Source organism: Acartia tonsa, chromosome 11, assembly GCF_053477335.1.
Source record: "Acartia tonsa isolate MP-2025a chromosome 11, ASM5347733v1, whole genome shotgun sequence".
NCBI classification, from domain to species: domain Eukaryota; kingdom Metazoa; phylum Arthropoda; class Copepoda; order Calanoida; family Acartiidae; genus Acartia; species Acartia tonsa.
Genome location: NC_137270.1, coordinates 18,455,304 through 18,599,482, shown reverse-complemented (window position 1 = coordinate 18,599,482; position 144,179 = coordinate 18,455,304). Strand labels below are relative to the sequence as shown.

Below are 144,179 nucleotides of genomic sequence, written 5' to 3'. Positions count from 1 at the left end.
TACTTTTTATTAAAGCTTAATGGGTTGGTTCAACCAGCCTTTTGTGTATTTCTAAGTGCTAAGAGTTATTTTACTGATTATAAGTAAACCTCCATTTTAACCAATAAGAACGATGTGATAACATAATATGAACGTTCAGCCGTTTGACAACTAGCAGCTTGTCAACTGATATCGTTCTTTACATAAAAATAATTAAGTCTCATTTTCTTAGCAACCAAAAAATGTAATTATTTCGATCCAGTATGGCTTCAAAGCCGATTATATCTGCTTGAATCGAACCGGCTATCAACAATACTGAAAACTCATGTATAGCATTGTATTACAGACAATTTCCCAAGAAGATTAGAATTAAAAATCACAAACTTAATACCAGTTTTGTTAGCATGGGCCTTCGTTCCCTCGGGTCTAACAAAACTGGTTTAATCTTTAATAATTTTTCATTTTAATAACCGCGGAAAGCTGTCTATAATACGATGCGTTATATAACTATCAAAATCACAAATGCAAATATTTGAACGTATAGTAGAATGCACACAAAAATACTGAGCGAGAGAAAAAAAAGATATTTCTCTCGTCTCCGAAATAAATTTCTCTTGCGAAAACACATACTCGCTCTCTCACTCTCCCTTTCTCTCTTTATCTTTCTCTCTATCTGATCATTTTCTCTATCTCTTTAATTCTCTCTCTCTCTCACTCATTTGAGTATTTTTTGTTCTCTGTCTTACGCTAAATTAGTATTTATCATTGCAATTTTTTACAGTCTCCAATTATATAAAGTAACTAGGATTTTTTCTTTCTGAAGCTTAAGATTTCAATAACTCTGAACTTAAGTTCTCCGTTTTTAAGAAGCTTCACATAGGAATTAGGATGTTTTATTACCCCCTTTCTACACATTTTACTGTAGAGCCGACACATTACAATCTTTCCCGATTTTGTATTAATTTTGCGGAACATGATTCCAGTTACGTCATAATTTTCTTTCCCGAAAAAGGGAAGGGGAGAAGAAAATCTCTTCAAAAGAGATGGAGAAAACCTCCTTTTCTCCCATCTCTTTTTTCTTCCCCCATCCCTTTTTTTCTTTTCCCCTTCCCTTTTTCGGAAAGAAAAATATGACGTAACTGGAATCATGTTACGCAAAAGTAATACAAAATCGGGAAAGATTGTAATGTGTCTGTAGAGCCTTGTAGAGCTAGGGTCGTAACCGCATGTTATTGTGTATAAAACGTAGTAATGATTTTTTTGTCTTGTGCTGAATCTTTCAATATCTTCTGAACTGATTGGGTTCTCTTTTCAAGGGAAGCTTCATATAATAATGGACATGGGATGATTTTAGGTTATCTTCGGTCCCTCTTTGAATACAGATCCCCTAGATGCTAGATGTGCAGCAGCCAGTCCTATTATAAAAAGTAGTAAGGTTTTCTTTTTCTTAAACTGAAGATTTAATTAGCTACTAAATTGGTTGAGATCTACTTTTAGTTGAAGCTTCATGTATGTCCCAGAATGGTTTCATATTTTATGTTATTTTATCCCTAAATTTCAGCTTTGCGATGATTTTGACCATTTTTTCTGCCTCCCTTCTTTTTTCTTTGATAATAAGGGCCTCTAGAAGTTTAAGATCTCAATGTCTACTAAACCGATTGAATACTTCATCTTAAGAAGCCTTCACATAGGTTCCAAGGTGGTTTTAAGCTATTCCATTTTACTGCTAATATCTAGTACTAGGACAGTGCTAAATTAGAAAATATTTTGGTTATTTTAATTTGTTAATGTATTTGCTAATTTTAATTTTAAAACTACTCTTCTCGATGTGTGAGTACTAATCAGTAACAAATATTCTTAAAAAGTAAAATTAAAATAAATTCCCAAATAAGGGAGGATCTGCCTCACTCCCCCCCCCCCCCCCATCTTAAATTTTTTTTGTTTTGTTTTGAGGTAAAATATAGAATACCCTAATCAATTATTTAATAGTTATTTAGTTATTACAGAAAACTTTTCTCGGATAATAAAATTAAAATATTATAAGAAACGATTCTAATCAAGCGAGAAATGAGCTTTGCCTTCAAAGAAGAGGACACCAACAAATGTTTAGGACATCAAGGTACAAATCAAAGGTTCATTTTTTATGGCTTTTTTATATTTTGCAGAATACACATCTGTTAATAGCAGATCAAAGTTAAAGGTACAAAATACTTGTTAATTTATTTATTAAACATGAAAGTGAACATTTAGTAAAATATTAGAAGAGACTTTAAATACTTTTTTTCTCAGTTTGGTTCAAAATTGTTTTTTGCTATAAAAATAATGAGAATACATTTCATGACAAAAATTAAAAAAGGAAAATTGTCCATAATTATTTCAATCTATCTAGATATATCTTACAGCAAATTAAAACAGCAATTCAAACGTATAATTTCACTATTTTATATATCCTAAAACTGCGTTGCCCTAATCCTGTTGGGCTACCCATTATCCGATACATCATACCCTAACCTGTAATAAACAATCAAATGAAAACTCTCCCCCGTTATTTTCATTTTATTTCAAAATAAGGGAGGGGGAGGGCTTTGTGCTCAACAAGGCACTTGGTGGGAAACTGCCCATGAAAATATTGTAATTGAATATTGAATTTTTACAAATCAGAGGTTTGGTTGCCTCTTTAAATGACAATTATAAATATTGGCTACACGGACAAAAAGAGGTTCAAATTATACAATAGATACGCTCCGCAGAAAAGTTAAATGTACTTATAGAGGATAGTTTGTACTGTTTAAGTTTAATTTGTTATTACTTTGTGTAATGTATATATTATGCTAATAAGACAATGATCCTTTTGTGTTGTCTCATTTCTTAGAATAAAATTGAAATAGTTATATAGCGCATCATAATATAGACAGCTTTCAGTTTGCGCAAAGCTACTCTAGTGTTTGTGTCAGTATGTACTTATGTCTGTACCTCTGTTTATTTGCCTGTAATATTAAGCAGTCACTTTCCAACATGGCTTCATAACCCTTAACGGTCGGAGGGGAGGGCGTTGAACGCCCCCCCCCCCAGACCGATTAACCCTTAGAGATCGGGCCCCAATTCCCACCTAATTAGATTGGGGGGGGGGGGGGGGGGGGGGTAATTTGTCCCCACCTCTATCTCGGCACCTGTAACAGTTAGAGACAAATTGCAAAAAAAATCCCGGTTTGGATAAAGCAAGATTGCGCTGCGCGCTGTCAAAAATCGCTGGTCGGCTCATTTTGCCCCCTCAAACCCTCACCTTGTGCCATTTTTCTGTGTAAAGATTATTATTATAATCTTTTGCGTAAGTCTGATTTTTTTCCTAGACCTCACAAATAACCAGACTTAGGTTGGGCAAAAGGTCCCGTGAGATTATCTCAAACCGTTTGGGCGTGACGGGCCAAAAACCGCAAAAAATGGCCTAAAAATTGACCGGCCTGTCATTTCATCAAAGAAATCCATCAAAAAATCACAATTTGAAATTTTAATTAATTAATAACTTTTTTCTCATAAGAGATAATGACACAAGACTTTTACTTGGTGAAAATTCAGCATTGTGAGCCGCCTAGACTTTATATTTGTTGACCCTGGGGTGACGGGTTTAGTGTCCCCCACACCCACGAAGTGGGCATACTTTTGAAAATCACGTTTTTTCAGTTTTTCCCCTTAAAGTAAGGGAAGGAGTCGTTTTAAAGACTTCAAGCATCTCTTTGATGTTGAACAACTTTTTTAGGTGGACATTTCTTTACTTGTGTTTGATTCGCCTCCGGCTGACCGTTTAGCCGTAATTCGCCGCCGAAGGCGTGATTTTTGGCGATTTTTGCCGTTTCCGAGATTTTAATGGACATTTAGGAGGGGAAAGAGTTGTCCAATCATGTTGATGATGAAGTACATTTTTGTAGGCAATTACATTGGCTAAATTTCATGTGAAGTAAAAAAAACCGGTTTTTTATAAAAATCACGGCCGGTTTTGGCCGGATCAGGCTCAAATTTTGCATGGAGTCATCCTTTGGTATTCCCCACAGTTGATACTTGATCTGGCAAGATCCCAGAAAAGTGTGGTATATCTACGGGCCGACTGTTTAGGTTAAATAAAAATCATAGAATTGATACCAGTTTTCTTTGCCCGTGTCTTTTACATCTAAGAGTAAACAAAACTGGAATTAATCTTTAATTTTTTCTTTAACTATCCATGGAAAGTATGATCATTTTAAAAGTAAGGTGCTCAGAATTCAAACCATGAAAATAATATCTGAGCATTAAAAAACCAAGTCAAAGTCGCTAATAATATATCTTCAAGGCTTATCTGCTTATTATTTGGATGTTGCACCAGATTTCCATGTACTTTAATAATAAACTAAAGTTACCCCCCCCCCCCCCCCAATCTATTTAAACCCATCCCCTCCAATCCTGCGTTACTGGATTAACCCTTTACAGTCGGGCCCCTAGCCGCACCTTAATCGGTTGGGGGGGGGGGGGGGGGGGGCGTTCAACGCCCCCCTTATTATCTCAGTTCCTATTAGAGCTAGAAGGCTAATTTTTTTTGTGCAAGTCCCTTGTTTGATAATGAATTTCTGACCTTTTATAAGTCTAAGTCAATTTTCGCTTCCTTCACCCTTTTATTTAACAACCTTTGTTTTTAGGTCTTTTTTTACTTAAAAATTTCAAACGGCTGTAATTTTCTTATTTTTGAAGCTAGAAGAAAAATTTTTTTCCAGAAAATGTTTAACTTTATGTAAATTTTACATTTGAAATATCAAAATATTAATTTCAGCGGCCGCAGCTGTACTTGGCAGCTGCCAGCCGCCGCAGTCGGCGGTCGGCGGGAAAACGGCGGCGGATCTTCATGAAATTTTAATACGTTATGTAGACATGTCAGAAAAGCTTAAGTTTAAAATTTGAAGTCTCTAAGTCAAAAATTGTGGCCACAGGAGACTTTTAAAGATTTCTGGAGACCTGGAGGATCAGGACCTGCAGGATCATACCTGGAACCTGAAAGTGACTTGAACACCTGTATTTCATATAAGGATGTACTACTAGAGGATTTTTTAGTATTTTGGTATGATAAAATGCTTTGTTTTAGTCAAAAAAATATTTTTGCTCTTTACCTGGATGACCCTGCCAGGTTTGCTAGCATCCTGTGCCCGCCAGGTTGGAGATATTTAAAAAATTGTGTGTCATACCCATACTTAAAAAGTCAAGCAGTTTGGGCTCTTTATCTTTCACACACAGAAAATGAGATAGAAAAAACCGGATGGCGTTGAACGCCCCCCCCCCCCCCGACCGTTAAGGGTTAATGAATTTACAAATAAATAAGGTCCATACTCGCAACCCTAGTTGACGACAAATTTCCCCCTGTCAATATATCCACGTATTCTATATCCGTTACTGAAATAGAGATAGGCCAATAAGTTGGTCAACTCATATTAATATTTTACATTTTTAAACTTCAGATTTCTTTTTAAAAGCGAAGCTTTTCTATAATTAGGGTCGGTCCGTCCGTCCGTAACGGATAGCTTTTCCCGTTAATTTAGGTATGTTAGAATTGTCCTATCGATTTCAAACTTAGCATGGTGATTCCTTTAGTACTTAGGTACGATTTAGAAAGCGTAGCAACTCTATAATCATCACCAGAATGTCCGTACGTCTATTTTAAACGTGTCGTATTTTTTACTTTTTTAACAACAAATTTTTATGTGATCTAATCATCCGATTGATCTGTTTTTTTGGTATATTGATTACTAGGACAACAAAGTATAATGTTATAAGCAAAGTAACTCTATAATCAAGTCCTAAATACGTAAGTATGTCCATAAACATTATTCTGTATCAAGCAGTTTTTCAACAATTTTACTTACAATTTTGCTTCGACTCTTATACATTTACATTTTGATTATTCAGTTCTGACACTATACAAGTGTTATGTCCGTTTGTCCTACCGTTTCAGTGCTTTGCTTATTTTGATTCGATTCTTATACATTTGTTGTCATCCTTGTTTAATTCATGAATGAATATGTATTATACTTCTGGATTTGTTCTGACCAGGCAAATAGGACATTGGACAATCATTTGATATACAATGATTCCCAATGATGATATACAAAATTACCAATAAAAATTATTAGATGAAAAGTTTACGTTCTGTCGACACTAGCTTAAACCAGCCAATCAAAATTTAATTGGCTTTTCATTTGGTCATTTTTTTTAGTTATTTAAACCTATCGTTCATTTTCCTCTGTCTCTGTGATCCGATCAGGGATTTAAATGTATATGACAATGGCCGCCAAAAAATTGACGTTCATCCCAAATAAAGATACAAAAAAAAATCAAACCGTATAGACACTCAACACAAAAAATTAACCATTCAATATTCAATAAATGTTCCCTAAATTTGTTAGTCTAACAAAACAGAAAACATTTTAAAAAAAACTTTGGGGACTAGTGTACTAAACAGCCAAATGTCCACTTCCTCCCTGAGGTCTGATTGCTGAGGAACAAATTGTTGTCAGAAGGATGAAGTTTCTTGATTTATTACATTTTTTCTTCAAGTCATGGAAAACAATTTTCCAGTTTGGCTACAAAACAGATTAATATCCGCTGGATTAGAACCGGATCCCAGTCAAACTGAAAAACCATGTATAGCATCGTATTATAGAATTTTGTTATAGCTAACAAAACCGGTTTTAATCTTTAAACTATGAACTCTGGCCGCGGCACTCGGCACCCTTGCCTGACTAGCCGCAGCGCTCCCCCCCTAGCCTGCCTAGCCGCGGGCGATCGGCCCCTTAGCCTATAATGCTGGGATAATAAATCAGCCTAATTTGTATTTCGTATCTGAATAAGATACATATTTTATAATCTTTTTCTAGAATAGATATAATCTAGATACATACTCTCTAAATCAGCCAATTGGAAAAAATTAGATGAACAATCCGACCATATTATTGGTTAGAACGTGTACACCTTTTGGTGTGAAAGTGCAGTTATTTTTTTCTATTTGATTCGCATAGTGATCCAGCTATAAATAGTCCTATTTCTTGTGCTAAAGGGGTCTTATTGACCATCTAGATGTACTATATCTATTGTTTATAGTTATCTAAGAATACGCAATATTATTATAAAGATGCTATAGCGCATTATTATATCATCATGCTTGGTTAGATAATTTTACGATAGTGGACGAAATAAGGCCACGGTCGTAGCGGTTATGCGTCTTGCGTTATAATGGAAGGGTGACGCAAATTTCAAACCTTAGATTTGGCGATTTGAGATAAATATCTTTATATTATAGCGAATTAGATAATCTATCAAGCATCGCTTTTATCTTATAGAGAAAAAAAAGTAAATCAAATAGCAAAAAACTGAGATCTGAAATTTGCGTCACCATTTCAATATGACGCAATACGCATGACCGCTACGACCGTGGCATTATTTTGTCCACTACCAATTTACATCTTAGAAAATGAATGGGGATAAAGGTACTTAAAATAATAGTAATTCTTTTTAAACATGGATGACAACATCCATAAAAGTGAAGCTCTGAAATGGAAGGAAAAAAGAATATTAACACTTGTAGAGTGTTAGAACTAAATAAGTAAAATATTGATGCATAAGTCTAAATAAACAAATTGTACGTAAATTTGTTGCAAAACCTCTTAAATATATGTTACTGTTTAAGGATATACATACAGTTTTAGTGCCGACCCTAATTATATGAAAGTTTCCCATTGAAAAATAGTTATACTGTTACATAATTAATTATAATTTGTTTGTCTTTCAAGATCTTGCTAACCATTAACTACTCCATATTAACGAAGCTTTGTCCCGGGATGGTTTGGGATAATTTAAGTCATGAGATGGGTTTAAGCTATTTTACTACCCTACCTACCCTAGATGACAGTGGCGCAGCCATCAGTACAGTAAAAATAAATGTAACTTTCTTTGTAACGAGAGGTAAGAGACATTGGACTGTAAATTATACCGACCCACGAAGCTTTATTTACAACATCTATTATTTATTTATCATCTATCGGCTTTTCCTGTAGGGGGTCAAAGTGACTCAAAAACAGCCTCATAAAAATGAGGAATTATCCATCTCTTTTTTAGGGGTTTTCTTTCTCTTTTCTCAACACATCTCCCCAGTTTTTATGACGTCAAGTGGCAGATTTTTTAGTTTCTTTGTTTCCCTTTCTTATCCTTTCCGATCCTTTTAAATGCAGCTTTGGTAAATGTGCTAAATTCTCTTCTTTCTATCATTTTATTTTGGCTAAACCCCATATCTAATTAATAACAAAATAATTACTTTTTATTACTACTTTTTGAAAAATATTGTTGATAATTCAAATCCTAAATTTGTGTGCTAAACCTCAAAACTGTACTGCAGTTTACAAATTAAAACAAAACATATTCTTAAATATGGCTGCAGATTTTTAACAAGCAAAGCTTTTATACACTTAAGTTCGGTTAATTTGTTTGTCTGTCCGTCAATCTGATCTTTATATTACCATGCAATAATTGTTCCAACTATGCAATACTTTTAACAATTAACTATTTGTCAAAAGCAAAGATATCAATGTCATAGGTACATTTTGAAGATGTTGGTTTTTTGAAAAATTTCCAATAGATTTAATATCTCTAATAGAGAGGGAGGGTACATTGGGCTTTTTATTACACTAGTCTCTAAAGTTTTGTAATAACGTTTTCTTTTTCGTTGGCTCAACAACTTTGAGGACTATATTGAATCTTGAAGTTAAGTGTTTAAACGTTTCAACCACTGACTGTGATATATAGATGGGGTAATTTTTTGCTTCTTCATTGGGGATGTACATCATTTTATCATCCTTTGTCTTGTCCCTTTAGATCCATGGACGTTCAATTTCAATGAGAACGTCTGAAAAGGTGTATATAGTATACATTGTACAGTACAGTCATTATCTGCAAATATTGGTTTGTCTAGCTTTCTAATAATAGATTTAGTATATACGTGGATATTATAACAGGGGACATTTACCTTATATTCATATTGGTCAGTCAGGTCGTTCATCTAGTAGGGGGTATAGAGTAAAGAGGGTAGATATATCGTTATTCAAGCCAGTTTCAAGTATTACTTAACCAGATTACATGAAAATCTAGTGTAACATCCAAGTCCTAATATATATGTAGATTTGTTTAATATGTTGTTTAAGCAGCATTTAAGGATTTGGTTACCAGCCCAGCTACTCTATAACTATATGTTATATCCGAAAGTCACAACGAAAAGTACTAAGTGATTCTTTTTTTAAAATTCTAACATAGACGTCCAAGGGAGGGGGGGTAATGGGGCCAATGGGGTATTTACCCCCCAAACAATTTTGGGGGGGTAAATATCCCCCCAAAATAAAAAAAATCTCTAACATAAAAATATTATCCCCCCAAAAAATTTTACTCCGGGGGTAAATTTGGGGGGGGGGGTAAACAAAATTTATCCCTACCAACAGATTTTAAGGGGGGTAATTACCCTCCCAAGCAAATTTTACCCCCGGGGTAAAAATTTTTTTTTTGGGGGGGGGAAAGCTTGGACGTCTATGAATTCTAATATTTTTTTTAATTTACCACCTTGTTATTTTTTTATAGTAAGAGTTTACTGTTTTTTTTAAAAGCGAAGCTTTTCTATAATTAGGATCGGTCCGTCCGTCCGTAACGGATAGCTTGTTTCGTTAATTAAGGCATGTTAGAATTGTCCTATTGATTTCAAACTTTGTATGGTCATTTCTGTAGTAGTTTAGTACGATTTAGAAAGCGTAGCAACTCTATAATCATTACCAGAATGTCCGTACGTCCATTTTAAACATGTTTATTTTTCTACAAATTTTTATGTGATCTAATTATCCGTTTTATCTGATTTTTGGTATATAGATTCCTGGGACAACAAAGTAAAATAAATCAAGTCCTAAAATTATCTTGTAATAATTTGCTTCTTATGGATTCAATTTTACTTGCTGTATTGAAGTATTAATACACCGCGTATGTTTTCAGAAGCGAAGGCACTCTGTAATTAACTTTGTCTGTTCGTCCGGCCGCCAGTTATATAACGCTACTTAGAATATATAAATTTCTCAGCTATTATTCAAGATAGATGGATGAATGAATTATTGCTGTGTATATATAAAAAAAAATCTAAAAACAATTGTGAAAGGTTTCGTGCTTTTTATAGATTAAGTCTTAATCTATGATTTATGATATTTTCTCTTAAAATAAGGTTGTCTATTATTGATTTGTTGTACTACTACTATCTTTGTCATATTAGAAATTTGTCATCTTTGTTTTTGTGTATTACTGTATAAGCTGCATAATTTCATCCAGCTAAAAGTCTCGTCATCAAAAAGGCAAAACAATATGAATAGTTATTTAACGCATCGTATTATAAACAGCTTTTCACGGATATTAAATAAAAATTTAAAAGATTAAAACCAGTTTTGTTATATCCGAGAGGTATAATCTTATGATTTGTATTTTAACATTTGTGGAAAATTGTCTATAATACGATGCTATATATGATTTTACAGTATGGTTAAGAACTGGTTCTAATCCAACGGATATTAATCGGTTCCCAGCCAGGGGCGTCCAAGCTTTTTTTATGGGGGGGGGGGATTGAAAATTAAACATTTGGATTACTAAGACGATAAGGTAAACTGTAATAAGCGAATGTGCGTTTTTACTTTTGTTTAAGTTCTTTTTAAAGGTGCTTTCATTCTCAGACTACTGAGTAAATGGATATAAGATATTCGTAGATATATTGACAGGGGAAAATTTGTCGTCAATTTAGCTTGCTAATATGAGGCTTATTTATTAGTCAGTTAATTCCTTCAGTAGGATTGGAAGCTACTACGTAGGGAGTATACCTGGTAATAACATATTGATTATAATTTAATAATCCGCTCACCTGCTAATCTAATTTAATCTAGTTTACTTAAATAAAATGTTGAATTAAATCTCCAAATTCTTTGGTTAATTTTAGAAAATATGTAATAGAAATTAGAAATCTGTCCATTTTGAGTTTATCCAGGGAGGGGATATTTGACTTAAAATATACCACGTAAGTTGATAAAAACCGGTTATTCTCAAATCGTGGTTGGATTGTATAGACTATTAATTATTCTACCAAGAATTCAAATCTATAATTAAGGTGTAATTTTGTTTATCAAAATTGTTGGAAGCAGAAATGTATGTTGAATTCTATCAACCTGCTTTGTCTTATCCCCTTTACATCCCTGGGTATATATAGTTTAAATTAGTGTATCTTCGCATTCGCAGAAGTATAACAACTACAAAATATTACATATGTGCAAAAATGTATAAGAAGATAAGATAACCCCTAACCGTAATACTTCCTTTGTTTATCTTAATCCTCCAAAGGAGAAGGGTGTCTTCCCCACCCCCCCCGCCCTCACAAATTCATATTTTCTTAGCTCCTGATTTAAGCACATTTTCCTTTTCATGATTTGCTTAACTTAAATTAATGTTCTGCTTATAAATTTTGACATTTTACAAAAGTTTATTTGTCCTTCCTTCTTTTTATATAGATTTGCTTTTATGGTTGTCTTACTTACTTCACCCCTATGTTTAACAACCATATTAACTTGGAAGGTAAATTATTTATTTAATACATTTTGACACATTCACATTTTCTTACGGAAGCTATGGCCCACCATTTAATGTTATTAATGCGGCACTTTAATGTCTAATTGGCGGTGAAATGAAAACTGTTTCAAATTCAGACTCAGGAAATACAAAATTCATAATTTTAGAGATTATCTAACAGATTTCATTCTAATTCATGTACTTTATCCTAGTCAGGCTACTTTATAGTTAAAACGATCTAGAAGGGGTAAAAAATAACCTAAAACCATCACAGGAACTATGTATTTAAATCTTCCCTAAAAAGAAGAACTCAATCCGTTCATTAGTTATTGATACTCGAGAGATTAAGCTACAGAAAAAAAAAACTAATTATTTTATATAATTAGATGAGATAGACTTCTGAAAATTTTTGTGAAGATTTCTTTAGCAAATTATCATCTAGTCCTCAAAAATAGCAAGTAGTGGAATGAATGACTTTCTTCCAAAACAAATTGTAATTTGTTCACAGCTGCTTAGAAAGATAGATAAGAAATGGTTGAAGAATCCGTTTTATTAAATCTTCATTGGGTTGCATAAACTAGAAGTCTCCATGCTTTTCAACCATTTAATATTTAATTTATTTTTATTAATTAAGGGTGTACATAAATTTTTCATCATCCCCATCGTCCATTGTGTTATGGGAGCAACATAAATTCAAAAAATTTAGATTTGATTTTAACATGGATATAGCATATACGTGGATATTATGACACGGGAAGAATTGTCGTCAATTTAGGTTGCTAACATTGATATTATTTTTTGGTCAGTTGGATTAATTATCCAGTAAGAGGAGAGGGGATGGGATAAATGCGTGGATTGATGGATCCTTGTTTTATCCAGCTACAAGCTTCACTTTATTAAAGTACATGATAATCTAGTGTAAGATCCCAGTAATAAAAAATGGATTATTCTAACACTGCTATTAAAATAGACAGACAAAAGGCAGAAGTCAGGACATTGTTGAAGTCATTATGATTTTCTAAATTGGTAATTTATTGCCAATATTATTTCAATATAAAAATCATTATTTGGTGTGCTTATAAAGATGCAACTTTCTGACAGCGGAAAGTGTTATATGTGACGTCATAAAAAATAAGTCTATAAAGGAAGTATTAGAGGAGACGTGGGAAAGGAAACTCCCTAAAAAGACGTATTTTATGACGTCACACATGACACTCTCCGCTGTCATTGCAAGTTTCAGCAAATAGATAAAAAAATAACTGTATTTTTGTACCAAATGTATTAACTTTCAAACTTAAAATTGGATTGATCTTACACTTTGTTACAATTGGTCAAAATAGGTATTAATAATCTCTTATTTAATAAGAGGTAATTGAACAATTTGGGAGGAATGATGGAACACCAATGACATTCTTGACCGTTATGCAAAGAATAGAAACTTCAATCATTTTGATATCTCCACCCACCCTCCCCAACCCTTTTCTTTCTTCCTGTATCCATTTTCTATTGATAGAGCATAGTGTTCTATAAAAACTGCTAAACATAAAAGTAAGTTTATCCTTAAACATATCTTTTATTGGGGAGGAGGGGATATAGAATAATCTATATATATTGTCCTGCTATTAAGTGGCTACGCCCCTGGCATTTAAGGGCTCTGTATATGAAGAGGCAACGAGTTGTTACAAAATAGCTTAAAACCATGCCGAAACTTAAATCTGAGAATAAAATGGCCTAAAACTTGGCCCAATTGGTTCAGTGGGTAGATCTTATGCCACAGACAAAAAACTTTACCACATTACAAAATAGGATTTAGAATTCTTGTGGGCACGTTCTATTCCCTAGTTCATTGTAATCCACTTGAAATACCCCTCCCCTAATTTCTTTATTATTTTATCCTTTGACAATGTTGACATATAAAACTATTCAGAATCGTCCTTTACTATTTGCTCTATAATATGTGAATTCGTTATTGCTATAATTACACTACTTTTGAGATAAGAGCCATTCTCTTGTTTAGATTATCAAAAACTTAATTTATAAAAAAGAAAGATAACTTGGAAAAATCTACCAAGGGGTAAATTAAATATATGTATTCTAAATTTATCACAGTATTTTCATTCAATTTTTGAATGACTATTTGGGAAAAATTGAATTTATTTTTTTAACAAGGATGACAAAGTCTATAAAGCTTTGAATGGTAGGACATAAGAATAATGTTTAAGGCCATACTATGATTTTTATGACTTGATTATAGAGATGTTTCGCCTATAGTATTGTACCTTGTAGTAATAGGAATCAGAACTCCAAAAATAAGATCATTAGGATAATTATGTCCTATTAGCATGTTTTAAATGGACATATGGACTTTCTATATTATAGATTAAGTCAAACAGTTACAGGAATCATCATGCAAAGTTTACAATAGAAAGGACAATTCTAACATGTATAAATAACGGACGGATGGACCTACATTAATTATAGAAAAGCTTCGCTTTTAATAATCTTCACTGGGTTTTTAGTAAAATTTTCAACAATAATTGCTGCTGTTATAAATATTGAATAACTAATTAAGAATAACAAATAGACAGGAATATCCAATTATTTAATTCATTATAATGGGACCCTGCCGACTTTATATATCCTGTTTCAATTACAACCCCTTTTTGCCCCCAACCCCATAACTTACTCTTTAAACTCTAAGGATTTGAAGGGATGATATAATGGCCAATAAATTGATGTACTTCCCAATTCATAATACACAAAATTACACCTCCTGTAAATTAGAATTAGTGGTTGAAATTTTGGACACTTAAATTAATAAACCAACCAAACAAAATTCAATAAAAGTCCCCAAAGTTGTTAGGCCAACGAATAACAAAACGTTATTATATTATACTTTGAGGACTAGTGTAATAAATACCCAATATCCCCTCCCTCACTCACTAATTTTACTATAAAGTTTTATTATGACCAAGTTTTTATACCCAAGAACAATAACAATTTTGTCCAATAATAGCGCAGTAATAAAAGAATGACAAAATTACTACAACTCAGTGTTAGCTATCTTGTGCTTTTACTCAAAAATTTTTGTGGATCCCCGGCCCAAAACCCATCCCCCCTTTAATAAAAAAATGTCTTTTTAGCCCCTTTGGGATATTATCAGAGCGGGATAATATACCTATAGGTCTCTCTATATAGCCTTTTCTCGACTCAACCTAAAAAACATTCCTGAAGGGGAAAGAGAAATTTAAAATTTTGCCATGTGATGAAACAATTACAGAATATTTGAAATGCGCAGTCTGGCAGTATTACGATTGGATTCTACTTTTCATGGAAAATATCTACTGATCCTGTGGTGGTTTTAAGCTATTTTCTAGGGGGTGGGACATCCCCAACCCCCACAAAAAAAATCCCCACCATTTTTTGGGGCAGGTAAATAAAAATTTGGTGGTCGCACCACCACTGGTACTTAATTTTTTTTAATTACCTCTTTGGGCAAAGCCCCTAAAGGCTAGCAGCGAAATCGCTAGTTTTACATATAATAGTGAAACTGTTGAAGAATTTGTCTGCAAAATGTTAATTTAGGAACAAAACAAAGTTTTTCAATACTTTACATTATTGAACTCTGATAAACTTTTTTTACATCAAGCAACAAGAACAAACAACATTCATTTGTAGCGAAACATGAACTTTAAGCATGACCGACAGACAGACGGACAAAATGAAATAGATTATATATGTATGTGTCATAATAATCTTCACTAAGAAATCCAACAGTCTATCTTTAATAGAAACCGAGAAAATCATATTTTTCCATAACATTACGGTCTGACGGGCGGACAGTAATTTTTTTAACCGTATTGTTTTAACATCAAAAAGTATCTATTTCCAATTTCATAAAGATTTAATCCTCGTATAATCATGTCAAGTGTAGAATAACTCCGCCCAAATTTGTTATCTTTTCAATTTGAACACTGAATAATATAGCAAAGAGCATTCAGTTATAAATAAAGTACTATAAAAACTAGCTTAATTACTTGAACAATATTTTTTTCTCTCAATATTTTGTAGGTTTTTAAAATTAATTTAATTTTCTAAACAAAAAAAATTATTTCTTATCTTTAAGCATTATAATAACATAGACTGCCACTAAATTACTATATTTTTTCTTTTCTTTTTTTGTATGTTACTCACTTCTTAGGTAATTATCAAACTGATTAAATTAACTAATTTACAAAAGTTTTAGATAGATCCCAAGATGGGCTTATAGTGTTTAATTCATAATGCATGAATCTTTGGGTGGATTTATTATGTTTTTCTGCTCTTAGCTCATAGATGCTAGGGGTGCAGCCAGTACTATACATAAAAAGAATTTTAATACAATTTTTTAGATCTGCTTTCACTCAAATCAGGATATAAAAATACTTCCATTCACTCAGGTAAATTGTTTTTTTTTAATATATTACTTTATATGCATTTATACGCATTTATTCACATAATTTGTTATTTCATTTAATTAAACATTTACTTTAATACTGGGTACAAGCATGTTGAATTGAAAATACGCTCCACTGACTGCAAATTACTCTGTTTAAACGTATCAAGTGTTTCATGAATCATTGACGAATGCTAATTATTTATGCAACTGCAAACTTTAAAACTGCAAGTTGTTATAGAGTTATTACTAATTCTCTTTGTTTAATTTTTTATTTTAAATTTAAATAAAATCAAAACTTAATCTTCCAGCATTGTAAAAATAAATATTAGATAACAAGTTTTTTATTGAACCTAGTAATAGTGTCTAACTTTTTATCTTTGTGACGTAACAAAAATCCATCTCCTTTTTAAGGGTTTCCTTTCCCACCTCCCCTCTCATCCTTCGATTTTTGTTACGTCACAAAGATAAAAAGTTAGACACTATTACTAGGTTCTTTTTATTGGTTCCAAATGTACTATTCTAAAAATATACCGTTCTCACCTATGTTACTCTTTGACTACATATGCGAATGGATTTAGTAGTCATCGAGGAAAAGCAGATGTAATTCTAGATTTTATATGACAATTCTCAAATATTTAAACTATAGGGAAGAAGGGGGGGGGGGGTTGATTTTCCCTCATTTGTTTTAGGTAGATATATAATCCTTTGAAATTAGAGACTTTATTAGTATTGATTTTTTCTAACATTTGACCATTTGATACATTTATATTGATTGATACCAATATCTCAGTTTTCAAAGAATTATATTGAGCTAAAGTAAATTTTATTGACAAATACAATCTTTTCAAAATAAGACTAGTGGCTTGGCCCCTAGTCTCTAGGTGAGATGTCTCTTTAGATGAAGAGGTGATTCTCTCCATATTTTTAAAATTTGATTAGTCATAATTTTAAAAAATAGCTTAAAACCAAAACATTGGTTCAGCGGTTACTGACGTCTAATTCGTCCGATAAAAAAACAGAACGACAGACATCGTATTATTTTGTATCACAGATTATTGTATTAATTTAATTATTTTTTGAAATTGCGCATTTAAAATTTCATTAAAATTAGTAGTAAATATTTGTGAAATAATTGCTTCCGGAACAAATTTCTTTAATAAAAATGAATTGTAAAATAATAAGGGCGGCTCGGCTGACGATTATTGATATATGTATTATGTACAAGCGCGTAAAAAATAAATGAAATGAAAACGGCTTAACAATTTCGGAAAATTTCAGCAGTTTGTTGTATGAAAATAGTTGCGGTTTAGGTCAAATATTTAAAAGACAAACACAGTATTTAAATGGATATAGGATATACGTGGATATTATGAGAAAGGTAAACATTGTCGTCAATCTACATTGCAATCATTACAACACTTATTGGTCAACACTTATTTATCTTCTAGGAGGGGAGTGGATGTGATAAAGGGGGCCTGGGTAGTTATTTTAGCCCGCTTCAAGTTTCATTTTAGTCTTTATTAGTAGTAATAAATCCATTATTATCCAGGCAACTGCCGAGCCGTAATAAAATTCTGAAGAAATTTTAAATATAAAAAATTAAATATTTTAAATATTTAGACAAAAACAGAAACGTGATAGTTTGTTAAAATGAAATAAACAAAAACAAATATTTAATTTTGTTGATCAAAAAAATTTTTAAAATTTTTATTCTGAGTATTCTATGAACCATAGAATGTCAACGTGAAAATAATGGGTTAGTGTAGGGTCCAATTTTGATCTAAACTAATTTTTTACCTACGGATTTTTTCTAATTTTACATACATACATTTTATAAAATTTAGCTTTTTGAAATATACAAAACAAAGAGATTTTTAAAACCAAAATAACTCAACTTTTAAAATATTATTAAAGGTTATTTGTACTTCTGAAACTACGTAAATTTTTTAAAGAGGGGGGGGGGGGGTGTATGGGCACTTTATACGTAAAAATGGTCTCATATTGCCTTCCCTGAAAAATATATTATGATCGATTCAGCCGATTACGAGATCTAATTGAACATACATACACACACACAACTTAATACCTTATTGACTAGAACAAAAGAATCTGAAAACAAGGAGTTGGTATTTAACCCTTTACAGTCGGGCCCCTTGCCGCACCTTAATCAGTCGGGGGGGGGGGGGGGCGTTCAACGCCCCCCCTTATTATCTCAGTTCCTATTTGTGCAAGTCCCCTGTTTGATAATGAATTTCCGACCTTTTATAAGTCTAAGTCAATTTTCGCTTCATTCACCCTTTTATTTAACAATCTTTGTTTATAGGTCTTTTTTTACTTAAAAATCTCAAACGGCTGTAATTTTCTTATTTTTGAAGCTAGAAGAAAATTTTTTTTCCAGAAAATGTTTATCTTTATGTAAATTTTACATTAGAAATATCAAAATATAAATTTCAGCGGCCGCAGCTGTACTTGGCAGCTGCCAGCCGCCGCAGTCGGCGGTCGGCGGAAAAACGGCGGCGGATCTTCATGAAATTTTAATACGTTATGTAGACATGTAATAAAAGATCAAGTTTAAAATTTGAAGTCTCTAAGTCAAAAATTGCGGCCACAGGAGCCTTTTAAAGATTTCTGGAGACCTGGAGGATCAGGACCTGCAGGATCATACCTGGAACCTGAAAGTGACTTGAAAACCTGTATTTCATATAAGGATGTACCACTAGAGGATATTTTAGTATTTTGGTATGATAAAATGCTTTGTTTTAGTCAAAACAATATTTTTGCTCTTTACCTGGATGACCCTGCCAGGTTTGCTGGCATCCTGTGCCCGCCAGGATGAAGATATTCAAAAATTTCCAACTCTCAGTTATGTGTCATACCCATACTTAAAAAGTCAAGCAGTTTTGGCTCTTTATCTTTCACACACAGAAAATGAGATAGAAACCCCCCCCCCCCCCCCGACCGTTAAGGGTTAAAGGGGCAAGAAGGTGGCAGAAAATAGCAAACCTGCCCAATTTTTAATTTAAAATAAAATAGCCTAAATCATCATTCAAGGAATTGCTTCTTTTCTATTGCACATGATCGTCATGGTTTAAAATCAGAACTTTAACATAATTGATATATTATTAATTGGATGTTACACCAGATTTTCATGTTTTCTAATAAAGTGAAACTCAAAGCTGGATAAAATAACCATCCATTCACTCCCTTCTATTTGATAAACGAACTGACCAATAAATGAGGTATATATTAGCAACCTAAATTGACGAAAATTTTTCCCCATCAATATGTCCAGTCCACGTTTTTTAGATCCATTTTAACAGTGAGTCCTTGTTAAAGAAAAGTTAAGTTGCGAAACTTTGAGTTCAAAATTTAATTTTTTCATCATTTTCCTTGATTTTGTGGAGAACTTTGCAGCCATGCTCAGGTATCTACAGGGATAAGACAATGACCGTACATCCACAATGATGATACACAAAATAACCTCTTCTGTAGACAACAATTAGTGTTTGAAACGTGTGGACACTCAACTTGATGAACAAACCAAACAAATTCGATAAAAGTCATCAAAGTTGTTGATCAAACGAAAACGTTATTCTTAAACTTTGGGGACTTGAGTAATAAAGTTAAACATCCTAATACTCCATTTTTCCCTGAGATAAACTAAACATCTATTTCACATTAGCTTACAGTTGTAGGAAAAAGCAAATACACAAAAAAACAAGGATTGCAATGCAATATCTTTTAAAGTGAAGCCTAACAGATCAGACCATAAACGCGTGGATAGGGATGTATAGGATGTCAATCAGATTGAAATTGGAAAGGCTTGCTTTTCCCATTTTAACTCCCTCAAGAATACAACCTCCAGGTTAACCCTCTGCACGACACGTGATCAGAACTTCAGACAGTCAATAACAAATCAACTCATTTAATAGTTATCATTACTAGCGGCTACGTCCCTAGAGGACTCTAGGGGCACTTGAGTTAGGGGGGGGGGGGTAGGGGAAGTTTACAACCACCCCTTCTTTTCAATTCTAAAAGGAAAATATTTTCTTTCTTTTGAGGGTGGAGGTCACTTCACTAAAAAGAGACCTAAATCTGTTGATCGATTAGCAATATCATTCTCTACAGATTAAAAAGCTTTCTAATCTGTAAAAAATTTTGCTCAAAATATTGATTCTGCAAAACTGCAAACTAACTCTTTACTGTTTTGTTTAAATTCAGCATTAACATATGACTTTTTCACTGCAAATATTTACATTTGCCGCTAAAACTTTTGCAAGGCAAGAAAATGTTTCCTGTTAGTTTGAAAGTCGTTAAACTAATATACAAATATTTTAGTATACATCTGTTATATGTTCTTTTCAACCAGTTTGGGACATGAAACTTTGCTCTTATTGTTTAGATACTAGTATGGACCGCAATTGACAGTTGAAAATATATAGTATACTCAATTTTTGCCTTTTGGCAGTAAAATTTATAATTATAGGATGAAATATTTATAACAATAATTTGATCATTAATTTATATAGTTTTGATGATTTTATATTCTGTTATTTAAAAATACAATGCATTATTTACTTGTTGATTAATTTTAAAAATTTAAAAATGAAAATATAGGGAGAGGATATAATATTATGAAAATCAATTTCATTTTAATGATATCAAAGAATAAGACAATGGACTATAGATAAAAGTACACTTAAAGTCAAAATCATAGGTGATAAAGTTTACACACCAAGCGCAGATAAAAAAAAAAACAGTTTATCAAAGATAGCATGTTTACTGAACTACAAATTCGCCCTAGCATCTTGGGACTATGTCTTCAATGGGGGTAAAAAGGAGGCAGGAAAAAGTTTAAAGTCATCCCAGGACCCTTGTAAAGCCCTAATCATGTAGGAATATGGATTAAACAGTTATAGATAGGACAAAAGCAACCAAATACCTACATCTAAAAAATTAGCATAAAACCACCCCGTGAATTTGTAAATCTTACCTAAATGGAGGGGGAAACTTATCGAATCAGTAGTTATCGGATGCTGCAGACAAAAAACCCTTACTACGTTATCTCGTATTTTTCCGAATCAGGTGGATAGGAACCGGTTCTCATCCATACGAAAAAACTATGTCTAGCATCGCATTATATCCAGATTTCTACGAATATAAAAATGTACAATCATGAGATTAAAATCATTTTTTTAGCCCGTGCCTTCGGCATCTCGGCGCTAAAAAAAACTGGTTTTAATCTTATAATTGTACAGTTTATATCCGCGGAAAGCCGTTTATAATACGATGCGAGAAATAACTATTATCGTATCAGTAGTTATCGAAAGCTGCAGACAAAAAACCCTTACTACTTTTTATAATAGTATACTTATCCTATTCCGTGGACTATACAAAATTGAATGAACATCCTGCGCAACAATTAATCCTTTAGAATTCACAATTTGACAGGGCCTACGCCAGGGAGGGAGGGGCAATTGCACTGTAAATTATCATGGTACCCAAAGTTTTATAATCACGTTCTCTTATTTGATTAATTGAAACATTTACTAAAGATTGATTAGATGGTTCAAACCAGCAGTGTCCAAAATTTGTAACCGTTAATTTTAAACTGCAGAAAAAATGGGTAATTTTGGTCCAATGTCTTATCCCTTAAGATCCCTGGACTGCACCACCACAAAATAAAATAATTCCCACATTTTTTTAGGAAGGGATAGATAAACCAAAGAAAGAATAGTTATTTCTCGCATCGTATTATCAAGAGCTTCCTGTGGATATAGAATGTACAATTATATGATTAAAACCAGTTTTTTTTAGCCACGAGATGTAGAAGGCACCGGCTAGAATAACTAGTATTAATCTTATGATTGTACATTTTTATATTCGTAGAAAGCTGGATATAATACGATGCTAGACATAGTTTTTTTCGTATAAATGAGATCCGGTTCCTATCCAACGGATTCGAATGAATACGAGAAAAATATTTATTTGCGGCGTGCGAAGGGTTTTGTCAGGAGTAAAAAATATAAAATGACAACCCTTCTTAATTATGTTATGTTAACAAATTAATAAAAAAAATCTTTCCGTAACATCTAAGAAACTTCACTGTTAAGGAGAACCGTATCAGTTCAGATCTTTATCTACGAACAGGCAGATAGACAAAAGGATATCCTGTTACTTTAGTTTTATACTAGCGGCTTCGCCCCTAGCCTCTAGGGGCTTTGCCCCAAGAGGTTTATTCAAACCAATTTTTCGTATTTTAGATTTAAAAGAAAAATAAAAAAAATAAAAATTGGGGGGGGGGGGGGGGTAGTCGACTTCACTATTTTAATATCTAAGTTTTAAAGAAAAATTTTTTTTGGGGGGGAGGGGGTATTTTTCATTTTGTGGGGGGGTTGGGGGTGTCCCTAGCCCCAAGAAAAAAGTTATAAACCTTCCCGGGACCTATGAGAAGCTACCCTTTAAAGGAGAACCCGATCGGTACAGCGGTTAGCGAGATCTCTCGCTACAAACAAACAGACAAACAAACATCGTTCTACTTTGTATTATAGATAAAGATTATTATTTGGAATCCTTGTCTTATCTATAAAAGAATACCTATACAAATAAATATTTGTTTAATGGAATAATTTTCAAAAGAATTTTAGGGTTTGGTACATTTCAAACCGTTATGATTTTTTTAGTACATTTTTTTATAAAAGTTATTTATTATCCTATTATTGTCTATTTTATTATAAAATGGTGGTTTCCCTCAAACTTTCTAGTTGAGCTCAGGCATCCATATTATCCTCCCTTCCTCAAATCCAATTACTTCTTATAGTACAGAGTATGGTTTTATCAAGGACTCCCCAGGGTAGTATAAAATCTCAATAGGAGGGGAAATGGTTCAAAACTACGACAAACCCCACTTTGTACATCCTTGGTTTACATTTCTAATACAAAGTAGCTTGATTTCTGTCCGTTTGTCTCTTAAGATCTTAGTAACCACTGAACCGTTTGGATTCTACTTTTCAATAAATATACCCACTGGTCTTGTTGTCGTTTTAAGTTAATTTATAGGCGGGTGGGACATCCCCCAACCCTTTAAAAAAAACAGAAATCCTCCCCCCAAAAAAATGGAGAGAAAACCCCCACCACACGGTTGGGCTAAGCCCCAATGAAAAAAATCTCCCTCCCCCAAAGAACATTTTTTTTCACCATAATTAAATGTTTTTTGGGCGTTTGTAATTTTTATAATAAACATTTTCTCTATAGAATAAATATTGTATATAATGTCATTCCTTATACACTAATTTCTTGAAAGAGCACGGCGTAGTAAACAAATTTAATAATGCATACTTTCAACCAAAGGAAATGGAAAACAAGGATAAAATATGCAAATGTAGACCAGTATTGGTTTTTAGTAGCGGAGCTACACTTTAATTCTAGAAATATATCTGTAAATAAGTAACTTTGGGATAGATTTGCGTTAGTACAATGGATTTAGGACATACTTAGAAATTTGACAAGGGAATTTTTTTGTTATTTTAGCTTGCTAATATAGACCTCATTTATCAACCAGTTTGTTCTTCCACGGTGTTGGAGGATATCGGATATCGCTATTGTAGACAGCTGCGGGAATCACTTTATCAGAAAACATAAAAATCTAGTACAACGTCCAAGTAATAATATAACAATTGTATAGTCCTCATATTATATTTACAAATGTTCATTTGTCTGGCCATCTGATTTGTTGTGCTTTGCTTTCATGGAAGTTGTCATCCTTGTTGTGTTATCAATTTTAATTAAATGTTAACATGTGCGGGCATTTAAAAATTAAATTCTAATAATTAATGCTCTGATAGTAAAATCAACATCCTTTTTCAGGGGGGGGGAAAGGATAATGATACTTAAAAATATTTTACCACCCCTTAGTTCCCACTAGCGGATACGTCCCACAAAGTCTCTAGGGGCACCTGTGTGGGGGGTAGAGATTCGACCTCCGCTCATTATTAATTTAAATTTTTTAAAAGTATAAAAAATGGGGGTTGAAATTTTTTCTAGGGGCTTTTTCTCTTGAGATGGTGGGGGTGACCTAACAATAGTTATAGACCTTTTCCAAGACCTATGAGATGCTACACTGCACTGTAAAGAAGAACCATATAATTTCATGTAGTTAGCGAGATCCTTCGAGACAGACACAGATCCTGTTACTTTTAAATTAGGTTATCTGATTACCGGTTAACTGGAACATAATTTCAAAAAATAATCTCAACCGGCACTTTGAAGGAAAGCACCAATAATTGAGAGCACGAAATGGTGCACTGGTTATTTTACAAGTTATGTCAGGGAGGGAGGAGACATTGGACAGTTTATTACACTAGTTCCCAAAGTCTTAAAATGATATTTCCCTGTTCGTTGAATTAACAACTTTGGAGACTTTTTTGATTGGTTGGTTAATTGTTGAGTGTCCAAGCGTTTGAGCCACTAATTTAACCTACAGATGAGGTTTATAATTTTTTATCATCATTGGGGATGTAATTATCGGCCATTGTCTTATCCATTTAGATCTCTAAGTTATATATGGTTTGCAACTGTTTATTTATTAGCATATGACACACTATAATAAAATAATCAGAGCATTAACATCTGGCTGCGCGGCTACTCCTCATATCAAAATTAGGGAGGGGGGGGAGCAAGGGTTGAATCTACAATTCAAAATGGGGTATCATCATTAGGATGGTTATGTCTAGAAGTAGCGAAGCAATAACAAAATAAAAACTTTTTTTAATACAAGAGTTAATGTAAGTGTAATGCCAAAAGAATAGAAGATGTTTAAATTCGATATAATTGCGTAATATGGAAGGATGAGAAAAGTTAAAAAAAATGTACTAAGTAGTAATAGACAAATTGTTGTAATACAATCTTTTGATCTTAAAGTTTTTATTTAAAAACTTATAAGCTAATGAGCCAGTAAGAACTTTAAAATGACGAACGGACATTAAAAATATATTTATCGAGCAGGTATTATAAATGGGGGGTGGTTGAGTGAGGGGTGCGGGGGTGGAGTTATAAATAGTAGGCGGTACAAAAGTTACATTGAAATCAATTTCTAAAACAAAGATGACAACATTATTTAAGGTTTACATATTTAACATAAATTTTTTCTGGACTGCTAATTTATTTAAACAAATATGGGGGGGGGGGGTAGGTTAGGGAAAGAAAGGGCGAAGTCATAAAAAGTAGGCGGTACAAAAGTTACATTAAAATCAATTTTTAAAACAAAGATGACAACATTAATTAAGGTTTACATATTTAACATAACTTTTTCCTGGATTTATAATTTATTGAAACAAATAATGGGGTAGGTGATTTAAAGGACCCCATTAATAGAAGGCGGGACCAAAAAGGTATTATATTCAATTTATAAAACAAAGATGACAACATTAATTAAAGTTTACATATTGGACAAAATTAAAAACAGACATATGTTATTAGTTATTTCTCGCATCGTATTATAAACGGCTTTTCGCGGATATAGAATGTACAATTATGAGATTAAAACTAGTTTTTTTAGCCCCGAGGTGACGAAGTCACCGGCTAAAAAAACTAGTTTTAATCTTATGATTGTACATTTCTATATTCGTAGAAAGCTGGATATAATGCGATGCTAGACATAGTTTTTTTTCGTATGGATGAGAACCGGTTCCTATCCACCGGATTCGAATGAATACGAGAAAATATATTCTAGTTATTGAGTATAGCCGTGTTGCAACGGGTTTGGCTGGGGATATAGAGTTAAAAATGGAGTCATTTAAAAGCAAGCGAAATTTTGTAGGAAACGTAAGGGATAAGACAATGGATGATAAATTGATTTACAATCCCAGATATGACAAATAACTTCAACCCGTAATTGTATATCGTGATTATTGGTGGAAAAATTTGGACACTGCTGCTTTGTAAAATATTTAGGGGTGAAAAACTAAGAATAGTCCCTTTCGTAACATCGCCCCATAAGGGGCGATTCGTCGTATTTTTAAAATGACTTTTTATAGGTTATTTTAGGTTGGCTTAGGTTATATTGGGTTAGGTTATTACCCCACAGGGTTAGGTAATTTGCCCCGCAGGGGCTAGAAATAGGAGAAAAGCTACTGTGAAAAATACGAAGAATCGCCCCATAAGGTGCGATGTTACTAAAGGGACTATACCTTAAAAACTTTGTAGATTAATTTATAGACATTTATGATAAAGAAATAAAATATCTAATCAGTTCTACTTATCCCTGGCTATATAAATGAAAATCGTTATGCCAAGAAAGAATAAATTTTTAGTGTCTTATTAAACTTATAGGTTGAAAGTTTAGACAATAATAGTTTAAAACAATGGATTTAGAATATACTTTATATTTTGACAGGGGGTTAATATAGATTGATAAAATGAAACTCGCTTATTGGTCAGTTCTTTCATTAAGTATTAGAAAAGATAATGGTGTAAAGATGATGAAAGGGGGCTATCGTTATTTTAGTCCGCTACAAGTTCACTTTATCGGAGAACATGGAAATCTGATGTAAGATACAAGTAATAATATATCCATTTGTTGGGGGAATTAAAGGGTTGTAGATTTATGATGATATGATATATATCTAATCCTACCTCTCTGTCAGTGTAATCGATACAAAATTATTTGGATGTTGCCCCAGATTTTCATGTACTGGAAAGTGATGATTTCAGGTGGCTAATATGAAGACACACTCCATCCACCAGCTTTATTTTCATGTACTGAAAAGTGATGATTTCAGCTGGCTAATATGAAGACACCCTCCATCCACCTGCTTTACCCAATCTTTTCCCCACCTACTGTATGAACGAACTGAACAATAAATGAGGTCCATATTAAGAACCCAACTTGACGTCAAATTTTCCCCTGTCAATATATCCACTTATTCTATATCCATTATAAGCGTATATCTCCAACGAAATACAGTATATAATTTTAAGAATTTTAAGAATAATATTAGCAAGGTTATAAAAAGGTTGTAGATTAATTTATACACTTTTATGATGATATGATATATCTAATCCATCTATCTAAGCTGTATCAGTGTAAATCTTTATCCCAAGACAGTATAAATTTTACTGTAGAGAATAAATTAAAACTGAATTATCTTGTCAAGAATAGAAAAATACATTCTTAAAGTATATTTGTTTCTAGCATGGCTTCGAAACCAATAAATGTCCGCTGTATTATAACCGGTTCATAATGAAAATTAAGTGTTGCATCGTATTACAGACAAATTTCCAAGAAAATTATTATAACAATCATAAAATCAATAACAGTTTTGTTAACCCTGGCCTCTATCCCTTCTGGTCTTAATATTATAATTTAAATTTTATTATCCCAGGAAAGCTGTCTATAATACGATAAGATTGATATTTTTTTTTCCTCAAACCTATTTCTTGAGCACCGAACCCCCCCCCCCCTCTCTTATATTTGATAATTCTCTATGTATAAACAGAAAAAAAAGAATGATAACATGCATAAGTAGCAAAACACAAAATCTTGCATGGAACTGCGGACAAAGTGATCAATAGAGCAGTGGTCATAGTCAAGAATATACATATGTGTTTAGGGGGAAATCACGAAACTTTTCAATATATGTTTTAATATTTATTTTTGTATCATGACTGACAGACCGACGGATCAAGATAATTATAAACTGGGTGCTTATTGGTATAGAGAATATATTTTTAAAAATCTACTGTCTATCTTCAATATCATCCGAGAATCTCACATTTCTTCAGAAAGACAAAGTAAACCATAGATTAGCTTTGCGACATGATTCTTGTCTCTGTCTTTGGTAATTCTAGGTACTCGTATAAACTCAGGCAAGTAGGGAGGGGACAATAGACTGTAAATTACCCAAGCTTTCATACCTCAGATATCTTATTCGATGGATAAAACTTTAGGAACTTTTAATAATTTTTGTTTGTTCCAAAAGCTCATATATAATTACTTTTAATTACCATATTTTCGCCAACTTTAATGTAATGGTCCTTCCAGCTGGCTAATATAATGATACCCCTTTCCCTCCTACTGGAGGAAAGTACTAACCAATGAATAAGGTCTAAAGCAGCAACTTCAATTGAGTAAAAAAAATTGAACCTGTCATAATATCCACGAATATTGATCCATTGTTAAATTTTTTAAGCAATAATTATAATCTAAAGAGGGGGTAATTTAGTTTATCATCATTAACAATTTACCTTAATTGATATATCCCCAAAGATCCCTGTATAAACTGATACAGATAAGACAACCCTTAAATTCAGTAGTCTAATTCTCGGTTTTAAAAAGATTAAGTAATTAAACACGATTTTATAATATATCCTCCAATCAAAATGTAAAAAAATTCTGGCGGTGCAAGAGTTTAATTCATGGGATGGAGAGGTCGTTAGGCTGTTTATTACACTAGTCCCCAAAGTTTTAAAATATAGTTTTCTTATGCATTGGCTAACCAACTTTGGGGACTTTTTGATGGGTTGGTTCAATAAGTTTTAACCACTATTTGTAATCTACAGAAGGGGTAATTTTGTTTATTAGCGTAGGGTATATATTATACATCAATTTATTCGACATTTTCTTATCTCTTTAGATAACTGAATCTTAATACTTGTGAGAAAATATAATTAAAGGCAAATAAATTACCAAAAAATGTCCCCACTTTAAAACAAATCAGTAAATAATTATTGCAGCAATAACTAGCCAGAAATATTTCTACTAGGAAAGTATTACACAATTAGAACAGAGAAAATTCCATGAGAGTGTATAAAAAGTGAACAATGTTTCAGTAAATTATGGACAGTTCTTCATTAGATGAAACACATTTCATGCATTTAGGATTATCAACTGTTTTGTGAAACAACCATTTAATACCCCCTTTACAAATCTTAGTGATTGGTAGGTCTAAGAAATATAAAATCAATAAATATATACTTATTTATTTTAAGTACAGTTAGATTGTCTGTAAGACTTTGGATTAATCTGGGACACAGATAAATATTTTGCATAAAAATTAGATTTAAAAAAATTAGATATTCTACATGGAGATAAGAAAAAATCAGGTAACTTAATTTTCCACAGATACTGGCAATAAATATCTGAAATTTTATTGCTTTTTTTTTAATTTTGAAAGCGAATTTTGAAATAAAATGTATGTAAGTCTGTATGTAATGGTTAGCTTTTTAAGTTAATTTAGGTGTGTTATAATTGTCCTATAAAGTTCAAACTTTGATAACAAGTACTTACAAATTATTACTCTGCCTACTAAATTATGATACTTCATAAGTGCTAATGTTCGTTTGTCCTACTGTCTGATTTAGAGCTTTGCTTTTATTGATGTTGTCAAACTTGTTTAAGTTTCTTTGACTTGGTTTTTGACGTTCAAACACTTTATGTAAAGTTATAGAGTGGCAATTCAAATAAAAACGTATTGTTTTATTATTAGGATCATTTATATCTTTCCGTATTTGTTAAAATCACAGCTAATCTTTCAATAATCTTCATAGTTTTCCTATGTTTGGATACTTATTTTTTTAAAGCTCAGCAACAAGGGACCAGGATTATGATAAACAATTTATCCTTAATGTAGGCATTTCAGAAATTAACTCAAAATCTTTTATAATTATCTTATTTTTCTCGTTTTTAGGAATAATGATTTCTATGACAATTAGACACAGTAATAATCTAAACTATAAAATTAAGCAACCTGTATTGAAGTAATTTAGGAATAGATTTAAATTATCCGGTATTATTTATAGAGCATCGCTTTTATGGATGTTGTCATCCTTGTTTTAAAAATCAATTCCTATATAAAGTACTAGTGGCTTCGCCCCCAGTCTCTAGGGGCTTTGCCCCAAGAGGTTTGATCAAACTAATTTTTCGTGTTTTAGATTTTAAACAAAAAAAAAATTGTTTTTTTTTTTCATTTTTTGGGGGGGGGTTAGGGGTGAAAATAGTTATAAACCTTCCCGGGATCTATGAGAAGCTACCCTGTAAAGGAGAACCCGATCGGTTCAGCGGTTAGCGAGATCCTTCGCTACAAACAAACAGACAGACAGACAAACAAACATCGTTCTACTTTGTATTATAGATGTCTATCTGTGTGTCTGTATTTCGCTTACTACTGAACTGATTTCTCCTATACATTGAAGCTTCTTATAGGTCCAGAGAAGTTTATTTACTATTTTGGGGTAGAGTACCCTCCCAAGATAAATCTCCTATGAAGAATTCCACCTTAAAAAATTTAATTATAGGGTCACCTCTCCCCCCAAGTACTTCTATAGTGCATGGCCAGTAGTATGGTATATTGGAGTCGATTACATATATAGTTTATTTTTTTTCGCTTGACATTAAACATGCCGTCAAATAATTGTGAAAAGTAAACCAAAATAAAAGGAATTTACATACACATACTCCGCTTGTTTGTTGGTTCAATATTTAGTCATGCATACTATTACAATATTACACACATGCACCGAATTATAAATTTAACAATTGAAGTAATAATTGAAATATTTCAATATAAAATGTCCAACCCCTCCTCCTATATTTTAAACCACCTGATTTATTATAAAAACAAGGATGACAACATCCATAAGTAGCGAAACACAAAAAATCGTAGATGGGAATACATACAGGTAGATTTAAAAGGTTTTTACTAAAATCAAGAATAGATTTATTCTATAAAATAAATATGAAACCTTGTTTTATTTTGTATGATGACGATGGTCAAAGTAAATTATATTAAAGATGCTCATAACAATGGGAAAAATTATTTTGATACTGATATCCCATAAAAGTTTGAAAATTGGATCAAAATAAACTAAGATCTTGGAAAATATGTAATACATATAGAAATAGCCAAAAACCTGATAAAAGGCAGTCTGGCCGCCATGGTTGTTTTCTTAAAACGAAAAAAAAAATTAATTTTTAAATCCTTAAAAACTTTAAAAATTTGGAAAATCGGACCATATACACTGAAGATATGGAAAAAAGTGTTAAATATTTTTATAAATAGCCTAAAACATGCCAAAAAGGCAGTCTGGCCGTCATGGTTATTTCCTTTAAAGACGGGAAATTTAATTTTGATATCTACAACTGAAAAAATGTTGAAAATCGGACTATAAACACTGAAGAAATGGAGAAAAATGTTAAAAATATAAAAAAAACAACCTAAAACCTGCTGAAAAGGTAGTCTGGCCGTCATGGTTGTCTTCTTTCAAAGACGGTAAATTTAATTTTGATATTTATAACTGAAAAAAATTTGAAAATCAGACCATACACTGAAGATATGGAGAAAAATGTGAAAAATATAAAAATAGCCTAAAACCTGCTAAAAAGGCAGTCTGGCCTTCATGATTGTTTCTTTAAACGACAGGAAATTTAATTTTGATATCTGTAACTGAAAAAATTTTGAAAATCGGACCATAAACACTGAAGATACGGAGAAAAATGTGAAAAATATAAAAATAGCATAAAACCTGCTAAAAATCGGTCCGACCGCAAATGATGTTTTATAGTCAATTGTGCTCCTTAATAATGGGAATGTTGTCAAAAAATGTCAGCATTCTATCTTTTATAGGAGCTGAGTAAATCCCATTTCCCCCATAGCGTTACGGACTGACGGACTGACTGACTGACTGACTGACGGACGGACGGACGGACAAAGTGAATTATAGAGTAGCTTCGCTACTAAAAACGAAACACTTAAAGGAGTATTGAAAATGGGAGGGGTAGGGGATTTATAAGAAAGAGAACAATTTAAAGTGTTTTTACAAACTAGCTAATGTAGGTTTAAAAAAGTGAAATGAGCATTGAGCAAAGCTTCAGATACAAATTATAAAGAATGAAAAAAGCAAAATTAATTTTGTGTTTTAGCGTAGTTTTGATAATGGAAAAGCCCTATTCATGATTTTTTTTATATCAAAAAAGGATCAGCTCCAAATGGATTTCCTATTCGAGCCCTAGTTTCCTAAAGTGTACAGCAGATAACCCAATTATTGCAAACGCTATTTTCAGCTACTCCTGTCAAAGAGAAAAGCGATATAATGTAAAAACGATTTATATATTATACATGTAAAATTTTAATTTTCAAATTTTGATTTTTTTTGGAAGTTTGAAGCTTTTTTAGCTTGTAGCAAATTTTGAGATAGGACCCGGACGCTAGGTACACTTTCGGAAACTAAATTGGAGTTCATCCAAAAAGTAACTAGCAGCTGCGCCCCTTGACTAATGGGGTTTTGCTCAGGGTGGCAGTAAAATAAACAAAAACTTAAATTGAAGTAAATAGATTCAACTGAAAAGCATTACCCAAATGAGCAAGCCTTTTCTGATATTTTGATATATTAATATGGACTTAGTTACCACGCAAGTTATATTAGATAAAAAATTGTTGTCAAAAAAGGTTAAATAAACGTAAAGAAATTCTAGTAACGATTATAGAATTGCTATGCTTTCGTACCTATATACTACAGGAATCACAATGCTTAGTTTGAAATCAATAGGACAATTCTAACTTGCCTAAATTAACTATAGGATCTATTCGTTATGGACACACCGACCCAAATTATAGAAAAGCTTCGCTTTTTATAATGACATATAATCGTAATGTAAGATTAACATAAATAATAATAATATGCAGTATTGCAAAAACGGCTGGGATATACATACAATTATAAAAGGGGGGAGGGGTAATATAAAATAGTAGAGAGAGGAAACAAAAGGTGGGCGGAGAAGGTGACATTTCAAGAAAATGGTAAGAAAGAGGAAAATTAGGCTGACCGCTGAAATTAAAACATTTATTTCCTTGACCCATTACCCCTTTTGTAGATGAGAAGGGGGTAGGTAGGTGATTATTATAAAGGGGGGTAGAAAGAAAGGAAGGATGGATGGATGCATAGCAACGACGAGTGGAGAAGAGAGGGGGGGGGGGAGGTCGAATGTCAGATTATTGTAAAGAACAATATTTGAATGGTTCGAGTCCCAGTTGGTGCTCAACCATTGAATCGGAGGGGGGATATAAATCCACATGAAAGGGTTAACAATAAATTGTTTTGATATCCATAGTGAATTATTCTTTTATAGTGCTTCATTATTTGATATTTTTTATTCTTGTAAATATTTACTATGTGTTTTTGTCTATAATTCAGCTGTTGCATATTTAGAAAAAAATAGTTTAATTGTTTTGTTCGCATAATTTTTTTTATTTTCTTAGTTGAGAAAATATTCTATAACTAGGCTTTCTTTGTAAATGTATTTAGGACTATTTATGATTAAGTTAATCCTATTTTTAAAGTAGTAAAGATTTTTATGTCTGTTTGTCAAGATCTCTGAAAGACTCTCCATTTTTAAGAAGCTTACACAAATCCTCAAATTTTATTTATAAATTTAAGTTCTGGTATGGTTTTGAGCTATTTTTCTGTCCCCTCTATCCCCAATAAAAATACAGAGCCGCCAGATACCTGGGACAAAATCGTTAGTGTTATGTAAAGAGAACTAGATTTTATAAAACTTACTATCTACTTCGTGTCTTAAGGCCATTATTTTACTTGTTTTAAACTTTAAACTATAATTTTCATTACGAAAAAAAAGTTGAGTAACATTTAATCAACAAAATTACTTTTTAATTATTTAAACAGGTTATACTATTTTATAACATTGAATTGTATGTAAATTTTCAATTAAATTATCTTGTGTAATTTTTAAAAGCGAAGCTTTTCTATAATGAAGGCCCGTCATTTCGTAACGGATAGAGTTTTTATAATTTATTTAGTCATGTTAGAATTGACCCATTGATATCAAACTTAACTTTATATTCTGCTGTGATAATTATTGACCTAACCGTCATTTTTTTTACAGAAATCATTAATGAAATTGTTACTAATATGATGATAGCATCCTTTACAGTTTATCCATTTAAGCATAAAATAAAACATTTAGACACAATAATTTAAGTTTTAATGATAAGTCTTTAACCCTTACAGATCGGGGGGGGGGGGGGCCTCTAGTTTTTTTCAATCTATTTTTTTTGTAGGTAAGATGGAGAGCTGTAACTTCATGGCTTTTTAAGTTTAGTAATTATACGTCGGCAAGAGTTGATTTTATTAGGATATCTGGTCTGTGTCGGTCGTGGTGTCCGGTCAAAGTCAGTTGGGTAGCAAAATTAATTAGAAAAAATTCTAAATAAATCTTAATTTCTACATTATGACTTTTGTGTATAAGGTAGAAACCTAAAATTTTTTGGTGAATACTTAGATATCAATGACCATCTGAGAAAAGTGGTGTTATGACCGTTTGACCGCTCCCTGACCGACTTTATGACCGATTTTTGTCCGGCTTTTACTACAGACATATATCATGAATATCGTGGCCTCTATTACAGCTAGAGACCTATAATTTTTTTTGGTAAATCCTTGAGCAGTAATAATAAACAGATATAAATATTAATTTGCGCCGCCAACCGCCGTTTTACCGCCGTAACCGCCGAAGATGGCGGTTTCCGTTATTTGCCGTTTTTCGGCGATGATCAGGAAAAGTAATTTTTTTGTTATGAAAAATAAAAGTTCGTCCCGATCTATTAAGGTGGGAATTGGGGCCCGATCTGTAAGGGCTAAGTAAAGGGGGACTCTTAAAGACTAACAGGGATTTTAATGGATAAGATAATTTACTACTCATCCAATGATAATAAACTAATTTTTCATGTGGTAGATTAATGTAAGTTTTTGAAGAAAAAAAAACAATCAAGATTTTTAGAAAGTTACTTCAAATAATAGTATGTACATTTTGTAAAGTAAAGTTCAATTAAGTTCTTTGTATATATTCATATTAAAATTTTAATTTATTTTTACGTTCATTTTTATTCAACATTTTAACCAATTAGGGTTATGTGTTAAAAGAAGAAAGATATTTTACTAAACCCAAAAAATGACATTTTCTTAGCTGAATTTTAATTAATTATTAAAAATCAATATTTTTATTGTCTCATACGTATAAACCCTAGTTGCATAATAGCGGCACTGGGAGCATTTAATGATATTTGTGCAAATTACAAATAAAGTCATTATAAGCGTTGAAGGGTAATGATTTAAACAATTGTAATTAATGGCTACGAAAATATAAATAATTATCTATTCCTTTAAATTATGGTGTGTTATTTTGGTGAGAATTTTATTGACATTATATTAAAAACTTGAACTAAGAAACAAATTAAACCAAGCATCCAAAAAATTCCCAAATAAAAAGTAATAATCATAAAATTTATTTCTTAGTTTTTCGGTTACTGAGATCTCAGAACAAATATACCATAAAAAGTTTTTTTTTAATTCTCCAAAATTGATTTTAACCTAACCGCAATGTTTATTCAATATAAAAGTTATTTATAGCATCGGATTATAGACAGCTTTCCGCGGACAAAAAAATATCCAACCATAGTTTACAACTGTTTATACTGTTTACATAAGGCCCGGGCTAACAAAACTGACTTTAATTTTAGGATTTTAATATTCGTGGAAAATTGTTTGCAATACGATACATTACATGATATTTCAGTTAAGATGAGTACCGGTTCTTATCCGGCAGATATTTATCGCTTTCGAATCCATACTGAAAATATATCTTATCAACTTATTGTGTATAACAAAATCAATGTAAGAGATAATAATAGATTTAAAATACCAAGTTTTACCCAGGAATTTGATGGATTGGCCGCCTGTCTGTAAAACTTTTTTAAAATTTGGCATATCTTAGTCAATTTTCAAGTTCATGCAATTATGTGTGCCTTGGCAATTTTTCTTAAAATTTTAGTATCAAGAAATAATTTTTAGATGACCTATTTGGCTTGTATGTATGTAGACATAAAAAGTCTTTATTTCTATTTTTTAAAAGCACAAATTTTAGTAATGTTTTTGATTAATTTAACACACAACAACTGGACCTTAAATTGTAAATTCGTCTGTCCCAAAATTCAACAACAATAGTATAGGTGGATAATTAAGTTTTATCAAACTGGAAATCTTTCAGTTTCTTATAAAATAACTTATGTAAGCTTAAAATGTTACATGTCATTTCCTAGGATAGACACATATATTATTAAGAAATAATACAGGGACGTCTAAGCATGCAATTTTGATAGAATCAACGGCTGAATGCTGCAGCTTAAGATCAAAATACATTTTCTAGAGTAGCTTCTAAACCGATACATATCCACTGGATTTGAACAGATTCTCAGCCATACTGAAAAAATATTTAAAGCATCGTATTGCAGACAAGTTTCCACGAATATTAAAAAAAAAATCGATAAAATTTATTTTAATCTTTTAATTTTAATTTTGATATCCACAGAAAAGGGGAGATGACGTCAAAAAATATGTAGTGATGGGGATGTGAAGAAATGTTGATGTACAAACTGGTATAATGACATACATATACAGACAGACGGATACAAACAATTACAGAGTAGCTTCGCTACTAAATTATGGGACGGCTAAACAGAGTTATGGTATCGTTAACAGAGATATAAGCCAATTAGTTTGAAACTTTGTATAGTTCCAGTTATAAATTTAATTTTTTAGAAAATATGTTCTTGTCCCAATATGGTTTTACAAGAAATTGTAAATTCACAACAACAATATATCAGTACACTTTAAAACCTTGTTTTGATTCGTAGCAACTTAACATTTTATAAGCTTATTATTTAAACATTTTAAGGAGAAAATCTTTAATTTTTATAATATTTTTATTTTCAGAGCTTAAAAATGTCGGACGCCGAATTAAAAACAGCTAAACTAAAGGTTGGTTATTTTTAACAAAAATTATTTCAAGCTCCGCTTTCACGGTTGTTACGTTCCTTGTTAATTAGGGATCTTATGGGATAAGACAATGGTAGATGAATATATGCAGACCCCTCAATTGTAATGAAAAAGTTACCCCTTTTGTAGATTGAATATATTTGTGTAAAATATTGGAAACTACCGGTTTGTTCCTACCATTCAAAATATAACAAGGATGACAACATCCATAAGTAGCGAAGCATAAACAATTAAATAAGAATTTAGATATTAGTTGACAAAAGCATGCATATTAGGAAAAAATCACGAAACCTTTTCAACATTTGTTAATTTCTTAATATTTATTTATATTTCAGTACTATGACTAACAGACTGACGGTCAAAGTAAATTACATACTGGATGCTCAAAACAACGGCAAATTTAATTTTGATATTTATAACTACAAAAATTTAAAAAAAAGGACCATAAACACCAAAGATATGAAGAAAAATGTGAAAAATATAAAAATAGCCAAAAACCTGCAAAAAGGCAGTCTGACCGCCATTGATGTGTTCTTGAAACGAAAGGAAATTTAATCTTGATATCTATAACTGAAAAACTTTGGAAATTGGGCCATAAACACCAAAGGTATGGAGGAAAATGTGAAAAATAAAAAATAGCCTAAAACCTGCTTAAAGGCAATCTGACCGTCATAGTTGTTTTCTTGAAACGATAGGAAATTTAATTTTGATTAATTCTATAACTGAAAAAATTTTGGAAATCGGACCATAAACACCAAAGATATGGAGAAAAATGTGAAAAATACAAAAATAGCCTAAAACCTGCTAAAAAGCGGTCCTATCGACATTGATGTTTTATAGTTAATTGTGCTCCTTGATAATGGGAATGTTGTCAAAATATTTCAGCCTTTTATCTTTTATAGGAGCCGAGAAAATCACGTTTCCCCCAAACTAAGACGGACATACGGACAGACGGACATACGGACAGACGGACAGACGGACAGACGGACATTTCAAATTATAGAGTAGCTTCGCTACTAATAATATAATTATCTACAATGTTTAAGGAAACTTGTCAATATATTTTTGGAACCAGTCCAATGTCTCCGTCCCCTTCATTCCTGGTTTTAATCTACAACCAACAGCCTATGAATATATTGTACTCTAAAAATGTTCAAATAACTAACAATTAGGTGAACTATTATAATATTTTGCTTTTGCCATAAGACCCTAGAGGTTTAAAAAGTCCTATTTTTATAGATTCACGTATAATTATAGTTCTAGCTAAAAAATTTAATATTTTTCATAAAGAATAAATGATTATGTATTTTGATAAGATCCCTTATGTCTGCCCATTTTACTAGAAGTAATAAAAAAGAGAAAATTTGAAAGAAAAAAAACAATTATTGTGTACTAATTATGAACTATGTCTAAAGTATAAGGTAGCTTTATGTTTTTTCAAAACAACACAGATATTCATGATACTCTTTAAAAAGTTGTTAAGTTATGCATATAATATGGACGTTGCACCAGATTTTCATATACTAATAAAGTAATACATTGCTGGCTAAAATAACTATCCCTCAATCCATCCCCTTAACCCCATTCCCTCCCTTCCTACTAGATGAACGAATGAACATGAATGAGGTCCATATTAGCAGCCTAAATTGACGATTAATATTCAATATTTCTTTGTTTAAATAATGGCATGCAGTCGGCATAAATATTAAGCGTCTAATTTACAAGCTACTTTATAAATTCAAATGTCTGACTATCAATCATTCCATTCGTCTGTCTGTAAAAAATGGATTAGGGAAAACATTGATTTCTCAGTTGTTACATAAATTTTCCTGTATCAATGAGTTTACATAAAATAATTTCCGCTGGATTCCGCTGAATTAGAACTGTTTCTCAGCCGCAATGATAAATCCTGTATAGCATTTTATAACTGACTATTTTCTAGGGTTGGGCCGGATATCCGGTCTGTCCGGTTATCTGGCCGGATATCCGGTCATTTTCCATATCCGGCCGGATACCGGATATTAAACTATCCGGTTACTTTATATCCGGCTGATTTTTGACGCCGGATATCCGGTTATCCGGTAAATTGCCGGATATCGAACGTTGGCCTGATATCCGGCCCAACCCTACTATTTTCGACGCATAATAAAATACAAAACTGGTTTTAACCCTAAAAAGTTTTATTTTAACATCCAAGGAAAACTGTCTATAATACGATAACTAATATTGGTAGCATTATACGAGCATTACCATTATAAAGTTATACAACTATACAATATCTACCTATCTTCTGTTAATCTGTCCTGTTATATATCACATCAGTTACTAGCAGTTACTAAAGGTTATTAGCAATTTTAGTTATATTCTAAAACAAAATTATGTAAAGTGAATTTTAAGCAAAAATAAGGATGAAAATAATCCTAAAAGTGATATTAACATATAATTGTTAACTACAAAATATTCATATCCATTTAAAGATATCTAAAAGTATAAGACAATGGCCGATAAATTGCTGAAGATTCTCAATGGTGACAGACAAAATTATCTCTTCTCTGTAGATTGAAATTAGTGTTTGAAATGTTTGGAAACTCAACTTAATAAACCAACCAAATAAAATGCCATAAAATTGCCCAAAGTTGTCAAGCCAATAAAAAAGAAACGTTATTATAAAACTTTGAGGACTAGTATAAAAAACATCCCATTGTCTTCTCCTTTTCTGGTCATTTAGAAGTATTTTTAATTAGGAAGAATACCAGGTCAAAGAAATATAGACATACTATAATAAGTGATCGCTTTAGAATATCTTTGCTTAGCATATAGTATTTGTAATAGATACTTATCCCACTGTTTTATAGACAGCTTTCCGCGGATATTATATTGAAAAAAACTAGTATTAATCAATTGTACATATAATAATAAAAGAACCGGTTCTAATGCAGCGGATATTAATCACAAGATAGACGATTCGTGCATATTTTGAAATGCTATATCAATTAGTAGTGATTTTTTTGTGTGTCCTTTAAGAACGGAATAATCTTGCCTTTCAAATACAAAGCTCCAAAACTTAAATACTTTAAAGAAAAGCTTCGCTTGCAAATTAATAATTTATATTTTGTTTTAAGGAGGCGGTGAAGAAAGAATTATCCAACAAAAATGAAATTGTGGAAATAAAAAGAACAAACAACTACAGGTCAGTAAATACATTTCCAGTATGGCTTCGAAACCGATTAATATCTGCTTGACTAGAACTGGTTTAACAGCCATTCTAAAAAATTTATATGTACATCGTAGCATCGTATTATAGAAAATTTTCTATGAATATTAAAATAAAAATCATAAATTAATACCAGTTTTGTTAGCCAAGGCAGTTATAAAACTTCGGGCTTTAGTGCAATTTACAGTCTAATGTTTCCTACCTCCCTGATTTTAAAAGGCCTTAGTTTTTAACCAACGAATACATTAACGTAGTTATAAGTTATAAAACTTTGGGTATCAGTCAGGGGCGTCCAAGCTTTTTATTTTGGGGGGGGTAAAAAATTTTTAGGGGGGGGTAATTCGTGTTTGGGGGGGGGGGTTAAATGGCGCGCAAAGCGCGCCGCAAATTTTTTTTACCCCCCCCAAAATTTTTACCCCGGGGGTAAAATTTTGCTGGGGGGGGGGGGGTAATTACCCCCCCTGAAATCTGTTGGCAGGGGTAAATTTAGTTTATCCCCCCCCAAAATTTACCCCCGGGGTAAAATTTTTAGGGGGGGTAATTTAAATTTTATTAAATATGTAGTATTAAAAATGCGCGCGAAGCGCTCAAAAATTTTTTTTAATAGAGATTTTTTTATTTTGGGGGGGATATTTACCCCCCCAAAATTGTTTGGGGGGGGGGGGGTAAATACCCTCTCCTAAATGGTTGGGGGTGCCTACGGCACCCCCAGGGTAGGGGTAAATTTTGAATGGGAGGGGGGGGGGGTAATCGCCCCATTACCCCCCCCCCCCCTTGGACGCCTATGGTATCAGTGCAATTTACAGTCCAATGTCCCCTGCGTCCCTGAAGTTATAAAGCCTGTTTAAATTGAAAAAACTGTTCAAATCATTATTCTAAACACTGGGCATCGTTGTAAGAGTAAGACGAAATAAGATAAATAGAATTTGTGCAACGGAAATTGATATGAAACATAAAAAGAATTGTAGAGAAATGATAACCACGGCTGATTCCAAAGTTTTGTATTTCAATCTATTCACAACAGGGTTTTTTTCGGTGCGTTCACTAAAAGCTACTGTTGAGCACATACACTCTCTCCTCCTCCCCCCCTTTATTTTTACATGAATCGAAAATGTTGGAGGTGTAGTTTTTTGTTTGTTAGGTTAGGTTAGGGTAAAAATTGTAAATTTAATAATTTTCATATCCCCCCTCTCCCCCCCATTGGACGTCCCTGCTAGTACCCATAAATAATCATAGAGGCAAGGACGTCCAAACTTTTTAAATTGAAGGGTGGGGTAAAATTTCAAAATAAAAGGCGGGATGGTTTTGCCCTTTTACCCCCCCCCCCCCCACCCTCTCTATTGGACGTCCCTACTGGTACCCAAAGTTTTCTAAATAGACCTCTCATTCTCGTTGGATGATTATTAAAAAAAAAACAATGCCTAAACTTTCTGCCAATGATCAAAATGTATAGATAGGGTAATTATGTTTATCATCTTTAGATAAGCATTAAGCATATCAATCTATTATCCATTGTCTCATCCCTAAAGTTTTCTGTAAGAAATATAATGTAACTTAAAGCATAAAGATAACTTTAGAACCTATAAAGTCTGAGAGGATATGGTAATATTTCAATAAGCTCTAACATTCAAGTTTCGTAGTTGAAAATCAAACAAGAAAGAATATGTTCATAGTTTCGTTAAAGGGAAATGTAATAAAAAGGAAAAGGAGGAGAAAATAACAAGCAAATGGAAACAGAAATGAATAAATTAATTGCAAAATAGATTTTAATATTTTTTTTTAAAAAACAAGGGTAAATAAAAGCTTCCAGTTTAGTCGAAAAATATTTTTAAAAAAAGGGCATATTATATATGTACCTCGATTTTTCATACTTCGCTTCTCTTGGATTTTTTCATCCTTAAACTAAGAAAGCTATGTTGTTCAAAGTTTAGATCATATAACAATATTTATGGGGTGCTATTTCTATAGGCTATACTTTTAAAGACCTCTAGGGGCACTTGATTTGGAGGGTGCGATGAGGTATGTCAACCTTACCTCCCCCCCTGAAGTCAATTTTAATTTCAATAAAAGTTTTTACTAGTAGCTAATTATCTTGAAGGTGATGGTAACCCCCCCTCCCCCCCAAAAAAAAAAAAAAATTAAGCTTCCTAGGACCAGTGATAAGCTACATTGGAAAGGAGAATCAATAGTTACCGAGATCCTTTGGCACGGAGAGACATTTTGTTACTTTTAGATAATGATTGTCCTTGTTTTGAGATTGTTTGTTTAGACATGTTAAAGCAGATTACTGCTAAAAGCAACTTTGCATAATTTATATTTTCTCTATTATTCAAATGTTTGTTTCGCACCAAATACAATTACGCCAGGGAGAGGACAAAGGTTCTGGAATAATCATCAATCGCATCATATTTTAGACAGCTTTGAATATCATAAAGAAAAATTATAAGATTAATACCAGTTTTGTTAGAACCTAGCCCCCCGGGGCCAAAGGCCTAGGCTAACAAAATTGGTATTAATTTTATGATTTTTATTTTCATATTTGTAAAAACTTATCTGTAAAAGGATGATTTTTCAGTATGGCTGAGAACTTAATCTAATCCAGCGGATATTCATTAGTATCAAAGCAATACTAAAAAGTTTATCCCCTAATAATGCAATAATAGATTTTCATTTTTAGATGTATGCTGTGTTGCCTGTTCCCGTTCAGAAACTGTATGGATTCCAGCGTCCTACCAGGTATACAAAATAATCCTGCAGTGTTTTATTGAATTTTAGATATACTATCGGATACGGCCTTAGAGGCCTCTTTGGGGTGGGGGGGGGGGGGGGAGTTAAATTCAATAGTTATAAACCTTCCCAGGACCTATGAAAAGCTACCCTCTGTAAATGATAATCTCATTGGTTCAGCAGTTATCGAGATCCTTTGGAACAAAGCTACAGACATACAGATATTATGTTAATTTATTATTATAATTGACCAAAGTGATAGGGTTTGATTACCAAGTAAAATAAAAATATTTTAAGTGGGATTATTTGGTAATATGGTGTAAAAATAGCCTAAAACCAGGGTCTATAGATTAAGATTACTTTCTATGTCAATATTATAGAATTGAAATAATATTTACTTTTTAGAAAATAATTACAATCTTTCTTATTTTCTAAAGAACTTATCTATTGTTAATATTAATTGATAGTTTGCATTAAGATTTATTATAAAGGGGGAGGTAGATTCCTAAAATTCCGTAAAGGTGTGAGTTTGAATGCTCAAAAACATAAGTAGAAAGATAAAATTTATATTAACTTAAATTTTTTTTTTGTTAAAGTTCTTTTCAATAAGGAATGCACATATTTAGGGAATATTATAGTTCTACTACTGTTTTAAAGCCTTAAAACTCACACCTTTACCAAATTATAGCACAATCTACCTTCCCCTTATTATTAGATTCTCTATTAGTTGATTCTATCCCTTCATCTCTATATAGTGAAATTGGTCATGTATTCCACCCCCACCTCCCCCTTTACATCAATAAATTTATATGGGAGATTGTTACTTTTTCTCCGAGCAACCTTAATTTACTGTCTATACCCCAAATTTTGGAAATATCAGTATAGTCGTTTATGAGACATTACTGAACAGTCATACATTGAGTTTTATAATCTAATAATAATAGCATATCAAAGTGTTTTAATTTTATCTTGAATTTATTTTTTATGTTTTAGATGCACGTGGTGGGTTTATTGGTGCAGTAAATACAAAACCTATTAGAAGAAGGTCAATACCAGGTATAAAACAATTTTCAGTATGTCATTGAACCAATAAATATCCGCTGGATAGGAATCAGTTTTAAGACATAAAAAAAACCAAGTATCGTATCGTATTACTGAAAATTTCCCATGAATATAAGAATAAAAGTCATAAAACTTAAATTAATATATAAATAGTCTTTTATTTTACTACCTGAGGAAAATTGTCCATAATATGATCAGATGAAATAGATATCTATTATATTTTTTAGATTCACAATTGATATTTTTCCATATTGAGTGGTTTTAGGCTATTTTAATCCTAAGAAAATGATGAATATATCTTTTAATCATGATTTCTTACTTTAACTTACCAGGTATAGTCCCTTTCGTGACAACGCTCCTTAAGGGGCGATTCTTCATTTTTTTCACAGTAGCTTGTCTCTTATTTCTAGGGGGCTCCAACCCTGCGGGGCCAATTGCCTAACCCTGTGGGGCAATCACCTAACCCAATATAACATAACTTAATCTAAAATAACCTATCAAAAGCCATTTTAAAAATACGACGAATCGCCCCTTAAGGGGCGTTACCACGAAATGGACTATTCCCAACTTACCTAATGGTCTGAAAAGCTCACATTTTTTTTATTGAATGGATATAAAATATGTGGATAGTGTGATTGATTCTCGCATACTCTGATAATAAACTATTTCCAATTGGCTAATATAACAATACTTCCTTAACACCTCTATTACCCCATCCCCTTCCCTTCTAATGGAATAACTGACCAATAAATCATAGTAGCAACCTAAAATGATCATCAGTCAAAATATTCATGTATTCTATATCCATTTTTTATTTACTGTTTGTTTACTATGGAAGTTCCATAAATATATTTGTTATTTAAATATTACCTTTATGTAACCAAAATAGTACGACAGAAAAAATGCAAGAATTTTCATAATTAGCTTTATTACATTAATCCAAGAAAATCCTTTTTTTTCAGAGTTAGTTATATAAAAAGTTTTTAGTTAATTAATATTTTCTACAAATAATATCAACAAGAAATAAAATTGCAAATAAATTGCGCAGCTAGAGAAAACCCCTCCTAAAAAAAGTAATTGAAAAAATAAAGTTCATGATTTCATATGATTCTGAAGCTTCTAATTTATTTTTTTCTATTTTATTCTGTGAAACATTAAGTGTAAAAAAAGTGTTTCAAAAAAAATCGTAACAATATTACTTCTTAAAATTAATACTTAAAAGTCATTTCCTTCCTTTTACTTTAATTGATAACACTTTTTCTTCTCACTTTTAATTATATTAAAAAAATATTTTTGTGTATTACGTAAAAATAATTATATATATTAAGATATAAAAGTTGGAAAGAATTTTAATGTTAGAGTGAGATTTGAAATCTGCATCAAATTTTAAGAATTTTTTATAATTCTTTATCTAAAAGCGGAAATACAATTAAAGTTAATTAATTTTGACATCTGTGATTGGTGGATTGAAAATTATCTTCGCTCTGATAGGAGAAGCTTAAGTGTAAAAAAATCCTTAAAATTTGATGCAGATTTCAAATCTTCCTCTAACATTAAATTTCCTTCCAACTTATATATCCTAATATATATAGAACTAAACAGATTCAAAATAGCTGAGTCAAGCTTAAATTCGCTAAATTTATAGTAGCAAAGCTATTATATAACTCACTTTTGTTTTGCTCAGTAACACTATCGGCGAAATTGTTATTACTCTGCCGCTACTTAAGATATGCTGCTGATTTTTTTTATTTACCTCACCAATAAGAAATCAGTATTTAGGACATCAAGGTGTTAAATAACTTTTAAATAAAATTTCTGTATTCGTTGACTTGCTACTTATGGATGTTGTCACCCTTTTTATCTTATTTTTTTTTATGTCAACATTTAAAAAGAGAGAAGAATATTCAATATTTTTTTTATGAAATTTAAAATTTCTTATTTCAGCTGCAGAATCAGATCCCGCTACCGAGGAACTAATTAGAAGAGTTTGGCATGATCAGGTACAAATTTAACCTTTCTTGGAGGTATTTCTGGTATGATTGGGTATGATTTTAACACTACCTCGAGTTTTTTCTTGCCTACATTCCTTTTTTTTCATGTTTACTTATTATAAAAATGATCTTACTCAAACTTATTTTGTTGTAAAAGACCACCCATTTCCCAGTCTCCATTATTTGCAATCAAAATGTAATTCCAGCCACTGCAGGGTCTCTTCAGGGTACTTTAAATGCGGGGCTCTTCTAACCTTTAGTTAACCTAGCTCAATCTGAAAATTAATAATTATAAAATATATATTTTGTTACATTTTTGGTCTTCAAGGCATATTTGGGAAATTGCCTATTTAGCAAAACAGCCCACATTTTAAAGAAAACTTGTACCAAAAAAACATTTGGTGTATTTTTTACACAGCATTTATCGGTTTTTTAAAAAAAATACTAGGGATTGAAATTTTAACTTCTTGATTTATAAATAATATTGAAATGTTTAGGACGAAGATGAAATTCAAATGGACGATTCCATCAAAGACGAATCTGCTTCTGAGATCAGTAGTCATGACAATATCTCTGTAGTAAAAGATATTGACCAGTTGACTCACACCTTTAACAATCTTGAACATGATGAGGATTCAATTCAAGTTGAAAATATTCCAGAAGATCTAAATTTACAAGAGGATTCTGAAAATGATACTTATGAAGAAGAGTCAAATCAAGTCTTGACTGAAGGTAACTCAATTACTACAACAGTTGCAATAGTTACCGAGTACTCGGAACATGACATTGAAGAAGAAGACACATCCAACACAAGTGAAGTAAATTCATCAAATTTGACAGAAACTTTACAAGAAGATAGTAATACTGATGTAGCCTCAAGCTTTGATGGCTCATTTGATGGTAATAATACAACAGCAAGTCTTAATAATTCTCAAGATGAAGGAAGTACTACTACAGAAGATAATTCAACAACAAATTCTGCAGATATTGTAAGCAGAGCTTCTAGTGATGATGACGTTATTGAAAGCAGTGATGACGTCACAGATGCTGGATTACATAGAAATGTTGTCAGAAAAGAATCTTCCACAATTGACAAAGAAACAAAATCTCTCCCCAGAAAAAATAAACGTTCCCTAATTTCTAGATTGACAAAGCCAAGTAAATCATCCTCTAAATCTGGCGAAATCGATGAATTGGATAAATCCTCAAAAAAGGTTTTGAACAGAAAAGGATCATTTAGAGAAAAGCTGCAAAAGAAGCTATTTGAAGAAAAATCGAAGAAGTCATCCCCAAGCAGCAAAGAACGGACAGTAACCCCAACAAAACTATCCCCCTCCCGAGCAGTCGTATCACCCAAATCAGTCAACAAAAAATCCGTCTTCAAATCAACCAAAGGTATTAAAAAGTTGGGTCTGTTTGTTGGCAAACAATTATTAGCGGCTAGTGGGGCCGGCAAAAAGGAATACAAGCTTGTCAATGCCTTTTCGCCGCCGGCAGTGAATGCCAGCCATTTTTGTGTCGGCCTGCCGATGGTTAGAACGCCCAGCGTACGGCGGACTGTCCCTCATCACGCCATCGGCACCGTTTCCAATGTTCTTTATATGAAAAGAAATCAACACTAGTTGATTTTTTTTGTGTTTTTTTTCTCAGGGTGGAAAAGGACATTCAAAGATAATTTATTCCCCCCTTAAATATTCTTTCTATACTTTCACTTTAATGATATTAGAAATTTTTGGTAAAGTCCCTTTCGTGGCAACGCACCTTAAGGGACGATTCTACGTATTTTTCACAGTAGATTTTTCCTATTTCTAGCCCCTGTGGGGGGCTCTAACCCTGCGGGGCTATTTGCCTAACCATGTGAGGTAATCACCCAACCCAATATAACCTAACCTAACCTAAAATAACCTATTAAAAGCCATTATAGAAATACGACGTTTCGCCCCTTAAGTGGTGTTGCCATGAAATGGACTATTTCCGAAATTTTTATGAGGAAAGCTTAATTTATCTTTATTTGTCCTATTCCTTTATCCCTGTTTTAAGGCAAAGCTGTATTAGAAAAGTTTGGTACCATTTTCAATGTTCATATGTTTTCTTAAATTGTCAAATTTGATTACTAAAATTTTTCTGATTAAGCCTTGCCAGAACTTTTTATACTTCTTGCTCTGTCTTTCTTTGTATTTATATTTTTTTTTGTATTTTAAAGAAATTTTATTTTGTATTCACTTATGTTTTAATAGCAAACAAAATACCATTTTTAAATTTAACTTTTTCCAGATTTAAGTTTAATTTCTAATTATAAATGTTTAGTGAGGGAGATGGTAATAATGTTATAATTAACAAGGATGACAACATCCATAAGTAGCGAAGCACAAAAACATGGATGGGAATGTGTACAAGTAGATTTAAAGTGTATTTTCTAAAATCAAGAATATATTTATCGGAGAAAATAAACACGAAACCTTGTTTTATTTTGTATGATGACGACATAAAAGTTGCTCATAACAATTGGAAAAATTATTTTGATACTGATATCCCAAAAAAGTTTGAAAATTGAACAAAAAACACCAAAGATGTGGGAAAATTTGTAAAACATATAAAATAGCCCAAAACCTGCTAAATGGCAGTCTGACTGCCGTGTTTGTTTTCTTAAAACGACAGGAAATTTAATTTTGATATCTATAACTGAAAATTTTTTTAAAATCGGACCATAAACACCAAAGATATAGAGAAAAATGTGAAAAATATAAAAATAGCCTAAAACCTGCAAAAAACAGTCGTACCGTCATGCTTGTTTTCTTTAATCGACGGGAAATTTAATTTTGATATCTATGACTGAACAAAATTTGAAAATCGGACCATAAACATCAAAGATATGAAGAAAAATTAGAAAAATATAAAAATAGCCTAAAACCTGCTTAAAAGGGGTCTGACTGGAATCCATGTTTTATACTTAATTTTGCTCTATATTAATGGGAATGTTGACAAGAAATTTCAGCCTTCTATTTTAAACAGGAGCCGAGAAAATCACGTTTCCCCTATTCTGTATCACACGGACGACGGACAGACCGACGGACGGACATTTCGAATTATAGAGTAGCTTCGCTACTAAAAATCTCTTTTCTGTTTAAAATATTTAGACTTTTTTTTGGCTTATACCTATATCTCTGACATAATGAAAATGTTTTTACAGTTTTACTTTGAAACTGATTATTATCCGCAGGATTTCAAATGGTTTTCAGCCATAATGAAAAATCATGTACAGCATTATATTACAGACAATTTTCCACAACTGTTAAATAAAAAATCATAATTTAATACCGGTTTTGGTTAGCCCGGGCCTTCGGACCTTCGTCTCTAAGAAGACTGGATCTAATCTGATAATTTTTCAAGTTTATAGCTGCGGACATCTGTCTATAATACGAAGCGAAAAATAACTAATACGTTTTCCTTATTTTATTATTTTTTCTCTTGGTTTCACTCTCTTGTAATATTTACTAATTGGGTAAAAGAAGAAAAATTTAAGGGCATGGATTTGTATTCTGATGAGTAATGTATTTTTTTTTAAGCAACTTAGGGAGGGGATATTGGACTGTAAGTTTTTTTATTCGTTGGCTTAAAAGAATTAGATACTTTTATAAAATCTTGGCTAATATGTAATTTTACAAGCTTTCAGTGAACTAATTTTCCAACCAACAATTTTTATATAGAACTATATATTTTCTTTTCGTAAAATCGAGGTGTTCATCAATTTATCGTTCATTGTCTTATCCCATTAGATCCTTGATTGAAAGTGGTATTTTGTGTTTTTGTAATACTTTGAGTCTGATATTTTTTTTGTCTCTCCACCTGTAAAAGTTTTAGAAGTAGGAAGTAAACATGTTTGCTAAACTTTTATAACTTTTACCCATTTCATGGATTTTTTTAATAGCAAAATGACATACAAAAATTATAGCTTTATGTTGATTGTTTTAAAGTTTTTGGTGTTATAAAAATTCAAATTTTTGTTATTTTAATTATAGCTTCGAAACTTATCAATGTCCGCTGGATGAGAACCGGTTCTTAGCCATAATGAAAAAACATTGAGGCTAACAAAACCGGTTTTAACCTTCTAATTTTTCAATTTAATATCCGCGGATATTTTCAAATTACCTCAAAATTTTTGTTCATCTAATATATTAAATGTTTTAAAAGTATTACTTTTGCATTGATTTTTCTTTTGACCGTACTTTTTAAGTTAAATATTTCAGGTGAAACCTGGCACGGAGCTGAAACTTGTATTTTACTTTTCTTTCTCTTTTGTAAATATATTCTTTGGTTGTGGCCTTTCTATAATCTTTATAATCATATATCCATTAGTCTAGTCTGTATGATTAATATTGTATGTAATAAAGATATGTGTGGAGACGAGAATGTTGAGAATGTTGCACCCAATGAAAACAATTCTGCCGCCAATATTATTACTACTCCTCCAACAAAGAAGAAAGTTTTTCAAAGCAGAATTCCTAAATATCAATTTTCACCAAAATTGCAAGCTGAACACTAAAGGGATGTTTTTTTGTTTTTACCAAAATTTTTTCATCTTCTCTATAATTTTTAAATTAATTAATAAATGATTTAAAGATCTGTATATTGTATTACATTGAAACAACCTTATAAAAATATTTTCTGCTAAACTTTTTTAAAAATCATTGTTTAATAGGTACGTTTTGCTTTTTAATAAAACTTTACACAAAAATTAAAAATAAAATATCCCTTTAGTACTTTTAAATAAAAATAAACTTTAATAAAACCATACAACATTTATTATAACAATGTTCTAATTGTTATAACGATAAACATTTGTATAAATTTTAATTTGTCTTGTTAAATATTTCCTATACTTATTTTGAATTGTTGATCATGACATATTGTAAAAAATATTGAAAAATACAAAATATGCCATATAAATATATAACTACTTAAATTTAATCTGTAAATATATCTTATAAACTAACACCACTGTACAATTTTGTCATAGCATAAGCTAGAGAATAAAAAACCAAGGATGACAACATACATAAAAGCAAAGCTCTGAAACGATAGCACAAACGAATATTAACTGAATAAGCTAAATCAAAATGTGTATGTCTAAACAAAATTGTTAGTAAAATTGTTGCAAAACTGCTTAAATACAGTATAATGTTTAAGGACATACTTACATTTTTAGGACTTTATTATAGCAATGCTTCATTTATAAAAGTAAAAATTGTATTATAACGCGAACCAAAAAAATAGGCAAATCTGAATTTTCAGAATAGCAGCTTTATTATTCATTTGGGATGATTTTACTTTAATTATAAAATGTTGACGTATCTTTTGGTTACAAGTTTCTACTGTTAATTTTTATTAGTCAGCACTAATGGAGCACAAGATCTCATAAACAGCATTTGTGGGTGAACCAAAAAGATAAGCAAATATAAAAGAAAATCAAACGGGAAAATGGTTATGGTTCCAGCACTGAAGAATGGCAGGAATGTAGTTGACATTGGGCTGTTTTTTACACTAGTCCTCAAAGTTTTCTAATAACGTTTTCTTATTGGTTGGTTTAACTTCTTTGGGAAATTTACTTGAATTTTGATTAGTTGGTTCATTGAGTGGAGTGTTAAAGTGTTTCAACCACGAATTGTAATCTACAGAAGGGTTAAATTTGTGCATCATCAATGGGGATGCACACCAATTTATCGGTCATGGTCTTATTCTTTAGATCCTATGATAAATGAACTATATCTTAATATTTACTGAATATATCCACGAAAACAAATTTAATAGTTATTTCTTCAATTCTTTCATATTTTTCTTTATTTCGAAACGCACGAAAAAATGTCTAAACTTTAGATAATTTGGAGACCTCTTCTCTATATATTCTATTATGAATGTCGTCGTAAATATATTGGTTTTGAAATACTTTCACATCTTAAAAAAATTCTTTGATAAGTTTATTCTAATAAAATAATTTGATAATGTACTTTGAAATTTTCACAATAGAAAATATACTATAAAACTTCAATATTTTTTAGTATAGGTTTGATTATTTGTTCTCTGATATCAAGTTCTGTAGATCTTTTCTTTCTTCCTCCCAGAGCAAATGCTAAAATACAAGGGAATATAACATTATTGGTTGAAAAGTTTGAACATGGGTAGTTGAACCAATCAATCAAGATTATTAAAAGTACCCAAAGTTTTTAAGCAAATCAATGAGAGAGTCTTTATAAAACTTTGGGTTCCAGTGTAATATGACTCCTTCCTCCATGCAAATTAAGCAATTTATATTCAGCTCCTATAAACGAAATTAATTCGAAAAAAATCACGAAACATATACGTGATTTTCAGCTGTCGATGGGGGGGAGGGGGGCAACACCTATTAGAATTGACGAAATTTTTATCTACCCCCAAATATCATTGTAGCTGTATTTCGCTTGTTGGCTATACCCTATTCCTGATTTATCTATAACATCTTATTTTCAAATTATATAATTATAGATTCATCATTTTTACATGGAGTAACAAAATACAGTAATGTTTGACAATTTTCTATAAAAATAAAACTTACCTAGTGCATTTGAAGCTGCAACTTCATCTGAAATATTTATGAAACATTAATGATTACCCCGCAGGAGATAAAAATAGGAGAAAAACTACTTTGAAAACACGAGGAAACCCGTTAACTCGTTTTCTTTCCATGATTCAAATATTTTTATGTTAACAAAAGTTTGGAAGGTCTTGGATTTGAGTAAATTTACCGTTTGAAAAACTGACTGACGGGCATTTGCAATCATAGAAAAGCTTCAATACAATAAAAAAATATGTTACCTATTGCTATTGCCATATATGCTCCTGCCATTGCTGAAATAAACATAATTAGTTGTGTATTATTTGTAAAACTTTTTATCTTTAAATGAAAAAACGTGTACATACATTAAATATGTACATCATCCTTAGTATTTATCTAATCAAATTAGAAATAACGAATATAAATTGAAGGTTGCAATTGAATGTTCCTTTGATTACAGCAAAGCATTTGATTCACAATCTTAAATATATTTACAGAATCATGAGTGAGTTTTTATCAATTAGTGACTGTAAATTTTTTTGATCTACTAATGATATATACCTAACATTGTGCCCATAGCCATCATCATGGGGTCCATAATAGCATCCACTAACTCTGGAGGATTCATTGACATAACCTAAATGATAACATCTATTATCTGTTTCAATTCTACCAATAGTTTTATTTTGGTTTCAGAAAGAAAAAGTAAAATTCACTCCATCGAATTTATTTAGGGGGGGGGGGTATAAAATAGTTTTAAACCTTCCCAGAACCTATGAGAAGCTACATTGTAATGGAGAACCATATCGGTTCAGTGGTTAGCGAGATCCTTTGGTAAAGATAGTCAAAGATTCTATTACTTTTATAAAAGGATAATAATATTTTTTTGAAGATTGTTGAGTAATTTTTCCCTACCCAATAGTCTAAAACCTTCTCATAATCAATGTAAAAGTGAATTAATCCAGGACCTAAAACAATCTTAATAAATTTAAAACTGAATGAATTAAACGGTTGGGTACAGATCTACATCTACATTCTACAACTATTGAGATAGTATCTGAACTTATAAGTATACCTCTCTGACCATAGCCTCTCTATGTGTGAGTTGTCTGCTAGTAGTTGTAGTTAATATAGTTGTAGTAGTGGTAGTTGTAGCTATATATCTATTTATCTGTATTAGTATATACCTCTCTGACCATAGCCTCTCTATGTGTGAGTTGTCTGCTAGTAGTGGTAGTTAATATAGTTGTTGTTGTGGTAGTTGTAGCTATATATCTATCTATCTGTATAAGTATACCTCTCTGACCATAGCCTCTCTATGTGTGAGTTGTCTGCTAGTAGTTGTAGTTAATATAGTTGTTGTAGTGGTAGTTAAAACTATATATCTATCTATCTGTATAAGTATACCTCTCTGACCATAGCCTCTCTATGTGTGAGTTGTCTGCTAGTAGTTGTAGTTAATATAGTTGTAGTAGTGGTAGTTGTAGCTATATATCTATCTATCTGTATAAGGATACCTCTCTGACCATAGCCTCTCTGTGAGTGAGTTGTCTGCTAGTAGTTGTAGTTAATATAGTTGTAGTAGTGGTAGTTGTAGCTATATATCTATCTATCTGTATAAGTACTTAGTATACCTCTCTGACCATAGCCTCTCTATGTGTGAGTTGTCTGCTAGTAGTTGTAGTTAGAGTGGTTGTTGTTGTAGTAGTGGTAGTTGTAGTAGTAGTAGTTGTTGTCGTACTTGTGGTGCCTATTTCAGAAAACCTACAATAATAAAATCATTCCTTTTTTTACTATAAATGTCTTTGGCTATCATAAATGGTTTTATTTATCTGAGTGGATTAATATTTCCCCCACTTATTTACACACAATCTTTAATGCATCCTCTCGTCGTCGCCCTACTGATTCTACGCCATACTGAAAAATCATGTATATTATATAATAAAAAGAATAAGAAAACAGTTTTTTTAACCTCGAGGGGCTGAAGGTCCGGGCTAACAAAACTGGCATGTAATAATTCAATGATATTTATTTTAATATACATGATTTTCCAGTATGGCTGTGAACCGGTTCTAATCAAGTGGATAATAGCTGGTTTTGAAGCCACACTTGAAATGTTTTAAGATCATGTAGAGGATCCTTAAAAATAAGGCTCTCCATCAAAATTCTAAAGCTTCTATTCTATAAAAATAAAATAAGATCAATTTTAAGAAATTACCTAGTTTGATATTCTTTCATTGCAGCTAGTTTTTGTCGAATTTCTTCAAGTTTACTCAAAAACTTATCTTTTTGCACTTAACATTTTAAATCCTTTTTGATTTCCAAATTATTGAAAATATCTTAGTAGCATTTTTCAAATTAAATGTGCTCAAAATCTTTGGTTATTTTTCTTCTAGGGGCGATTTTTCTTTTGAGGATAGTGGTGCCCTCCCTATAAACCTATAGAATAGTTATAAACCACTCCAAGACCTATGTTAAACCAGATTGTAAAGGAGAACTATACCAGAGGTGGATTCTTAAAAAAAATTGCCCCACTAATCGCTTAGTGGGACAAAATTGTTTCGTGAAAAATCCTTCAAAATCACATAAAAAATCTACAAAAGTTAAATAAAATCTTATGGTAATAACCCTTCTATGATTTTGTTAATTTTTTTAGATTTTTAATGTGATTTTGGTGGATTTTTCGCGAAAACAATTTTGCCCCACTAAGCAATTTTTTTAAGAATCCAACTCTGTTCAGCGGTTAGCGAAACCCTTCAGTACATACAGACAAACATATAGACATCCAGTTACTTTTAAATAAGGATATAATAGTTATTTCTCGCAACGTATTATAAACGGCTTTCCGCGGATATAGAATGTACAATAATAAGATTAAAACCAGTTTTTTTAGCCCCGAGGTGCCGAAGGCACCTGCTAAAAAAACTGGTTTTAATCTTATGATTGTACATTTTTATATTCATAGAAAGCTAGATATAAAACGATGCTAGATTTAGTTTTTTCGTATGGATGAGAACCGGTTCCTATCCACCGGATTCGAATGAATACAAGAAAAGGATTTCCCTGGTCTTTTTCTCTTGAAAGGTGATGGCTGACGTCTCCTAGATGGACTCCCAACATCTGATGGACGTGATGTACTTGGTTCTCTTAGTGCAGGAGATCTAAATAATGTTTATTCACTTTACACAAAGTAGCAGACGGACAAACGAACATTAACAAAAAATCAGGGCTTTTTAGTACAATAGTCTCAAAATTTTTATAATAACGCTTTTTTATTCCTAACAACTTTGTTGACTTTTATTGAATTTTAATGGTTGGTTCATTAAGTTGAGTGTCAAAACTACTAATTGTAATGTACAGAAGGGGTTTATCATCATTGAAGATGTGCATCAATTTATCGGTCATTGTCTTATCCCTTTCGACCTCTCCCTATACAAAATTATTGACTACATGAGGACTGAATGTTCTAGGAATCATCATTTAAAAAAAATTCTGATCTCACCATAGTGTTAGGGGTTCTTGAACGTGTAAACATTAACCTGGTTGTAGGACGTATGGTAGTTGGCTGTCGCCGTCTTTTTGGCGGTTTCGCGGCGACATTTGGTCGGAACTTGGTCTGATAGCTAGCAGGATTGCTAAAAATAAGATAAAATGAAATACACTTTTGAATGATATAAGCTTTTATTATTTTGAGTCAGAACCCAAAACTTCTTGATATATTTTCTGTATTAACATTTTTTTCTACGAAATCTTAGTCAGTGATCTTGTATGGATAAGAAAATGGACGATAAATTGAATAGATTATGATTACCAATAAATTATTGGTGTAATTTTTCTTAGATTAAGGTTTGTACACCCCCCCCCCCTCTCAATTTTTTTTATATCAACAAATGTCAGATTTGTGTATAAAACTTTGGGTACCAAAGAAATATCCACATGGGGTATAAGATGAACTTAACATATTAGAATTTGTTAGAAGGTGATTTTTTTCATCCATTGTCCTATAACAGCATAACTACTTATTTTCTATTTTTTGACTTTTCGTATTTTTGCAAATATGTAACCTTATGCGGAAGTGATAATAGTCCCACTATAAGATTTTAAAAAGGGCTCGGCAGTTGAGCGTCAGCCACATCTAAGCTTCGAATATAAACATTTGGATGCTCTATTTTTTTAAAAGAGATTGTCATATTTGGGTCAGGCTTAGACTTCCAGCTGATTTTTAAAATTGTAAAATGCTGATTTCCCTGAGGCATATAGGCTACTGACGACGCGCAAATGCCGAGCTCTGATTTAAAAGTTTAAAAGTGTTGAGAAAGGGAAAACCTTTGAAGATTTATTTGATTTAAGCTCTGTTGGTTAACATTGACTTCGTGGTTAGGTTCATTAGTCTTCTTGACAGAGTCACTATCCTATATTCATCACAGTAGTTGGGGATTTGAATCTATTTTCCAATATAGCTTCGAAACCGATTAAGGCGTTATCCTCTTAGAAAATTTTTTAAAAACTTTTTTCAATTTTGTACCCCCACAGTAGTTGGGGATTTGAATCTATTTTCCAATATAGCTTCGAAACCGATTAAGGCGTTATCCTCTTAGAAAATTTTTTAAAAACTTTTTTCACTTAGATCCCCAACTTTCCTTTGAAGACTGAAAGCTTCCCGCATTAGTATCTGGAAAATTTTGTGGATATCCAACTGGCTTGGTATAACTAGCAACTGTAGACCCACTTGACAGGGATAGGTCACTCTCCACAGTTAGGCTGGGTACATTTGGATTTGTTGCGTTCCTGTTGTCGAGACCATTTGCATGGTTTGTGTGACCGCCAGTATTTGGATTGTTTGGGTTTCTATAGCCGTCCTCCATACTTGATGGTAAAGAAGGCTTTCGTGTTATTCCAGTAAAGGGTGATATATTTCCTAAATTAAACAGTGATAAAAACATTAATGTAAAAGAATAAAAGGGGGTATAAACTTTATTTAACTGCCCACAAGGTGAGGACTCTGTCTAAGTTTTGTATTGTGTCTTTAAAATCAGCTAATAGCGTCAGAAATATAAACACAGCTAAGTTCCTAAAAAAGCAAAGAAATCATATTGCTAGCAGACGAAAAGGCCAGGAAGTGGCCTTTGATAAATGAAGGCATTGTAAACAGTGAAGAACATCAATTTCCCCCATAACATTACAAAGTAAATTATACTTTAGCTTCACTACTAAAAAGGTATTTAAATATAAAAAAATTATTACCCATATGACTGTTAACGTTCATTTGGCTGTTTGTATAACCAGCAGCAGGATCCAAATGACCTCCAGGACGATCAAGGTGACCTTCAATTTGATCCAGGTTACCTCCAGAATTTGCCATATTTGCGGTAGGTACATTACCTCTATGACCTCCTAATTATTTTTAAAAAAAATACACTTAAGAATTATATTATTAGTTTTAATCTCAATATTTTTTTTATCAATCTTAATTGATAAAAAAATCAAGGATGATAACACCTCCTAAAGCGAAGAATAAAAATCATTTACAATATTGAACACATATAATATGCTTACTACGGCTTACTACAGTTTCATTACAACAGTCTTATACTCAGAAATAGTCTACCAATAGGATAGGGTATGTAATGGGGAAGTGGATTTACGGCAAAGATGATTGAAAATAAAAAAGGATGGGAAAGAAGAGAAGAAAAGGGGAAGTTAAATGAAGTATAATATCTGCACTCATCAAATATAAATTAAGCTTACATAAAGCATTACTGACAGACAGAATTGTAGACAGATATAAGGATGACAGATAGACAGACAGATGGAAAAAATTGCAGAGTAGCATAACTACTAATGCTAACCTGCTTGTTGACCACCTTGGTTATTGACAGGTACTAATCCTGGTGTACCATCTCCCCTGTGACCTCCAGGAGAGGGCAGGTAGTTCAACGGTCGAAGTTGCCTGAAATTGATTAAGGCCGTCTCAGTTTTATAGAATTTAATCACGTCCTTTTAGTAAAGTAAAAAGAATCTTTTTCTGTCTATGTGTACAGCAGGATCTCGCTAACTGCTAAAATAATACGAGTTCTCATTTACAGTGTAGATTCTCATAGGTGCCGCAAATGTTTAAATTTATTTTTGGGTAGGGTACTGCCAAATCATAGAAATTAAAAAAAATATATAGCGCAGCCTAGCGGACTTTTATGTATTATTTTTATAAACCGCTGATCTTAACATAGATTAAACCAAATATTCAAAATTAAATTAAAGAATCCAGAGATTTTGAGCCAATTAATAAGATAACGGCATAAAAAAAAATTTAGTTCATTGTCCCCCCCCCCTCTCTGAGATTTATCCAAGTCTAATGCAAAACAACTTACTGAGGAGAAACCATATTCATATTGGATTGCTGGACTGAAAATGGGATAAAACCACCTTCAGAGCTTCCCTGAAAATTAATGGAAAGCTATGAGTTGAAAAATAATTTCATTAAATTAAAATAAAGAATAAGAAAATGAGGGTATTTAAAACTAGAAAATTATACATTTTGTCATTAGCAGTCGTCCATATTTAGTGCTAGATCTTGAGATATTAGAATTCCACAAATGTATATAGATTTTACAGTAATTTTGATTATTTCCCCAAAAATCCTGGCATGCACAACTCCCCCCTCCACTTTTCATTTTTTTCTTGAGGCTTGTAAACATTTAAATCCAATTTTTAAAAGCGAAGCTTTTCTATAATTAGGGTCGGTCCGTACGTCCGTCCGTACGTCCGTCCGTCCGAGATAGATAGCTTTTATTCGTTAATTTAGGTATGTTAGAATTGTCCTATCGATTTCAAACTTTGCATGATGATTCCTGTAGTTGTTAGGTACGATTTAGAAAGCGTAGCAACTCTATAATCATTACCAGAATGTCCGTACGTCCATTTTAAACATGTTGATTATTCTACTTTTTAAACAACAAATTTTTATGTGAACTATTTATCCGTTTGATCTGCTTTTTGGTATATTAATTTCTGAGACAACAAAGAACAATATTATAAGCGAAGCAACTCTATAATCAAGTCCTAAAAATGTAAGTATGTCCTTAAACATTATTCTATTTCAAGCAGTTTTTCAACAAATTTACTTACAATTTTGCTTTGACTCTTATACTTTTATATTCTGATTATTCAGTTCAGACACTATACAAGCGTTAATGTCCGTTTGTCGTAACGTTTCAGTGCTTCGCTTTTATGGATGTTGTCATCCTTGTTTATTTATCTTTCCCTAAGTGAATTTGATAGGTTTTGTTGCAGTTTCCTATCCTTGCATCAATGCAAAAAAACAGACTCACCTTACCACCTCCCATTTGAAACTCCGAATCTGGCAAATCAGAGGTGTCCAGTCTAAAAATATATATATTATTACTTGGATGATGCACCAGGTTCTCTTGTACTCTCTGATAAAGTGATGCTTGCAGCTGGCTAAAATAACGCCCCCCCCCCCCCCCCCCAAGTGGATGAATAATGTGAGGTCCATATTTGTAAGCAAAATTGACGACAAAGTGGGAAAAGTGGAGAAGTTCAAAATAATTATTTATCGTATTATAGACAGCTTTCCGCGGATTGTAAAATTAAAACTTTTAAGATTGAAACCAGTTTTGTTAGGGTTAATAAAACTGGTATTAATTATATGACTATTATTTTATCATTTGTAGAAAATTTTCTATATTACGATACAATACAATTGTGAATTAGAATAATATTCGAAAATAACATTTATGCTCTGCAGAAATGCTGCTACTCCCCTTCCCTTTTTTTTTAATCGACAACAGCAACATTCAATAACCAATAAAATGAATGTTTGAAACCAATCAAATCTACCTCTCTTGTCCGTTACAGTTGCCACCAATTTTAAATCCTCCATTACAATTTGTAGCTAAAACAGATTTAAATATAATAAATGAATTAAATACAATTCTTATATAAAAGTAGAAGTATGCCTGTCTATCTGTGTGCGCAATTGTATATATGTCTGTACCGATATGTAGATATGGTTCTTCATTACAATTTAGCTACTCCTAGGTCCTGGAAAGGTTTTGGGGGATGGTACTACTAGGAAAATAACACTCTACGTTTTTTTTTATGTTTTTCCTATTTAAACTAAAATTGAAACTGTCGACATACACCACCCAACTCCCACCTTTACCTCATGTGCCTCTAGAGGCATCTAGGGGCGTAGCCTATATATGTTACAATAAAAACAATGTCCTTCAAATTAATACTTATTGTCTGAAATTTCACCCAGAAAAATCAGCTGTTTTGTTTGAATTGAAGGGCAGTCAAATCCAAATCCAATGTCCCATATGGCATTACCGACCTATACCGAAAAACAAAATTATCTGTAGACTGAATAATAACAGTTATTATCATAGGAATTTATCAATATATCTTTAACAGCTGTTGAGAAAATCTAGATGAATAGAAAAGTTATAGAGTAGCTTCACAACTAAAAAATTATTACTATATACCTTTCAGAGTAGTGCACACGCGTTTCCCATTCGTGGACGAATCTTTCTTACATTGCATTACCCCATTTACAGGCATGTTGGGGTTGACTCGGCCAGGTATCACAATATTCACATTGTTACTATAGAATAGATTTATTATTTGATTGTGCTTTTTAGGGAATATACAGATAATGGATTTATCATTACTTGGATATTACCACAGATTATCATGTAATAAAGTGAAACTTGTGACTGGCTAATTATGATTAACCCATCCAACCCCTTCACCCCATTCACCCCCTGGACGAACTAACTGACCAATAAATAATGACCATTTTAGCAACCTAAATTGAAGACAAGTTTTACACAGCCAAAATATCCATGTATAATGTGTATTCTATATCCATTGGAAATACCCTCTAAAAAATAAAACTCAATGGGGTAAGAAAGGAGCTGTAATAATTCCAAGTAATCCTTATACTAAAGTAACAGGATGTCTGTGTGTTTGTGTGTCTGTCTATGTGTCTGTACCGAAGAATCTCGCTAACCGCTGAACCGATCGGGTTCTCCTGAACAGGGTAGATTCTCATAGGTCCCGGGAAGGTTTATAACTATTTGGGGGAGGGTAACACCACCCTCCCAAGAGAAGTGACAAAAAAATAGAAAAAATTTAATATCTGGGAGACTTCAACATAACATAATGAGGTATCGTAATATAAAGAATTATCCAAGATACTTTAACAAACAAAAACATTTAAAGTGCCACTAGAGGCCTCTAGGGGCGTAGCCGCTAGTATATCATGAATTAAATGGCACCTTCGGGAATACACCATAATAAAGAGAACTCAATCAGTTCAGTATCTATTAAAATCTTAAGATTCTGACAAAAATGTTCAACGTTATAGAATAGGATAAAATTTATAAATTGCATCAAGCTATTTAAATTTAAATTTAAAAATAACTGAAAGGCTAATTTTAAAGCTACTTACTGAGATTCTGAATCTTTATCAATGACTTCAGCTCTATAATTATCATCAGCCTCGTTATTATTATTACTAGTAGGTATTCTTTCTTCTTTCACAGCCATAGCACCAATATTTAGATCTGTATTCAAGAATTTTTCATACACTAAATGATTTAAAGAATCGTCTAAAATATCAAAAAAAAGAAATATCTTTCAAGCTGCTTAATTCCATTTTTTAACCGAATTCGCAAAGCAGTATACTATTAAAATGGATATGTTAGTGAAACTTGCAGCGGTCTAAAATAATTATTTTCCCTTTCCACTCCCTTTATCCCATCCCCTCCTTTTGTATTGGATGAATGAACTGACCAATAATGAGTTCCATGTTAGAAAACTAACTGACTAAAAACTTACCCTTGTCATAATATCCACATATATTCTAAATCCATTAAAAAAGCCATTTAAAACAATAATTCGACGCCTTTTTATGTGCTTATTCATTTTCATATGAAAACCTTGAGTGACATCGACTTTGGGTCCACTAAAGCTTGCACTAGCAATCTGATCGTTGTAGTCATATCCTGGTGGGTCATACCGGTAGGCATTTGTCCTATTTCTGAAATTTTTTGCTCTTAGCAAAAATGTAATGTAATCAAATGTGTTTGTGGTTCCCTCAAAGTGCCTAAAAGAGCACAAAAAAAACCTCCTCCCTTCTTTTTTCAAAATAATATTTTTTCGTTTGTTAGTTTTTTACATTTGGTTAGGTTAGGTTTTATTAGGTATAGGATAGAACCAGTGGTGTGAAGAGGTTTTTTTTAAAAAGAGGGGAGGGGTAGAGGATTTTGTGCTTTCTAGGTACTCTGAGGAAAAATACCAAATTATCAATATAAATATTAATCTAAATATAGTGTGATACTAAAAAGTAAATAAATTGATCCTACTGCTACTATATCAAATGCAAATTAGTAGTAAGTGTAGGGTTAATTTCTTGGCCAATAAACAAGCGAATTTTTTAGTAATTTTTAATAAATCCAGAAAATGGTGCTGCCAGCTGTTCTATGATAGCCTGGCTCTGGTGCTATTGGACTTTAAATTTAAATTTAATAATTTACCTTTTAATGATCATATTTTCGTCATCATACTCCAAATAATCAATTTCGTTGTAATCATTGTTATAGTCTGATGTAGCAGTTTCAAAATTAGTCAGATAATCCTGATAAAAGGTTAATATGAAATACAGAAAGTTATTATTATCCAAGACCATGTAATCTACAAATCCTAATTGGATTAGTTGATTCACTTAGTTGAGTGTTCAAATATTTATATCACATTTGCCATGTTTGATCTACATAAGGGGTCATTTTTAATTTGGAATGTACATCAATTTATCAGCTATTGTCTTATCCCTTTAGGTCCCTGACAGTATGTACCGTTTGTAATTGTAAGAGCTAATATTCCAGTATTGCTTTGAATCAGATTTCTCTTAATGATTCTGAACTATATAGAATTATCATGTATTGTATTATAGGGAATTTTCCACGAATTAAAAACTTATAAAATTGATCATTTTTTTTTGCTGGACCTTCGTCATATTTGGGGCAACAAAACTGTATTACACTTTCATTTCTCTATATGAATAAAACGTAACGTGTTTTTTGTATGGATAGACAGACAAACATAGTTCCTACTACTTTTACAATGGTTTTTAAATACTTTTCTAGAAATTTAAAGTTAGGGGATCCCTAACTTATGGACTAGCCGTAGAAATTTTATAGGAATTTACACTCTGTGATTAAACTCTGTATTTTATAAATTCCTGATCACTAGCAATATAATCTGTATATGTAGCCTCGAGGTCATCTATAGCATAGATAATGTCTAGAACATCATTCTCCTCTGTTTCAGTGTATATTTAATTAGAGTATGAAGATTAAGCTATCATTAAACTATTTTTCTTTTAGATTTGCAAAAACAATTAATATTTTTTTCTAGAAATATGAAATTATTTTGAACCCTACCTTTAGATAATTTCTTGAAGCTCTTTATAGTTCCTATAAAAAAAAACGATCTCATACAATACAAATAACCAATGATAGGCCTATGCACAAACTAAATAACTAATGGCAGGCAAGTATAGGTTTTAATTGACAAATGGTTGACCAGTATGATGTAATTTTTTTATAGGCACTTTAAAAAGCTTTTATTTTCTTTTTTATTTTTGTATACGTGTGTTAGACAGAAAAGTGCATAGATAAATAGTCTTATTCTAAATAACTATACCCTGTTCTGCGACTAAAGGATCATTTGCAGGATCAGGAAGCTTTGTTGTGTTGGCCTCTTCTTCTTTCTAAATAATAATGGATATATGATATTCATGGATATTATGACAGAGGAAAAATTGTCGTCAATTTAGGTTGCTAACATGGATATCAATTATTGGTTTGTTCGTTCATCTAGTAGGAGGGGATGGGGTAAAGAAGGTCGATGGGAGGGGGGGGGGGGAGTAGTTATTCCAGACAGCTACAATTTTATCTTTATTAGCTTACCTGATGAAATGGTGTAAGACCCAAGTAATATTAAATCCATAAATAATATTCTTTGATAACTTTTGCTAAATTTCGAATTTTTTTCAAGAAATATGATTTCTGATGCATATATCAATCTACTCTATACCTAAATTAACAGGGATCTAGAGGGAGATAGGAAAAAAAAAACAATGTTTGATAAATTGAGGTACATCCCAAATGATGATACACAAAACTATCCCTTTTGTAGATTACAATTAGTTGTTGAAACGTTTGGACACCTAACCAATCAAATAACAATAAAGGCACGATTATAGATTATAGATGTATAAATAACCCTGACAACTTTCTGTTTCCAGTAGTGGGGACCTTTTTCTGCTAGCAAATTGCTGCCTGTTCTTTTAAAGCTACTTAGCTGTGTTGATATTTCCGAATCTATTGGCAGATATTCAAACCAAAAACCTAATTTAACCCCTTGTGCTTTTATGACGATTCACTTTTGTTAAAAAAAAATGTTTAAAACCTGGAGTGTATTTGTGAAAGGAAATACTGGCATCTCCCAATTGTTTTCTTCATCTAAAACAAATATTCAATTTACATCCAAATTAGTTATAATTTTTCATTTCAAAATCATATTCTTAAAGGAAGCATCTATAAAATACATCGCTTTGCTGGAAGATGCCGCTAGTAGACCCAATACCTCAAATTTGAAGCCATCAAATTCAATAACAAAAAATATAGGCATCCTAAAATGACATTTTAGAGATTTGATGCCTAAGACTTTTTTATGAACTTGTGAAAATAACTGGAAAACACAATAAAAATCCTTAAAACTATTAAATTCAAGCTTCAAGAATTTAAAACAACTTGGTTCATTTGTTTACAAGATTTTAATAGTCATAAAACCACTTGATTATTAATAGTCAGCTTCTTTAACATAAAGAAATTAAAAGTTACCTTGTGCTTCCTGAGTTTTATTTCCATTATCCATAGTTTCTGTTACATTTACATTTTCTGATGGTATTTTGGGAGTTATGCGCTCAATAAATGGGTCATCTGGAGATGGTACTAAAATTTTTTAAAAAATTATTTAGATGCAAAATAGTTAATTATCAGGTAAATCATCACTAGAAATTTTAGAAGAGTATCCATCATCAAGGGCGTCCATCTTTTTTTATCTGGGGGGGAGGATAAAAATTAAATATTTTGGGGGTGCCTACAGCAAGCAAATTAGTAGTACTGATACGACAACAAATATATTACATTTATTGTTAACTTCATGTATTTGCTATAGATTTCGGTTTAGGGAGCAGATGCCGCGTTGAGCATGGATTGACACCACTTATACAAAATAAATCAATCAATCAAAGATTTACCATATGGAAAAGTTGGAACTGTTCCGTCTTGCCACTGCTTTGGATATACAAAATCTTGTCCAGTATTTCTCAGAAAATTGTTCATTGCTTCGTCCTCAGTGATTTCTGTCGAATTGTTGATATTCATAATCATAATAGTAAAACAAAATAAATTCTTTTATTCAAACATACATAATAAAAATCCTTTTTAAAATGAATTGTAAAGGTTGCTCCATTTTTTTTTATTAAAAGTGTCTCCTGAAAAAGTGGAAAATGTCACAACGTTTGGCCATTAACGTCATATTACACGAAAATATGACGTAAATCTGTATACTTTAGTCAAACGTTTTATAATCTGTCCTTCTATTAGGAGATACTTTTACCAGCTTCAAGAACAAATAATGTGAAGAATTATAACCCAGGTTCTGATTAATACCATAAAAACACCTAGTTTTTACCACTTTTATGGTAAAATTTTACCAGCCTATACGATTTAAAAGGTGGTAAAATTTTACCGTAACCGTGGTAAAAACACTTTTTGTGGTATTTTCTCACGCTTTTTACCAGCGATTTTTACCACAATTATCGGTAAAATTTTACCAGATTTCCGGTAAAATATTACCATTTTAGGACGCAAATTTATACCAGATTTTGACCAATTTTTACCACTTTTTTGGTAAAATCTTACCGCAAATTTCTGTAAGATTTTACCGAAAAAGTGGTAAAACTGTTCAACACCTGGTAATATTTTTGCCCTAAATTGGTAAAATTTTACCGGAAATAGGGTAAATATGGTAAAAATTGACCAAAAATTGTGGTAAAAACGGGTGGTAAAAATCACGAGAAAGTGGTAAAAAACGACTGACCTTAATTATAGAAAAACATCGCTTGTACATAAATCGCAAAAATAAAAAAAAAATTGTTTTCATTTTTATCTTTATTGATTGAAACAACACTTAAACATATTTTTCTTGATTCTACTGCTCTCTGGCCGAAAACTGTTGCGCAACCTCCTGGATTTGCTGGGCACCGGCCCCATTCGACCTCGTATCACTGATATTCAACCTGGAATAAAATTGCTCATTAGTTAATTAGATAATTACAGGGATATGAAGGGATAAGACAATGGCTGATAAATTGATGTTCATCTCTAATGATGATACACATCGTTACCCCTTCTGTAGATTACAATAAGTGATTGAAATGTTAGGACACTCAACTTAATGAACCAACCAATAAAAAATCAATAAAAGTACCCAAGGTTGTTAGGCCAAAGAATAAGAAAATGTTATTTGAAAACTTTGGGGGCTAGTGTAATTTACAGCCCAATGTCCCATCCCTCCCTACTAAATATCTAATCTATAATACAAAGTAGAACGATGTCTGTCCGTCTGTCCGTCCCAAAGATAAAGCCTATACTCGCTGTTTACGCAAATGTGTCAGAACTTCCCCCCCCCCCTTACTCTCACACCTAAATTTTTTCTTTTGAAAGCAAAAATAAAAGTGTGTAGGTTCGACTCCCCCTCTCCCCCCTCATTCATTTCCTACAGGCATCTTGACACGTGGCAAAAAAATCAGCAAACTTATCTAACTAAACATCTTTGAAAACGCAGAACGAGAAAAAATAAAGGGAAAGCTTACCTGGAAAACATAAGCAGTAACAACATCCGTGGCTAACAATTGAACAGGCTGGGGCCATAGTACTCGGCATTACTGATTATATGCTTCACGTGGCGTATGGAGTCGTGGAACGCGGGGTCCTAAGTTATGGAGGATTAAATGAAGGAAGGAAGTGGACTGTTTATTACACTAGTCCCCAAAGCTTTATTTTCTTCTTCGTTGCTTTAACAACTCTAGGGACTTTTATTGAATTTTGAATGGTTGATTAATCAAGTTAAGTGTCTAAAGCTTTCAACAACTAATTATACTCCACAGAAGGGGTAATTTTGTGTATCATCATTGCTGATGTACATCAATTTATCCGCCATTGTCTTGTCCCTTTAGATCCCTGTCCCAAACAAGTACTAATATTAGATAAATTTAGACCTAAACCCCAGGCAGGGAGGGTAAAATATGGTGTAAATATCATAATGGTATCCAAAGTTTCAGAAACAAGTTTACTTATTCGTCAACTCAAAAACTTTGAGTACCTAATTTTTATTAGGTAAATCTTGATTTAATTTCAATACTTTGTCTTTTGTCCTATCCCATAAGAACCATGTTTCCCGTTGTGTCTACAGAAACGTAAATTATTTTAGTACAATCTTTTTTTAAACTTAAACAATATTTTACTTCGTCTTAAATCATTTAATAACCCATTCCTGAATAGCCTTGGTCCCTGGTCCACGTCTACCCGGGGAGGGTGGAGGTCCCCTGCGTCCTGGAGAATAGTCACCTGGTGGCCCTTTGGATGGGGGTGGTGACATGTACCTTGAATATTCAGATTAGTTTATAATAAGTAAATGTTATGTCGTTATCTATTAAAAATAACATATATCATCAAAATTCTAAAAAATACCTATTAAAAATCAAATTAGGTAAAAAAACTAGGTACTTTATGTCATTATTGAGAGGAGACAATGAACTGTTAATTTCATCAGTCCCAAAAGTTTTATTATAACGTTTTCTTATTCATTGGCTTAGGTAACTACTTTGGGGAGTTAATTAAATTTTGATTTATTGTTTCAATAAGTTGAGTGTTCAAACGTTTTTTAACCACTAATTTCATGTATCATCGATGTTGATGTTCATCAGTTTATCGGCCATTGACTTATCCCTTTACATCCCTGATATAAATTTGATTTTACCTTGGGGGTGGCCGACCTCTTGGTTCAGGTGAGTAATCCCTGGGTGGTGGGCCCCTACCGGGAGGTCCCCTCCTGGGTGATGGGGAATATTCTCTGTGGTGGGGGGGAGGAGGTCCGCGGGGGGGTCCTCGTGGCGACATATCCCTCATTGGCGGTGGGGGGCCTCTGTAACGTTGTTGTGGAGGGGAGTAGTCGCCCCTGGGGTGTGCCTCCCTTGTGAAGTAATGTGAGGGGGGTCCGTAGCCATCTCTCCTTTCATACCTGAAAAAATAAAAATAATTTACTTAAAAAGTTAAAATTCATTAAAAAAAAGGTTTTTAAAATTTTTTGATTGGTAGAAAAGGGAAGAACTAATAAAAAAGAGCATATCTAGGTAGGAAAGTTATTGTAATTTTAGAAAATCTTTAATAAAGCAATAAAAGAGATGGTAGGCATTTAAAGTTAGCAAATTTGGAAATTACACTAATATATTTTGTTTATATACTAAATTGTTTAAAGTAAAAAGGTTCTTTGTCTTTAGCTTAAGATTTCGATAACTACTAAACCGATTGAGTTCTCCTTTATAGGTAGGAAAGCTTCTCATATGACACGGAATGGTTTTAGACTATATTTCTGTCCCCTATCTATCCTTTTTAATACAGAGCCCCTAAATGCTAGGGCCGCAGCCGCTAGCAATATCTAAACTAATCTTAAAATTTAAAATTTTACCTTGGTGGAGGGGATCTACCACCCCCTCTGCCACCACGTCCTCTGAAACCACCCCTGTCCCCTCCACGGCCTCTGCCTCTAAAGCCACCCTTATCACCTCCCCTTCCTCTAGAGCCACCTCTGTTATTTTTAAATGTTTTCATTTTGAAAAAAAAAATTCGATGATCTTTAGTAAGTATTTTGGAAGATTAAAGGGCGAATATAGGTTCGATATGATATGAGCTTATTTCAATCATGCAATTATATAGATTACAAATAACTTAAAGATATTGACATATTTAACTGTATAAGTCCGTATATAGCCAAAAACCGGGCCGATTCGTGGATATAATCACTTCATTTCGCGTAACCATTGTGGTTCCCTAAGAAATCCAAACACCATTGCATCACACCAGGATGCTGCGAATGTTGTATCTAAATACTATTGTTTGATTCTCGTCCCAATAAAGACAAAAGGATTTGGCGATGGGTTGTGTTCAATTTCTTTCTAGACAATATTCCCCAACAAGAATATTCAAAAATAATACTGATTTTTAAAAAAAAGTCTTGACAGGAGAAAATTTAAGATTTAATGTCTTCAAATACGCATTTTAAAGAATTACGTCATTGGTAATTTTCAGCAGACAAAAACAATTAACATATGTTTTTTATTTACATTTTTAAATCAATGAATTCCTTTCCTTCCAAGTTCAACGCAAAATGTATGATGTGTGTGTTTGTGTTTATATGTGTCTGACTCTGAAAGCCGAATTAGAATTTTATTGTTTACGTAAGTGCTAGCAAAATATTTAGTGCGACAACTGTAAGGAAAAATTAAGAAAAAACTACAAAGGTACATGCGATTTTTAGCGGTTTTTATTTATAAGCAAAAATATAAAAAAATAGGTGGGGGGGGGGGGCATTACCAACCATTTTTAATTTTAAATTCGGGGGATGAGAGTTAAACTTCTGTAGTAATTTTATAATTTTGTGCTTCGCTAATTTATATAATTTCCAGTATGGCTTCGAAACGATATCATCCAAAAAACTTTCCACGAATATTAAAATAAAGATCATTGGCCCCTCTGGGCTAACGTAACTTGTTTTAACCAAATGATTTTTCATTTGTATATCCGCAGAAAGCTGTTTATAATAAGATGGGATAATAGTTGTTTATAGCATCGTATTATAAACAGATTGGTACGAATTTTAAAAGGTACAATTATTAAAGATTAAAAACTATTTTATGTAGCCTCCTACCCTATAACCTAACCTATTTTTTTTTAAATTATTGTTCTCGGGGTGGAGTGGGTGGGGGAATACCAAAATTTTTAAAATGTCTTTATTTTCTATGACTACTGTACATCTGCTATAAAATTTCATCCTTATTATTGCTGCGCTTCTTATGGACCTAATCACCCTTATTATCAGGAAGATTGTAATGATGTAAGAGTTGGAGGTTCATTGGAAAGACAAGTCTGTGCTGAAGCTCGCCATGAAGGTGCTGGAAATTGAGAAGAATGGTTACCATGGATCCATGTCATCCTTGTCAAGGTATGTACAGTGGATGAGACAATGAAAAAACGCAGCTTTAGATTCTACCCAGTACCCGGTATAATTTAATCCCTTAATTTATTTTTTTTAAGTCTTTTCTCGTATTCATTCGAATCCGGTGGATAGGAACCGGTTCTCATCCATACGAAAAAACTATGTCTAGCATCGTATTATATCCAGCTTTCTACGAATATAAAAATGTACAATTATAAGATTAAAACAAGTTTTTTTAGCCCCGAGGTGCATTCTATATCAGCGGAAAGCCGTTTATAATACGCTGAAAGAAATAACTATTAAAATATTGCTAGAATCTGGAATCTGGAAACCGTCAAAAAATAAGAATCCGGAATCCGCGGGGAATCTGTTCTATTTTTGGACAGATTCTTACAAGAATCCGAATCCGGTCCAAAATTCTTAACCAAACAGGGGTAAGAGGTCCGACTTTTGTAGGGTTAAAAGACAGCTTTCCGTGGATAGTAATATAAAGAAAAAAACATAAAATCTTTTGCATTTTCAATGCATTGTTCCAAAGGCCCGCCCATAGTTATTAGTTATTTAAGGCCTCTAAGAATCAGCGAGTAGCTTTGAAAATAATATATAAATATTTTTCTGTTGATATAATCGATCCCAGGACTATTTTACCGTGAACTGCACCAATTCCATTACATTTATTTTGTTTAGATTGAGATGTTGCGAAGACAAGCTGTGACGTTACGTTAGCCAATCCTTGCCATCTCTAGTCTCTTCATACATCATCATATTCAATCTGCATTAAACAATTATAAATATGTATTTGCAATAAAATAATAATATAATACTAAGCTTGCTCTATTTATATGTGTCTACTCTATTACTAATGGTATGAAAGTCCACCTTTTCTTTTAGTTTCACTGATATTAGACAGAAACCAGTATCTCTGAACCAAATCTTGCTACTGAAGTGCATGATTAGGCCAAACAACCCTTTGATTGCACGACCTTTGAGAAGTATTTAGTGCATGGTAATGAGTTGCGCCTGTTTTGGGCAAGACATTCCCCATTCTCTAACTATTTATGTTGCACACCTGACATAGCAGCAGTAGGAACCATTTTTACGTCTTTAGTTATGACATGGTGTCCGGCTGAGATTCAAACCTATCACCTTCCTGACAACAAGCGAATGCAACACATGTTACGCAACAGTTGCGTGTTTTGATTATACAGAAACTTTGTTTACAGCATTATACCTTGATCATTATTCTAAAAACCAGTCCAGAATAGATCGGGATGAGAAACAACCACACTATGATAAAAAGTGTTCCTTTCCCTTAAATTATGTCTTGACCACCTTCTCTAATTAGTAAAAAAGAGGGTCTGTTTGTAATAACCAAAAGGTCTGATTTAAATTTACAGAGATTCTTGGGTGAAACCAATTTTAACACATGACCAAGTAAAGTTGGTCTCACAATTAATAATAAAATGTAGTTTTTAGGTATATAACGTATTTATCATTTTCAAGCAACATAACATTAATGTTTTTTTCCTAATTGAGGCTCATCTATTTTAAGCCGGTTGGTCAATCTGTAACAAATTCCTTTGATAGAAAAGGGGACTGTACACAAATGAGATTCACATTCTAAAAGAGAAAAGCTTTATTATTGAAAATCTTGGACAGACATATGGACAAAGATAACCCCTTAGCTATTTAATATTTGGTGTTGTATTAAATAGCTATTAATGCACAGTAATTTTATGTTTATGTAGAATGTTCAAGATTTTTATTTTAATATGTATGATATTTTTTCCAAAAGTTGAAATATATCATTTTAAAACGAAACATATGGACAAAGAAAATGAAAATCAGTAAAAGTAATATGGAGTAGCTTTGCATTTAATTAGTGTGATTGATGTTCTTAAGTAATCTTTTATTAAATACTCTAAGCATTGATTTTCACAATGTTTCACACTTCATTGCACTTCATGGAACTACCCCTTTAATATAAGCTTTATTCTTTATTTCTTTTTATAGTTTCAGATATTTAAATTGAGAGGCTTTATTATTGTGTAGACCTGTAGGTGCATGTATAGGAATGAGAAACAAACATGTAAAGAAAAAGTGGTGCTTTATCTAAAACTAGCGGCACTTTAAATGTTTTTTTTTTATATTTAAAATATGGCTATTTTTCGTTGAACTCTCTTTCTAAAATCGAGAAATTTAAAAAAAAATTAATTTCTCTAGAGAGGGTGGTGGTACCCTCCCCGAAAATAGTTATAAACCTTCCCCGGACATATGAGAATCTACCCTGTTAAGGAGAACCCGATCGGTTCAGCGGTTAGCGAGAACCTTCGGTACAAACATCTAATAACATACAAACATCCTGTTACTTTATTATAAGGATTAAGTTTTACCTCTGAAACTCTCCCTTCCCTTATATTCGTTTTCTTTCACAACAATCTTTGGCGAAATCAAGCATAACAAACACCCATGGCCAATTTAAGGAGAAAAATGTAAATTTTTCGGTTGATTGATATGAACAAGCATGTTCAAGGGGGGGGGGGGGGTTTGACACATTTGCGTAAACCTGGCACCTAGGCTTTATCTTTGGACTGAGAGGATAGAGTATTAATGATAAAATCCTTCTTATATGATGAATTTCACGAAGTTTTAAGATTTTTTGGAGCTCCAGGCCTCCAGGTGGTCTCTGTACAGGTAAAAATGAAAAAAAAAAAAAATTTTTAAGATACAAATCAACTTATAAAACAAAATATGCATCTTTTTTCTTCTAATATGTGAATAATATTAAAAAAGATGCATATTTTGTTTTATAAGTTGACCTGTAACTTAAAAAAAAATTTTTTTTTCTTTTTTACCTGTACAGAGACCACCTGGAGGTCTAGAGCTCCGGAACCTGGAGGCCTATCCAAAAAATCTTAAAACTTCGTGAAATTCATCATATAAGAATGATTTTATCACTAATAACCTATCCTCTCAGTTCAAAGATAAAGCCTAGGTGCCAGGTTTACGCAAATGTGTCAAAACTTCCCCCCCCCCCCTTATTTAAGATATCAAAAATGATAATTTTTAATAAGGTGATAGGTTTGAATATCGAATTAAAGATGTTAAAATAGTTCTCACTGCTGTACTGTATCAGGTGGGAGACACAACAAATAAAAAAGCAGTCCGACCGTAATGGATGTATTAGTTAGTTATGTTCCTTTATGATGGGAATGTTAACAGGAATGAGAATTTTCAGCAATCTATCTTTAAGCAGGAGCCGAAAAATCACGTTTTCTAAAAAAACTTTCATATGGACAGACTGACATTTCAAATTTTAGAGTAGCTACGCTATTACGAAGAACACCTTCCCCCTTTAAGTAAAATAAGACACACCAACTACAAAAGTTTTAAAATGTTTAGCATTTATTAGTTAATTTAATACCATAACATAACAATAACAAATATCATGTGTACTAAAGTTTTAATTTGACAAAAATATTATAAAAGTATAACAATGTAAAAGGCAAATTGCTTCGCCCCTAGATGCATATTCATCACATTTAAAGAAGGGGAGGGTCAGGTTTTTCAATCACCATAAATCATTTTTGAAGGAAACAAAAATTTGCGGAGAATATTTATTCTAGAACCCAGCAATCTGTTGTTGGGTGGTGGCAAAATTCTCAATATAGAAAGAACAAGGATGACAACATCCATAAAAGCTAAGCTCTGAAACCGTAGTACAAAAGGTCATTGACTCATGTAGAGAGTCAGTACTGAATAATTAGAATATAAATGGATAAGAGTCGAAGCAAAATTATAAGTAAAGGGGGGGGGGGTGTGGTGACTAATCACACGACAAACCAGCAATTTTATTTTGGGTGCTACTCCCTTAGTTTAGAGAATTGGGTAAAATTTTTTTGGTTGTGTCACTAATTACCACAAGTTTTGGTATCCCGCCGTTATCCACCGCCAAAAAAATAACATTGGTTTAAAAATTGCCTAATTTGGCGAGAAATGCAATAAAAAAAATTTTTGGGTGGTGGCGGAAAATGGCGGCGAAAGGCAGGAGTGGTGGTCAGACCGCCGTTTTTTTAAAAGATACCATAACTTGGGGTAATAAGTGACACAACCAAAAAGATTTTACCCAAATATCTCTAAAACTAAGGGAACTTAGCACCCAAAATAAAATTGCTGGTATGTCGTGTGACGAGTCACCACATTCCCTCCCCCCCTTTGTTGAAAAATTGCTTGATGCAGGATAATGTTTGAGGACATACTTACATTTTAAGGACTTGATTATAGAGTTGCTTCGCTTATAATATTGTACTTTATTGTCCAAGGAATCAGTAAACCAATAGTCAGATCAATTGGATAATTACTAATTAGGTCAAATAAAATTTTTTTGTTAAAAAAGTGAAAAAATGTTGAAAATGGACTTATGGACATTCTGGTAACGATTAAAGAGTTGCTACGCTTTTTAAATTCTACCTAACTGCTAAAGGGATCAACCATACAAAATTTTAAATCGATAGGACAATTATAACTTGCCTAAATTAACGAAAAAGCTATCCGTCACGGACGGACAGACCGACCCTAATTATAGAAAAGCTTTGTTTTTAAAAAAAACCTGTGGAGTGAGAATTTCTACCCTAATTTTACTATTTTTATCTTTATACAAAAGTAACAGGATCTGTGTCTGTATGTTTGTCTGCTAGGATCTCGTAAACTTCTTTACCAATTATAGTTCAACTTTCAGTGACACAGTTGCAAGAAATAGTCTGTCTTCATGGTATTCCTGAAAAATATAAAATTCTTCATAATAAAAAAATGCACGTTTTTTTTTAAAGGGCTTGATACCCGCCTTAAACCAAAATTGAGTGAAGTATAATACAGGCAACATGGTGGTGTTAGTTTATTGTCAGAGGGGTGGATTCACCTTCCTATATGTCCAACCTCTCCCACACATACTAAAGAGTCAAATTAGCACCAATTAATTTTCAAAATTATCTCTAATTCTTGAAATTACAAGCAAAAATATTTTTTTCCTTCTTCCATAAATTGAAGTGAAAGTAACGTTTTTCTATAGTGAGGCTTTACTATACTCATGATCTGATTGTACATTCGGACGTAACAATTAGCTATTTTTGCTAATTTAGGATGGTTAACATTGTGCTATTGATTTTAAACTTTTTTAAAACATAGCAAATCTAATATTGATAACAAAAAATCCTAGGTTAATTTTAGAGCAATGATTGCTAGAACAAAAAGGTACTATATTTAAAGCAAAGCATCTCTTCAATCAAGTCCTAAAATTCAAATATGTCCTATAACATAATCCTTTTGTGTATTTACACAGTTTTGCTAGTTATTGGTATCCTGCCAGTCAAAGTCAGAGACATTTATTCATCTCTTATTAAAAGTAAGAAGTATACCTGAGATTATATTATTCCAAGTTAATATTCTTGGTAATTTGCAAAGGTGGTATTTAAATACATCAGCATCGACATGTAACCTTTAAAAAAATTTTTTTTTTTATTACAATAAACTGTTTCCAGGGTATATTTTCAACCGGTGAAACTTAAAAGTTAAGCACGTATTGTAATATGGAAACTAAATCTTTAAATGAAATAGTAAAATAAACAAGTATGAAAACATCCATAAGTAGAGAAGGACAAACATATTAAAAGATTTCAACTAATAACAAAATAAGTTCACCAAAATTATGCCATAGCAAGAAAAAAAGGGACAGTATATATTAAAATCAAAAGAATATCATGAAATCTTTAAAAAATAAGGTTTATGTCTGTGAAAAGACTATAATTGCATGTCATAAATCTTCACTGAAAATTTCAGCTGTCTATCAATCACAAGACCTTTAAAAAACCTTATAATTCATGACCAATAGACAGAAAGGCAAAAAAATGACTAGATGTGCCTTTGTCATACATAGGAATAGCTGTATATCTTCATTAGCAGCCGAGAAAATCAAATTTACCCCATTACGTCTCAGACGAACATAGTGAATTTTAGAGTAGCTTCGCTACTAAAAAAAATCCTCCCTTATTATTACCTGTATTTATATGTAAATTGTTGAACTTTATTTTTAAGGTTTTTTAGACTTCAACAACTTGAAACATTTTCACCTGAAATAAAAAAAAATATTCTTTAATTAAGTTTTAAACACTTGAGGTCTAAGCCAACTTCAATATCTGAATAATATTTAAAGTAAACATCTTTTCAGTGGCGTGCACAGCATTTGTCGTTCATTTTAAACCAAAATCGAGCAGTGGGTGTTTTACTGACAAGAGGATGAAAATTCTAGAAAAAATATTAAGTTGGGAAAATATACTGAAACAAGGATGACAACATCCATAAAAGAGAAGCACTGAAACGGTAGGACAAACGGACATTTACACCTGTATAGTGTTAGAACTAAATAATCAATAAATATAAATGTATTAGATTCGAAGCAAAATTGTAAGTAAATTTGTTGAAAAACTGCTTGATAGAGGTGAATGATTATGGACATACTTACATTTTAGGACTTGATTATAGAGTTGCCTCGCTTATAACATTATACTTTGTTGTCCCAGGAATCAATATACCAAAAATCAGATCAATCGGATGATTAGATCACATAAAAATTTGTTGTTAAAAAAGTAAAAAAAATCTACATGTTTAAAATGGACGTACGGACATTCTGGTAATGCGTATAGAGTTGCTATGCTTTCTAAATCGTACCTTAATACTATAGGAATCTCCATGTAAAGTTTGAAATTGATATGACAATTTTAACATGCCTAAATTAACGAAAAGAGCCATCTGTCTGTAACGGACGTACGGACGTATGGACGGACGGACTGACCCTAATTCTAAAAAAGCTTCGCTTTTAAAAAGTATAAGCATAAGATTAGAACAAAATTATCAAAAGTGCAAGAACGACGATACAAATATCTAAGGTATTTGGGGGGGGGGGGGGGGGTTAAGAGGAGTAGCAAGAAATTAGATAAATTAGACAGGGAGAGGTTAATCAAATAAGAAAAAGGGGATGTTGAAGTGGTAAAGCTCCTTACACCACAATACCCGTAAAATTAATTGCAACTTCAAAATGAGGTAAATAGAAATATGAAGTTAATAAAAACAAAGCTACTATTCCAAACGAAATAATGAAAGCATAACAGCAGTATATTTACAATACAATATACAATAATAAAGAATAAATAATTTTCAAAATAACTGTTGAATATCCTGCCGCAACCAGTTGTTATGAAATACTACGTTACAGAGAGTCGCTATGGTTTGTTTGTTATTGAAATCAGCTGACATATACGCACAGGGGTAAATAATTGCATTAAAAATACGTTTAGTAATGAATATTTATCCAAGTTTTTACGCGGTGGAATGTGTGACGTGTCTATGACGTCACACCTCTTGACGATTTTTTGTTATTTGATTATTTACTTATAAAATTAACCGAATTAATATTTTTATGATCTTAAAAGATGCATGCAAATGTATTAAGTAAATGAACATAAGAAAAATAGTCAAAAAAAGGTCTTGTAAAGGGCTAAAATAAACGATTTTGTTGGCAATCTCATTTCTTATATGTTGAAGCAAACCAGAAAATTGAAAATTCTACTAAAGGATTTTTTTGAATTTTAAAATTTGGTATAGATATTCTAAAAGTATGTAATGGCACCTTTCATATAAGCTCATATCATATCCAACCTATATTCGCCCTTTAATTTTAAATTTTTTTATCTTAGGTACTGCTGTTTTATTAGCGCAGCAACTTTATAACAAAACTGTACGTCAGTCCATGGCGAAATTACAAAAAATGCATTGCTTTTAAACGTTACATTTCATAAATAAGCCTACCTAAAGATTTTCTAACTTTTACTTTTTAAAACAAAAACTTTCCTAGAGTAATGTGGGGGGCTGCGTCTTTCATACCTATCCCCGCCCCCACCCCGGCCTCTACCTCTGTAAGAACTGCGCCCCCTATCACCTCCGCGTCCTCTATCACCGCCTCCACGTCCCCTGCCTCGTCCCCGGGATATTTCCACTCTCAGCCGTTCACCGGCATATAATGTACCGTTCATTTCCTTAAAAAATAAAGTGAAGTGAAAATAACTTCAAGACCTGAAGTTTGTTTAATAACAATAAGGTAAAAATAAATCAAAACAATTCCCTATAACTTAAAAATACCTCCTACCCTTGTGGAATATTCTAAACCCTTCTTGATCTCCCTAAACCTAACTAAAAGCAGTAGTGAAAGTTTCAAACAAAAAATGATAAATAGAGGATTATTTGGGTCCTCATGAAAACGATAATTTATTCCGTATCTAACCTCTATTAATGGGAGTTAAAAGTTTCTTATCGTATTGTGTACAACACTCAGCGATTTTCCGCGGAGAGTAAAAATAAAAGGGTTCCAGTTTTGTTGGCTCTAGGGTCAGACCAAGAAAATTAATTAGGCCAGGAATTAATTCTGTTATCTATATTTCGTATAAAATCATCTTCAATTCGATTCGATATGTATGTTGCTTTTCTGTGTGGCTCAGAACCGGCTCTAATCTAACGTAAATTAATCGGATTTGGAGCCAAAGTGTAAGAAGATTGGGTACCCAAAGTATCAAAAGAATGGTACCTGAACTGCTTTGTCAGCTCCGTCGGGATGATTAAAAGTTATAAAACCATAACCTTCACCAATAAATACCTACAAAAATACTTTTATCAACGTCGAAGTTATTAAACATTAAATTTTTGGCATTATAATGAAATGTTATTGAATTTAAAAATAGTAATATCAATAAAACTAGGTACAGAGACCACATACATTTATTAGAATGGTGTCAGCTTTCAAGTAATGAAAAGGTGAAGGCAAGCCTTGACTTTTAAGGGGGTGGCAACACCCAGCCATTTTGTTGTAAAGAAACCAAAATATTGTTTGTATTATTATACAGATCTACAAAGATAAATATAAGCTGCGAAACTTTTCTGTAACTTACTTCTTCAACTGCCCCCTATGTTTCAAATGCTGATCTGAGGTCTTGTTTCTTTACAATCTAAATAAAAGAATTTGTTATAATCAAAAACTATAGGTATGAAACTAAAAAATACGACAAAAGTAGAAACCTTATACTTTTTAGCTAGACCAAAATAATCAGTAGGTAACAAGTTTGAAATAGATAGGACAATTCCTACATGCTTGAATTAATGATAATAGCTATGAGTTTCGTCCATACAGACCGGCCATCCAACACTAATTATAGAAAAGCTTCGCGTTTACAAAAAACATAATTCCCTTCCACAAAATAACAATGATAACGTTTATGAGAGTAAAGCTCTCAAATAAGACAGTGGGACAAACAGAATTTTGTTGGTAAAACTTCAAGGATTTAAAGGGATAAGGCAATCCCCGATAAATTGATCCACATCACCAATGATTATTAACAAAATTACATCTTTATAATAATAATTTTTTTTTCAATTTTTTTCAATTTTGTAAACCTTCCTCCAAGGGTGTCCTCCCTGATAAGCATAGATAACTATTAACTAAAGATCCAAGAACAAATTAAATATAAATAGGCTATTTTTATTTAAGTGTGTAGGTAGGTATAAAGTATACTTTTTATCTAAAAATGGTATTTTTGTCTCTGATTTTATTTATCGCGTCGTATTATAGACAGCTTTCCGCGACTGGTAAAATGAGAAATTTTCAGATCAATAGCAATTTTGTTAGCCCCGAGGGGCCAAAGGACTGGCCTAACAAAGCTGGTATTGATAATATAATTTCTAGACTATTGTTCATAGAAAATTGTCTGTAATACGTAATTTTTCAGTATGGCCCAGAACCATTTTTAATCCAGGGGATATTTATCGGTTTCAAAGCCATACTGGAAACTCTTTGTTTAGGTCAAAACTACATTAATATCAATTTTTCTTTATTTTAGATTTAGTGTGCTGACTAAACAAACTAATTTCATTACTTCTTCTTTACAAGCAAAATGCTAGTGAATTTGTTCTTAAATACTTAAAGAAAATCGTAACTTCTCTATAATAATTATCTATGTGCCTGCGTCTTGGTGGTGTTTCTGTGAGGGTGAGTTGAGTTATCTGCAGCAAGATAAAGAGTAACTGCTCCCATGTTCGCCCGTCCATCTTTACATTCATTACCATAAACCTGACCAAAATAAAATTATTGTTAGATTAGGAATATCTATTTCTTAAATAAAATTAACAGGATGTCTTTCTGTACCATGTGAAAAAGTTTAATTTTAGCTATAATGGGAGAAAAAATCGGCGTTATCCTCTTAGAAATTTTTTTTTCAATTTTTTTCAATTTTGTACCCCCCCCCCCCCCCCCCCGGCCCCCCCCCCCCGACTACCGACGAACAACTATTTTAGGTTAGGTTAGGTTTTAGGCTAGGGAGCCGAGCGCTGCGGCTAGGCAGGCAAGTGGGCCGAGCGCTGCGGCTAGGCAGGCAAGGGGGCAGAGCGCTGCGGCTAGGCAGGCTAGGGAGCCGAGCGCTGCGGCCAGAGTTCATAGTTCGCTGTCGGGGGGGGGGGGGGGGGGTACTCAAATTTTCAATATTGAAAAAAAAATTTCTAAGAGGATAATACCAAAAAATCAATTTAATGGACATTTTATATAATACGGAAAATTTCTTCCTTTCCCTGTACCTTATAAAAATCGTCGGAAAAAGCCGTTTTTTAAGCAAACAAAAGCGCGTTTTGCTCTATCTGTGAGATATTATGAATAAGATAATGTTAAGATTTGATATTAAGATGAGAAAAATTTACGTTCACAGTCCCTTTAAAGACACAATACCTGTAATAATAATGTACAAACTTTTCAACCACTAATAATACCCTGGCCTTTCTAATTATAAGCCTAGGCAGAGCCATGCTGGTGATGCTAGCTCAAGCGTGGACCGTGGTTTCTGTAGAACTGTACTTCTGAAGCCAATACAGGGTTACGAAAGTTTAAATTGATGTTTTTTTTTTAATGTTAATATTAAATGTAATATAGTTTTGTAATGACATATAAAATATATATTCGATAGAATATAAAAAAATATAGTGCATTCAATATTAAAAAAAAATATTTAAATATATATATAGTTGTTAACCATATATGAACATATATGAATCTATTTCCGGCCGGGTTCTTAAAAGATATTGCCGCGTTTTTTCGACATTTTTTACGCTATGAATAACAAGCGCGACATTCGCGAAATCTAAAAGAGTATACAATGATTTATTTAATTATTTCGCTTTTGATGGTACGGCCTTCATAGAAAAAAAAGATTATCTTCAATCCATTTTTGCTGCATATTAATTAATGCATCTTTTTAGAGCTGTGTTAGACATTAGAAAAATTGCTAAAAAAATAATTTAAAATTCAGTATTTTTATGTTATATACTCTGTTTGAAATTCTATCGTCAACGTTCAATCAATCAATGTCTAAAAAACGCCGAAAAAATGTGGCATTCATCTTTTAAAAACCCATCTCGGTGGTATTTCCGGTTGGCAAAGACAACATAAATATAGAAATCATGAAACATTGTTGTTCCACAATTTTGCCACATTTTTAAACATCTTGCTTAAAAAAAATCTTCCAAACAAATTGTAAATTCTACAAATTTAAATATTTAGAGAAAATTGAGTAGTAATTTACTTCTTGATTCAAAATATTTGATTAAATTGAATCAAAACTAATAATTATTTTTGGCACTCTATATTCAAAAAATCATAAGCTTATCAATAGTGCGCATGCGCGCACAGAGGTGCCATAAATTTCAAAACTTAAAAATATAAGTTTTGTAGCGAAATTACTCTATAATTCGAAATCTCTGTCTTTCTTTTAGAAACATTCAGGGGAATATACGAAAGCTTATATTTATATTAAAGATGAAAAATCGATAAATTCAAATGCACACGGCACATCTGCGTAAACACACACACCTGGATTTTTTTTCTTTTAATTTTAATTCGTATGAAGCTAGCTCAAATAAGTAAATATTAAATTTGATATATTTTTGACGATGCGGGAGGATGTTTTAAAAGAAATGATGAAATAATTTTCAAGGTTTTAAAAAAAAGTTAGCTTCTTTTATGCGAAAAAATTCAATAAAAAGTAAAAATTTTTACCAAAAAGTTGGTCAAATTTTACCAAGTTTTTTTTTTTGTTAAAGTCCAAAAATCTGGACTTAGCCTAAAAATTTACCTTGTCAATTTTTACCAAAAAGTTGGTCAAATTTTACCAAGTTTTTTTTTTTGTTAAAGTCCAAAAATCTGGACTTAGCCTAAAAATTTACCTTGTCAATTTTTACCAAAAAGTTGGTCAAATTTTACCAAGTTTTTTTTTTTGTCAAAGTCCAAAAATCTGGACTTAGCCTAAAAATTTACCTTGTCAATTTTTACCAAAAAGTTGGTAAAAATTGACCAAATTGCGTTTTTTTGTCTAAGTCCGAAAATTCGGACTTAACCTGAAAAATAGAGTTGTAAAATTGACCACATTTTTGGTAAAACTTCCAAAAGTGGTAAAATTTAAAAAAAAAAAAAAAATTTTAAATTTAGGCTTCATTGTATAGAAGTCATTATTTTAAAGTACTACAACTGATTATGAAGAGCTGTTTTTAATTTAAAACACAAAAAACGGGGTTTTTTGTTTCGTCAAATTTTACAAAAAAAATGGTAAAAATTTACTACTTTTTTGGCTAAAATTTTTGCTGGTAAAATTTACCACGAAACTGGTAAATTTTACCAGGTTGACCAGCTTTACCACTTTTCTGGTAAAAGAATTTTTTTTTCTGGTATTTCGTAGAACCTGGGAAAACTCTATTGTTTTATTCTATAATTATTATATTCCTTGTTTATTATCTAGATAAAATTCTCCAACCCCATCTATTGGGTTACTCTGAACTTTCTGAATATTGTCATCAGATTCAATTCTTTTTATTTCAACAAGATTTTAGCTCAAGTTTTTTATAAAACAAAAACAAATTCTGAGTATCATTCCAAAATCAGAATCAGAGGATAATTATATTTGACAGGAACAAGGGATCAGGATTAGGACAAACAATTCTAAAATTGACCCACAACCCATCCCCCTTCTTCTTGTTACCCACTTCCCTTTAGTTACTGAACAATACAAGTATGACGCCAATAAAGTATCAAAAGTTTTAGTAATTTGAAATGAAATTAATTTAGTATTCACGGCTCTGATATTTTTAAATAGCTTAAATGTTTGTGTTCCTAATGTTGTTAGTAGAAGCTCCATTCTTGGTGAACAGATCTTGACTAAAGATGGCACTGCCATTGTTCTTGATTATATCAGGATTTTTCTGAAGAAAAAAAAACAATTAGGTAATAAGGTATATGACCATAGAAGACAACATGCACCATAGTGAGGTAACTGGACAAAGTGTCTCAAAAATCAGCCATTTGACGTCATAAATATGAGGAATAATCCATCTCTTTTTAGTGGTTTTCTTTCCCACTTCTACTCTCATCTTCCTTATTTTTATGACGTCATATGGCTGATTTTTGAGACAGTTTTTCTGCAAGTAATGAAATAAAAATCATGACATTAATACCAGTTTCGCTAACCCAGACCTTCGCCCCCTGAGGGGTAATATCTCAAAGCCACACTGAAACTTTAAAACTCAAAAAAGAAACTTTACCTTAAAAAGTGATTGTTGGAGGTATTCAGCCACTAACTCCAGGTTTCCAGCCTTGTCCTCCTGGAAATTTGGCTTACTTCCAGGTTCTGTTTTGTTGGAGTAGGGTTTTAGAGACATCAGTAACATTCCACCTTGAAAAAATAATTTAACTATGAAAGTGGCAGATATATAGCCTTCTTTTTTTTATTGTTTGTCAGTTGAGATCTCTTTAAATATGAAATTATCGGTTCTTTCATTTCCAGGTATAGTTTTAAGCTTTTTTGATTAATGAAAAATCATAAGATTAATCCCAGTTATGTTAGCACTGACGTGCCGAAATCTGGGATAACAAAACTGGTATTAATATTATTATTTTTATTTTATTATTCGTAGAAAATTGTCTACACTATGAAATGGTTCATTGAATGAATTGGCTATAATCCAGCGGATATTATTCGGTCTCAAGACCCTGATTATCAAATCATAAAAATTACCTTGAGGAAGCATGATCATTCTAGTTGGGTTTCCAGTATCCTTTCCCAATGGATATATTAATACTAGGATGTTACACCAGGTTTTCATGTTCTCTATTTAAAATGAAACTCATACCATGCAAAATTAACGATACAATCCATCCACCCCCTTTACCCTCATCCCCTCCCCTCTTACTGGTTGAATAAAATGATCAACAGATGAGTTCTATGTTAGCATCCCAAATTGACTACAATTTTTCTCCTGTCATAATATCCACGTATATTCTATATCCATTCCTTAGTCATCAACTTCAGATGTTCTTGTGTCATCTCTATAGAAGCTCCGCCGTTTGTGTCCCTTCAAATGGATATATTATTACTTGGATGTTGCGCCAGATTTTTATGATTTTTAAAGACTAAGCCCAATCTGCACCAGTTTTGATTCCTGTGACGTCATAAAAATGAAGAATTCTCCATCTCTTTCTTAAGGGTTTTCTTTCCCACTTTTCCTCTCATCTCCCTCATTTTTATGACGTCACAGGAATCAAAAGTACAAAAGTGGTGCAGATTGGGCTTTGTCATTTTAATGAAATAATACTTGCAGCTGGCTAAAATAACGCTGCCCCCCATCCCCTTCTCTCCTACAAGATGACCGACCTGACCAATAAATAAGATCCATATTTGCAATATAAAATGACGAAAAAATTTCCCTTGTCGATCTATCCACGTATTCTATAACCATTCCCGTGTATAAGAAAACAAGGATGACTACATCCATAAGAAGCAAAGTACAATCATTGATGCACAAGCAGATAAAGATATATAGCAGATTTGACTCAGAACCGGCTCTAATCCAGCGGATATTATTCGGTTTCGAAGCTATACTGAAAAAATTTACCTTATTTGAGGCAGGAACATAATAGTTAGCTCTCCCTGTGGCACTTTAAACTAAAAATAACTTTTATAGGGATCTTAGGGATTACGACATCGTACTTTAAAAAAAGTTACTGGCGGAAAAGATTGAATTTTAAAGTTTTATACAATTCAAAACAGATAAATAACCTTTAGCTTAGAGAAAATTAAAGGAACATATTTTTTTCTGGAGGCAATTTATCTTAAGTGTGTGGTGGTGGCCTAGACCTATGATAAGCTACAAAGATAAGCAAAAAACATATCGGTTCATAAGTTATCGAGATCCTTCAGTACAGACAGAGAGAGACACGCACACACATAGACATAGTGAATACTGATACTTTTATATAAGGATCTGACGGGTAGAAAAAAATATGTCTATAATCTCATGTTGATACAATAACTCCATAAAAATATTCATATTCATGAGATATATTAAATCCAAAAACTCCACCATGAATGAAGAACCTCGCACATTCATAATTGAAATAATTTAATGAAAAGCGAAATGTTAATTTTATGATATTATGCTCGGCAAAGCAACCGCATTAGGCCGCAATAAAACCACGGAAATTGGCTAATGATGATTCGCAAAATTGCCCTTTTGTTGATTACAATTAGTGGTTGAACCGTTTGAACATTAAACTTAATGATTCATGAACCAACTCAAATTTGATAAAAGTCCTCAAAGTTATTGAGCAAACGAAAAAGAAAATGTTGTGTTATACATTTTTGGTGACTGCAAATTAAACTTGTTTTAACAAAAACCTTTTCTTATTTGTTAGCTGAATATTTTTGTGTACTTTTATTTCCTCCTAAATGGTTGGTTCAAACCAGTAGTGTCGAAACTTTTCAACCAATAATTTAGATACACATAAATTGCATTTTTTTCGCTATAGGGATATAACATTTTTTTTTGTTCTTTGGGCAATTGCCGAGCCCTGTTATTTTGAAATGTTAGTCTGATGTAATTTAATTTGATAAAGGTCTCACGGTTAGTTTTTTATTAAATGAATAAGTTAGGGTACAATGTTTGGCACTTTCGATATAAGTAAATGGTAATAACAAACCAACAGAATACAATAATACCTTCAGAAAAATCGATAAAAATAGTTTTCATACTAAATTTTGTTTTTTTTATATTTTTTTCTAAAATGTCATAGCAGAAGATGCAAAATGTCGTCTTAGTTTTTTGAAGGGATTCATCTTCTCTGAAATCTAAATTATCAAAATATTTTTTTTGGTAAATGATTATACGATATATGTCAAACATTTTATCAGAAAAAAATATTTGAAATTATAAAGTAGAAACCTGAATAATTTTTCTTGTGGAAATAGTTTTCGGCAAATGTTGATAAACATATGTCTGCTAGCATTAAGATGTTTGTACTGTCAATACACGTTGGGTTTTATTTAAATAATTTCTTTAAAATGTTTTTTTTTTACATTGTATACCAATAACGCAATATTTGCTATCAGAAAACCTCCGACTAAGACTCGCCTACGACCCGATCTTTTAGGATTGCTTTGTAATTTACATTTTTGAAAGTCTTTCAACAGTATACACAGCAAATTCTCTATTTTTTAACTAACTTTCCGAATCATATACCTAAAGCATTTGAATTGACAAAGGTTATGCTAATATTTTTACCATTCAAGTTTATTTAATATTCTAATAAATAGCGCAACCCTCCAAGTTATGGCTACTTTTCATGAACATATGATCTCTGAATAAGCTCTGATGCAATGTCATATAAGGATATTATAATATTCATTAAAAAAATTGTTATTTTTGCATATATGTTACATTTTACAATGTTTTGTGGCTCAAAAGAAAGACAATTAAAATTTATTTCATATTATATAGTTTAAATTGCATAAGATAACCTAGAAATAGAAAAAAAGTCCCTTTCTTTTTTTGTCGTAAAACAGAAATTAACAAAGATTTTTATTAAAAAACACCTTAGTGTATATACAAAAAATTTTAAATATGGTCACAAAAAGATTCAATTAGTTTATTAAATGTTTCATTAAGCAACTTAAAATGCATTTTAATACCTCTTAATGATTTATTTTTTAAAACATCATTTTATAAAATGTTATTGATTTTTACAGTTATATATTAGAATGTTTTTAAATTTTGTTAACATTTTGTTTTAAATGTAGAAAATTGGTAATTCTAAACATTCAAAAAATGATTTTATTAAATTTTCATCACTTAAATTGCATGTTTGATGAAATTTTCAACTGATAATTCAAGAAAAATCGTTTAAGTTTTATTATATTTTACTTTGAAATGTTAAAAAAATATATTATTGTCAAAAATGTGGAAGTTATACTTTCCTCAAAAAAAGACCTAAAACATGAAAATTAACACGTGTAATGAGATTTTTTTTCTTTCAGGTTTAATTTTAAGTAATTATTGATATTTTTTGTAAAAAGGATTTTATATAAAAAGTTTTAAAACTCGAGTTAAGTAGTGATGCTAAAAAGGTTGCGAATTTATGCAATTTTCTTGCAAAAAAAATTTTCTAGGATTTTAAAAATAGCAAAGGGTGTTATTAGACGTACTTACAGATACAATTGCTAAGTCATTTTGGCCAAACACTAAAATTAAGTTTTTACATCTGAGGGTCCACCCGTGGTCTGGCTAATTATTTATACATTTTCAATTACTATTTTGTCCATAAGTAGCGGATCTATAAAGGGTTACAAAAGTGATTTAGTGATTCTTATTTTGATAGATTGAAATGTGTGATGTTAAATTGTAAATTAATCACTAAATTTGAGTTTGATATGAATTGTTCCATAATATTTATATTATACTCCTAGTTACTTCATCCCTAGTCTTTATTGGAGGCGTGGAAGGCCAAACAAATAGCCTCCAAAGATATAAATTACAACTAATTACAACCAGCAATTTCCGAGATTTTTAGCTTGACACTAAACATTGTTACTTTTTATAATAGGATTAACTAATGTATCTCTATAAAACAAATTGACAAGCAAGTTATTGTTATTTTCTCGTATTCATTCGAATCCGGTGGATAGGAACCGGTTCTCATCCATACGAAAAAACTATGTCTAGCATCGTATTATATCCAGCTTTCTACGAATATATAAATGTACAATCATAAGATTAAAACCGCGGAAGCCGTTTATAATACGATGAAAGAAATAACTATTACATGTTATAGATATTACATTGTGTTAGACGAGTTAATATGCAATGAATTAAAATCTAAATTATATACAGTTAATTTAGCTAAATTAGAATGTGTTCATTCTTGATATAAAATCACGCAACCTTTAAGAAACTCGAGGATTTTAAAAAATCTTTTGAAAAATTTCATAAAGTAAAATATGATCATATTACCTTATTAGGTTGTCCATGTTTGAGGTCTACATTCAAAGCTAGGTTGATTTGAAACTGCGTTGCTTCTAAAAATATAATATATTATCCAGTATGCTTCTAAACCCACTAATAATCGCAGGATTGTAACCGGTTCTCATGTATAAAATCGTATTACAGACATTTTTACGGATACTAAAAAAGTGTATAATTCAAATACCAGTCTTGTTATAATAATAATTTATTTTAATATCCGTGAAAGTTGTCCATAATACGATAGATAAATGCTATTCATCAAATGTTGCTGAAATGTTTAGCAAATTAATGTCGCAAGTGACATATTAGCAATATGAACCATTGATTTCTTAATCTATGACACATTGCATCGTTGAATTTATAGACGAACCTATTACCCTCGCACAACAAGCGGATGCGCTGCGTGTTATGCCAAAGTCATGAGTTTAAAGATTGAAATTTTGTTTGTTATAGAACTTTATTTTTTTACCTGGATCTCCAGAAGGTTGTTGGCCAGCCGTGGACAGACTCACACCCATAGCATCTAAATATAGAAATTGCTACATTAATTATTCACACATAACCTTCCAAGGAGCAGCTGCAGAATTTCTCTACAAACACGTGTGTTATGTAGTCGATAATTTGGCCACTAGGTGTCTTATTTTTTTCAATAGAAACCTCCAACTAGAGGTTACATCTACAAAGTATGTCACCAGATATTAGAAAAAGTATAAAGATAGCATTTCTGAGGCGACACAGCAACTGAATCAAGCTGTGTGTGGAGGTCTACAGCTGGTCAGCAACCTATCCATGTTCTTTTCAACACATGTCCCAAAAAGGTCAGTACAAGGTAAGATTATATTTCACAGAATCATTTCTGTAGTATATATTCTTTGATTCTTTCCGAAATATAAAGATAGCAAAGCCATGATGATGAATAGAATGTCATGTCCTGAGCGTGAGAAGTCGTTGATGGTTGACTCCATCACCATATCGATGATCGCTTGGAAGTCACTTTGTGATCTCCTAGATGGTCCATGACATCGGCTGAGTGGTTAAATTCATATCTCTGTTGTATGCTAGACATATGCTAAACAATTTCAAATACTGGCAGCTTTACAAGCGCTTATTTACACTAGGTAAAAACAATCAAGCGGATTCGCTCCTAGCCTCTAGGGGCTTCTCTACTGAAAGTTTAAGAAGGGAAAAGGTTAGACCACAAAATATGGTTAATTAAAGTGAATAAGGGGGGGGGGGGTGTCCATACGCGATGATAAGGCCACTAAACCATAAAAGAATTTTTAAAATCTTCAGAGACAAACAAGAATCTTTATAGTAAAAGAGAAACATATCAGTTTATTGGGTAGCGAGATCTATTTATATGCACAAACAGACAAACATTCCACCACTTGAGTCCATTATCTATAATTCAAAGAAGCTTGATGTCTGTCCCTTAAGATCTCGGTAACCACTGAACCGATTGTATTCTACTCTTCAGGGTATATACCTATTGGTCCTGTGGTGGTTTTAAGCTATTTTCTTGGGGGGTGGGACACCCCCAACCACCCAAAAACAAAAAATCCTCCAACCCCCCCCCCCTTTTTTTTTGGTAGGCATCAGCAGAGCGAAATTTTTTTAACAAATCTGTACTAGGCATCAGCCTGCATGTAGCAGAGCCTATTTTTTAAAAATAAATTCTATATATGGGAGTTGAGTTCCCCTCACCTCATAGGGCGAAGCCCTAGAGGCTAGGGGCGAAGACGCTAGTAATCTATAAATTCCTAAGAAATTATATTTTTTGCTACTTCTAATCCACGCAATTCTATTTTACAAGGAAAAAAGTAGAATTAAAGTTTAAAGATTTAAAAGTCTTTCTGAGAACTGTCATTTTCATTCCTGAACAATTTCAGAGTCCATAAAAAACAGCACAATATAAATAATTTGAAATTTTACCATTATTCTTAAGTAAACAAGGATGACAACATCCATAAAAGCGAAGCACTGAAACGATAGGACAAACGGACAATAATGGATAGTGTCAGAACTGAATAATCAGAATATAAAAGTATAAGAGTCGAAGAAAAATTGTAAGTAAATTTGTTGAAAATCTGCTTGATACAGGATAATGTTTATGGACATACTTACATTTTAAGACTTGATTATAGAGTTGCTTCGCTTTCTAAATCGTACCCAACTACTACAGGAATCATCATGCAGAGTTTGAAATCGACAGGACAATTCTAACATGCCTAAATTAACGAATAAAAGCTATCTATCTCGGACGGACGGACCGACCCTAATTATAGAAAAGCTTCGCTTTTAATAATTATGATAAAATATACAACATATTTTAAGTTGTGTTTATTTGTAGAAACAGAATTTTTCTCATAAAAAAAGTTTTGAACTGATATTCACATAATCTAATCAACTCAACCAGGATTATGTATTCTTCTCCAGTGAGAGAGGGGATATTGGGCTGTTAATTACACTTGTTCCCAAAGTCTTGTAAAAACGTTTTCTTATTCATTGGCTTAACAACCTTGGGGACTTTTAATGAATTTTGATTGGCTAGTTCATTTAGTTGAGTATCCAAACGTTTCAACAACTAATTGTAATCTACAGAAGGGTAATTTTGTTTATCATTATTAGAGGATATACAACAATTTATCGGACATTGTTAACATCCCTTTAGATCCCTGATTCTTTTCAGAAGCGTAGATGATCTATTTGATTGGTTGGTTCAAACCTCTCAACCAATATCTTTAATTCACAAATGGGGCAAATTTGTTTATCATCATTGGGATTGTTTATCAATTTAACACCCCGTGTCTTATCTCTTGAGATCCCTGATCTTTTCTGTTTTTGAGATTTATTATTACTTGGATCTTACACCAGATTATCATGTACTCTGAAACTTGTAGCTTACTAAAAATAACGATCAGTCTATCTACCTGTTTTACCCCATCCCCTCCCGTCTTACACAATGATCTTATTTATAAATGAGGTCTATGTTACCAACCTTAAATTGACGATAATTCCCCCCTCCCCCCCCCCCTGTCATCATATCCACGTTTATTATACATTAATTCCTTTACATCAAATAAGGTTCTTGGAGAAATTCTAGTATTCTAGTTCTAGTAAAAAATGCTCTTTAAAATCTTTTTAACAAAAGTTTTATAAAAGCTGCACCACTTCTTATTAAATTCTTCTTTGTGTACTATATTAATATGCTGTTCTCTCGAACTAATTAAAATTTATTTTTGGAAAAGTTTAATTTTGATTAAGTGTTTTGAATAGTCTATTTTGGGATAAAATAATATAAAATTAAAATTTTGTACCTATGAAAAAACCAATTAAATATAAGTGGGATATTTTTTATGAATGCTTAAAACAAGGCCAAAAAAGGTAATAAAAAGAACAATTACACAATACAATCAAAATACCTAAACATTTACATGCATATGTATTCAAAAACCAATACAAAAGTTGCTAAAAAGTGTAATCAAGGACGACTCTAACCATGAAAGATTTCATACCTAATGTTTGCATAAAATATTAAGACGCCTATCTTACATAACAGATATGCATTTTCTGTTTTCTTAATTTAATTATAATTATGAAGATGCTTTGTTTTTTACCTTGTTGTCATTCCAAAATCATCATTCCAAAAATCAGATGAATGTAGTAATTTTATAATAAACAAAAAAATCAGTTGTCGCAAAAGTTAAAAAAAAAAGATTGTAAAAAGTATGCATTTTCTGGTAACGATTTTGTTGTTGCTACGGTTTCTAAACTGTTTTTAATTGTTGTAGGATCCATTATTTAAAGTTTGAAATTTATTGGACAATTCTAAAATTCCCAAATCAACAATAAGATCTATCTGTAGGGACGGACTGACAGACCATATCTTGAAGAAAGTAACATTTACCTGGATTAAAAACCGGTTGCTGGGCATTGTTGATATTGTTTGCTGGAGCAATACCACCAGTCGGTCCTGTTATCATAGGTTGACTTTCCTAAAGGCAAATAAAAAAATATAATAATCGATATATATAATTATTTGGAAAGTGCAACAGATTTTCATGTACTCTGATAACGCTCAGCTGGCTAAAATAATAATTCACCCATTTTACCTCATTCCCTCCCCTCCTACTGAACAAACGGACTTACAAATGAGGTCAATATTAGCAACTTAAACTAATGACAAATTTCCCGCCATTTCAAATCATATAGTTTAGTTTCAAATCCTTATATATTTACCTGAACGGGTTTTCTTTCAACTGGAACAATCTTTTGAGGGTTAGCGGCATTCTGCATACTAAAATAATACAAAAATTTGACTAAAAGTTTATACTATAGATCAAATTAAAAAACATTCTTTTTAAAAGTTGAACCCTGTTGTGCACAGTATTTTGCTATAGTATCCCATTACTTTATATCTTTTACCTACATGTCGGTAAAGAATTAGAAATTTTATGCATTTTAGAATTAGGTTTAGCATTTTACCAAGCAAAAATCAGACACCTTAAAGGATAATACGATTGGGATACATTAAATAAAATTATTAGTAGGATATTTTGACACTGCTAGTTTTGAACCAATCGATTAAAATTCAATAAACAAAGTTTTTGAGACAACAAAAAAGATAACACAGTCATAAAACTTTAGGTACAAGTGAAATTTACGGTCTATTGTACCCTCCTTCATTGAGGAAAACTACAATCATTGACTGATGAAATACGTGTTGATATTTAGGCGGATTTTGACCTTGGTAGCATAAATAGTGCGTAATAGGATTTAAGGCATTTTCCCACAAAGTGCCCTGGTGAGCATAGAACCCCCCCCCCCCCCCCAATATTCTCTAAATGAATTGAAACTAGTGATAGGGAAGTTTTTCGTTTTTTTGTTTATTCCTTTAAGTCAGTTTAGGTTAGGTTATATTGGGTAAAAAAAAATTCACTTACTTTCAAAATGTTCTAAAAATATGATGGGGGGATGAGGGTTATTTGTGTGATTTTTAGGCATTTTGTGGGAAAGCACCGACTTTTATATTTATGAATGTTTAATAATTGCTGTTAATATAACATCTATTATTATAAGAAATTATGGTATTATAACTCCTATCATATACAAAAATATTCTGCATTGATAAAAAAAATATTTCCTATTATCATATACTAGCGGCTGCGCATCAACAGACCTCTATTGGCACCTCAACTTTTAATTTTAGAATTTAAAAGAAACTTTTTTTCTAAGTGCGTTTTTAGGGAGGAAGGGATTTTTCCACAGATCTTTGTAAAAACTGTTAGCATGTCCGTCTGTCTGTGTTTTTAAAGCATAAGTATTCTCTAACCGCTAATAATTTATGTTAATGGATTGTCCCCCCACCATTCTGAAAAGTTACCATAAGGGCGTAGCCACTATTTAAAAAAAAATAGGAATACATTAATATAAGGAAGTAAAGATTTTTTGTCTAAATCTGTAGATTTCGATGACACTCAACCAGTTGAGTTCTTCAATTTAGGGAAGCCTCACATAGGTCCTAGAGTGGTTTTTGGTTATTTTGCCCTTGGATGCTAAGGGCGCAGCCTCTAGTATTTTTATTTTTATGAAATGTATAAATTTTGTTCTTGAACCTGGTAAACAGAAAGTTTGAATTAATATCAACCTGTAAATGACATTTATTTAGGTATATGAAATTAAAACTATATTCACATTTTAACTCTACTGATTTATATAAACAACATTGCACTTAATACTTTACACATAAATAGTGGCTTCACCCACATAATTCAGGAGCTCTGTATTAGAGGGGAGAGAAAGGGACTTAAAAATGGCCTAAAACCTAATTAAAGACTTCCAGGAAAGGGAAAACTTCATGTGCTTCGGAGATCTTAATGGTCAAACAAAAACTTCATTTCACTATATTGTAACGAAGACAATTTTTGCCTAGTAGCGAAGCAATATATTTTTTTTATTTAAAACAATAAAACTTATATATAAAAGTATTGTGAGATGTTTAAAAGATAGCATAAGGTAAGAATATATGTAGATTTTCTTATATCAATCTGACAGACGCACTGACACTTATGGACAAATTCAAGTTACAAAGTAATTGCCCTTTATGACGGCTCCTAATTCAATTCTTTTAAGCATATTTATGTTGGTTATGAGCTATATTAAATAAAATTTTGTCTTACATCTTACAATATGTTTGCAGTTCATTGACATGCAAAATATAAAATAAAAAGCAGTACAAATATGTAAAATCTTTTTTTATACAAACAGTTTGAACACATATTAGTTGAAGTTTAAATAGTCGTATGTGAAGTTCACATATGCTTACTAAATACAGGATGAGAAAAAGATGAGAAAAAATCTGTCAATTGTTTTGCTAAATTGTGAGAAAATTTAATCAAAACATTTTAACTTCTTTTTATGCATGACCGACAGACTGACGGACAAAGTAAATTAAATAATTCAAGCTTATAGATACAGCGAGTCTTAACCAAAAATTTCAGCCACTTGTCTTCAATTGCAGCCATGAAAATCTCACTTACCCCATAGCGTCAAGGACGTACTGACTGACTGACGGACGGACAGACGGTCAAGTGAATTATAGAGTAGCTTTGCAACTAGGTTAAAGAACAGAAGCTCAATGAATGCAAAGGGTGGCAAACATAAGGGAAAAAAATTTATTTAAATGCATTTAAATTTAGGAATTCAATAGTTGGGGGTAGTCAAAATCAAATTACAAGTCCCTGAATCCTTGGTAGTGTCTACAGATTTGGGTAGTAAATCAAAATATATCTTTTTATCTTTTGTGCCTTAAGTTGCATGCTTAGACACAATTTATTTCTTTAGGTAGTTGATTATTTTAGTAGCGTAGCTACTCTATAACATTATTCGTCCGTTAATCCATAATTCTAGATTATGTAAAAAAAACGGCTATTAATTCACATCACAAATTTTTATGTAACATGAATATATTTTTATAATATAATAATGACACTTCATAATAAGAGCAAAACTACTTGAATCCATGTGTTATTCAGTCATTTTATGCAAAGCGCTAATAAGATGCAAGTCTGTACCGCCAAATTTTAATAAAAGTCTCAAAAATTTTTTAGCCAACGAATGAGGAAAAGTGTCTTTAAATCTTTTAGTTTGTATAATTTACATATTAATGTCCCCTCCCTGCATGCAATGGTGTGTATTTAAAATGACAAAATTAAATCACCATAATTAGGATTAAAAGTACTCTAACCTGAAAAGTGAAGCTATTTGTTCAGCAATTTTAGCCGCTTCTGGTGACGAAGTTTTACTCACAGCAATTTTGGGGGCATCGAACTCTTGTAGCCAGGACTGTAATGGGGTTCGATTCCCTTTTACATTTTCATTTTTACCAGTTCTTTTTATATGATCACTTTTGTGTGGATGAAACAAATATTGTTTAAAGTCTTGTTCATTGTTTATTTGTTGGCGTTCTGATTGAAATTTCATTTGAGGTTTGCTGAAAATAATTATAATTAAAATAGCAAACAATTTTCAATTTAAATAAAAATAAATCAATAATTTTACAGCATACATAATTACCAGGGACAATTAAATTGATGTACGTACATCCCAAATGATGATACACAAATCACCCCCTTCTGTAAATTACAATTAGTGGTTGAAATGTTTGGACACTAAACTTAATCAACCAACTAATCAAAATTCAATCCAAGTCCCCAAAGTTGTTTAGAAACGTTAATACAAAACTTTGGGAACTAGTGAGCAAAATTTGGGTTCCAGGTATAATCCGACAGGCCTTGTTCATACAGGTCTCCTTGAAACTTTGAACGACTTCTTTGATTATCAAAACTTTTCATCTTAAGCCATACTTAAATACATGGAAAACAGTAAAAGTGTCGAACTGTGACGTCAGAAAAAATTAACAATTAACCAATGAGAGGCCGCTATATATTTTACCACAATAAATACTGGCTTCTTATTGTTTAATTGTTAATTTTTTCTGACGTCATAGTTCGACACTTTTACTGTTTTTAAATACATGTTGTAAGAATCTACAATTAAAGGTTTTAAATTAAACGGACTTGGTAACAAAGTAACATAACTGTCCACTAGGGACATAAAGAAGTCAAGTCCTAAATGTAAAAGTAAAAATACTTTTTTCAAATTAATGTTTCACCTATTTTGATTAGTGGCACTCAAGAAATTAACACAGCAGGAGAAGAGGAGTAAAATTTTCACAGATATCATCATGACCTAAAATCAATAATAAATGTAAATTTTACATCATTCTTATATAAATGTAATAGGATCTGTGTGTACCAAAGGATCTCGCTAACCGCTGAACCGATCTGGTTCTCCTTTACAATGAAGTTTCTTAAAAGTCCTTGAAAGGCTTACAACTATTTTTTGGGGAGCCACTGTATGTCTAGCTGGGCCTTTATACGTATACGAGTGTTGAAACATTTTCTTTTCAGAACTGCAATATGAATCCCTTCTCCCCACACCCCTCTAAAACTAAGTCTAACAAAACTGGTCTTAATATTTGTAGAAAACTGTCTGTAATATGAAACTATATATTTTTTTTCGGAATGGATGAGAAACGGTTCTAGTCCAGCGAATAATAATCCGGTTTGGATGCCATACTGGAAATTACTATTCTTGAATTTAGTTTATATAAATTTGAAAACACATTACATATTCTTTGAAACATGAATAAGTAAAAGTTGGTAATATTCTTACAATTACTATTGCGTCAATATTTACCCCTCCTTAATTTTTTTGAGCCATCCAAAACAGGGATCTAAAGGGATAAGACATTGGACGATAAATTTATGCGCATCTCTAATAATAATACAAAAAATTACACCCCTCATGGAGACCTCAACTCTTGACCCCCTTTACAAGGGTCTATACACTACACCACATCACTCTGATACACCCCCCTCCCCCAAAAAAGGGGATGTTCGATGTTAAAAAGTCTCAACCATCCTACGACCCATGTAAAGCTTCCATAAATCGGAGAACAAAATCGGTTTAGTAGATGGATAACATTCTAGAAAGCTTGAATTGAAAGAAAAACTTATTTTTAGTAGTAAGGAGGAAATCTGTCCTCGATCGATTTAGGTGACTATGCCTAAAAGTTTTCTCCGATGTTGTATGGTTTACTTTAGTCCCTCGGGAGAAAAGTGGTTACCAGCTATTTTTAACCTCTCGATCTATTTCATGCATTTTCTCAATATTATCATCTATAATACAAAGTAGAACGATGTCTGTGTGTCTGTTTGTCTGTCTGTTTGTTTGTTTGTAGCGAAGGATCTCGCTAACCGCTGAACCGATCGGGTTCTCCTTTACAGGGTAGCTTCTCATAGGTCCCAGGAAGGTTTATAACTATTTTCTTGGGGGGTGGGACACCCCAAACCCCCCATAAAATGAAAAATCTTCCCCCCCCCCCAAAAAAAATATTTTTTTTTACTTTTTCTTTTAAAATCTAAAATAAGAAATTTAATTATTAAATTCGACTCTCTCCTCCTCAAGTGCCTCTAGAGGCCTCTAGGGACGTAGCCGCTAGTATTATATAAAGTAGTAAGGATTTTTTAGTCTGAAGCTTAAGATCTCACTTAAAAGCTACTAAACTGACTTAGTTTTTTATTATTATTATTCTATAATTTATTGGGTTTTTTAAAAAAAGAATGCAATATTGGTAAATTATTAAATAGATTATCATTAAAATCAATAAGTAAACTTCACATAACTCCTGTGATGGTTTTAGGAAATTCTTTTTCCAAACCTAAGGCTAGGGGCATAACCTCTAGTTATCTAAAAAGTAAGCACAAAAAAGCGTAAAAAGTGTGATTGCTCACAGCTTATACCAAGAACGAAATTAATTTTTAAACAAACACGAACCCTATACGTGGTTTTCATCTGTCGTTGCAAGGCAACATATAGTAAAATTGTCGACCTCTCCATTTGCCCCCCAAATATTATTTAAGAATTATTTCACTTGTTGGTTATACCATTATAAGAAGAACGACAAAAAGTTGCGAATCACAAAGTAATTATTGACAGACAAAAGGATATTATACAGCAGATGTTCAAAGGTCATGCAATAAGAGAGAAAGAAAGAGAAAGTAAATAAAAAGATTCGAAAATATCAATAATATTACTGAAAAGTATATGTATATCACATTTCCCCCATTGCGTATGGATTGAGGTACAATTGAACATAAATACAGCGTATATAATAGAATTGATTTGTCACTAGAAGATTCTACACTATACAATATGTTATTCTTATTTAAAAAATAAGATATTTACCTATCGCATCGTATTATAGACAGCTTTCTGCGGATATCAAAATTAAAAGTAATAAAATTTAACCTAGTTTATCTAAAATAAAGTTTATTGATTTAAATTCATGATTTTCAGTATGGCTGAGAACATGTTTCAATCCAGCGGATATTAATCGGTTTTAATGCTTAGAAATAGTAAATGATAAAATCTTACCTACGAATAATAATACTATTTTTATTATTATGTACACATTGTTCCAACAATGATAAATCATTTGTAATTGAACATCGTTCTACTTTTGTATAACTTTTCTTTTAAATCCGTAAATGTAATTCAACTCATTTTTTCTTGCTATTGATTATAATATTCCCCAGTAATCATCTGAAATTAAATAATATTTTAAATTGATATATTATTTAAAACCTATAGTATAAAGTAAAAATCTTTTATTGTCTGTAGCTTAAATTTTGATAACTACTGAACCGATTGAGTTCTCTATTTTAGAGAAGCTTCACGTCAGTCCCTAAATGGTTTTAGGCTATTTTTTTCCATCCCTTACCCCTAGGTGATTGGGGCTCACCTTCTAGCGGTGCAAAAAGAACTAAAATGGTTTTTCAGTTATTTTTTATGAATATAGGATATAAGTGGAATTAATAAAAGAGGGTATTTTAGCCTGCTAATATGGACCTCATTTATTGGTCAGTTAATTCATAAAGAAGTTAGAAGGGGGTAACTTTCTTTTAGCCAGCTGTAAGTATCACTTTATTAGAGTACATGAAAATTTGGTGCAACATCCAAGTAATAATATATCGATTTCTCTAACGCACTTTTAATATTACTTTCACTAAGAGACTCTATGTGAAACTAAAGTAACGCTATTTTTTATTGAAAGTAAAAGTTGAGAAATGAATTGAAAGTACCGTTGAATTTTTCCCAAACAGACCCTTGGAGTAAGTATAAAAATAAATCATTGTCACAAATACATTTTACTTAAATATGTATTTTATAAAGGAAAAGGATGACTGTTTGTCTGAGTGTTTGTATGTTTGTACCGAAGGATCTCGCTAACCGCTGAACCGAACGGGTTCTCTTTAACAGGGTAGCTTCTCATAAGTCCCGGGAAGGTTTATTACTTTTTGGGGGGAGGGTACCACCACTCTTTCAAGAGCAATCACAAAAAATCTATTTATTTATGTCTATATAATCCTACGCAACATAGCTAGGTATCGTGGAAACTTGAAAGCAACATAAATAGGTATCGTATTATTTTTTTAAACCAAACATTTAAAGTGCCACTAGAGGCTTCTATAACCGCTAGTCCGAATATAAAGTAAGAAAAAAATTATTATAGGTTCTCGTAAGGCTTATAAATATTTTAGGGGAATGTACCACCACCCTCTCAAGAGACATCGTATTATAGACAGCCTACTGCGGATATTAAAATGAAAAATTTTATGAGATAAATAAAAAAAACTGTCTTGTGAGCCTCGAGGGGCCAAAGGCCCAAGTTAACAAAACTAGTTTTATTATCATGATTTTTTATTATTCGTGGAAAATTATTTCTAATACGATGCTATACATGATTTATAAGCATGGCCTAAAACCGGTTCTAATACTTATAGTACAAATTAGTAAATTGACATGATAGCATTAAAAGTCTAGAAGTATCTTTGCGTAATTACATCAAAGTTAGGGATCTTAAGGGATAAGACAATCGATGTAACGTTAATTGATGTACATCCCCGGTGATGATAAACAAATTCTCCTTCCTATAAATTAAATAAAGTTATAATAGAAAGTTACGACACGCTATTGTTCAAAAAACTTTAGATACTAGAATAATTTACAGTCAAATACCCTTTCCCTCCCTGTAACAGAGCGATATTTCAGACTAACAAGGATGACAATACCCATAAAAGCGAAGCACTGAAACGTAGGACAAACGTACATTAACACTTGTATAGTGTCAGATCTATATAATCAGAATATAAATGTATAAGAGTCAAAGCAAAATTGTAAGTAAGTTTGTTGAAAAACTGCCCGATACAGGATAATGTTTATGGACATATTTACAATTTTAGGAATTGATTATAGAGTTGCTTCGCTTATACATAATACTTTGTTGTCCCAGGAATCAATATACCAAAAATCAGATCAATCGGATGATTAGATCACATAAAAATTTGTTGTTAAAAAAGTAAAAAAATCAACATGTTTAAAATGGACGTACGGATATTTTGGTAATAATTATAGAGTTGCTACGCTTACTAAATCGTACCTAACTACTAAAGGAATCACTATGCAAAGTTTGAAATCAATAGGACAATTCTAACATGCCTAAATTAACAAAAAAGCTATCCGTTACGGACGGATGGACGGATGGACCGACCCTAATTATAGAAATGCTTCGCTTTAAAAAAATACCCTAAGGATTTTACTTATTTAAAATATATCTAATATTTTCAGTATTTTGCTTTCGAAAAATAAATTTAGACAAAAAATAAATTTGTTTAATTCAATTTGTTTTACATTTTATAAGACAATATGAAAATGTTTACTTATATACTATTATATCATATTCCGTAAAATGGAAGTTTTTTTTTAACCACTCTGGACCGATTAACCTTTCAATAGAACTGTATCACATATGACCGGGGATTTTTAGGGCTATTTCTTTTTCATATTCAATTCTCCGGATGGTTTTAGTCTTTTAACCTCCGACATTCTTTAGATGCTGAGAGAGAAACCGCAAGCAGTCATAAAAATAGAAAAAGATCTAAAATAAAATAAACTAGCGGTTACGAACGTAAAGACCTCTAGAGGCGACTAAGGCAGGGGGAGGGAGGAAGTGGACTATCCCATTATCAATTTTAGTTTTAAAAGTTTTTAAAAATTTGGAGTGTTTTTTTATTGATGTGATTTCTGTTATAAAAATATCTAAAAAAAACTTCCCAGGAGAAGCATATCAGTTCAGTGGTTAGCAATATCTCTCGGCACAGACAGATAGACACACAGACACGGATCATATTACTTATATATTTAAGAATTTTGAAACTCGTAATGAAGCTTCCCCGAAAAAAAAACTTACACAATTTGACTTAAAAAGTATATTTCTTAAGTTCTTAAATTAGAGATATAAACGATTAGTATAGCAACGATTATCTACTATTGATTGTATTAGTTCAAAATACATACATGCAAGAAAAGTTATAGAGTTGATTTGCTTTTAAATTTCCTACAAGATTCAAAGTGTTCAACATAACATAAAAAGAACAAAGATGCAATGAGTTGACTTGAACAAAAATATTTTTTTTCATGTTCTATTTTTTTACTTATTTCATTTAACATAAAACTGCTTCAAACTAAAAAAAATAAATTAATCTTTAATTTGTAGAAATTTAACATATTTGCAACAAATTTAAGGGTTTTAAAAGAATATCTAATAAATCTAGAGACACGATCTCTAAATCAGCCAATAGAAAAATAGTGAAGGAACAACCCGGCTATATTGTTGGTTAGAAAATGTACATTCGCAAAATATTTCAGCTAAAAATAGCCCATTATTTAAGATAATGCCTTGCTTGGGTAATTTATATAGTGTATACTTTTCTAAAAAGCGAAGCTTTTCTATAATTAGGGTCGGTCCGTACGTCCGAGATTCATTTATATTCTGATTATTCAGTTCTGACACTATACAAGTGTTAACATCCGTTTGTCCTACCGTTTTAGAGCTTTTATGGATGTTGTCATCCTTGTTTATAATGTGAAGTATGTTACAAAACATGAATCAGCTATAAATAGTTGAACTTATTAGAATAGTGTTAGCTTTCGGAAAATTATATCCTCGAAAAATATCGTTGCCCTTATTACCTGAATGGGAATAAAACGAAACAAAGTTTGACGGATTATGGGACCAGTTGACCATCTAGATATACTATATCTATAAGATGAAATTATCATATGTAAAAATCAGCTGATTAAACCAAAACAAAGTAAATAGAATACAGCCAAACAGACAACAAAAACAAAACAATAATTTATTTTGTTCTTTATTAGAAAATTTAACTTAATTTTAAAAGATAAAAACATAATAAAACCAATCGAATAAGTACAGATGATTTTTTTTCTTAGAAAAATGTGAATATTTTAGAGTTTTTGATAATGGGGTGTGTTTGTCCAAATCAAGATACATTTTTCTCAGGTAAAAGGGTGGGGGAGGTGGAATTCAAAGGTATTTTTGGAGGTTTATTTCATAGGTGTTTATAAAATTTACCTTTTAATTTCGAAAGCACAGGTGGTTTCCCTCACATTGCTTAGTCAAGAACATATTGAAAATGAAGGAAGGGAGATGGTATTTTTTTTGTATGATTGTTTTTTAATATTTGTTGAAAAATTTCTGTTATACGATGCAGCTATACATTATTCTTCAGTCATTAAAATGTTACTGCTATGCTAATTACGAATATATATGTTTATTTTCAGATAGATCAGATTTCACAGGCGGATGGGCACCAATTTTAGTTCCTGTTGCTTCTTTTCTGTTATCTCCTCTAGTAGCACAGGTTCATCTTTAACCTATCATTCAAAAGTAGTAAGGTTTTATTTGTCTGGAGCTCAAGATTTAATCGATTATTGTACTGGTTCCGGGATGGTTTAATGCTATTTCATAATAAGGTTATTTATATAAGTTTATGCTGTTTTTCTGCCCCCTTGGCCTTTATAACACTTTGAATATAGAGCCCTAGCCTAACGTATCCTCCAATTCTTCCCTTATTTTCATTTTATTTAAAATAATTGAGGGATTTTCTGTGATCGGAAAAGAAATTTGAGGAAAACAAACAGTATTTTTTTGGGCGGGGGTGTACAAAATTTAAAAACCGAAGCAATCCAAGAAAATGGAAGAGGGGCATTAAAATTGTTTGTAAAATTTACAATCTTGTTAGAATTGTGGTGGGTGATACCTAATATCTAGGTATGACCGACAGACCGACTGACTGTTGACAATCTATTGATTTTCCGCTATTTATGAAATTAACCCATTTTTATTTAATTTTAGGCCGTTGGAGCCTTCATAGCGGCAGTGGTTGGTAATTTTCTCAGAGTCACACTAATTAACATTCAGTCTTATATCATAAGGTATCATAGCTATTTCATTTGTAAAAGCAGAGCTGTTCTAGAATTGTTTTATCGATTTAAAACTTTGCATGATGATACCTGTAACAGTGAGATAAGTAGCAGATCTATAATGGTTGTCAGAAAATCCGTATGTCCGTTTAAACGTTGATGAGTTTTTACTTTTTTTGCAACAATTTGTCATCCTTTGAAATTTGAAGACAGAGTCACTTGATACTAGGGGCACAGCTCATAAACGTCCAAGAGTGGGGGTAAAGAGGTGTTTAACCCTCAAACTTTAAAACCCCTCACTTTACCCCCTCAAAGTTTTTGAAAATACATTAGATTAACCACCTCAAAAAAGCTTGGACGTCTCTGACAGAGCCGCTAGAAGTTTATCCTTTTCCTACACATTAAAATTCTTAGCTTATTTAAGACAAAGGTCGTACAATAAAATAAATTCTTGCTAATGATTTTTCTTTTCTAACTAAATATGTACTTTAAGGACAGTGGCGCTTGGATTTTTCTTCTTTGTTGTGATACCACTTTTAAAGGTATATATTGATATTCTTTTTATATAAAGCTTTAATTTCTCTTTTAGGTCTTAAAGATGCTAATCCCCTAGAGCCTCTAGGAGCACTTTAAGGAGGAGGGGGGGGGGGGTTAAATATATTTTAGGATCTATTTTTACTAGGGGCAATTTATCGTGGGAGAGGTTACCCTCCCTCAAAATAGTTATAAACCTTCTCTCGACCTCTAGTAAAATATACTGTAAAGAGAAACTGTATCGTTTTAAAGATCCATTGCTTCAGGCAGACAAACAGATAAACAATCCTATTACTTTTATATAAAAATAAGATTTTCAATTTAACTTTTTTAGGTTTTAATGTTAAAAATTGGTTTACTGGCAATACCTTTATCAGTTTCAAGCGCAGCAGTAATAACTCCTAGATCATGGTCAGGTAACAAAGAGAGATAGATAAAAAATTTAGTTGCGAAGCTTCTCTATAATTCACTTTGGCCGTCCTTTCATCAGTCTGAAATGGAGTATATTTTCTCATTTTTTATTCAAGATAGACAGCTAATTTTTGTGGAAGATTCCTTGTACCGAAGAGCATCCAGTATGTAACTTACTTTTTCCGCCATTCTGACGGTCATGCTATAAAATGTGAATCATAGACAATGTAAAAATACGTGAGTAAGGTTTCGTAATTTTTTCTCCCAGCTCACATTTATTCTTGATTTCTTACAAATGCTCTTTAAATCTCCAATTGTTCGTATACAAGGATGAAAACATCAATGATTTTTTTGTGCTTCGCTACTTATTGATGTTATCATCCTTGTATAAATTTTCAAAGGGATATTTCATGTAGAGTGTTACTATTTAATTATGTACAAGTGCTATACCAATTACCTATTTAAAAAAAAACGAATATCTCTCGCCGTTATTTTGATATGTTAGAATTGTCCCATTTATTATAAACTTGTCATGAAGATTACTGTTACAGTTAGTTTCTATTGAGGAAAAATAGCATATGTTTTTCAAAATTACTTTTTTCAAAGTACTTAATGTTTTTAACCAGTTTTTTTTGTTAAACTTATATTAATCTTAACTAGTATGAAGCTTGTTGTTTTCTTAAGAATTTTTGCAAATATGGTTATTATTTTATAGAATTGAGAAGGCTTAAATAAAGCGAAATATATTTTCTACTAAGAAGAGTGTTCTTATTGTGTAGTTAGCTCTAGCCGCGCGTTTTTTGGGACTTTTTTTAACTAAATATAAGTACAAGTACAAGCATTGTACAAAAATAGAATGCGGGCCATTCAGTGGGTGCAAAATGTTATAGAGTATAAATGAAAGATAATTTTGTTCAAAGTAGCTTAGTCATTATTTTGGGTCAATGGTTTACAAAACATGATAATGAAAACAGAAACATTACATTTTAATAGGTTATTTAAATTTTTTAATACACAATTAATTCGTTAATTAAAGAGGAAAAATAGTCATTAATTTAGGATGCTAACATGGAACTCGTTTATTGGTTTGTTCGTTCATCTTGTACAAGGGGTTGTTTTATCCAGTTACAAGTTTTAATTGATTAGGGTACATGATAATCTGGTGTAAGATCCAAGTAATAATAATTCCATTATCTCTTAAGTCTATTGTTCTACAGAAAACAGAAAAAAAAACTTGAATAAAATCCAAAACAAAAACCAAAGTTAAAAGTTGTTTTAGAAGTTTTAATGGTTTATGCAAAGTTGTAATAGACATACTTTTAATAATCTTACACTCTTATAAAATATTTCCTGGTGGCTTTACCCTAGTCTTCAGGGGATCCTCTCCAAGAATAGGGAGAGGGATTTTTGTTAAGAAAAAAGTTGGGGAAAAGGTTTTTTTTCTCACGCATTTCTCCCACTCCCTCACAAATGTCATATTGTCTAAAACCTTCCTAGGTCCATTACTAAACTTCCTTAAAAAATATTTTGACATTTATTTGTTATTTTTTTATTTCTAACTTTTAAACAAACAAACAAAAACTATTTTGATGATGTTAACTTTTTTTTCAGAGCCAATTGATCCAGGTGACATTGTTTTGGTAAGAAATACTTACTTCTTAGTAACAAAGCTACTCTGTAATTCATTTTGTATGTCCGTCATTAAATTAAGCTATGGGGAGAATCTTATTTTCTAAGATGTTATTTTTAAAAGCAAAGCTTTTCTATTATTAGGGTAGGTCCGTCCGTACGTCCGTCCGAGATAGATAGCTTTAATTCGTTAATTTAGGCATGTTTGAATTGTCCTATCGATTTTAAACTTTGCATGACGATTCCTGTAGTAGTTAGGTACGAGTTAGAAAGCGTAGCAACTCTATAATCATTACCAGAATGTCCGTACGTTCATTTTAAACATGTTGATTTTTTTTACTTTTTTAACAACAAATTTTATTTGATCTAATTTTTCGTATACTGATTCCTGGGACAACAAAGTACAATATTATACGCGAAGCAACTCTATAATCAAGTCCTAAAAATGTAAGTATGTCCATAAACATTACCCTGTATCAAGCAAACAAATTTACTTATAATTTTGCTTCGACTCTTATACATTTATATTCTGCTTATTCAGTTCTGACAAAATACAATTGATAATGTCCGTTTGTCCTACCGTTTTAGTGCTTCGTTTTTATGGATGTTGTCATCCTTGTTTCCTGTACAAATGAGCATTCAGTATGTAAATTACTTCGTCTGTTGGTCTGTCAGTCATAGTACAAAATATAAATATTAGAAAATATAAAAATTTGTGAGAAAGGTTTCGTGATTTTTTGTGCTTCGCTACATAAGTATGTTGGCAGCTTTGTTTTATTTTAAAGCAAAGGGAGGAAGGGGGCATTGGCCTGTAAATTATGTTGGTACTTGAAGTTTATACGTTGGCCCTATAACTTGTTGACTGAAAATTTTTGAAAGGTTCAAAGTTCAAACTAGAAGCAAACACACTTTAATCTGATAAATGACAGAACTGGTAATTAAGTTTATGATAATTGAGAATGTAAATCAATTTATTGTTCCTAGCGGCTACGCCCCTAGAGGCCTTTAGTGGCACCATAAATGTGTTTTTTTTTATTTCAAATATCAAATTTGAGAAGTAGTTTGTTTTCGATTTTTTTTTGTGATTTCTCTTTGGAGGGTGGTGGTAACCTCTCCCAAAATAGTTGAAAACCTTCCTGGGACCTATGAGAAGCTTCCATGTTAAGGAAAACCCGATCGGTTCAGCGGTTAACGAGATCCTTCGGTGCAAACATATAAACACACAGACAAACAGACATCCTGTTACTTTATTATACGGATTTTGGGTCCCTACATTCTACAATTGCATATCATTTCTTATTCAAACTATTATTGATTAACAATGTTTTAATATCAGACTGAAGGAATAACAGGATTCTTGGCTTTTCAATGGGAACAGTTTACGGAATTGTTCAGGTATTAACATTTTTTAGAGTTGCAATAAGGGGGGGGGGGGAGTTTGTACAGTTTTAGGAAATGAAAATTCAGTACCAAATTTTGCCCTGGCCGTTTGGGCCTGTTTTTATAGTTATCAACCTAATTCCTTTTGTAAGCTCTCTTATATGATTGCATCTACCTGTAAAATTGAATTTTGGGACTTTCCCTCTAGGGGCTAGTGGAGCAAAAGACCCCCCCAAACACTAAAATTTTAAGTTATGAGCTTATTTTTAAAGATATCGAGCTGATTTTTTAAGTGGAAGATTTTAGTGCATAAATGAGTTGATTAGCCATCCCATATTTTATTTTTGCACTTTACCTCTAGGGGCTTGTTAGCTCAAAACTTATGAATTTTGTTTTTTTGGGGGGGTTGTTTTACCCCAAAAGCCCCTAGAAGTAAAGTACAAAAATGAAATATGGGGTGGAAAATCAACTCATCTATGTAATAAAAGGTTCCATTTAAAAAATCCGCTGATGTATAAAGTTAACTTCTATTTTTTTTGGTTGGGGCGGAGCAGTTGGCCAAGCATCGATTTAAAAAAACGAAAAAAAATACCCAACGAAAGGTAGCTGCCTGCAAGCGGCTCCATATCGAAAATCAATAAAACCGCCTGATTCTTGATAAGAAAGTTCATTCATTATGCAAAAAAGTATTTTCTAACCAATTTTCTCGTATTCATTTGAATCCTGTGGATAGGAGCCGGTTCTTATTCAAACGAAAAACTATGTCTAGCATCTTATTATATCCAGCTTTCTACGAATATAAAAATGTATAATCATAAAATTAAAACCAGTTTTTTAGCCCGTACCTTCGGCACCTCGGGGCTAAAAAGCTGGTTTTAATCTTATAGTTGTACATTCTATATCCGCGGAAAGCTTTTTGTAATACGATGTGAGAAATAACTATTATTTTTCAGTTTAGAGAATATGATATGGGGACCAGACTAGATGTTTAACAACAAAAGAAAAACTATTTTTATCTTATTGTATCATAGCATATTATTGAATATTTTAAAGAAAACTAATATTATATTATTATGAAATAAATTCTGTGAATTTAACAATTTAGTGTGTCTTTGAATCACACCTGAATCAAACGTCCTTAAGACAACAAACAATTTGATTACACGACCTTTTTCTGGAAGTCTTAACTGTGCATGGTAATGAGTTGTGCCTGTTTTGAGCCAAGACAATTCCCCTGCTCTAAAATGTCACTCATCTTGTTGCTAAGCGGGGGGTTTTTAATGCAACCATCTCGTAATCAGTGAGCAAATGGCACTTACAATTCGAATTTCGATCTGAAATTTTGCATGAGTAATCCTTGGTAGGTTTATTTTCCCTAAATCGAACAAAAAGTTGAAAAAGTAACGGCTAACGGCTCAGCTGTTTAGCCGTTTTTTTGGCTATTTTTAGGGCAAATCTGCCATAATTTATGTAGGAATCAACTTTTTGAAACATATTTTTGCTTTAAATCATGTGAAATGATACAAAAAAAACATTTTTAGATTTCTAGTACCAGCAACTAGCGGCTAGAACCGTTTGAAAACGTTTTGGAGCAGCATAGAGTATTATGTGGAGATAGGTTTCGTGATGATTTCCCTTGAAAATAGTGTTAAAAATGGCTAAACTGCTGAGCCGCCAGCCATTAGCTGTTACTTTTCCAACTTTTTGTTCAATTTAGGGAAAATAGACCTACTAAGGATTACTCATGCAAAATTCCAGATCAAAATTCGAATTCTAAGTGCCATTTGCTCACTGATTATGAGATGGTTGCATTAAACCCCCCCCCCCCTTTAGTAAATATAGAATGATTTGCTTTAACTATTGTACCTAGTTGTCATACGAATCATTGTTATAAAACTCAGATGAATAAATAAATTATATCATACAAATTTTTTTTCTCAAAAAAAGCTAAAGAATCAGCATGTTTTAAATGGACATATTTACTTTCTAATAATGATTATAATGTTGCTACGTTTTGCAGATCTTACTGTTACTGGAATTCGCCTCAAAAGATTTAACTTCTTATGCATGTTGACAATTTAAACAGGCATACAAGCTAACCATTACGGACGCACAGACGAACGGATGTAAAAAACGCCACACTTGTGCTCAATTTTTATGCAAATAAACAATTAATGATTTTTAAATGTGTATTATACAACTAATACATACATTAGAAATTTACATTTAATATTAAAATGTTTTAAAAAAAGGTTTTCACTTCAAATTAAACACAAGAATATTTATATAACAGCTTATTTAAATCATCTTCAGTATAGTAATAGTTATTTCTTTCATCGTATTGTAAACCACTTTCCGCGGATATAGAATGTACAATTATTAGATTAAAACCAGTTTTTTTTTAGCCCCAAGGTGCCGAAGGCACAGGCTAAAAAAATGGTTTTAATCTTATGATTGTACATTTCTATATTCATAGAAAGCCGTTTATAATACGATGCTAGACATAGTTTTTTGTATTGATGAGAACCGGTTCCTGTCCACTGGATTCGAATGAATACGAGAAATTAAATTAAAATGTTTAAATTAAATATTGTTTATGGTTAAATATTCCTAGTAATGATTGTTACCAAAATCTATGAACTTTAAAATGACTAAACAATCAAACGGTATAACGTATAGATTATGCATGCACAAAATCTTAACCACAAAAGAAGGCCTACATATAATCTGTTATAGTCATAACTCAATCATACACAGTTAGATCACAGTGCACATAAATGCACAAAAATACTTAATTTATGCTGTTTTACTTTAGCGAAGCTTTCTCTATCCATCATTGGGTATTAGCTACTCCAGATTGAAAGGCCGTCTTAAGCCGATTAAAATGATGTGCGGGACCGTGAACTGCACTAAATATTTACAGGTATTAAAATAAGGTTTACATACAATACAATTTGTAAATATTGTAGTTAAATTATTTTTTTTTACAAAATAAAATAGTTTAACAACCAAGAAAAACTATTTTTATCTTATTGTAGGTTCCAGGACAGACGCAGGAGTCCCAAACGTCAGAGTGGACAAACACAGGAGTGTTAAAATATCAATTTTGTTAAGTATTTCTATAAAGATTAGGTTAGGTTAAGATATAAATGAACAAATAAGCCCCCTGCAGGGGTTAGGCATTTAAAAAACCTATAAGATGTTCTAAAATGGGTTAGGTTAGGTTAAGTTTCAACTCCAATGTATGGGACTCCTGCGTTTGTCGTAGGACCTTATTGTATCATAGCATATTATTGAATATTTTAAAGAAAACTAATACTATATTATTATTAAATAAATTCTGTGAATTTAACAATTTAGTGTGTCTTTGAATCACACCTGAATCAAACGTCCTTAAGACAACAAACAATTTGATTACACGACCTTTTTCTGGAAGTCTTAACTGTGCATTATGGCGGGTTCATATCGGAATTAGAGAAAGAGGTGTTATGCAACAGATAAAACTAACTTAAATAAAATATCTGACCGAAAAAGAATTTTAAAAAATTGAGTTTTAGAACTCCACCACTTAAAAATGTATTTCATTAATTAAAAATATGCAAAGATGACATTCAAGCCCTCTCCACTTATTATCTCTGTTCCTATTAGTGCTAGAGGGCTAAATATTTTTTGTGCATTTCCCCAGTTTGATAATGAATTTCCACTATAAGTCAGTCAAAGTCATATTTTGCTTCCTTACCCTTTATTTAGTAATCTTTTACCAATGACCAGACAAATATTTGTATAGCTATTTGTAAATGCGAATCTAAAATTTATTGAATCAGAACTATGGCTTCATGGTGCTCCCATGAAAGGCTTAAGGAGTAGAATCAGGAACTTATGTCCGTTTCAAAATATCTCGTCCCTAGCCATAGAAATGACTAAAAAAAACATCATTTTTAGGATTTATTGAGAATTGTCCAATTTGTAGAAGTTTTTTTGAGATTTTTTCAGGCTAGGAACAAGATTTTTTGAAATGGTCAAAAGTTCCTGATTCTACTCCTCAATGCCTTTCCTGGGAGCAACATGAAGCCATAGTTCTGATTTAATAAATTTTTGACACCTTTTTACAAATAGCTATACAATTGTATGTCTGATTGTCAGCGGCTTTAAGACTTAGAATACATTTTAAATCATCCAGAGGTGTATTAAACTCATAGAAATCATTTGCAGATCCCCGCTTTGGTCTCAGAAAAAAAATGTCCAAAATCGACCCACCCTACTGTGCATGGTAATGAGTTGTGCCTGTTTTGAGCCAAGACAATTCCCCTGCTCTAAAATGTCACGCATCTGACGTACCAGCAGTATGAACCATTTTATTGTCTTTAGTTATGACGTGTTCATGAGTCGAGATTCGAAAGTATAACCTCCCTGACGACGAGCGAATAGCACTATGTGTAGATCCACGGTCGCAGGTACCTGATATAAATTTTAAGTTGAAACAGATTTTAACATTGATAAAAGCAAAGCTTCGATAAAAAATATTTAGAGTGTAAAAAGTAAAAACTTAGTGGACACAATATTTATTCAAGGGTACAAAATTACATATTCTTGTTGCTAATTTAGTAAATATATAATGCTTTGCTTTAACTATTGTACCTAGTTGTCATACGAATCATTGTTATAAAACTCAGATGAATAAATAAATTATATCATACAATTTTTTTTCTCAAAAAAAGCTAAAGAATTAGCATGTTTTAAATGGACATACTTACTTTCTAGTAATGATTATAATGTTGCTACGCTTTCCAGATCTTACTGGTACTAGAATTCGCATCAAAAGATTTAACTTCTTATGCATGTGGACAACTTAAACAGGCATACATTATTATCCGTTACTTACGCACAGACGGACGAATAAAAAATGCTACACTTGTGCTCAATTTTTATGCAAATAAACAATTATTGATTTTTAAATGTGTATTATACAACTAATACATACATTAGAAATTTACTAAAAGTTTTCACTTCATATTAAACACATGAATATTTATATCACAGCTTATTTATATCATCTTCAGTATAGTAAATTGTATTAAAATGTTTAAATTAAATAGTGTTTATGGTTAAATATTCCTGGTAACTATTATCACAAGAAATCTATTAACTTTAAAAGCTGCTAACGGCAAAACGGTGCAAAGTATAGATTATGTACGCACACAATCTTAACCACAAAAGAAGGCCTACAAATAATCTGGTATAGTAATAACACAGTGCACATAAATGCACAAAAAATACTTAATTTATGCTTTTTTACTTTAGCGAAGCTTTCTCTATCCATCATTGGGTTATTAGCTATTCCAGATTGAAAGGACTTCTTAAGCCGCTTAAAATGATGTGCGGGCATGACACGTACGGTCAGCCGTTTGGCAGCTAGCAGCATTTAAAGTTCATAAATTTTGAAGATAATCGGTCACCAGAAACATTTTACCGTTACCGTGAACTGCACTAAATATTTACAGATATTAAAATAAGGTTTACATACAATACAATTTGTAAATATTGTAGTTAAATTATTTTTTTTACAAATTAAAATAGTTTGAGGTTAAAATAATATTATTGATTTTTGTTCAGTTTTAATATTAAAAGCAAGTTAATTTATATTTTCTCAATTATTTGATCCCCATGTTTTGATTTTTTGTTGACGGTTTTTGTTATATTTTGTGTACAAGAATCATAGATTTTATCGTGGACTGTCATAAGAAGAACACATACTAGCACAATCATGGATCCTGAAATTAATGAAAATGTTGTTAATTCTAGACATTTTTTTAATTGTTGGCTCAAAAATTTTGGAATTTTTATTAAATTTTGATCTGTTGGTCAATTAAGTTGGTTGACCAAACATTTAAACCACTAATTGTGTGTGGGGAATCCATAATCTAGTTTTAATAGTAACCGAGAAATTCTTACTGGCGAGCCTGCTGTATGTGACACATTAACTTTGAACTAGCGGCTACGCCCCTAGAGGCCTCTAAAAAATAATATGCAAGTTTCTACGATACCTTGCAATGTTACAAAGGAGTCTCTATGCGAGAAAAAAAAAATTTCGATTTATTGTGATTTCTCTTGGGAGGGTTGTGGTACCCTTCCTCAAAATAGTTATAAACCTTCCCGGGACCTATGAAAAGCCTGTTAAGGAGAGCCCGATCGGTTCAGCGGTTAGCGAGATCCTTCGGTACAAACACACAGACAAACAAACATCCTGTTACTTTAGTATAAGGATAACTAAAGGGAACCATATCTCTCCTTTTCTGTCCAACAACCCGGGGCTTTAGGTTAACTAACACCGAACTGCATGATAATGAGTTGCGCCTGTTCTGGGCCAAGGCATTACCCCTACACTGTTGGGGAGCCAGATGAAAAAATTTTATTTTAGTGTTAGACAAAAATGACTTTGCTATTGCATCAGTAAGTACGTCTAAAAACGCCCTTTGCAAATTTTAAAATCCAACTAAATCTAATGTTTGAAAATTTTAAGTTCAATTTTCATCCTCTTAAAGTTACCGTACAATCATAACAAGAAAAGCAAAGATTTTATATTTAAAATTTTGAACAAGTTTGCTTCTATAAAGTTATTAATAAAACCACTCCTGAAAGGAGTTAATCAATGGCCATTTGTATCAGCTGCTTTGCTGGTCACGGAAATTCAGCTTTAAATAAATCATATATAGAGTATTTTTATGAAAGACTTTATAAAAGCAAAGTTGTAAAGAACTTAAAAATATGAATATTTGTATTTCTTATTATTGATGAGTGTAAGCTCTTAGGGGATGAAATTTGAACTTGAAATTTTCAAGCTTAAAATTTTCTAAAATTAGATTTAGTTGGATTTTAAAATTAGCAAAGGACGTTTTTAGACATACTTGAAACAATTGCAATGTAATTTTTGCATAACACCAAAATAAACTTTTTTCACCTGGCCCCCCAACAGTGAACATCTTAGAACCATTTTTAACTTTTTTAGGTATGATTGTTACTAAAAAGAGGTAATATTACATTGTTTTACCTATTACACTGAGATATTCTGGCAACTTTTTGTGGTAGATGGATTCCGTGATAAAACTGAGGATAATCTCTGAAGCTCTCAACATGTTTATCAAGGTTGGATCTCTGAAAATAATATAAATCATATCAATTTATTTAAAACTTTTAGTTTTTTTTAAATTTTGAAAATAAAATCAAGTTTACTATTTCATAGGGCAAAAGCCTAAAATAAGGCCAACCTCCTTTTCGTAAATAATATGACATTAATCCACTTAACCAAATTATTTTGAAACAAACTTTACAGCAATACATGGTGGATGTATATGAAAATCTATTGCACAACAAAAAAAAACTTTTAGCTCTGCTGCCAAATCCAATAACTCAACAATTATAGACTCAATTTAAAATCACATTTTTCAACAATTTGCAGTCAAGACTATTTTATAAATATAAACAGTAGCGATGGGTGATTTAACAATAAATATATAAAATCTAGCGACCCAATAACTTAGTGGTTAAAAAGAAACATATCTTAGAAATTCGTTTAGTTGGACGAATTATTGCGTATGATTGGCCATCTAGAATGATATAATGGGTGTTAAAAAAATCGTTCGCTTCACATTTTTCAATATAAATCCTTAAGTTTTGGTCAAAAACTAACAAAAAATTACCCAAATCATGTCCAAGCAATGACTATCAGAAAACATTGATTTTGATTTCTACTTACCTATCCTGAGCACTACAGCTTGAGTCCTAGCCCTTGTGGAGAAGATTAAAATCAACAGATCGTCTTAAATACTAGAAATCTTGTAGATAGATCCCATAATGTTCAGAGTTTTTGATGGTGCATGTAAAGACCTTTCTATAGACACCTTAACCAGGTTAATAACTCAATCCTAGCCAATTTGGCATAAAAAAGACAGACCCATCAAACTTTGAGACACGACGGGTCTCTCTAGTACTTGATGTTTGACAGATCTTTCTTTTTGATGCCAAAATTTTTAAGATTGTGTTAGAAACCTGGTGTCTATAAAAAGATCTTGACATGCCCCATCCAAAATTCGGGTATAGTCCTTTCCATGACATCGCTCCATATGGGGCGATGATTTTAATTGATCGCCTCTTATGACAAGGGGCGATGTATTGGCTCCTTGAAAGGAGCGATTTAATAGCCCCTTATAACAAGAGGCGATGTTATGACTCCTTGAAAGGAGCGATTTGATAGCCCCTTGCCCTAAGAGGCGATTAAATGATCCTTTATCGCTCCATAATCGCTCCTTCTAAAGAGGTAATGATATGTCCTCTTATCCCAAGGGGCTATTTAATAAAATATCGCCTCTTCATGGCCCCTTCACTATTATATATATCTTAGTCCCTTGATGGCCCCTACATCGCTCCTACATCGCCCCTTCATCGCTCCTCCATCGCTCCTTCTCCAAATTTATATTACATTGTACTTTGATGGCCCCTACATCGCCCCTCCATCGCTCCTACATCGCCCCTTCATCGCTCCTTCTTCAAATTTATATTACATTGTACTTTGATGGCCCCTACATCGCCCCTCCATCGCTCCTACATCGCCCCTCCATCGCTCCTACATCGCCCCTTCATCGCTCCTTCTTCAAATTTATATTACATTGTACTGTGATGGCCCCTACATCGCTCCTACATCGCTCCTACATCGCTCCTCCATCGCCCCTTCATCGCTCCTTCTCCAAATTTATATTATATTGCAACTTGATGGCCCCTACATCGCTCCTTCATCGCTCCTACATCGCTCCTTCATCGCTCCTTCTCCAAATTTATATTAAATTGTACTGTGATGGCCCCTACATCGCTCCTACATCGCCCCTTCATCGCTCCTTCTACAAATTTATATTACATTGCAACTTGATGGCCCCTACATCGCTCCTACATCGCTCCTACATCGCTCCTACATCGCTCCTACATTGCCCCTTCATCGCTCCTTCTCCAAATTTATATTACATTGCAACTTGATGGCCCCTACATCGCTCCTACATCGCTCCTACATCGCTCCTCCATCGCCCCTTCATCGCTCCTTCTCCAAATTTATATAACATTGCAACTTGATGGCCCCTACATCGCTGCTACATCGCTCCTCCATCGCTCCTACATCGCCCCTTCATCGCTCCTTCCACAAATTTATATTACATTGTACTTTGATGGCCCCTACATCTCTCCTCCATCGCTCCTCCATCGCCCCTTAATAGCCCCTTACCTTAATTTATATAAAAAAGCCCCTACATAGCCTCTCCATCGCCCCTTAATAGCTCCTTACCTTAATTTATATAACATAGCCCCTACATAGCCTCTCCATCGCCCCTTAATAGCCCCTTATCTTAATTTATATAACAAAGCCCCTACATAGCCTCTCCATCGCCCCTAATAGCCCCTTACCTTTATTTATATAACAAAGCTCCTACATAGCCTCTCCATCGCCCCTTAATAGTCCCTTACCTTAATTTATATAACATAGCTCTTACATAGCCTCTCAATCGCCCCTTAAAAGCCCATTACCTTAATTTATATAACATAGCCCCTACATAGCCTCTCCATCGCCCCTTACCTTAATTTATATAACATAGCCCATACATAGCCTCTCCATCGCCCCTTAATAGCTCCTTACCTTAATTTATATAACATAGCCCCTACATAGCCTCTCCATCGCCCCTTAATAGCCCCTTACCTTAATTTATATAACATAGCCTCTACATAGCCTCTCCATCGCCCCTTAATAGCCCCTTACCTTAATTTATATAACATAGCCCTACATAGCCTCTCCATCGCCCCTTAATAGCCCCTTACCTTAATTTATATAGCATAGCCCCTACATAGCCTCTCCATCGCCCCTTAATAGCCTCTTACCTTAATTTATATAATCCTTACCTTAATATATATAACATAGCCTCTCCATCGCCCCTAAATAGCCCCTTACCCTAATTTATATAACATAGCCCCTACATAGCCTCTCCATCGCCCCTTAATAGCTCCTTACCTTAATTTATATAACATAGCCCCTACATAGCCTCTCCATTGCCCCTTAATAGCCCCTTACCTTAATTTATATAACATAGCCTCTACATAGCCTCTCCATCGCCCCTTAATAGCCCCTTACCTTAATTTATATAACATAGCCCTACATAGCCTCTCCATCGCCCCTTAATAGCCCCTTACCTTAATTTATATAGCATAGCCCCTACATAGCCTCTCCATCGCCCCTTAATAGCCTCTTACCTTAATTTATATAATCCTTACCTTAATATATATAACATAGCCCCTACATAGCCTCTCCATCGCCCCTAAATAGCCCCTTACCCTAATTTATATAACATAGCCCCTACATAGCCTCTCCATCGCCCCTTAATAGCCCCTTACCTTAATTTATATAACATAGCCTCTACATAGCCTCTCCATCGCCCCTTAATAGCCCCTTACCTTAATTTATATAACATAGCCTTACATAGCCTCTCCATCGCCCCTAAATAGCCCCTTACCCTAATTTATATAACATAGCCCCTACATAGCCTCTCCATCGCCCCTTAATAGCCCCTTACCTTAATTTATATAACATAGCCTCTACATAGCCTCTCCATCGCCCCTTAATAGCCCCTTACCTTAATTTATATAACATAGCCTCTACATAGCCTCTCCATCGCCCCTTAATAGCCCCTTACCTTAATTTATATAACATAGCCCTACATAGCCTCTCCATCGCCCCTTAATAGCCCCTTACCTTAATTTATATAGCATAGCCCCTACATAGCCTCTCCATCGCCCCTTAATAGCCTCTTACCTTAATTTATATAATCCTTACCTTAATATATATAACATAGCCCCTACATAGCCTCTCCATCGCCCCTAAATAGTCCCTTACCTTAATTTATATAACATAGCTCTTACATAGCCTCTCAATCGCCCCTTAAAAGCCCATTACCTTAATTTATATAACATAGCCCCTACATAGCCTCTCCATCGCCCCTTACCTTAATTTATATAACATAGCCCCTACATAGCCTCTCCATCGCCCCTTAATAGCTCCTTACCTTAATTTATATAACATAGCCCCTACATAGCCTCTCCATCGCCCCTTAATAGCCCCTTACCTTAATTTATATAACATAGCCTCTACATAGCCTCTCCATCGCCCCTTAATAGCCCCTTACCTTAATTTATATAACATAGCCCTACATAGCCTCTCCATCGCCCCTTAATAGCCCCTTACCTTAATTTATATAGCATAGCCCCTACATAGCCTCTCCATCGCCCCTTAATAGCCTCTTACCTTAATTTATATAATCCTTACCTTAATATATATAACATAGCCCCTACATAGCCTCTCCATCGCCCCTAAATAGCCCCTTACCCTAATTTATATAACATAGCCCCTAAATAGCCTCTCCATCGCCCCTTAATAGCCCCTTACCTTAATTTATATAACATAGCCCCTACATAGCCTCTCCATCGCCCCTTAATAGTCCTTTACCTTAATTTATATAAAATAGCCCCTATATAGCCTCTCCATCGCCCCTTAATAGCAAATTTATATAACATAGCCGCTACATAGCCTCTCCATCGCCCCTTAATAGCTCCTTACCTTAATTTATATAACATAGCCTCTCCATCGCCCCTTAATAGCCCTCCATCGCCACTAAAAAGCCCCTTACCTTAATTTATATAACATAGCCTCTACATACATACAGACAAAGATCCTGTTACTTTATTATAAGGATTAAAATAAAATAGTTATTAACCTCCCCAGGACCTATGAGAAGCTACCCTATTAAGGAGAACGATCTCAGGACCTATAGGAATCTTCACTGTAAAGGAGAACCATATTGGTTCAGCGGTTAGCAAGATCCTTCGGTACAGACAGACATTTATACATACAGACAAAGATTCTGTTAATTTATTTTAAGAAATACAGATAAAATTGTTATAAACCTTTCCAGGCCTAAAACCATCTCAGGACCTAATTTCTGCCGTTGACAACTCGAGTTAAGTTACTATATTATTTTTACAATGTTTAACTTATCTGTTATTATTGGCTGACGAAAAGTTTGGGCAAAAAAAAAGATTTATTCTTCAATGAAATATCTCTCCAGTATAATTTTGGCAAGTGCTAATTTATTAAGAATAAAGTTTGCCACAAATTTACCAAAAAATCTCATTGTCATTTCGCCAGGGAGGATTAGGATAGTTCCCAAAGTGTTATAAGTTGGCTTATCCAAGAGTGCTGTCTAGTCTCCAAAGTTTTATAATACCGTTTTCTTATTCGTTAGATTAACAACCTTGGGGACTTTTTATTGTTTTGTGATTGTTTAGTTCATTAAGTTGAGTGTCTAAATGTTTCAACCACTAATTCTAAACTAAATAAGGGGTAATTTTGTGAATCATCAATGGGAATAATTAATATATAAACATACATATACATATATACAGTGTTTTTTTTTATGAGAGCATTTTTGAAAGCAATTTTACCCTACTTATAGTTATCAGAATTTAATGAGTAATGGCTTATTCTCTTCGTTTTTTATAACCATTAACAGAAAAGCAAAAAATATTTCAGTTTTTATTTAAAAAGTACAGTAAATTCAAAATTTCAAAACATGGGTGTCAACATCTAAAATAGTTATTTCTCGCATAGTATTATAAACGGCTTTCCGCGGATATAAAAAGTACAATTATGAGATTAAAACTGGGTTTAATCTTATGATTGTACATATCTATATTCGTAGAAAGCTGGATATAATACGATGCTAGACATAGTTTTTTCGTATGGATGAGAACCGGTTCCTATCCACCGGATTCAAATGAATACGAGAAATGGTTTTAGCGCATTTTTCTTATGCTCAAATCTTCTACCCTTTCCAAGAATGGAGGGAGTACATTGGGGGGCCAGTATTCCCTCCCTGGTTGAGATATGGCCTTCAAATTTCAAAATGTTCTAGTACATGTCACAAATAGTATCTATATAAATTTTTAGCTCTATATCTCAACTTTGAAGCGTTTTGCAGCCATTCTTGCAAAGGTAGATTATAAGAAAAATGCACTAAAACCATTTTTAGATGTTGACACCTAAGTTTTAAATTTTTTAATTTACTGTACTTTTTGAATAAAAACTGAAATATTTTTTGCTTTTCTATTAAAGGTTATAAAAAAGAAGAGAATAAGCCATTAATCATTAAATTCTGATAACTATAAGTAAGGTAAAATTGCTTTCAAAAAATTTCTCATAAAAAAACACACTGTATATATGTATATATATCATTTTATCGACAATCGTCTTATCCCTGTAGATCTCTGATTATCAGAGCATTTTTGAAATATTTGCTGCTTATTTTTTGGCTGCCTTTGGCAAAATAATTTTTTTCATAAAAAATGTATACAAAATTATCGTATTAATTTGGTAAATATATCATTGCACTTGAATTATTTTTAAGTCACTAACGGCTAATCCCATAGATGACCCTAGGAGTACTTTAATGAACAGATGTGGTGGAGAGGGGGGGGAGGGGGAAGGTTAAGAATTTAAGGGAAGTGATACCTTCCGGGGGCTGAAAGTGTTGGTCCCCTCCCCAAAATGAAAACTTTTCCTGCGAGTAAAATAAGCTTCAATGTAAAGGAGAAGCATATCGGTTCAGTTGATACTGATAAACATCCTGTTACGTTAATGTAAATATTAGTTTAAGGATAGTCTGTATAATCTCAGGGAGAAAGGAAACATTAGGCAATTTTTACAATAGTCTCCAAAGTTTTATAATGAAGTTTTCTTATTCGTTGGCTCAAAACTTTGGGGACTTTTGTCATATTTTGGTTGTAGTGTTGCAATTTTGTGTATCGTTATTAGGGATGGATAAAAATTTATCGGCCATTGTCTTATTCCTTTAGATCCTTGGTATAATCAACTGAATAACAGTTCCAACAACAAAAATTAAGATATTGCTTCGCTTTTTATGGACAAATATCCTGTTATTTTATTATAAGGAAAAAAAATAAACTATCTTAAAATCATCTCAGGACTCAGCGGTTAGCAAGATCCTACGGTATAGACAGACAGACATACATCATATCGGTTTAGCAGCAAACGAGATCCTTTGCTACAGACAAAAAAAACTTTGTATATCGACTAGCGGCTACGCCCCCAGCATCTATTGGCTCTGTATTCAAAGGGGAATGAATTAAAGCCTAAAACCTTCCCAGGACTTAAAATAGAATAGCCTAAAACCATCCCTCGACTTAAAATAAAATAGCCTAAAGCCATTACAAGACAAATATTAAGCTTACCTGAAATAGAAAGCCCAATCTGTTTAGTAGTTATTGAGATCTTAAGTTTCAGAACAGAAAGCCTTACTAACGTGGACAAACGCAGGATGTTTCGGACAAATGTCGGAGTGGACATTATATAAGTAAAACGCAGAAGTGTCTATAATATCTTAAAAATTAGGTTTCAACAACATTTGTTTAGTTATTTCTACACAGGTTAGGTTAGGTTAAGATATAAATATACAAATAAGCCCCCTGCAGGGGTTAGGCATATAAAAAAACATATTTGACAGTTGTAAACAATGTGAGAAAAAAATATGTTTTAGTTTAATGAAATGTTCTATCTGTTTCAAACCTTTGCCTTTCGATAGAACTTACCTACTTTGGAAAACTGTTAGACTGATTTTAAAATTTCAGTCTGTGAGAAAAGATATTCAAGATTTTTTTTTGTTTTGAAAGATTTTTATCTTATAAATAAAATAAAAGACACTCCTGCGTTTTACATAAGCAATGTCCACTCCGACGATTGTCCCATTCCTAGGTTTGTCCACTCCAACGTTTGTTTATGTTTTACTACTTTATATAATAGGATAATATGTATTCTTCTTTTATATTTCTCTTTTCTTATTCACTTGCAGCTGCGCTCTTTTTAATGTAAGGAGGCAGAAAAATAGCCTAAACCAATTAGGGGCTTAAATCTGAAAATGAAAAAGCAAAAAACCATCCCATGACCTATGTGAAGCTTCCCTTAAATGGAGAATTTAGTCAGTTTATGAAATTTTTAAGCTTCAGACCAAAAAAATACTTTTTTTGTTAAAAGAGAGACTTTTCTACAATTAGGGTTAGTCCTTTCGTCATTGCTCTTCTCATTAAGTTAAGCATGTGGTTTTCTCTGCTATTGTTAAAGATAGACTGTTGAGATTTTTAGTGAATATTCCCATGACATATGTATATCCAGTCTATAAATTATTTTGTCTGTCTCTCAATTATGCTTCAAAAGACTTAGGTTTCGTGATAATCTTTGAGTAATAGCATATTCTCTTAAAGTCTGCTCTATAACTTACTTTGTCTGTTTGTCCATTATATGATCCTTATTCAATATTCTATTTAACTAAAAAATTTCATTCTCTTAGTTTATTCTTTTTTCTTTATTTCATTATGTTATTATATTATTTATATTTATTTTATTAATTCATTATATTTTCATTATAATTTTCCTTTTTAAATGCGAAACTTTTCTATAGTAAGGATTGGTTCGTCCGTACGTCCAAACGGTTTGACGACATTTTCTTTAATTTAGACATGTTATAAATATCCTATCGATTTCAAACTTTGCAGAATGATTTCTATAACAGTTGGGTACAATACTATATTCATTACTAGAAAGTATGTACGTCCATTTTTTTTGTATAATATCATTGTCCCATTCATCTGGGTTTTGGAGTAATGTTTCTTAGGACAACAAGGTTTAGTATTATAATCAAATACTAAAAATAAAATTATGCCCTTTTACTATATTCTATACTAGCAGATTCGCCCCTAGCCTCTAGGGGCTTTGCCCCAAGAGGTGATAAAATTTTTTTTTGGCGAAATTCGTAATAGGACCAAGAAAATCTTCAGCAAAAAAAAAATGGGTGGGGATTTTTTTGTTTTTGGGGGGGTTGGGGGTATCCCACCCCCCAAGAAAATAGCCTAAAACCACCACAGGACCAGTAGGTATATTCCCTGAATAGTAGAATATAATCGGTCCAGTGGTTACCGAGATCTTAAGGACTGACAGACGGACAGACAGACGGACAGACAGACAGATTGATGGACAGACATCATTCTACTTTGTATTATAGATTTATGCTAATTTTAACAAAATTTATGTTTGACCTCCTGATTTTAGAGCTTTGCTTTTGTGAATGTTGTTATCCTTGTTATCTTGCTTTTTTTCCTTTTTCATAACCTATTATATAAAGTAGTAATCTTTTTTTTGTCTGTAGAAAAGCTAACCGCTGAACCTATATGGTTCTCCTTTACAGTGAAGCTTCTTTTAAGTTCATAGAGGGTTTATAATTATTTCGAGGGAGGGTATCTCCACCCTCCCAGAAAATTCACCCCAAGAAAAATATTACCCCATCCCCTCAAAAAATCTTTTTAACTTTTTAAAAGCAAAGCTTTTCTATATTAAGGATCAGTCCGTACGTCTGTAACGGTTAGCTATTTTTGTTAATTTAGGCATGTGATTCCTGTAGTAGAAAGGTACGATTTAGAAAGTCTATAATCATTATCAGAATATCCGTACGTCCATTTTAAGCATACTAATTATTAACTTAGAACAAATTTTTATGTATCAAAATTATCCGATTAATCTGATTTCTGGGATACTGATTCCTAGGACAACAAAATAGAATGTTATAAGCGAATCATATCTATAATCAAGTCCAAAAAATGTGAGTACGTCCTTAAGCATTTTCCTGCATGTAAGCAATTTCTCAATAAATTTACTTACAATTTTGTTTCGAATTTTAAATTTATGTTCTGACTATTCAGTTCTGACACTCTACATTATTAATGTTCATTAAACTTTTTTCTATCGTTTCAGAGCTTTGCTTTTATAAATGTTGTCATCCTTGTCATCCTTTTAAAACTTAAATTTAAAACTGTAGAGGGTCACATTCCTTCCTTACCTTAATGCCCTACCTTCTATAATGAAGGGGCAATACAATTACAGAGGCTGTACAGGAGCCATAAAGGGCCTATGTTATATAAATTAAGGTAAGGGGCGATGAAGAGGCTATGAAGGGGCTATGTTATATAAATTAAGGTAAGAGGCTATTAAGGGGCGATGGAGAGGCTATGTAGGGGCTATGTTATATAATTAAGGTAAGGGGCTATTAAGGGGCGATGGAGATGCTTTGTAGGGCCTATGTTATATAAATTAAGGTAAGAGGCTATTAAGGGGCGATGGAGAGGCTATGTAGGGGCTATGCTATATAAATTAAGGTAAGGGGCTATTAAGGGGCGATGGAGAGGCTATGTAGGGCTATGTTATGTAAATTAAGGTAAGGGGCTATTAAGGGGCGATGGAGAGGCTATGTAGAGGCTATGTTATATAAATTAAGGTAAGGGGCTATTAAGGGGCGATGGAGAGGCTATGTAGGGGCTATGTTATATAAATTAAGGTAAGGAGCTATTAAGGGGCGATGGAGAGGCTATGTAGGGGCTATGTTATATAAATTAGGGTAAGGGGCTATTTAGGGGCGATGGAGAGGCTATGTAGGGACTATGTTATATATATCAAGATAAGGATTATATAAATTAAGGTAAGAGGCTATTAAGGGGCGATGGAGAGGCTATGTAGGGACTATGTTATATATATCAAGATAAGGATTATATAAATTAAGGTAAGGGGCTATTAAGGGGCGATGGAGAGGCTATGTAGGGGCTATGTTATATAAATTAAGGTAAGGAGCTATTAAGGGGCGATGGAGAGGCTATGTAGGGGCTATGTTATATAAATTAGGGTAAGGGGCTATTTAGGGGCGATGGAGAGGCTATGTAGGGACTATGTTATATATATCAAGATAAGGATTATATAAATTAAGGTAAGAGGCTATTAAGGGGCGATGGAGAGGCTATGTAGGGGCTATGCTATATAAATTAAGGTAAGGGGCTATTAAGGGGCGATGGAGATGCTTTGTAGGGCCTATGTTATATAAATTAAGGTAAGAGGCTATTAAGGGGCGATGGAGAGGCTATGTAGAGGCTATGTTATATAAATTAAGGTAAGGGGCTATTAAGGGGCGATGGAGAGGCTATGTAGGGGCTATGTTATATAAATTAGGGTAAGGGGCTATTAAGGGGCGATGGAGAGGCTATGTAGAGGCTATGTTATATAAATTAAGGTAAGGGGCTATTAAGGGGCGATGGAGAGGCTATGTAGGGGCTATGTTATATAAATTAAGGTAAGGGGCTATTAAGGGGCGATGGAGAGGCTATGTAGGGGCTATGTTATATAAATTAGGGTAAGGGGCTATTTAGGGGCGATGGAGAGGCTATGTAGGGGCTATGTTATATATATTAAGGTAAGGATTATATAAATTAAGGTAAGAGGCTATTAAGGGGCGATGGAGAGGCTATGTAGGGGCTATGCTATATAAATTAAGGTAAGGGGCTATTAAGGGGCGATGGAGAGGCTATGTAGGGCTATGTTATATAAATTAAGGTAAGGGGCTATTAAGGGGCGATGGAGAGGCTATGTAGAGGCTATGTTATATAAATTAAGGTAAGGGGCTATTAAGGGGCAATGGAGAGGCTATGTAGGGGCTATGTTATATAAATTAAGGTAAGGAGCTATTAAGGGGCGATGGAGAGGCTATGTAGGGGCTATGTTATATAAGTTAGGGTAAGGGGCTATTTAGGGGCGATGGAGAGGCTATGTAGGGGCTATGTTATATATATTAAGGTAAGGATTATATAAATTAAGGTAAGAGGCTATTAAGGGGCGATGGAGAGGCTATGTAGGGGCTATGCTATATAAATTAAGGTAAGGGGCTATTAAGGGGCGATGGAGAGGCTATGTAGGGCTATGTTATATAAATTAAGGTAAGGGGCTATTAAGGGGCGATGGAGAGGCTATGTAGAGGCTATGTTATATAAATTAAGGTAAGGGGCTATTAAGGGGCGATGGAGAGGCTATGTAGGGGCTATGTTATATAAATTAAGGTAAGGAGCTATTAAGGGGCGATGGAGAGGCTATGTATGGGCTATGTTATATAAATTAAGGTAAGGGGCGATGGAGAGGCTATGTAGGGGCTATGTTATATAAATTAAGGTAATGGGCTTTTAAGGGGCGATTGAGAGGCTATGTAAGAGCTATGTTATATAAATTAAGGTAAGGGACTATTAAGGGGCGATGGAGAGGCTATGTAGGAGCTTTGTTATATAAATAAAGGTAAGGGGCTATTAGGGGCGATGGAGAGGCTATGTAGGGGCTTTGTTATATAAATTAAGATAAGGGGCTATTAAGGGGCGATGGAGAGGCTATGTAGGGGCTATGTTATATAAATTAAGGTAAGGAGCTATTAAGGGGCGATGGAGAGGCTATGTAGGGGCTTTTTTATATAAATTAAGGTAAGGGGCTATTAAGGGGCGATGGAGGAGCGATGGAGGAGAGATGTAGGGGCCATCAAAGTACAATGTAATATAAATTTGTGGAAGGAGCGATGAAGGGGCGATGTAGGAGCGATGGAGGAGCGATGTAGCAGTGATGTAGGGGCCATCAAGTTGCAATGTTATATAAATTTGGAGAAGGAGCGATGAAGGGGCGATGGAGGAGCGATGTAGGAGCGATGTAGGAGCGATGTAGGGGCCATCAAGTTGCAATGTAATATAAATTTGGAGAAGGAGCGATGAAGGGGCAATGTAGGAGCGATGTAGGAGCGATGTAGGAGCGATGTAGGGGCCATCAAGTTGCAATGTAATATAAATTTGTAGAAGGAGCGATGAAGGGGCGATGTAGGAGCGATGTAGGGGCCATCACAGTACAATTTAATATAAATTTGGAGAAGGAGCGATGAAGGAGCGATGTAGGAGCGATGAAGGAGCGATGTAGGGGCCATCAAGTTGCAATGTAATATAAATTTGGAGAAGGAGCGATGAAGGGGCGATGGAGGAGCGATGCAGGGGCGATGGAGGAGCGATGTAAGGGCCATCAAAGTAAGTACAATTTAATATAAATTTCAAGAAGGAGAGATGAAGGAGCGATGTAGGGGCCATGGAGGAGCGATGTAGGGGCGATGGAGGAGCGATGTAGGGGCCATCAAAGTACAATGTAATATAAATATCAAGAAGGAGAGATGAAGGAGCGATGTAAGGGCCATCAAAGTACAATGTAATATAAATTTCAAGAAGGAGAGATGAAGGAGCGATGTAGGGGCGATGTAGGAGCGATGAAGGGGCCATGGAGGAGCGATGTAGGGGCCATCAAAGTACAATGTAATATAAATTTCAAGAAGGAGAGATGAAGGAGCGATGTAGGGGCGATGGAGGAGCGATGAAGGGGCGATGGAGGAGCGATGTAGGGGCCATCAAAGTACAATGTAATATAAATTTCAAGAAGGAGAGATGAAGGAGCGATGTAGGGGCGATGTATGAGCGATGTAGGGGCGATGGAGGAGCGATGTAGGGGCCATCAAAGTACAATGTAATATAAAATTCAAGAATTAGAGATGAAGGAGCGATGTAGGGGCGATGTAGGGGCGATGTAGGGGCGATGTAGGGGCCATCAAAGTACAATTTAATATAAATTTCAAGAAGGAGAGATGAAGGAGCGATGTAGGGGCGATGAAGGAGCGATGAAGGGGCACTGGAGGTAAAGGACTATGGAGGGGCGATGGAGAGGCTATGAAGGAGCCATCATGGGGCTATAGTATAGCCTCTTATCATAAGAGGCGATATTAACGCCCCTTCAAAGGAGCTATTAAGAGGCCATGAAGGAGCTATAGCATAGCCTCTTATCATAAGAGGCGATATGAACGCTCCTTAAAAGGGGCTATCACATCGCTCCATATGATAAGAGGCTATGCTATAGCTCCTTGAAGGAGCTATAGAAAATCATCGCCCCATATGGAGCGATGTCATGGAAAGGACTATACCCCAAAATTCTAAACATTATGGGGACTATCTACAAGAGTTCAAGTACTTAAGACTGTTTGTTCTTTTTTAAAAGACGGAGCCTTCATGTCTCAATGTTTGGTGGGTCTGTCTTATTGATGCCAAATTGGCAAGGATTGAGTTAGAAATCGGGTTAAGGCGTCCAAAGAAAGGTCTTTATAGGCCCCATCAAAAACTTAGAACATAATTGATTCTATATACAGGTTTTAAAGTACTTTAGACAGTTTATTCTTTTTAAAAAAATACAAACTGTAAAAATTTGTAACAAAATATGCAATTCTCCACAAGGGCTAGGAATCGAGCTGTAGTGCTCAGGGGAGGTGAGTAGAAATCAAAATCCAATAGTGTTTTCTCATTGTCATTGCTTGGATATGAATTGGGCCAATTTTTGATAGTTTTTGACATAACTGTAGGGTTTATATCGAAAAGAGTGAAGCGATCGTTTTTTTTAACACCCTTTAAATTACTTCTTTACCTTGTTTTATCAAGAGACAAAGTTATGAACCAGAATGCAATAGTTGTGAGAACCACTGACAAGGGCAGCATTAATCCGCTCTTTTGTCCCAGGCTTATTCCAGATACTAAAACAAAAACAGATAAAACCAGGGTTCTTCGGGGATAAGAAAGTGTACGATTAATTGCATGTTCATCTCCAAAAATGCTTAATAAAATTTCCTTGTCTGTAGATTAAAGTTATTGGATCAAAAGTTTGGACACTTCTGGTCTTAACCAGAAATCAAGATTAAATAAAAACATCTTATGTTTTTGAGTTAACACATTAAAGGAGCATGTTTATACAGCTTTGGGTACCAGTATAATTTACATCTTTACCCTTGCCCCTACCCCCAATCTGAATAAAACAGATAAAAATTGGTCGCATCATAAATTGGATAGAAAATAGATTTTAGATTTTATCAGTGCTAATTTAGATTTCATAGATTTTGTGTCAAAATATTAACCGTAATTATCAATTCCTTTAATAAATGATAAAATCCAAGACTAAAATAAATTAAGTATAGAGTCTCGGCTAGCCTTTGAGGGCAGGATACATAGAGACAAAAAAATTTTCGTTTTACCCCCCCATTTAAAATTTACCCCTACCCTGGGGGTGCCGTAGGCACCCCAAACCATTTAGGAGGGGGTATTTCCCCCCCCCCCAAACAATTTTTTGGGGGTAAATACCCCCCCCAAAATTTTACCCCGGGGGTAAATTTTGGGGGAGGGGTAAACTAAATTTACCCCTGCCAACAGATTTCAGGGGGGGTAATTACCCCCCCCCCCCCAAGCAAATTTTACCCCCGGGGTAAAAATTTTTTTGGGGGGGGGTAATAAAAATGTTTACCCCCCCCCCCTTCAAATTGTTTACCCCCCCAAAAAAAGCTTGGACGTCTATGCATAGAGATCTTATTTATCGGCCCTTTGATAGCACGAATCTTGTCTGAAAGTCCTAACTGTGAATTGTAACGAGTTGCGCCTGTTTTGGTCCAAGGCATTCCCACTTCTCTAACTATTTATGTCATGCATTTGCCATAGTATCAGTAGGAACTATTTTAACGTTTTTAGTAATACGCGGTGTCAGACCGAGATTCCAACCTATTACCTTCTCGACAACGCAACAGTCGCAGGTTATAAAATGTAAAAAGCCAACCTATCCTATTTGTCAGTAAAGGCAGGAAAGCAAAGGATAAGATGAATTCAAATGCTCCAGCAGAAACCATCAGCAGATTGTTACTCACTCCAATACTGATATATGAATCAATTATTCATTAAACATCAAGACATCATTAAATTTTCTTGGTTGATACTTAAGGGGTGTTAATAAAAATTGCACGCTTCGCGCATCAATTTGCAAATTTAGTACCGCTGTCGCTGTTACTTCTAACAATTCAGGATATTAAGCTCTTTTTTTATAAAAAAAAATGAAGAAGGCTGGGACTAAGACAAATGGCGTTTTTTTGATTCTAGCCTTTATAATTTATTTATAATTTATAATTACCTTGATAGCCTAGTAGAAAGAATAGATACGACGCCGGCATTAACAGCAGCAAACATACAGAGACCAACACCAATATAATAATTGGTGTCTTTGCCAGTTATTTCAGATGAAACTGGTAGGTATTCTTCATCAAACCTAAATTTTTACATGGTAAAACTTCGACTTAATAAAGACATTTGATGGTGTTTTATATCAAGTTATGTCTTCTTTATTGACTATTTAATCAAAATAAAAAGCTTTATTATGATAAGGCAGTCAGTCTATAACTACATCGTACGTCTAATCTTCTGCCCTAAGTCGAAAATTCTACCAAATGACTGATGATCTTGTTTACTTTTTAATTTTAAGGCAGTTTTCTCTTCTCCGTTCCACAATTTTCCTCATAGAGAAAACTGTCATGCAAAATTTCAGTTTGTAACTACTTTATTTCCTTTATGTTTAGTTTTAAAAAGTGTCTCATCCGACTCCTCTTTTTACAACTGTTTTGGCATGTACATAATTTTCCCTATAGCCTTAAATTACTAGTATACCTGAGGGTTTGGTTTAGTGAAACTTCTCCAGCAATGATAGGTGAAGGGAGTTCAACAATGTCAGAATTATTCAGTTCGGGAATTAGGTCTTCCTAGATATAGAATTTAATACCATATTAAAATGTTGTTCTTATAGCTTTTATTCAAATCTTGATAAGGCGTAATTTTGTTTATCATCCTAGGGAATGTACATCAATTTAGCGACCCATGTCATTTTCCCTAAACCCCTAAACCATAAATAATTTTGACATGATGATTAGAAACAATTTGTAGAGCTAAAAGATTTTAATGGTCAGGATAGCCTTGCAATAAGATATAATTTTTTAAAGCAAAGCTTTCTGTCAGTCCGTCCGTACTTAAATTCGTAACGGTTAGCTCTTTTCGTTAATTAAGGCGTGTTAGAATTGTCCTATCGATTTCGAACTTTGCATATGAATAACAAAGCGGAGCAACTATATAATCGTAACCAGAAAGTCCGTACGTCCATTTAAAACATTCTGATTTTTATCTTTTTTACAACATTTTTGTATGATACCATTATTATTAAAATAGGCATGTTTGAATTATCCTATAAATGTCAAAATTTGCAGAAATGTCCTTTAACTGAATCCTATATTTACATTTTTTGGGACAAATTTATGTATAATTAGTATTGGTATTTAAATAAAAAAAAACATGTTTAACCTGATGTGTATTATCCCCAAAGATGAAAGGTGGTTGAACTACCAAAACGCTTCCAACAATCATGGCAAAACTAAATAAAAAATATTCGTTGGCTTATAAACCTTGGGTACTTTACAAAATTTTGAATAGTTGCCCAAACAAATCTACAGATGTACCTAGTGATTTTGTTTATCGTCATTTGTATGTATTATATTTTGTTATCAATATTCATTAACTAATTCCTCAACTTTCCTGGCATCATATTTATACTCTAGCGGCTTCGCCCCTAGCCTCTAGGGGCTTTGCCCCAAGAGGTGATCAAAAAAATGTAGGCGAAATTCGTAAAAGGACAAAGGAAATCTTCAGCAAAACAAAATGGGTTTTTTTTGTTTTTGTTTTTAAGAGGTTGGGGGCGTCCCACCCCCCAAAGAAAAGGGCCTAAAACAACCACAGGACCAGTAGGTATATTCCCTGAAGAGTAGAGATCTTAAGGGACAGACAGACGCTTGGTAGATGCTCTAGGCAAATTTACGCTATTTTAGGAGATAAACTGTTTTCCTTTTTTAAGGAAATAAGAATGCAGGAATAAATTAAAGCCAAAATGCAATATAAATCTAAAATAATATTGGGAAGTAGGTCATTTTACCATGAGGCGTTGCCCCCCAAAATCACGACGAAAAATCAGCTAGAATTACCAAATATGTATTCAAATTAATACAATTGTTTGTTAGAGCTGACAAGAATGGAGGGTGAAGGCATTTGAAAATTGGCTATTGTAATATAGAAAAATAAACATATAAAAAAGTTTTAAACTTACCTTAGAAAAACATTGAGAACAGTAATTCTTGTTTTGATCATGATTCTAGATATAAACACTAAACAAAAATACCTAATCAAAATGCATTTAACCCTTTACAGTCGGGCCCCTTGCCGCACCTTAATCAGTCGGGGGGGGGGGGGGCGTTCAACGCCCCCCCTTATTATCTCAGTTCCTATTAGAGCTAGAGGGCTAAATTTTTTTGTGCAAGTCCCCTGTTTGATAATGAATTTCCGACCTTTTATAAGTCTAAGTCAATTTTCGCTTCCTTCACCCTTTTATTTAACAACCTTTGTTTTTAGGTCCTTTTTTACTTGAAAATTTCAAACGGCTGTAATTTTCTTATTTTTGAAGCTAGAAGAAAATTTTTTTTCCAGAAAATGTTTATCTTTATGTAAATTTTACATTAGAAATATCAAAATATAAATTTCAGCGGCCGCAGCTGTACTTGGCAGCTGCCAGCCGCCGCAGTTGGCGGTCGGCGGGAAAACGGCGGCGGATCCTCATGAAATTTTAATACGTTATGTAGACTTGTAAGAAAAGCTTAAGTTTAAAATTTGAAGTCTCTAAGTCAAAAATTGCGGCCACAGGAGCCTTTTAAAGATTTCTGGAGACCTGGAGGATCAGGACCTGCAGGATCATACCTGGAACCTGAAAGTGACTTGAACACCTGTATTTCATATAAGGATGTACTACTAGAGGATTTTTAGTATTTTGGTATGATAAAATGCTTTGTTTTAGTCAAAAAAATATTTTTGCTCTTTACCTGGATGACCCTGCCATGTTTGCTGGCATCCTGTGCCCGCCAGGATGGAGATATTCAAAAAATTCCAACTCTCAGTTATGTGTCATACCCATACTTAAAAAGTCAAGCAGTTTGGGCTCTTCATCTTTCACACACAGAAAATGAGATAGAAAAAACCGGATGGGGGGGCGTTCAACGCCCCCCCCCCCCGACCGTTAAGGGTTAAAATAAAATACTATAGTAAAAGAGAGATTTAAAGGTACAACATGGAGTTACAAACATTAGAAATAAGGTAGAAAATGATACAAAACAAATAATAAATCTTAATCCAATTAATTATACATGATAATAAAAGTTTGAAAAATTAGGGGAAAACTATTTTTTTTGTTTATATTCATCTTGATTCATTTAGCAGTAGATTAATAGAGAATAGTCCCTTTCGTAACATCGCCACATAAGGGGCGATTCGTCGTATTTTTTAAAATGGCATTTTATAGGTTATTTTAGGTTAGGTTAGGTTATATTGGGTTAGGTGATTGCCCCACAGGGTTAGGTAATTGGCCCCGCAGGGTTAGAGGCCCCCGCAGGGGCTAGAAATATGAGAAAGGCTACTGTGAAAAATACGAAGAATCGCCCCATAAGGTGCGATGTTACGAAAGGGACTATACCCGATTAATATTATTGATTGAAACGTTTGAACAGTCAATTTAATGGACCAACCAATGAAAATTTAATAAAAGTCCCCAAAGTTGTTTATTTAACAACTATGAAAAATTTTTATTATTAAACTTTGGGGAATAGTGTAATACACAGCCTAACGTCCACTTCCTCCTTGTGTTCTATGCCTTTAGATTATGAAAGGGGCACAGACGCCAGTAATTAATATTACAATTTTTCTCCTTTTTTACCTGTGAATGCGGGCGAAGTAAAACAGAGAACAATCAAATCTCCTAAAAATGTCCAAAATTTTATATCCTAATATATAAAGTAGTAAGGATTTTTTAATCTTAAGTTTTCTATAACTACTGAACTGATTTAGCTCACCATTTATGGAAGCTTCACTTGAGTCCCGTGATGGTTTTAGACTAATTTCTGCCCGCTTCTTACATATTTAAGCCGCTAGTAGATAGAAAAGTAACAGTTAAAGGTTTGTGTGTCAAGGAGAATCACGAAGTTGCTTGACAAACATAGTTTCATACATCAGGGGCAGGTTTAAGGTTACTTTAAGGGTCAAGAGTGGTATATCACCCTTTAAAAAACATAGATCAGAAGTAATATAGAACCACTAAAAATACAGTAGAATTGCTTTTTCAGTATAGCTCGAAACCGGTTAATATCTGCTGCATTAGAACAGGTTCTCAGCAATACTGAAAAATTATGTATAGCTCTATAGTCCTTATAAAAGACAATTTTCTACGAAAATAAAATAAAATCAATAAATTAATACTTTAATCTTATGGTTTTCATTTTAATATCCGCGGAAAGCTGTATATATTACGATGCGATAACTATTAAGATGCGCAATTCTTTATCTAGGTAATATTAGTATTTTAGACTTTATTTAGGTGTTTAACTCTCTTTACCTATGGAATGGATATACGTAAATATTATGATAGGGTAAAAATTATTATCAATTTAGGTTGCTAACTTGAACATCACTCATTGGTAAGTTCATTCATGTGGGGAGTGGTTGAGATAAAGGGGTTCGATTGAGGGGATCGTCATTATAGCCAGCTACAAGTTTCACTTTTTAAGAGGACACTATAATCTGGTGTAAGATCTGTGTAATAATAAATGCATAACCCATAGACGTCCAAGGGGGGGGGGGTAAAGTGGGGATTACCCCCCAAAAAACGCATTACCCCCCTTACAAAATTTTTACCCCCCCCCCCCAAAAAAAAAAAGCTTGGACGCCCCTGGGATTACCTATGGGCATAAGTGGAATAGCTGCTAGGCATGAGAACGTTAGCGTAGCCATCAGAAATCCAAAGAATATCAGTTGAACTAAAAAAAAAGAAATAATAAATTAAGAAACAAGTATGACAGATGTTATATTGTCATAATAAGTTAAAGGAAGAGGGAGAATATGTGATTCATCATAAAAATCACGAAACATTTAAATTTTACATGCCTTTTGATGCATAATTGACAGAATTAAGGAACAAGTAAATTTTTTCAGCAATATCGTTACGGACGTACGGACAATTAACTCTAATATAGTGTAATTTCGCTACTAAAAATCAAATTTCACACATTGAAAGGTGTAACAATAAAAGCAAGGCTTAAAAATCAAACAAAAAAAGAAATTGAAAAAACAGTCCATGCGTAAAAAGAAGGAATTAGACATGAGTTTGGGATATAAAAACACTTTGGGTATCTTATAACAAAATTATTTAACTTAATAGCCTAAAATTAATGCAGATATCTTGACACAAAGTTTAAAAACTAAAGAACAATTATAATATTACCTATTACTGTTGGTGTAGGTTTAAAATATTTGGTAGTTTTGGAACATTTTCTTTCTCGAAAGAACAACCCTCCGAACATTACAATCTAAATTAAAAACAAAATTGCATTACAGTCCCCAAACTTGTTTAGCAAACGAATAAGAATTCAAATTTGGGGACTAGTGTAATAAACAGCCCAATATCCCCTCCCTTCCCTGGTTTAAATCCAGTTTTGTAATCAATCGACTTAAAAGTATTTTTGAAAAATGATACTTTGATTAAATTGGTAATTTAAAACTTGATATCTTGATTCCAGTGTTAACACTTCAGATAAAGAAAAAATAAAACTTTTATAAGCGTGGAAAATAGATTTATACAGTGGCAAAGCTACTATGTAATTCGAAATGTCCGTCAGTCTCAACTTAGATGGAAATACAGATCATATTAAGCGAATTTTAACTTATTTAATTGCATGAAACACTTTGCCTACTCTATAATATTTTTCAAACAAAAATATTGTTAACTTTGATAATGCTTATTTTTCTTCGGAAATTATTGATGTAAACTTTCGAATATTTTCCTTAATTTTGCTTTATTGAATGAATTTAAATACAATAGACTCATCATTTTTGAAAGCATGACTTTTCCACAATCTGTCTGCCCTCTTACTTTTATTATGTATTGTACAATACGATTTTTTGTAATATTATTGTTATGTAAGTGACTAGCGGCTTCGCCTCTAGAGACCTCTAGGGGCACTTCAGGAAGGGGGTTAAATTTAAAATGTTGGATTTTTTTTTTGGGGGGGGGAGGCGTAAATTTTTTCTACAGGTGGATTTCTCTTGAAAGTGTGGTGGTACCCTCCCCAAAATAGTTATAAACCTCCCAGGACCTATGATAAGCTACCTTGTAAAGGAGAACAATAAAAGTTCAGCGGTTAGATAGTTCCTTCAGTACAGACAGACAGAGAAACACACAGTAAGAGATCCTTTTAATTTATTATAAGGATTTTGTCTAACAGATATATAACCTTATTTATCTTTTTAAAAATGATATATTATAATCTATGTACATGATCGTTATTTGTACATAACATTGTACACTGTACAGTTGCTTTCAATGCATGGCTTTGAATTAATTATAAAACCTATCATATACGTATACTTATATAAAAGTTACAAGATCTGTGTGTGTGTGTCTGTCTGTACCGAGGGATCTCGCTAACCCTTTAAACAGACATAGCTCACCTTTACTATGTAACTTCATATAGGTCCGGGGACGGTTTTTAAATATTCATAAACACCACCACCCTCCCAAGAAAAATTGTCCCTAGAACCCAATCCCCCCAAACGGGGAAAAAATATTTTACTTTTAAAAACTAAAATTTTATGGGGGAGGGGGGTGGGGAAGATTGGCTTGCCGCCAGCGTTTAATAATTCATCTAAAACTATAAATTATCTAAAATGACTGTTGTATAATGTTTAGTTTATCTATAGTTGACAAATGCAATGCTAGTTAAATTTTATATTGTTCAGAGGCATGATATTAATAGTAAAAGTAGAGAGAATGTCTTGACCTACAAATAGATACTACAACTTATCTCAATGCACAGTTAGGGCTCAGGGGATTGATATTTTCTAGTATAGTGACAAATAATCAAGATCATAATCCCGTCCCCCTTGAGGTTAACGGTTAGCTATATAAACACAAAACGAAGCAAGGAAAAGGGCGGTTTCCCAGCAAAGACGTCCAATATATTTAATAAAATTTAAATTACCCCCCAAAAAATTTTACCCCGGGGGTAAATTTTGGGGGGGAGGGGTAAACAAAATTTACCCCTGCCAACAGATTTCAGGGGGGGTAATTACCCCCCTCCCAAGCAAATTTTACCCCCGGGGTAAAAATTTTGGGGGGTGTAACAATTTAGGGGCCATTTTACCCCCCTCCAAAAACGAATTACTCCCCCTTACAAAAAATGTTAACCCCCCCCCCAAAAAAAAAGCTTGGACGCCACTGGTTTCCCATCAAATGCCTCGTCCAATCAGTTGGAAATAGTTTTTGAGTCATTATTTTATCTTAGACCAGGATATATTGAGGGTAGTTGCACTACAAATATAGGCCCTTGCAAAGAAATGAGAAGTGGGGGGCTTCTGTACTCGCCAGGTATTTTTTAGGGAAAGTCCCAATTAATGTTTTTACCTGTGCTGCGCCTCTAACCATTGATATTTCTGTGGCTTGTAGTTCTCCCCATTTTATCACATAATTGTTTCCTAGAAAATAAAAACATAGTAATAGTTATTTATTTCATCGTATTATAGAAAGCTTTTTGGCGGATACCAAAATGAAAAATCAAAAGATTAAAAAAACTGTTTTTTAGACCTACGAGAACAAAACTGGTATTAATCCTATTATTTTTATTTTAATATTCATAGAATATTATCATTAATACGATGCTATACATAGTTTTAAAGTATGGATCAGAACCGGTTCTAATCCAGCGTATATTGCATTGTAGTTTTGGGTTCTAAATGATTTACTTCTTCAAAATTAGTAGGTTTTTATACTTTACAAATTTGATATTTCACCCTAAGAAATGATGATCTTCGCTTTTATAAATGTTTGTCATCCTTGTTTATTATAATTTTAACAAGAATGAAAACATCCATAAAAAGTGAAACAAAAAAAATATGGATTGACAAACGGACAGAGTGAATAAAGCAAATGTCCAGTGGTCATAAAAAGAGAAAGAAAATAAGAACATTAGAATAGAAATATTAAAAATGATAGAAAATCACGAAACTTATATTGAAAATATTTATACGTATTTTGTTGCATGGCCCTTGGACTGGCAGACAAAGTAAGTTGTATATTGGAGTTTTTTTTTGTAAAATGCAACCTTCACAAAATAAAATCAGCAATCTATCTCCAATAGTTGCCGAGAAAATCAAAAATATGTAAAATCATAAATACAGCTGCTTTTCCTTTCAGAATAATGGCAAGAAAAAAATCAGAAGTTTAGCTTTAATAGCGTTACGGATTGACGGACAGACAAAGTGAATTATAAAGTAGCTTCGCTACTAATAACCTACCTAAATAAGTAAAATTTGAAATCATAACCAGAGTAATGCCCAGCAATAGAGATTTTCTTGACACAACCTCCTTCCCTTCCTCGATACAAGGTCTGTCCAGGTCAGATTCTTGGATGTAAGGACTGTCCAGATCATTTTCTTGCATGGAGGAGTGTCTTCGGCAGGAGGATAAGGACTGTCTTTTCAATTCTTTCGTCTTCATTATTAGCCTGAAATAATTGTTTGAATGTGATTTATTTTCTAATAGCCAAAAAACTTCTCCCTATACATGGGGCAACTTAAATGAAAATTGTAGAACGATCGGTCTAGCCGTTTACGAGGTCTTAGCAGACATACAAACATACAGATAGACATACTGTTATTTCAGCATTTAGGATATGAAAAGGGACAATAATAACACTAATAATATTTAAGATGAACAATAAACAAGGAAGACAGCATTCTTTTGTTTTCCTTATAAAAAAAAGTAATAATTGTACATTCTATATCCGCGGAAAGCCGTTTATAATACGATGACAGAAATAACTATTAAATTCCAATAATAATATTAAAAATAAATATGATGGAAATAAATTGTGATCAATGCTAAGCTAGAAATATATGAAAGTTATCAATAAAACAATGAAATTTTAATTTTCAATGAAACAAGGATGACAACATCCATAAAAGCGAAGCACTGAAACGGTAGGACAAACGGACATTAACACTTGTATAGTGTCTGAGCTGAATAATCAGAATATAAAAGAATCGAAACAGTCAAAGCAAAATTGTAAGTAAATTTGTTCAAAAACTGCTTGATACGGGATAATGTTTCTGGACATACTTACATTTTTAGGACTTGATTATAGAGTTGCTTCGCTTATACTATTGTTCTTTGTTGTCCCATGAATCAATATACAAAAAATCAGATCAAACGGATAACTAGATCACATAAAAATGTGTTGTTAAAAAAGTAGAAAAATCAACATGTTTAAAGTACGGACATTCTGGTAATGATTATAGAGTTGCTACGCTTTCTAAATCGTACCTAACTACTACAGGAATCATCATGCAAAATTTGAAATCGATAGGACAATTCTAACCTGCCTAAATTAACGAATAAAAGCTATCTATCTCGGACGGACGGACGGACGTACGGACGGACCGACCCTAATTATAGAAAAGCTTCGCTTTTAAAAAAATGACTAGTTTAAATGCTAATTATTAATGAATAATGTTCCTTTCTCCATTATAATATTAATACAAAGTTGTTCACTATAGAAAGTTTACATTAAAACTACGGACAACAAATAGCTGACACGAGTAAAAATACCCTCGAAAAACCACAGGGATATAGAAATAGTTATCAATTGCATCGGATTGTAGATAGCTTTCCGCGGAAATCCTTATACTAAAGTAACAGGATGTTTGTCTGTTTGTCTGTATGTCTGTGTGTCTGTACCGAAGGATCTCGCTAACCGCTGAACCGATCGGGTTCTCCTTAACAGGGTAGCTTCTCATAGGTCCAGGGAAGGTTGATCACTATTTTTTTGAGGGGTGGGACACCCCCAACCCCCCCAAAATGAAAAATAACCCCCCAAAACAAAAACAAAAATTAAATTTTTTAACTAAAAAAAATCATTTTAATCTAAAATAAGAAATTGGGTTATCAAATTCGACTTAAGTGCCACATACTGGAAAGTGTTATATTTAGAATCATTAAGAAAAGAAGATAGCTTGTATTATTATTTGTAAAAATAATAAATCTACACTTTTTATACTAGAGCTCAAGTGCTAGATTACAAATAGACAATGGTTGATTAAATCTATATATACCCTAAAGAGTAGATTCCGATCGGTTCAGTGGTTACCGAGATCTTAAGGGACAGACAGACAGACGGACATCGTTCTACTTTGTATTATAGATTATTTATCTCTCCCATATTCCCTGAAATGTGTTTAGTTAGTAGACACAGAAGAAAAGACAGCTCACATACACGATGGTGTGCTTTTACTTCCGCATATGTATCACATTATAATAGTTATATAATTACTTGGATGTTGCACCAGATGTTCCACCCATCCATCCCATTTACTTATTTACCCTCCTACAGAATAAAGGAACTGAAAAGAATAGAAGTACATATTGGCAATTTAAATTGAAGACAAATTTTCACAACAGCACAAAATGTCTCTTCATGAACTAAATTTTACTAATCAAACATTGTACCAACGACACTAAATGGGATTGGGGGAAAGGTTTACTCCACCCCCATATTTTTTTTAAAGATATATTAGATACTTCCTTAAAATAACATTTGAAACAAAAGAATAAAAACAAATGAAAAGTTTGGGCATTCTTGTTTTGTACATCCCCTCTTTATTATAGGCTGCTAGCGGCTAAGCCCCTATTGGCATCTAGCAGTATTTTGGAATAAAATGTTTTCTACTCCAGTGGCAATTTCTTGTAGCATTTTAAAATATTTTTGCTATTTCTTTTTGGGGGTTATTTCTCTTGGGAGGGTGGGGTACCCACCCCAAGAATGGTTATAAACCTTCCCAAATAAAAAGGAGAACCATATATGTCCATTGTTTAGGGATATTTTTGAGTACAGATAGGCACACACACACTCGAGTCCTGGTACTTTTATATAAGGATTATTTTTTATACAAATATGAAACACTGAAATTATTTTAAAATATACGGAAGTGGATATGCACCCACAAACACACACACATGTAATATGAACGCATTATATATAAATTTCTGGAGGTCTAAAAGGAACAAAGTGTAAAAAAAGCACTTCCTTGCAATATTTTAGTGCAAGTTTTATTAGGAAAGCTTGTAAAATAAATTTCTCTAAATAAAAGTAACAACATCTGTTTCTATGTCTCTATCTGTCTGTTTCAAAGGATCTCTAAAACCGCTGAACATATACGTTTCTTTACAGTTTTAAAAGCTAGCTTTCTTTACAGTGCAGTTTAGATCCAAAAAGTTTATGGGAGGGTTTTTACTATTTTGGGGAGAATACCACCTTCCTACCAAGATAAATCACCCCGATAATGAAATTTTATGAACAAACAATTATAAAAATTTATTTCAGTTTCATAATTTGTATTATTATTAAATCATAAATTCACATAGAATATCTCTCACATTCTTAATATTATTCCACTCCAGTATGACTTCGAAACCATTAATGGTTCTCAGTTATACTAAAAACAATCACGTATAGCATTGTATTTTCTACGAATGTAATACAAAACTAGTCTTAATCGTATACTTTTCATTATAATATCCGCGGAAAGCTGTCTTTAATACGATGCGATAAATGATTATTAGAACACTAATATTCACACTGGTAACTGTAAAACTAAAACAGGGTGGAACATATACGTACACCAGCGAGTGGAGGGGTCAACACAAACAAAGGGTGGGTGGGAGAGTCATCAGCGGTGGTGTAAGGGTCAACATCAGAAAGTAAAGGAAAAGTATAAAATGATTAAATCCGTACATTAAAGTAACAGAATGTCTGTCTGTCTATCTGTAACGAAGGATCCTTGTTAATTGCTGAACCGATAAAGTTCTCCTTTACCGTGTAGCTTTTCATAGGTCCTGGAAAAGTTTTAAAAAAGATTGGGGCAGGTTATCACTTCAATTTGATATTAAATTTTCTTTCAAAAACTAAAACTAGGGGTAGAAAATTCACACATAGAGGCCTTTAGCAGCTAGTTCGAAATAAAGTAAAATATTAAAGTGTAAATTTTTATGAAGACAACTGTCATTCCAAGCTTATAATCATTATTAGGTAACTTTTTTTTATAATTCACGGTTCAAAACCCTTTTTTGTTAGCTTTAGTATCTGCCCATATACAATTATATTTCTCTCTTTTCCTTCTAGAATAATATTAACTTTTAATGCAGCTGTCCTATAGTAATGCATTTATTAGTCCTTGTTTATGAACCTTTTAACCTTAGTCTATCAAAAAAAGTCATAGCTTAAATTATATAAGTTGGTCAAATCAAATGATTTACATAAGTTGCACCAATTTACATAAATGTACATTTAGATTCTAAACTCTGCAATAAAAAAATTGTGAAATTTTCACATTTGTAACAGATACTTTGCAAGTTAAAGAGATAAAATCAACCTTATTCGACGTTCACTCAAAGCCCAACAATAATGGATAAAAGTGTATTAAACTGTATATAAGACATTTGCGAATATATTGATACCATTAATTTGCCTCTTAGATAGAAAAAAGTATGTTTTTTTATTATTTTTCTCTTGC

The 144,179-nt window shown here is 32.7% G+C and overlaps 8 protein-coding genes, 3 long non-coding RNA genes and 1 other non-coding gene across 14 annotated transcripts; 4 read left to right on the top strand and 8 right to left on the bottom strand.

Moving 5' to 3' along the window:
• The first annotated feature begins 36,836 nt into the window (after positions 1 to 36,836).
• Positions 36,837 to 50,875, top strand: LOC145331449 (uncharacterized). 3 transcript variants are annotated; one of them, XM_080176099.1, is made up of 7 exons: positions 36,837 to 36,886; positions 40,027 to 40,094; positions 42,796 to 42,854; positions 43,839 to 43,901; positions 45,852 to 45,907; positions 46,396 to 47,293; positions 50,290 to 50,875. In XM_080176099.1, exons 1-7 carry the CDS (start codon positions 36,851 to 36,853, stop codon positions 50,439 to 50,441), a joined length of 1,332 nt encoding a protein of 443 aa, XP_080032225.1. In that variant the 5' UTR covers positions 36,837 to 36,850; the 3' UTR covers positions 50,442 to 50,875. The 3 variants fall into 3 exon arrangements, with proteins under 3 accessions (XP_080032225.1, XP_080032223.1, XP_080032224.1); XM_080176097.1 differs by having other exon boundaries at positions 50,146 to 50,875; XM_080176098.1 differs by lacking the exon at positions 50,290 to 50,875 and having other exon boundaries at positions 46,396 to 47,599.
• Positions 50,876 to 51,855: 980 nt separating this feature from the next.
• Positions 51,856 to 56,895, bottom strand: LOC145332534 (uncharacterized). The gene is made up of 9 exons (XM_080177533.1): positions 56,814 to 56,895; positions 56,027 to 56,122; positions 55,553 to 55,648; positions 54,706 to 54,783; positions 54,122 to 54,251; positions 53,049 to 53,124; positions 52,748 to 52,780; positions 52,488 to 52,514; positions 51,856 to 52,025 (listed from the first exon to the last, which is right to left on the bottom strand). The coding sequence occupies exons 4-9, from the start codon at positions 54,723 to 54,725 to the stop codon at positions 51,931 to 51,933; spliced, it is 381 nt and encodes a 126-aa protein (XP_080033659.1). The 5' UTR covers positions 54,726 to 54,783; positions 55,553 to 55,648; positions 56,027 to 56,122; positions 56,814 to 56,895; the 3' UTR covers positions 51,856 to 51,930.
• Positions 56,896 to 57,106: 211 nt separating this feature from the next.
• On the bottom strand, positions 57,107 to 65,962 carry LOC145331160 (uncharacterized). The gene is made up of 15 exons (XM_080175785.1): positions 65,836 to 65,962; positions 65,417 to 65,527; positions 64,983 to 65,035; positions 64,215 to 64,281; positions 63,733 to 63,830; positions 63,047 to 63,147; positions 62,450 to 62,550; positions 61,960 to 62,074; positions 60,992 to 61,110; positions 60,345 to 60,399; positions 59,816 to 59,867; positions 58,856 to 58,923; positions 58,337 to 58,437; positions 57,732 to 57,881; positions 57,107 to 57,405 (listed from the first exon to the last, which is right to left on the bottom strand). Exons 1-15 carry the CDS (start codon positions 65,960 to 65,962, stop codon positions 57,107 to 57,109), a joined length of 1,617 nt encoding a protein of 538 aa, XP_080031911.1.
• Positions 65,963 to 66,736: 774 nt separating this feature from the next.
• Positions 66,737 to 79,970, bottom strand: LOC145331557 (uncharacterized). The gene is made up of 8 exons (XM_080176269.1): positions 79,850 to 79,970; positions 79,489 to 79,557; positions 78,761 to 78,943; positions 69,330 to 69,451; positions 68,622 to 68,882; positions 68,138 to 68,244; positions 67,456 to 67,576; positions 66,737 to 66,879 (listed from the first exon to the last, which is right to left on the bottom strand). The coding sequence occupies exons 3-7, from the start codon at positions 78,938 to 78,940 to the stop codon at positions 67,488 to 67,490; spliced, it is 759 nt and encodes a 252-aa protein (XP_080032395.1). The 5' UTR covers positions 78,941 to 78,943; positions 79,489 to 79,557; positions 79,850 to 79,970; the 3' UTR covers positions 66,737 to 66,879; positions 67,456 to 67,487.
• On the top strand, positions 69,937 to 71,683 carry LOC145331008 (uncharacterized). The gene is made up of 3 exons (XR_013883606.1): positions 69,937 to 70,161; positions 70,740 to 70,862; positions 71,544 to 71,683. It is a non-coding gene; the product is annotated as an uncharacterized LOC145331008 (long non-coding RNA).
• LOC145331610 (uncharacterized) lies at positions 74,244 to 77,789 on the bottom strand. Its single transcript, XR_013883804.1, has 3 exons — positions 76,909 to 77,789; positions 76,271 to 76,350; positions 74,244 to 75,633 (listed from the first exon to the last, which is right to left on the bottom strand). It is a non-coding gene; the product is annotated as an uncharacterized LOC145331610 (long non-coding RNA).
• On the bottom strand, positions 79,900 to 81,800 carry LOC145331159 (putative Rho GTPase-activating protein CG5521). The gene is made up of 4 exons (XM_080175784.1): positions 81,673 to 81,800; positions 80,917 to 81,024; positions 80,352 to 80,372; positions 79,900 to 79,906 (listed from the first exon to the last, which is right to left on the bottom strand). The coding sequence occupies exons 1-4, from the start codon at positions 81,747 to 81,749 to the stop codon at positions 79,900 to 79,902; spliced, it is 213 nt and encodes a 70-aa protein (XP_080031910.1). The 5' UTR covers positions 81,750 to 81,800.
• Positions 81,801 to 84,086: 2,286 nt separating this feature from the next.
• Positions 84,087 to 85,040, bottom strand: LOC145331158 (uncharacterized). Its single transcript, XR_013883692.1, has 3 exons — positions 85,004 to 85,040; positions 84,531 to 84,661; positions 84,087 to 84,191 (listed from the first exon to the last, which is right to left on the bottom strand). It is a non-coding gene; the product is annotated as an uncharacterized LOC145331158 (long non-coding RNA).
• A 227-nt stretch (positions 85,041 to 85,267) lies between these two features.
• On the bottom strand, positions 85,268 to 99,935 carry LOC145331157 (uncharacterized). Its single transcript, XM_080175783.1, has 9 exons — positions 99,783 to 99,935; positions 97,456 to 97,532; positions 96,529 to 96,774; positions 93,522 to 93,579; positions 93,190 to 93,277; positions 89,752 to 89,805; positions 89,271 to 89,335; positions 85,881 to 85,930; positions 85,268 to 85,340 (listed from the first exon to the last, which is right to left on the bottom strand). Exons 2-9 carry the CDS (start codon positions 97,527 to 97,529, stop codon positions 85,268 to 85,270), a joined length of 708 nt encoding a protein of 235 aa, XP_080031909.1. The 5' UTR covers positions 97,530 to 97,532; positions 99,783 to 99,935.
• On the top strand, positions 90,114 to 90,317 carry LOC145332984 (small nucleolar RNA U3). Its single transcript, XR_013884397.1, has one exon. It is a non-coding gene; the product is annotated as a small nucleolar RNA U3 (small nucleolar RNA).
• Positions 99,936 to 103,640: 3,705 nt separating the features above from the next.
• On the top strand, positions 103,641 to 109,746 carry LOC145332730 (uncharacterized). Its single transcript, XM_080177774.1, has 8 exons — positions 103,641 to 103,770; positions 104,052 to 104,131; positions 104,626 to 104,705; positions 105,187 to 105,235; positions 105,562 to 105,643; positions 107,250 to 107,278; positions 108,604 to 108,662; positions 109,601 to 109,746. Exons 1-8 carry the CDS (start codon positions 103,731 to 103,733, stop codon positions 109,629 to 109,631), a joined length of 450 nt encoding a protein of 149 aa, XP_080033900.1. The 5' UTR covers positions 103,641 to 103,730; the 3' UTR covers positions 109,632 to 109,746.
• A 4,478-nt stretch (positions 109,747 to 114,224) lies between these two features.
• LOC145332729 (uncharacterized) lies at positions 114,225 to 143,264 on the bottom strand. The gene is made up of 14 exons (XM_080177773.1): positions 143,044 to 143,264; positions 139,908 to 140,116; positions 139,018 to 139,088; positions 136,840 to 136,924; positions 136,298 to 136,375; positions 135,280 to 135,321; positions 133,627 to 133,684; positions 132,831 to 132,900; positions 132,147 to 132,238; positions 131,617 to 131,751; positions 131,269 to 131,363; positions 130,096 to 130,201; positions 115,696 to 115,799; positions 114,225 to 114,418 (listed from the first exon to the last, which is right to left on the bottom strand). The coding sequence occupies exons 1-14, from the start codon at positions 143,082 to 143,084 to the stop codon at positions 114,285 to 114,287; spliced, it is 1,320 nt and encodes a 439-aa protein (XP_080033899.1). The 5' UTR covers positions 143,085 to 143,264; the 3' UTR covers positions 114,225 to 114,284.
• Positions 143,265 to 144,179: the final 915 nt, after the last annotated feature.

Bases quoted from the DNA above. Each gene is read 5' to 3' on its own strand.
- LOC145331449 (XM_080176097.1), top strand. From the start codon at position 36,851: ATGTCGGACGCCGAATTAAAAACAGCTAAACTAAAG. The intron at 36,887-40,026 runs GTTGGTTATTTT...TTTTGTTTTAAG, and splicing joins TAAAAACAGCTAAACTAAAG to GAGGCGGTGAAGAAAGAATT. The intron at 45,908-46,395 runs GTACAAATTTAA...TGAAATGTTTAG, and splicing joins GAAGAGTTTGGCATGATCAG to GACGAAGATGAAATTCAAAT.
- LOC145332534 (XM_080177533.1), bottom strand. From the start codon at position 54,725: ATGAAAGAATATCAAACTAG. The intron at 53,125-54,121 runs GTATACTAAGTA...GTTATCATTTAG, and splicing joins GAGAGGCTATGGTCAGAGAG to GTTATGTCAATGAATCCTCC. The intron at 52,026-52,487 runs GTAAGTTTTATT...CTTGTATTTTAG, and splicing joins TGCAGCTTCAAATGCACTAG to CATTTGCTCTGGGAGGAAGA.
- LOC145331160 (XM_080175785.1), bottom strand. From the start codon at position 65,962: ATGAATATCAACAATTCGACAGAAATCACTGAGGACGAAGCAATGAAC. The intron at 63,831-64,214 runs GTATAGTTATTT...ACACTGAAACAG, and splicing joins TCCTTTAGTCGCAGAACAGG to AGGAGAATGATGTTCTAGAC. The intron at 57,882-58,336 runs GTTAGCATTAGT...AAAAATAATTAG, and splicing joins CCAAGGTGGTCAACAAGCAG to GAGGTCATAGAGGTAATGTA.
- LOC145331557 (XM_080176269.1), bottom strand. From the start codon at position 78,940: ATGAACGGTACATTATATGCCGGTGAACGGCTGAGAGTGGAAATATCC. The intron at 69,452-78,760 runs AGGAAAGTTTTT...TTTAAAAATAAC, and splicing joins GCAGCCCCCCACATTACTCT to AGAGGTGGCTCTAGAGGAAG. The intron at 67,577-68,137 runs AGGAATGGGTTA...CCTCCATAACTT, and splicing joins ACCAGGGACCAAGGCTATTC to AGGACCCCGCGTTCCACGAC.
- LOC145331159 (XM_080175784.1), bottom strand. From the start codon at position 81,749: ATGGCTCTGCCTAGGCTTATAATTAGAAAGGCCAGGGTATTATTAGTG. The intron at 81,025-81,672 runs GTATTGTGTCTT...TATTTTGGTCAG, and splicing joins TTTGTACATTATTATTACAG to GTTTATGGTAATGAATGTAA. The intron at 80,373-80,916 runs GCACATAGATAA...TATGCTTATCAG, and splicing joins GAAACACCACCAAGACGCAG to GGAGGACACCCTTGGAGGAA.
- LOC145331157 (XM_080175783.1), bottom strand. From the start codon at position 97,529: ATGATGATATCTGTGAAAATTTTACTCCTCTTCTCCTGCTGTGTTAAT. The intron at 93,278-93,521 runs GTAAATATATAA...ATTTGCCTTTAG, and splicing joins TTGAAAGAAAACCCGTTCAG to GAAAGTCAACCTATGATAAC. The intron at 89,806-93,189 runs GTAAATGTTACT...TTCTATATTTAG, and splicing joins GCAACCGGTTTTTAATCCAG to ATGCTATGGGTGTGAGTCTG.
- LOC145332730 (XM_080177774.1), top strand. From the start codon at position 103,731: ATGGGGTGTGTTTGTCCAAATCAAGATACATTTTTCTCAG. The intron at 103,771-104,051 runs GTAAAAGGGTGG...GTTTATTTTCAG, and splicing joins TCAAGATACATTTTTCTCAG to ATAGATCAGATTTCACAGGC. The intron at 108,663-109,600 runs GTATTAACATTT...ATTATTTTTCAG, and splicing joins CAGTTTACGGAATTGTTCAG to TTTAGAGAATATGATATGGG.
- LOC145332729 (XM_080177773.1), bottom strand. From the start codon at position 143,084: ATGGTTTCGAAGTCATACTGGAGTGGAATAATATTAAGAAT. The intron at 132,239-132,830 runs GTTAAACATGTT...TTCTATATCTAG, and splicing joins TTGGGGATAATACACATCAG to GAAGACCTAATTCCCGAACT. The intron at 115,800-130,095 runs GTAAAGAAGTAA...TATTATTTTCAG, and splicing joins TTGTCTCTTGATAAAACAAG to AGATCCAACCTTGATAAACA.